Here is a 139,093-nt window from a genome sequence, read left to right as displayed (position 1 = left end):
AATCTTTTGGCCAAAGGAAGCTGTACTGATGGATGAGAAGAGAGGAAGAAAGCAAAACCCGAAGGTGGTTTGGAAAATGAAGGAGGGTAGAGAATGAATAAGTGCATGAAATAAGTGTTCAAATTTTCCACAGCAAGCACGGAGTGAAGAAGCTGAGCTGTAAGGCATGTCGCTGATGTGTGATGATTCATCCAGCGCTCCAAAATATTCTGACAGTTTTTCAGGTATGTTTGACAGACTCTTCAAAATCAGTCTGAATAGGTAATACACTGACAGCAAAGGGAAGTTTTCCTTTTCTTGCTGTTAAAAGCTCATCCTTGCCCATGCTGCTTCGTTCGGTGGTTGGCAGGGCCAAGCCAGCTCTCAGCAGGCGGATTTTTGAGGCTTCCCTTTTCTCTGTCCATTGCTACCACATCACCCGTGATGTTCCCAGGCTACAATCCTCCCGCTCCACCACGCTTCACCTACCTGTTGGGGAAAACCTCTGACCCAACGGGGTTTCACAAGGGGAAATAGAGAAGCCCTTTGTGTTGGTACAGCTGATGAAAAGGAGCCTCAAGAGAGCAGAGAGTTCAGCTGGGGTTGGGGAGAGGAGAAAGGCAGGCAACTACAGGGTTCCCGCTTTTCTCTTTAGCTTCTGTGTGTTTTTTGTCCCTACCATGCCACCTATGTGGGGTGCATTTCTGGGTAAATTGTCTCTTTTAAACACTTCTACCAATTCTAAACATTACCAAAGATTTTTTCTGCTCTCTTCTGCTTTCTCAGCATTCTTCGCTGCGTCTTTCTGACCCTTCCTCCTGCACTATTCCAGTTCCTGCGTGGCTGGTTCCTGTGAGATGCTTCGGTGCAATCCCTGTCAGAACATCACAGCGCACTTTAATCCCCTGTGTCACTCAAACAGAAGGGACGAAGCGTGTTCTGTACTGCAGCCTTTCAGCCTCAGCCTTGAAAGCCACTTGTTGCAGAGTTTACGGTGGGTAACTTGTCCTCTGAGTTATTTTGACTTCAATTTGGGTTATTTTGAGTTCTGTTTTAAAGAAACAGAGAATATCGGTTCTGATCCTGATATAGGATATATATATGTAGTATATACTCTACTATCCACTCTTTCTTCCGACAACACTTAAGAAAAATCAGGGTGCTTCAGTGTGATGCGGTTGCTTGTCCAGATACAGTCCTGGGGTAAAAAGCAATTAAGTACACTCAGCAGAGTGTGCAGGGCTGACACTGAATGTATTTTTAGAAAGAAAATGCGGTAAATAGAAGATGATTCCATGAATGGACATTTCTTTTCTGTTCTTTGTGGATCTCTCCTGTTGGATGTTGTTAATACCGGTGTTGTTACTCTTCACTTACAGCCATACTGAGGAAGTTCAGTGCTGTGCTAGGGACAGAGCCCATGCTGCCTTTTTGTGCTCCCCTCGTCTGCCTTGGCTAGAGGTATCTGAAAAAAAGAACAAAATGTTCCCTTCCCGAGGACTGAACCGCCTGCCTTCATGGTCACTGTGGCACGCGGGTGTGGGATCCAAATCGGAGGGCAGAACAATTACCTCCTGTTTTCTGGAGTCGGTGTGCTCTCAGTGTTAGTCCTTGTATATTTGATCTCATTTCAGGGGCAGGGAGATGCCTGGGGCCGGGCTGCACCTGCCACAGCTGCGAGATGCCAGGAGGAGCTGACAGCCCAGTTCTGCCCCCAAAGGCAGAGTAGTTCCAGTGACAGAGGACGGTCATTTCTTACCTCCACCCGAGCCACCCTGAGGATGGGGTTGGTTCTGCTCGGCCACCTCAAGGGCCAGGGACTGATGCCATCCAGAGCTGGCGGTGGGATGGATAGGCTGAGTCATCCTCTGGAGGTGCCTTTTCCACCTATTGACCATGGCCCACTGCAGTGACCGCACAAACTTAGACTGTGTGTGGAACCTGAAGATTTGGGGAGAGATCCTGCACCGGGAGGTAATCTTCACCGAATAAATTAAGTTGCAGCAGAGGCATTTTATATAAAAATGTAGTTCTCTTGGTTAGATTTCCTGATGTGACTAACATTTTGTGAGACTATTTTTGTTGTTAAAGACAAACAGACAGGAAAAAAGGATACTGATCTTCAATTTTAGTCAAAACCAGTGACAGCAACACCATACACAGACCAGTTATTTTTCATTACCAGTTTTATTTTGGGGTTGGTTTTGGTTTTTTTTTTTGGTAATAGGTTAAAACTTGGTCACACACACTGTCTTCATATTGAAATTTCCCGTGCTGAGAGACAGCCTCAGGTTTTTGATAAGTTTTTGTTAAAATAAGCTGGGTGCTTGATATTATGAGTTTAGCAAAAACTCAGTTTTGATTATAGATCTATACAATTAATTTATTTTTATTTTTTATCTGGGTTTGGGAGAGTGCAGCTTGTTTGGGGCAGGATGGGGACACTGAGAACAGAATCAAGTTGATTTTGGCGCTGTGCTCTTGCTTAAAATGATATGAGGAGTCACTGTCTTTACGTTCAAGTCAATCTTTATCTCAAGTGCTCTCAAAATTAATTTTTCTCAAAGCTATGTTCTGAGCACATATTAGCAATATTGTGCAATCCCTGCCCGTAATTTCTCTTTTCTTTCCATTCCAGGTAAAAAAATCTTATTCTTACAGCTGATGTTTGGGCATTATTAACTTTATCCAGAGGCTGAGTTGTCCTTTGTAGCTGCTCTCTGGTGGACTAAAAAAAATACAACCAATCTAAAATGAATTTTAACTGGAATGTATTGTCTTTCTCTTCTGCTTCAAATCTCTTCTCAAAACTCCGCTCTTCAGCTTGCATTCCCTTGTTAATCTCCAGCCTTATGTTACTCAGGGAAACTTGCTGCTTTTGATCATATTCGATTGTTAAACAAAAGGCCAAGTACACAAAAAGTCTCAAGCATCCTGAGAAGTTAACCCAAGGTGACAAGTCGAATGATCAAAGTGCTAACCTCCCCTGTGCTAAAAAAGGAAGGAATGTTCTATTGCTTTCTCTCTTTCTCACTTGCATGATTGCTTCATTTTCCTCCCCTAGGTTGTGATTCATTTCATTGGCAGTCCATACGATTTGTGCGTGGTGTGACGCTGGATGTTTAGCTACATCTCTTATCAGTGGAGAGAGAGAGGCCTTACCACAGAGTGACTCATCCCATCCTAAGCCAGGTGAAATCATCTCTTCTCATTGTCTGTAGAGGGAACCTAAAACGAATTTAGACTCCGTATCTAATTTTTAATGAATCTCATTCCTCGTTGAGGTTAATTGTTTGGAGAGGATTCTGTTTGTTTTAAGCTGGGAATCTTGGTTTCTATCTGTGGTTCATGATGATTAGCGACAATGGCAAATGCCCCAGAGTAGCCTAGGCAGTAATTAGCATGTTCTTGAATATTGCTTCATTCAGGAACCTCAGTCATTTTAAAGGGAAGAACAGTCGCATAATACACTCGTGGGAGAAAAGATTTCCACTTGGGTGGCAGTTTCAGCACAACTCTTGTGACACAAGTCATTTTAATACTGAGGAGTGAGAAAATACTGGCTTTTCATTTGAACTGCCAAAGTGAGGTCTAGGTGGAAAGTGATTTTGTTTTGGAGGAAAGACAAGCTTTTTTTTAAATTTTTAAATCATGCGATGTGACGATGTTATGGTTTTTTCTGCCTTAAAATTAAAGCTGATTGTGGAATAGATGTGAGAGGTAGCATGCAATTTAGGTGGGTTTTAGGAACCTAATAAAAAAAAAAAAAAAGAGCCATGAAAACGAACTGTGCAGCTGATGGAGCACCTATAATGTCTAAACTTTCCTTAGAAAAATCTCCAGAAAACTTACCTGATGTTCTGCAATTGATCTTAATCACTGTTGCCACCATCTTGGTTAAAAGGAATAGAAATATACTTGGATCACAGATCCAGTCAAGAAAAGTGCAGTAAGTGTCCCAACTCCTACATCCTCTGAAAGGCCTTTCCTGCTATCTCCAGGGCAGAGCTGGTGCATCCAACACCAAGTGCTGCAGCGGAGCTTTGCAGATACGCGCTTAAGAAAAACATAGCACAGGTAAATTAAGTGGTGACAAGAGCAGTAAACAGTTAATCTTTAACTTCACTCTCCCATTCTGCCAAAACCCCTCAAACCAACAATGTATTAATATGTTTAAAAGATTCTGGTTTGATTTTTTTTTTTTTTGAGTGCCTCTTTTCTTTATCTTTTAAACAGCAGCCAGTTTGCTGCAGAGGTCTTCTAAAATGTCTGTTCTAGGGAACATTTGTAGCTTTTGGAGACTGCTAAATGAAAATAATAATATTATAAAATTTCAATCAGCCAAATAGAAGAACGGCTAATGGAAAACTACAGTGAAGGCTGATTAAAGGGTATGTTTTCTTTTGAGGAAGGACATCTTGTCTTCTGCTTGGGAAACTTTGTTGCTTTGGTAGGGTAGCAGCTAATCCTATTTCTTGTGGCATGGTGTAGTCATAACACCATGAGCTTTTGAACTTTGTCTGCTGTATTGGTTGCATTCTTTGTGCTTAGAGTGGGTTTTGGCACACCTCAGCCACGACTCCCTGTCTCCTTTCTTTGTCGTCAGTGACCAGATTCCTTTGTGACACACTACTGATGGCAGTGGCAGTTTGGTGCAAGGCCACTTGAAATATTTTAAGTCTTTCACTCATCACCTACATCCGAGGCGCTGCAAAAGCAAGTCGCTACAGGATTTTATAGTACGCTGCCTGAGGTTAGCAGCATCCTGCTGTTAGACCCCTGGAGCAACAGGTTCCTACATTTTTATTGTCCACACAAATTTAATATTTGAGTTACAGCATTGCAATTCCTTCTACAAACTTTTGTATATAAATTTAACAAAAAATCAGCGAGGATGAGCAGAAAAAACAATGTTGTCAATGCTAATGTGATTGGGGTAGAAGTTTTTTGGTGAAAATAAAATCACAGAAAAAAATCTGCTTTCATACAGCAAAAGTGTAGCTGTTATGTATATCTTCTCATTCAAACAAACACGCGTTTCCTGAATAAGTTATTTCACAGCATCAATGCAGTAATGCTTGTTATAGGATTAGGCTTGTATGTATTCATACTTCCAATTCATTAATTGAAATATGTTAATAATCTATCTAAAGCCCACTCTAATTAGTCATCTCAGGCATTTTCCTGTAAATACTTCTTTATAAGGGTTTGGTCTTGCTTGGTTGTTTTGGTTTTTTTCTTTTTCTTTTTTTTTTTTTCTTCTCTGTTTAAGCAGCTTTGGGTTGGGTTTTGTGTGTGTGTGTGTCTTTTTTTTGACAATTTAATTCCCAATCATGTTATCAATTTGAGCATAAAAAGATATGTAAAGATAATGTAAGATTAAAAAACCTGAGACAAGTGTGGTTCTGTACAGGTTGATAGGAACCCAAGGGAAGCAATTTTTTCCGTGACTCTTTTCTAAAGCTTAACACCCAGGGAAACTTGGAAAGATCATACGCTATAGTGCTAGAATAGAAGTTATTTTAGTAAAAACATTCCGAGAGGTCCATTTTGCAGTATCATAATTGCCAGGGAGAACTTTGACTTGCTTTGTTCAAGGGAATGGCATCCAAACAGAAATTTTCATCATATTTTCCTTATGGAGCCAAAGTCTAAATAAAAGATACTGACAAAAAGAGGGGTATGCATTTTTGCTTAAGGATTAGTCTCATTTTAATCGAATATCCACAGATTCTCATGGAATAATACAAAGCAAAAATAATAATACATACTTAACAGCAATCTATGTCTTCTAGCATAAACCACCTAATTACAAACACTTTAGAAAAATGACAGTTCACACATTTTTACATGTAGGTTTGGGTTAAAAGGGCCCACTACAAAGGAAAAAAAAAAACTGAGATAGATTATGTTATATTGTCATGGTGACCTTTTAAAATTCACTTTACCAGTAGCATGCTGTAGTTTTGACTGCCAGTAAATATGGAAATACAAAAGAGAAAACATGTGCTTTTGTATTTATAGCAATTTTGCCTGTACGGTTCACCTGCTGTCAGGCCAATCTGAGCTTATTGCCACCAGCATTTCATTAACTTTTTTGTTTTTTTATTTTTCGTCCCTTGATATGTAAAATAGAGGATCTGTTGCTTTTAAAACCTTTACCACTTAGGTTTTCTCATACGTGTGTATGCACACCTGTAAGCAAATAATCTTTGGAAAAATAGATGGAAAAATTGCAATGAGGTATGCTCTAAATATCCACTCACATTTACACAGTACTGTACAGAAGAAATTGTATTAATTATCCACCTTGAATATACAGCAGCATCTCAGTTTTATTTCCTGTGTCTGTCTTGTGAATCAAAATGAAAATTACTGGACAGTCCCAAATCTGGGGGATTCCTAAATGTGCCAAAACGAAGTAGGTTAACTGTATGAATCTGACGGTTGCTGCGTAACGCAGGGACAAGCGCCTGCGTTTCTGAAGGCTGGATCAAGTCCTGTGACTACCTCAAAGAGATGGAAAGGTATTTCCTAATCTGTCATCGACCGTACCAGAAGGGATCTGATTTTTTTGTTTGTAGGCTGATGCTGGGTGAATGTTGAAGTTCAGCCATTAATTAGACTGTGAGTAAGAATACCACGGGTTCTGTGAATACCCTATCGTGGGTGTAAAATAAAGTTTTCTGCAGCTAAAATGTGGCAATCTGTGGATTCGTCATTAGAAAATCTCATGAATGGTAAAATCCAAAACCAAAAAAATGTTGTTGATGATACCTGCTGTTTGATATAACACACTGCATTCATAAGTCAAAATATTTATCCTTCCGAGATGTTTTTATGAGGCAGAAACAGGGCCAGGTGTACATTTGGAACATTGACCAGTATAGCGGTATTGCTAAAAGGATGTAGTTTATTTCATTTTATTTTTTAAACATATGTATATATACTGGCAAAAGTTCTAATGTAAATGCACTTTTACTAGCAACATTTTTTTTACTTTTTTTTTAATTTTTTTTTTGCTGGTATAGCATATTTCTCTCATAACCTGCGCCTCCAGTGGAAATGTAGAGCTCAGCTGGTGAACCCTTTGGCAAACAGGCTTTGAGAGCAGCTCTCTTTAAGGAACAGGCAAAGAGCTTTGTAACATGGCTTCGGCCACCTCAGATTTCTGTTTGGACTATTGTCACCGCTTGAATTTTGCTCAAGGTAAGTCCTTGGGGTCAAGCCATCGGTTGACAACTCCCCACCAATGCAGTTGTATCTGCAGCCTTCCAAACCTCTGTCGGCTGTCTGTACTGTCGGTCTCTCACCGTTGTGAGGTGCATCTCCATTTGTAATGGTCTTCTAAAGGTGAATGCAGCGGTTTTGGCGGTGCGTTTCTTGCTGCACGTAGCTCTGGTTGTGTTCGAAGCCTGCACGGGTCTATCAACCTCAAACTGCGACATGTTGCTCCGTATTTGGTAAAGGGACACTGCCAACTTGAGTGGTTCTGTGTTTCCATCACAGAATTTGTAGCTACTTTGGTTTCAAGTAGCGTCTACCATCACTGTCTGAAAGAAGTTAATGACACTGTTTTTTTGTTGCTATAAAAATGCACTTTTTATATTTACCTATAGTGTATCCATTATGGGTTGCAGGTCTTTTCTATGTTGAAAAGATATATAGACATCCATCCATCCATCCAGGAACATAAAATTTATACACTCATAAAATTTTGTTAAAAATTAAAATATAGTGCATATTTCTTAGAGTGCTCTATCAGAAAGTGCACTTTTTGAAAAATTGTTTCAAAGAAGTTACAAATTGACTGTTGTATTCAAACAAATGACTTCCTTTGTATCTTGAAATGAAATTGGTAATCTGTCCTTTTCACAGCCGAACTCTTAACCTTGCCCTGAAGGAATTGCTTGAAAAAAATATGAAGTTTCATCTTCAGGTCTGATCATTCTGTAGTTTTTCTGAAAATGTCGACACAGTGTCTTTTCTTTGGAAAAAACCCCAAAACAACAAAAAAAACCAAACCCCACATTCTTCTGGTCACTGCTGAGGATCAGGGAGCAGTCTGCGTCTTCAGGTCCCAAGACTAAACATAATCCAGGTTTATCTTCCATGTGTTCCATACCAGCAGTATTTTCCATGATGTTGTGAACGTTTTTCACTGAAGTGTTTGGTAACTACAGATCCATTAAAGGTTCCTATAGTTGTACTTTTAAAACATTATTAAACTTTCTATCATTTTTATTCATTATATAACTGTGAACTTCCCTTTCAGTGTCCAACTGCATGGCATCCTTTTGTGGAAAGCACGGCAGATGATATTTTATCTGAATGCATAAAAAGGGTCTCAAAGGAAAAATCTAAGTTTAAATATTATCAATGGGAGACAGTGAATTCACATATACTACAAGGACATTTGTGATTTTTTTTTATAATCTGAGCCAAAATTAATTTGATCAGAAGAGTCCTTCGTTAGTTCCTGTGGGTGTGTTTGGTCCATCTGACAGACCATGTGTGAAAAAGGATGCCCAGCTTTGCAGATCGGGTTAACGCGTTGATGTTTGAAAATCTCCCACTGCTGCTTGTGTCTTGGAACAGATGTCTGCTGACTGTTTGGGAAGCTGGGGGCAGCATGCCTTTTCTGGGGCGGTGATATTGGCATAAAACCTTAACTCCAGAAAAAAAAAAACAACCCTGAGGTGCTATTTTTTCCTTGTGGTTTAGAATTCACTTTGCCAATAACAGGCTCATCATGAAATTTCTAGAAAGCCGTGGAGGTCGATGCTTGCTTCGTGCTTATTATTAACATGCCGGTGAGACAGAATGTGGAGTTTTTACCATCTTCAGCTTCGAGGGTTAATGCTGTGGATGCAGTGCTCTGTTTTTCATGCAAAGGTCTCTTCGGTAAATACATCCGTGACAGAAGTGCTCGAGAAAAACTTATCTCAAATGAGGAGTAAAGTTAGAAAGCGTATTTGGTGCTCTTTTGTAGCATTCAGGGAAATAAAGATCTCACCAGTAGCAGTTTTACTCACTGAAAGAAAAAAAAAGAGAAGCTTTATCTGTACAGAGGAGACATCTCTATCTTGAGGAAAATCTTGCTTTGCCAGAATTGTCCTGCAGGGGATGTCAGACCCGAGTGAAGCGGTGGTGATTTCAGATAGCCACGGCTTGCCAGGCTTGCGATATTCCTTAAGTGGTGAAATATGCAGGTAATTCTTCATATGCTGTTATCTGCCAGGGGTTTTACCTGATGCACTTGAGGCAGTTTATGTAAGGTGGCTCTGCTGAAATCGGGAGTTTCCAAATGATTTTGGGCAGATAGTTGTTTCTTAAATTTTCTTCCCTCCTTTTCTTATAGAATCCTCGTGAGTCCAAAATACAAATTTCAGAGTCTCCATACCGCGTCTGCATCTCTTGGCTGGCTGAGAAGCTGAACCCAGATCCAGTGTCCTGCCTCCACATCTGCAGCATTCTCCACTGGGGATTTTCCCAGGCAGGTATGATTATAGATGAGGCCCTCATTACCCAGGGGTGGCAAGTAGGAAATTTCAAACATTTAGCAGCTTTTCTCCGCAATAGGAGGTATTAATAGTGAGTGATTGTCCGGTGTCATGAAATCAATACAAAGACAAGGCATGAAAAACTTTCCTGTCCGTAAGGCTCCTTCTTAAAACCAGACCTTTTTGGTGAGTGTGCGTTGATATGAGAAGATGCTCCTAAGAAGGTTCTGTGGAGGCTGCCATGCCATAGGGGACCCTCTTTCAAATTACGAGTGCCTTACAAACTGAGACAGAACAAACCAGGAAAAACCCCTGGCATTTACTCGTAGGAATGGTTCAGTGTGAGTTAATAAAAGGAACAGGCAATGAATTAACTGAGGCAGTCCAGGCTGGAAGAGGTGCCTAGACTGGTGGACACTTGGTATTTTCAGGAAGAAATATCTACTGGCTATAGAAAGGACGAAAATGCACTCTTTTCATTGCCTGTGTTATTTAATCCCCGGAGCAACGGCTGTTGTAATGTCTGTATGGAGGAAACTGGGTGTGCAGTTTAAAGCAAAATGTCTCAGTGCTGGCCAGCAGCAAGTTAGGGGCAGGGTTTATAATTTAAACAAAAAATATATCTCTTTCTGGGCTGGTGACTAATGGACTACAGGATGCTCTTAACTTACTAAAAGGGAACGTGGTATCTATTTGTACTACTTAATAGCTCTCCACAGACCGTTATTGAAACACACTGGAACCTGTCCTGAAAAGTGCTGTTCTTGGCTTGTTTTGTTTTGTGGTTTTTTTGTTGATTTTTCTTTCTTTCTTTTTTTTTTTTTAAAGTAAAATGCTTTCAAAAAGTTTAAAGGACTTTGCATCTTGGAGACAGGGGAGGCAGGCTCCGTGATCTTACAGAACTCGGAATAAGATGGCGACAAGGTCTTATACCAAAAGGTCATTTACGTGGGTGACTGCCAGGCTGCGTCCTTCTTCTACTCCATTCATTCCACTACTTCAATTCATGACATACTGGGAAGGAACAGAAAGGCAGAGTCATTTTTAGAAACCGAATTGTAGTAAAAATTTTGTTATTCCTGCTATGTCGAAAAATATGAGTAAGTTTGTCTGTAATCCTCCCCAAAAGTGTATCAGGGACAAAGATGTCATTCATAGGTTTAATGGGGTTCATTCTTCCCTAAGGACTTTTCCCGAGTGTATAGGACCGTGAAAAGTTGCTGCAGGGTAACGGCAGCTCTGCAGTGAAAGCCTATCTGCACGCCTTTACCATGTGGCAAACACCAGGTCATTTATCGAGGGGCAGCTTTTCTCAAGTGCCCCTGTGGCAGCTGCAGTTGTGCCCGGTCCGTGCATGGGGACAAGCTCCAGTGGTTGTGGTCGCGACTGCAGCCGCACGGCGGTGGGGTGAAGGCTTTGTCCCCACCTCTGCAAAGTGGCCGATGCCTCTTTTGCAGCAGGTGAGTGGCGCTGGGCTAAAGAGGTCCTGGGTCTAACCCCGTCTTGCCTTACTGTTAGTGGATTGCAAACGCAATGGGATCTATCACATAGAGACAGACAAAAGAGCGAGGTACAAATCAAACCTGGTTTCTTGATCCTCTGCTGGGGGCACAGGCCTGCTTGGAAGAGAACCAGCAAAACAATAAGTCAATCTCCACCACAAACTAATCACCCTCTCTTGTGATTGATTCTGGCCCTGGGGTCCCATTTGTTTCTCAGAACAATTCAGACTCACCCAGTGGACCTCGGTAATTTTGGTCAAAGGTCCTTTTTCTCTGGGAAGAGAACAGCAGAAATATGCACTGTCCCCTCTTGGGTGCTAGTTAGATATAATAAAAAAAAAAAAAGAGGCTATATCACTCTGAAGCAGAGCCAAAACCAGGCCAAATTATCCTGGCATAAGATTTTGAGACCGTCTTCCAAACCTCCCTAGAATTTTCTTTCCCGTCTAATGTTACAGCCTCAGATCTTGCCTTTTCGCACACCCAAGCTGTGCCTGACAGCAGTATTTGGCTCTCTGCATTGCACCAGCGTACAAATGCTACAACTGAATGTCAGGAGAACGTTCCCTGGTGCCTCTGGCTCTGGTCCATGACCGAATGGGCTCACTAGCTTTACAGAGGTAAAAAGCAGCGTCAGGAATCCATTCACATAGGTGAAGGTCAATAACACCACAAAAGTGGTGGCACAGGGAGCTGTTAGGGAGAGAAGTTTTATCAGTTCCCAACACTTTAGAAATATCCTGTTGGGTCCAAACATCTGAGCAAGCAGAGCTTAGTTCCTGGGGGTGCTACCAAGCAATAGGGCCATTCTCCTTGCCAGAGACTGTTCAAACTACTTTGTAAGCAAAGGATAAATAAAAAAGAGCAGTTACCTTTCCTTCTCAGCCATGTCTTGTTTCTCTTCTGCCCTGTAAACACAAATTGCATTTGAAATCTACCATCTAGGGGCGAGCAGTGTGAAAGAGTAGCATATCTAAGGCATTTCTAGGGGGATAGCTGGAGCTCAGAGGGAGTTTACAGGTCTGATCAGAAATGACTATTAGTCCCTGTGATATGCAACCTTGATAATCCTCATCCTTTCAGGATGCTTCTGTTGGCCTTAGAGGGATGTCGCTGACTAATTTGGGCTGGACAACTTGCTTTTTAACAGCTAATGAACTGAATCCTCCCAAACTGGCATCTGCCGCTCAGTTCCCCAGCACGAGGAGGTGTTATTACAGCACATCGCTCTCGTGCTGACCCAGCTGCTCTCTCCTCTCTCCATGATTGCCTTTTGCTTTGAACAGAGCCAACTGTTATCACTGATTATTGCCAGCACTTCTACCTAGAATCACCGGTGATGGAACAGGCATAGAAAATGAAACAAAATAAACTGTAAACTAATGGCCATCTTTATGACCCTCTAGCAGAATGAAGTGGCTTTTAAAATAAGCTCTAGCTCTCACTTTAAGGTCAATTTGCATGGTCATATGGGGAAAATATGCCATTTTTATATATAGGGTGATTTCTGATGACCTTTGCTAGCACACACAGTGCACGTTCAGGATGTGTGCACTCATGGGGTTAAGAGGATAAATAACCTTTTAATCAAGCTTCTCCTCCCTCCTGCAGCTTTTGCTTCTTTTGGGAAAATCAGTAGAAAATAAGTGTAGTCTGTGTGGGATACCAGGGCAGGAGGAGCACGGAATTGACTTGTTATAACACACGTGATGATGAGAGAAAGCAACAACATCCCAAGAAAATGAACCCACCCTCCATCACCCCCCAAAATCAATTTTACCTTTCTTTCCTGGCCTTGATCCGCTCTTCTTCATATCTGCAACAAACAGGAAAAGTTATTTACGTCTTACCCAGTCAGGACCGTTCACTTTTAGCAAAATGCAATGTTTGCTGTGAAGGGGACAGAAGCTGCAAACCAGAACAGTGTGCAGGCTTCTGCTTGGCACCAGTAAGATAAGGTTTGCCCCAGGCTCTGTGTTTCCAGTACGTGGGGTTTGACTCAATACAATATCCTGCTATAGGATTTTTGTCCTGCACCTCCTTAGAGCTATGTGTGCCCCAGGGTCCCGCTGATACTCACTGTAAGACACAGTCTGGAATCTGCACGTGCTCCATTGGGATAAGTTGCTCCAGTTCCTCCAGGCTGTGAACATACTGGATCTTATTGATAAACTTCACACTGGCAGGGAGAGAGAAAGAGTGTGTGCTTGAGGTCTTGTTTTGATGTTCTCTCTGTAGGAAGTCAGAATTTTCCTGGTGGAAATGAGGAGTTCGGCATCTCTGTATCCTCTGTAGTCTGAGTGTACCCATGTCCTCCCAGTGCTAATATGCTGATGACTAAAAATAGTGGGGAGATGCCACATTACTGTATCTCACTTTGCTTTGCCCCCGCCTCTCAATATCTGTAGGAGGGAAAGAGGACCATAATTCCTGCCCTTCCCAGTAAGTCTTTATGTGCTACCCAGTGGGACAAGCTTTGATCTGGATCCCGACCAGCACAGTGTCTCCTAAAACCACCTCTAGAGTTGTCCTTGGCAGTATCAGAGAGATGTAGGACAAATGACGAACAGGCTCACCGTGGTCACTACTAGTTAAAGGTGAGCATAAGAACTGATTCATGAGATTAAATTTCCACTCCAAAACAAGCTGTGTCTGGGAACACGTTATATTTACCTGATGAATGGTCTGGATATAGCCAGCACTGTCCGGATGAACCATGAAGGATGAACTATTATCAATGCTTTGAGGTTTTTACGCAGCCTGTGGAAAAGCCATGGGACAGAAAGTCAGATTCAAAGTACCTTTTCTTAAACTCACCTGTAACGTGTCAGGGCACTAATAAGCATTACTGGCCTTATCTGGGTGTCTCCAGACAAAAGCCCTGCCCATGGCCTCAGGAGCCCTATTTAAGGTCAGACCCGTCGGGCTGTAGGAGCACTGCTTTGGGTGCTGCATTAGCCTGATCTCTGTGAAGCTGCTTGTGAGGGAAGGAGGGAGAAGAGGCGATGAAGAAAGCCTGGAGTAAGTCAGAAAGCTGTCACAGAGGAAGGAATTACAGAATGTGGAGAGTGAGGAAGAAGGGGTGACTGGGGAAGGCCGTGGGGAAGCAGTGGAAAAGATGTGGGGAGAGGACGGAAGGATGAAGAGGCAACACCAACAGGATTCTCACCTTCTGTCTATCATCTGGTAGCACTTCTTCAGCCAGCCAAGGCCGGGCATCCTCCTCCGGGGCGTCGCTCCGTTTAGGTACACGATCATATAGTCCTCAGCCACCAGCAGCTCCAGACTACTGATCACATACCTGTTGAGTGGTGATCAAAAGCAATGGGGACATCAGACTCAAAAAAGGTCCCTGGAGTTTTCTTCAGGTGCCTGTCTGTTATCCTTGGAATAGGTTTCAGATTCTCCTGACACCTCTGCAGGATGCCTAGGGGTATTTCTCAGGGATTGCTGGTGCTTGTTGGCATAGTGCATACACTGATGGACATCCCTGCACCGTTCTTCTGCCTAGCAGTAGCATCTACCAGCTGTTCAGCATTGTGTACGTATGCTCTAGCCTGGTTGTGAGTCCATCACTGGCATAATTAACACTGAATGTTTGAATGCTTTGACTTATTGGACTTGGATGCAAATGCTGTGGACAGTGTCTCATCCAGTGATGCTCACTCCCGTCTGCAGCTGCACACTGGGGACATTTGGCCTGGATTCAAACTACTTCCAGCTGAGGTTCCTGATGCAACGAATACACAGAAACTGTTTCCCCAGGGCCCGGGTTACCTTCCTTGCCCCCCTCTCCCTCATAGACCTTGACCAGCCACTTACAGGAAGAGATTCTCCATGATGTAGTGGTAATCAGCCAGGTTACTGTCTGGGAGGTAGCAGGCAGCAAACACGATGATGGCGTTGAGACCTTCTCCGTAGTATCCTGGGAAAGAAAGACACAGGCAACATCAGTGACTTTTTCCAGGGGGAGATGAAGGAAAAATAGCAGTGAAGATGTATTGCCAAATTTGGGCCTGGGCTGGTTTTTGTGCCTCTGTTCAGCTGTAGGTAAGTGTTTGCTCCTCTTACAGCCCTCTTTCACAATTAGATTTGCCTCTGATCCTGGTTTTGGTTACAACACGTAGCCAGGGTTCAGGGAAAGAATTTGTGTGTGTCAAAGCCCAGAGCTGAGAGCTTTGCCCTGGGTCGTTGCTTGGGTTTGCTCGGATTTCAGAAATGGTCAATAACTGGATGTGGCCTTTAGCTGTGCCTCCAGGGACATCGCAGGCACTGAGCTGCAGAGGGATTAAGCACCTGCAATCCCTTCATCATTGGCCATGCTGCCTGCGCCCGGGGCTGAGGATCGTGGTATATTCAGTCTTGCTCAAAGCCAGCTTTATCACTGCTTTGGTTTATTGAAAGACTGCTACAATGACTGTATGTTTTTTAGTGTGAGCTGGGTGCTTTTGTGCTTATCCGCCACATAGTGGTATGAAATGAATAGCAATTTTTCCCTAAAGACAGTCAAAACGATCAGCCATGGCATGCCTTCCAGCTTGACAAAGATGTACTGAAAGAAATCCGCCAAGCCAGGATTAGGCGTCCCGCTCCCTCACCTCCGTGTGTCACCACTCTCATGTAGGGTTTGATCATCTGGAGGTCGATGCGGTGCTCCTGCTCTCCAATGATGACAGTCCTCCAGAGCCGTCCGTTAGTGGCGCTCCCATCTTCTGTCCCACCATCTCCAAACAGGTCTGCACTGTCCCCAGGCATGTTCTTGGCTGTGGCTACGGGAGTGTCATCTGGAAAAGGGACAAACATTTCTGCCTTTAATATTATGTACGAAGAAACTCTGCAAGATCTTTGGTGTGCAACAAGAGAAAACAACAACCGCAGACTGAGGATGACCTGTGTTTAATCTGCAGCTTTGATGTGTGTAAGTTTTTGGGTCTTAATAATCTTGCTGTATTGCCAGATCGTAATAGATATAAGCTTAACATCTCATGCTGCTTATAGTACCTGCAATCACAGGTCGGGCACCGGACTTTTTGCTGGATCCTCCTTCAGATCCATCTCTACTGGTTGAAGAGGGTACCACCTGTGCCGGTTGTCTTCTGATCTGCTAGTGGAGCTGCTTGCATGAGTCCTTCTTAGCCCGACTCAGTAAAAATCAGCCAGGTTAGCCAAGACCTCATTATTCAAGATGTTTGAATGTTCATGTGACAGCTCTACTGGCAGAGCCGAGCAGGCAGCACCTTCCAGCCTGGGGTGGTGGCTGGAAGGGCATGTGTGTCCACAGCCTTATGCCTGATCCTGAATTATGGCTAGACTGGTGTTTGCAAGTCCTTGAACTACTTCTGCCCACGCTATCCCCAGATGGAAGTGCTGAGATAGCAGCACTTGAGACTCCTGGGATATAGCTGGGGTCCTGGTGGGGCAGATGTGTGGAAGATGGGGCTTGGTTGTGTGTGTTGTGCTTCACTGATGGGGAAGTTGGTACTCAGCTGCTGGTGGTGAGTGATGTCAAAAGTGGTTAAAATGAGGCTGAATAAAAGCCCCAACCCCTACAAACATTCACCCCAAACCAGCCTTTTACCTTCCCATTCCAGTTCATTCCCGTTCCCCAGGAATTCGAGGGAATCTGTCTCATCAGGAGTTTCAATATCGTCCACATTAATGTCCAGGTCATCTGGTGTGTCCAGGAAGTCATCGGAGAGAATGGAGCCTTCACTCTGGTCCAGGGAAATGTTGATTTCAGGTGCAACAAGTGTCTTCCGCTTACGATGCGCCCCATTAAAGTTTAAAGTATTTGGGGGAGCTGGAGTTAAAAGGAAAATAACTGACATGTTGTCCTCATCCTGTATCCTTAGTGCAAGACAAGGTGCTTTCATTATGGCTTCATTATGGCTTTCATTATTTCAGGCTATGGTCCTGTAAGCTAAGGGTGCTGGATCATAGCTGGGAGGTACTGGGTGCCTGCAGGTATGGCTGGATAAAAGTGCCCACACTTCGGAGATACCTATTTCCTCCCCCAGCTTCTTGTGAAATATTAGCAAATTCAAATCTCTGCTGGTTTCCTCTCCCATATGGGAATTTTTGTGGATACTCCAAGGGTATCGCCCTAACTGTAAGCTGTCGTTCCCATAGGCTTGTTTTCCTTTGAACTCCTGATAAGGCAGTCTGGTACTTACAGGATGTATTCTCGTCTTCCGTAGGGCTGCCCAGTGACTCCATCCCTGTCTCTTCTGGCAGGGGTCTGCAGGAAGCCAAGATGAAGAGGTAGAAAGACAGGAGATAACAGGTGATATTTAGGAAAAAGTCCCTCCATGGTAGATAGTGGAGAGAACTGGGGACATCAGGGAAAAACATGCAACCCCATGTGTGCTCTGCTCTTTCCCTTTTGTCTGTGAGCTCAGCCTGAGGGATGCCCTCAGGTGATTTGCCCAAGAGCCACCCAGCAGCTGTGCCTTCTTACTGGAGCACTGTGCAATCCCCAGTAACCTCCAGACTTATCCCTGCATTTACCCTCCCGATACATCCCACATGCAGCCGTTCAGCCAAGAGGCTGGAAAATCCATCCAGGGACACGGGAGCAAATCCTGTCCCCAGAAGAGCCTGGTAACATCCTCAGTTTCTCATATTATCCCCATTTTTATCTCTGTCAGAAGTTCGAGAGGCAGTGCCAAGCTCTAGAGTTCCTCATCAAGGGTACCAGGGACCATCTTCTGCAGTTGCCTACTGCCTCAGGCCCTGGCTGCAGCAGAGCAGAACTTTATCCAAAGCGCCTGCCACAAGCACCTCTCCCGGGAGACAGCTGGTCCTTGGTCTAGAGTGACTTTGCTCTAAGGCAGTCGGTGTTCAAGGCAAGGATCAAACCTTAGGGTGATCCCAGAATTGTCATCCCATCCTTACCTCAGCCCTCATGTGAGAAAAGCTGACGGTGATATCCAAACCCTGCTGACGTTTGGAAGCAGAGTCATTCTGAGCTAAGATCCAGGCACCAGCACTCAAACGCATAATTCGGAGCCAAAGGCTGACCCACTGCTCCCCTCCTGGGGCTTGATGGCAGAGGTCAGGATTTGCAGCTTCTTGTGTTTGGCTCCTGCACTCTCTTGGTATAAATGACCACAGCTCCAGCCAGAGGCTGGAAGCATCAATTGATTTAAATGTTGCGTTTCATACTAATGCCAAATCTCATTACTGGGGTAAGTGAAGTCAGAAGCTGGCTCCCAGTACTGCGGTGAGGAACCCTAGCTGGTGGCTGAGCAGCACACTGCCCACCCTGAGCTGGACACTTTCTGGACACTTTTCCCCTTAATTTGTGTTGGGACTCGTTCCTGTCCTCTGGCATTAGCTGGATTTGAAACTTCTTGCGCAGCACCAACCCCACCGACCCCACGATGTTCACAATGTCGAAGATCCGTTTAAAAGGGACCATCCTTATTTCATCTGCCCCTTGCTGGAAGCTCCCCCTAAACAGAGGGAAGAGCTCATGCCTCCAGGTGTAAAATCCTGGGTGCTGGGACAGTCCTTGGGTGAAATGTGGGAGAAAACCCACCAGTTTTAAGGCAGTGCTGTAAGAATGGGGATGGGGCTGGTCTCCAGTGGCTGCTGGCCTTACAGTCCAGCTATGGCAGGGAGGGAGATGATGGGGATTGGTACCTCTGAGTCCGCAGGAGGATGCAGCCTAGCTCTGCCCTACAAAGGCTCCTCTTCGTGCTGTCATGACACCAGAGCCACCAGCCAAATTAAACCCTATAAATATTTAGATTAAGGGATAATCCTCTCATAGCTGGTTGTTGTATATTTATGAGAGTTGGAGACCTGATCAAAGGCGCTTGCTCCTTGCTCGCTTGTGCAGCACACGGACCCTGGGGGCTGCCACGATATTCCTGAGCAGTCAGAAAGATCCCTCTGCCCCCCTTCATCTTCTCCTCCTCCCTTCTGCTTTTGTCGTGCACGGGGCCTGGCTGGTTGTTTATCTGACTGTGAGCTGGCGCCTGGCACAACTTGGTGATACAGCAGCAAAAGGAGGGGGGGGAGAAAGGCCCAGCTGTACCGAGTACGTGCTGCAGTCAGGCACTCTGCTCTCTGATGCTGGGATTCATTTAAGAAAAGCAATTCAAAAATCAGAGGTGAAGAAAAGAGCTTTCTTACCTTCCCAAAGGATGCTTGAATCACTACCTCCCAGTCTCCCGTGTAAATCTTCCTTCCCAAATACAGCTAGCCCCAGATGCCAAATTTTCTGAATGAAGCAGCTTTTCTAAGGGTCGGGTGCCACCATTTTGCTCTCCGCTGACAGCGTGCTGCCCAGCTTCCCTCTAGAAGCACCTTCTCTTGGGCCCCAACCGGCCCGAGCCTTCACCGCCCCTGATCCGATGGATGTGTGATGGAGTGAGCATGCTCCTGCATCCGCCCCGCGGCACGGCTACAGCATCATGGCAGGACAGCACTTGCACAAGCAGCTGAGACAGACTGGCAGCAGGAGGCTGAACCTTCGGGGAGCAGCAGGAGGGGGGGGACACCCTTTCCTCTCCGCTCGCTCGGTGCCTTGCCATTGCACCTTTGCAGCCTGCAAGGCAGGAGCTTGTTCTGCAGATCAGCTTCTCGGGGAGGGATGGGAATCTCGCCTGGCGTCCTTAATGAGCAGCTGAATTCAGTTCCCCCAGCCCAGATCTTTGTCTAGGATATAGGTTTTTTTGTGGCAAGATTGGTTAATCACAGCTAAGCAAAAATAGCTATGCAGCAAACCGTCTGCTAGAGAGCTACTGTCCCACATGCAGCAGCTTCTGCCCTATTATTTTAATGCTTCTAGGGGGAAGTGTCTTGAAAATTATTATTTATTTATTTTTAATGCTAGTTAAACTCAGCTAGCTTGTCTAGTGGCTGTTCGAACTCTATTTCACCTGCATCATTCCTGATTTAATCCCTCTGTAGCAGCCTATCAGCAGGCTGGGGAGCTTGTTTGTAGGGCTCTGGCCTTGTCCCTGCCACCAGCCTGCCTCCCGGCCATGGTCACATCCCTTTGCCTCTCCCTGCGCTTTGTTTTCCAGGCAGGAGTGATGATGCCCGTGTTGGGTGGTGCTGAGGGCTCTGCGGAAGAAATGCCCCTTGAAGGCTTGGCTGTGCCTGCGGTAAGTTTGCTGCTTGCATGGTAAGTAAGTGTGAAATGGTGTCTGGCAGCTCCTGCTCCAAGGTGACAGTGTGGGTTAGTGCATTGATGTCCAGGAACGAGAACAGCTTTGTCCCCAGATTTTCTAGGGACCCTTGTGTCAACTCTTCCCTTTTCCTACCCCACTTTCCTTTCTCTACCCCGCTTTCCTACCTACTCAATTAAAAGCTTGTCATCACAGCACTCTGGGGGAGGCCTTAGGTTGGCAAAGGTCCATGAGCCCAAATCTCTGCCCAGCTCTGCTCTCAGAGGAAAGAAAAATCCATCCTAGAGTCTCAAGGGTTTGGCTGAGCCCACCTTTGGGGCCAGCGGAAGCACAAGCCGTGTCCTGTGAGCGGGTGCTGGGCCGGCAGACAGAGGTGCTTAGTTTAATGATGCAGCTGGACCCGGGCTAAACAGAGCTAAGCTCATCTGCCGGTGCCAAGGGAAACAGGAGACCCTTTCTCACACGGCGGGATCTCTGCATGCCCACCCGCACAGCACACTGCCCCACTGTCTGTGAATACAGGGGCTCTGTGGGCTGCTCGGGGGAATTCAGCTGCAGCTGGGACAGAGCGAGACAGCCCTGAAAAGCCCCTCAGCAGCCCAGACCCCAGCAGCAGCAAGGCTTGGTGTTGGCGATGCTGCATGTGCCCCAGTGAACTGTGGGCCACGGGCACTGGGTGTGTGGGGCAATGCTCGGGGGGGGGATGCAGGTGCGTGCACCCTTTGGGTGGCTGCAGGGAGTTCAGCGCACATTGAGCTTACAGGGATTTTTTTTTTTTTTTTTTGGCATTCTGTGCAGTTAATTAAGTGTCTGTGAAGGTGAAAGCTGTGACTTCAGCACCTTCTGTCACCCACACGTCATTTCCTACAAGGTTTGCAACCATTCAGATTCTGCATGTCAGTGCCAGCGGTCACCGTATCCCAACGACTCTGCTTTCTGTGGCAAATTCCTGGCAAAGCAGCATTGCTCTGATTCATAGAATCACAGGCTGGTTTGGGTGGGAAGGGACCTTAAAGGCCACCCAGTGCCACCCCCTGCCCTGGGCAGGGACACCTCCCACCAGCCCAGGTTGCTCCAAGCCCCGGCCAACCTGGCCTTGAACCCCTCCAGGGATGGGGCAGCCACAGCTTCTCTGGGCAACCTGGGCCAGGGGCTCACCCCCCTCACAGCAAACAATTTCTTCCCAAGATCTCATCTCAATCCCCCCTCTTCCAGTTTAAAACCATTCCCCCTCATCCCATGGCTCCCCTCCCTGCTCCAGAGTCCCTCCCCAGCTTTCCTGGAGCCCCTTTAGGGACTGGAAGGGGCTGGAAGGTCTCCCCGGAGCCTTCTCTTCTCCAGGCTGAACCCCCCCAGCTCTCTCAGCCTGTCCTCACAGCAGAGGGGCTCCAGATAGGAGAGATGCTCTGTTTGGGGAGACACTGCTTGATTTGGACATCCATCCATCCATCCATCCATCCATCCATCCATCCATCCGTCCATCCATCCATCCATCCATTCATCCATCCATCCATCCCCATATGCATCCATCCATGCTAATCTCCCTGTCCTCCTCACCCTGCTCCTTACCCTCTCCTTGCATTCTCATGGGGGGCTGCCAAAAGCCAGCCAAAAAAATTTTAAGCATTGAGGGCAGCCTTGCTACAAAAGTTGTTTTCTCTGGCCAGAATTGCCCTGTTGGAGTTAAGACTCCTGTTGCCTCTGGGGCTGGTGGGAGGGACCTGCATGCTCCATGCCCTATTGGTTTCTTATGGGAAGAAATAAAATTCTCCCTGGCTTTTTTGCAGGGAACAAACCTGGGGAAGTCCTCATCTTGCCACTCCTCCTTCACATCCACGTTTTCCATCCGCAAAGTGGCTTCTGTGGTTCCCATCGTGCTTGGACAGGGTCTGGCTGTGCAGTAGTTCCCTTGAGGAAGGGCTCAGGCTGGAAGGTGGAAGGCAGAGGTTGGCACTGAGCATTACTACCGGGAAATATTTAATCTGAACTGTTCAGAGCAGGTATGTCCATGCTGCGCTCCACAGAGAAGCAGCATGATAGCTGCTTGTTTTTGCAAAAGGAAGAAGGCAAGGACGTGGGGTTTTGTGGCCACTTGTCATGCTTTGGACAAGAAAGAGGAGGTGAGGTTCGCCCTGGATCAAAGCAACAGGTATATATCTCTGCTCTGCTGTGACCTTAGCTCTTGTCCCTGAGGATTAGCACTGTCTCAGCTGATGCCCACCCGTTTTTCCCTTGCTACTTCTCTTGCAATACTAATCTCAACATAAACAAGCACCTCTGCTGAGGGAAAAGAAATGCGGCTGAAAGGGAAGAGAAGAGCGAGCTCCTCCCAGGCTGGTTTCAGGTTGGTTTGGCAGTAGCACCAGTTTCCATTTTGCTGGTCTGGACAGAAGTTAATGGCTTTGGTTTTGCAGAGAAATTCCTGCCTGCTGCTGCCTGGTCTGTGCTCCATCCCCATGCTTGTCCCCCCACCCAGAGAGAAAGGGAGGAGGGTGAGGAGGCCTCCACAGGGATGCTGAATGTCCTTCCACACCCCTGAAGAATTCTCGTCTCTGCCTTGCCAAAAGGAAATGCAGATGCCAAAAAGCTGGAGCACATCAAATGGAGGCAAGGTGGGTGTGCTGTTCCCAGTCTGGGTTTTCTGCTGCACTGGTATGAACAGGAGAAATTCAGATCCAATGACCCTTGTTCTCACTCATACTAACGCCCCAGCAGCGCGAGGGGCCCTTAGGTCTGTGTATATTATTTTGTCTTCATTAGATGGTTCCTATGCTGCCAGCCAGAAAAAATGAGACCTTTGTAGCTATTTCCCAGGGACCGCACCTGCAAATCCTAACAGAATCTGGCTGAGAGCTCAGGACCAGTCCTTGCAGGACCAGCTGTGGTCAGAGACAGCAGATACGCTGCTCTCAGCTGGATGCTGCTGCGGCCAAGTTTAGTAGCACCTGAGCCCGGAGGGGACAGAGTGAGTCCTTATACAGAAAATGTTCAAGTGGCATCAGCTCATATGTTGGGCACATGCAGTAACTCATAAACTGGAGGACAGCTTTGAGTGTTCTTCCTGAGCTCAGTCTTTACACTACAAAAGTACCCAGGCACCGGCAGTAACATTTTTAGTTTTAGGATATGAGATTTTTTAGGACAGGTGATTTCCCAAGTGGATGGGGCTAGTCTGTCTGTCCCCTGGTGTCAGGAAAATCAGCATCTAGCAGAGTTTGACCCATTGCTGTAAGGCTTTTCTAGAGAGCCAGGGCCTTTTCTGTTTCCCTTGGAGGCTTGTATTTACAGAGGGTGTCGCTGGTGATGATCTGGAGGGAGATAAATCTGTGTATCTGCTTTAAAGGAATGAAGCTATGTAGGGCCTGAGTAAATCCATCATCGGTCTTTATTAGGGGCGCTGCCAGAGACAGGAATCAGAGCAAAGAGCTGGCTGTGAGCATCGCAGGGCTCTCTCCCTGCCCAGTGTCTCTCAGCCTTTCCTCCCGGCACAGACATTATGTATTCTGTCCTCACCCCCATGCCTGGCTGCATGCGATGGCCATGACACAGTCACACATGTCCCCATTTTTGATTTCCCTACGTGCAGGCAAAGGAGATACCTTGGGGCTCAGAGACACCCCACCGTCCTTCCCTCCTCCCCACTGCTGTCATCTGCTTTCTGCTAACCCCAAAGGCATCATGGAGGGAGGAAGAGAAAGGAAAGATGTTGAAGCAAATCCCAGACTGGACTCTGATATTTCTTAATATCAAGCATTGCCCAGCGGTACGGAAGCCCAGATGATGCTGTACTCACCGATGCTTGCGGCTAATGAGGAACAAAGAAGATGCTGCCTGTATTCCAGCTAGGCATTCCTCCCGACGGAGACAGGCTGCTCAGGAGGTCCAGCGCCTGTATCCAGATGCAGACGTGTGCGGCTCTCTCAGCGGAGGAGTGTGGGGATGCATCTAGGTCGGCCTTTCTTACAGCGGTCGTTGCTTTGTGATTTGGATTTTGTTGGGCGGGGGCGGGGAGGGGGGAATTGAGGGCAGTTATTTGTATTCTTCCATGGCTGCTACTTCCTCTGCTGCCTCCCTCCTCTCCAAGGTATTTTATTGTTATTTTCCGCTTGCAGCTTGCTAAGCCTCAGCTCTCTTAAGTCAGCTAATTGCACTGCTTTTTGTGTGTGAGGAGGATGGCGGTGGTGGTGGTGACAGGGAGAGGGGTGTTATGGAGGATGGGTGGAGAGAGGAGCTGGAAGCACCCCCCTGGCAGTGTCACCTCTCTTCCAATTGGCTGCGAGGTACCAAATATCTCCCTACACTCTTCCTCCGGATGAATGATGCTGCCAGGGGCTGAGCACACTGTCTCCTTGCTGCTTTCAATGGGAGCGAGGGATGCCCATCATCCAGCAGGATGTGGTCCTAGAGGAGGCGTGGGAGCTGGGGAGGGGTGGGTGGGAAGGGGAGGGCTTTTTAATACAGCACATTATTCACTGAGAAAGTAAAAGCTGGCATCAGCATGTGGTAGGATGCAGGATTTAATGGTCTATCTTGCCTTGCACATGCAAAGGTGATTTGTAGCTAAATCTCAGGCACCGGACTCACTTCTGGTGCCAGGAGCTGTACAGACAGACCTGACAGATGGTCCTCCTTGTGCTGGGGGATCAGCTCCTGTTCCTTGCTTCCAGGATGTCTGTAACCGCATTAGAGGCCGAGACCTTTGCTGGTTTCCTTTGGAAATCTAAAAGTGAATGAAAAAGCAGTGATTTTCACCTGCCTCTGGTTCCGGGGCTTCAGCAAACAGCCTTCAGATGCCGGTCAAAGCCTCAACACAGCTTCTGGGAGAGGCAGGGTTAGTTTGATGCTGTGTGCTGCCAGAAATCCCCCTCGTGTTTGCATTGTTCAGCCAATGTGCTTGGTGCTGTACAAAGATGAAGGTAGCTCTAGCTTTAGTAGTGACCCCCCAGTGAAGGAAGTCTGAGCCTTAGCAGAAATGGTCTGAGAGGACATGTCTTTCGTTATATCAACGGATAGAGCAGGACTGTGTAGTCTGCCTGTGCCTGCTGCCCTGGGGTTTTCCTGTTACCCTCTGCTAACAAGGTATTTGATATTTTTTTCAGGGCTGTTCAGTGGGCAGAGGGGCTGCGGTGATCTGGAGATGGTGGGGAGATAGAGGAGTGCTGTGTGGTGGAAGCAGGAGTCTACCTATTGCACCTCCTTTTCTGTTACGGTAAGAAGAGGAGCCCTGTCTTGGTCCTGGCTGTCCTGCGGCCCTCTCACGCAGTCTCAGCATGGGGCTGGGGTTCTCCAGCGGCGCCAGCCGAGGTCTGCAGGCTCAGGAGAAGGGCTGATGTGCTGTGTTGCAGGTAAAGTCACAATCCCTGCCTGCCCACCTAGGACACACCATGCCTTTCCCATCACTTCACCCATTCCATCCCTCTCCTGTAACCGCGTGTTCTTGCTGGGTGCTCCCACGTCCCACATGTTGGGCACAGGGACCTTTGGTACCTCAGCAGGGAGGTGGCTGGTTTCGGGACCTTACAGACAAGTGGTGTAGCTCCATGCAGACATGGATTCTCTTAGGATGAGTGGCTCCTGCAGGATGAGGTGCTGAGGACAGTATTTCCTCAATGCAGTGGATGCAACTGTAAAAATGTGACACAAATTGGTGCTAGCCAAACACCGTCAGCTCCTAGCCACGTGCATGATCAGCCTGGCAGATGCAGGGTCAGACCTCAGAGGGATGGTGGGGTATCCCTCACTCACATCTCACGTTTTGGGCATCCCTGCGGTCCAGGATACACAAGATACTTATGGATGCTTTAGGGATGCATTGTATTCATTTTTCACAGAAAGAGTGGTCAAACACTGGAATAGGCTGCCCAGGGAGATGGTGGGGTCACCATCCCTGAATGTGTTTAAGACTCGTTTAGATGTGGTGTTGAGGGATATGGTGTAAGGGAGAACTTTGTAGAGTGGAGCTGATGGTTGGGCTCGATGATCCCAAGGGTCTTTTCCAACCTAAATGATTCTATGATTCTATTTCCTTATATATGTTCTGTATTTCTATAGTAGAAGCAGACAGAAGATCCATGGGGGACAGAAAGAGATGCCAGGAAGTCTGTTAACACTTGATGGCTCTAAAGTTAATTCTCAAAGTCTGCAGGGTCATTTCTGGCTAAGGTGAGTATTTGCCTGTTACCTTCATTTTTATATGAAAAATGCTCTTCCATGTCTTCTAAGGCAGTTTAAGCCCCATGGCCCATGACAGCATACGTATGCATACGACAGCATGTGAACGCCATCTACTGGCTGCAGTCCCTGGACTTGGAGCAAGTGCACTTTTTCCAAACCCCATCAGTCTGGTCACGGGGATATTTCATTGAGCACATACTGATGGGCTGAGTTAGCCCATCTCTGCTCGCCAGGCCAACCAGTTTTGTTTGGACTCCATTTTCTTTAGGTATGCTGGGGTGTATAGAGTGAGCACGGCACGAAGCTGATTTTCCAGCACTGCAGTTCCTCCAGTTCTCCAGTGCTAAGCCCAGCTCCTGCAGAGTCCTGCCGATTTGGAGGAGGCAATAGCAAGGCAGGGGAATGGGTTGTGCAGGATCAGGTCCTTCCTGGTGCTGGGTGTTTTCCCAAGCAGCTGTTTTTACCCTGTCCCAGTCCGTCTCCTATCTCCACGTGCTCCTCTCACCTGGAACAACATGTTTTTATGTTACTTGATAGCATGTTTTTTTCAATCTGTGAGCCAAATACTCAGATGAGGGCGACACAAGGTCGGTATGTGACTTTTGGAAAGACGCTGACTGTCTTGTGAGCATCTCCCTTTTATTTCCCTAAACATGATGCTCATCTTTAGGCAGTGAGAGCTGGTACTGATGGGGACTTTCTGCAATCCTGCAGGTCACCAGCAACCCAGAGGCTCTAGATTACTTTCCTACCTGTATGATAGAAATTATTGGCTTGTTCAAAAGTGCTGATGTTATTATTACGGCAAATCCAGCTGTTTCTGGTACACTGGTGGAAGTCAAAGCCAGGAACCTGTTTTGGGGTCTGCCACGGGAGGGCAGTGGATCCCCCCTCAGCCTGCGGGAAATAATCGCTTCTGGCTGCCACGGGAGATGCAAGAAACGGGCTGTAGAGGTCCCTTTGCACCAGGAGATGGCTGGGGCTGAGAAGTGACAGTGTCCCCGTGTCTTTTTCCAAGGGAAAAGCAAAATTTAGCCCCAGCCTAAGTCTGATGGCTCTTTAAAGACGGGCTGAGATGTTTTTTTTCGAAAGCCAATATTGCAAGGGAAAGGGATGAGAGATGCTCGCTGGGCAAACTGAGGAGCTGTGACTTCACTGGCAGCTGAACTCTAACCCTCCCCAAACGCTGCGCGGGCCAGGCTGCTGGAGCTGAGAGCTCACCACAGTGTGCACACCGCAGGGCTGCGGCTTGTTCATGTGCATGCACGTTCGCAAGGTTTCCATGCACGTCTGTATGGTTTCTAGGAGTCTTGTTGAAATTTAAGGCATTTTAAATGCATTTCTTAATGGCCAGGACATTAAAAGGTTTGCATCTGGCAGAGCGTCCCAGAGAGGGAGGTCCAGGGGATGAATGGGGCCTGAGATTTCCATACTCTCTCCATTCACACTGCTGGTTCCTGACCCCATCAGAGGTCTTTAGATGGAGAAGACGACAGATCCCAACACTCTCCAAAGGCCCAAATAAGAAATATCCATAGACTGTTTATTCTTCTTTCCACCCCTTTTTTGAGAAACTTGGGTATTTCCCAAATTTTTCCAAAGTAATTTCTATGAAGCCTGTTGCGGTGATGCAGCTGGTGGTGCCCAGCAAATGCTGGGTGCGGATGGTGGCCAGTTTCAGTGCAAGGTGACAGTGGGCTCGAGCTTGTGGGGCTACCGAGGCCTTACAAGGTGGCCAGGAAAGGAATGGGTGCCCTATGAGTGCAACGCTCCAGCACGAGCTAAATCTCTTACTAAACTCCAGAGGTTCCACGTAGTCCCAGGACTTTTTGAATACCCAACTCTGGGAGAAGCTTTTCAGGGTTTACACCTTACTGGACACCAGAGGATCCAAGCAGGAGGTGCACGGTCTGCAGAAATCCAGCTTGTTCAGACTGGCTGCTCAGAGGATGGCTCCTTTTAAATGCCTGCAGGTTTCTATTTTACATATCTGCCTTCTGTTTTTCCCCCTTACAGGTCAGGCTGAGGTTACAGGTTTTCATTTATGAGGGTAACAAATGTGCATTTTATTTTAAACACTCAATTGCAAAATCCCAGGAACTGGAGCCTGAAAATACCACGAAGTTGTGTGCGACTCTCCAGCTCGGCAGGGCTGGTGATGCTGCAGCTCGCGGTGGTTTAAGGGGGCTGGTGTGTCCCTGTGCATCCCCAAGGAGGAGAACACAGGGCCTGGATGCTTCCTTTTCAAGTTCCTGATAAAATGGCACATAATGAGGATGGTTGAGGCCGGAGGGCACCTCTGGAGATCATCTGATCCACCTCCTGCTCAAAGCAGGAGCAGCCAGAGGGGGTTGCTCAGGGTTGCGTCCAGTCAGGTTTTGATTATCTCCAAGGATGCAGACCCTACAACTGCTCTGCACAACCTGCTCCAGCATTTGACAGCCCTTACAGTAAAAAAAAATATAAAAAATTCTCTTCTGTTTAAAGGACATGTCCTGTATTTCAACTCCTGGCCCTTGCCTCGTCCATTTACCGGGCACCACTGAGCAGAGTCTGGCTCCAATCACGTTAAGCTAGCCTGCCTGAAATTAAGATGAAACATTTGTTTGCAGGGTAAATAAAAGTTATTTTGGTTCCTTTGAAATTATTTACAACTTGAACCAAAGTTTTAAGTGAAAAAAAAAAAAGAAAGAGTATTTTGGGGATGAAAAACTGCAGGCTTTGTTCAAGATATGCATGAAATTAAACGCTTTAACTTATTATTGCACTGTGACATTCCCCATTTGAAATTTGCCTGCCTTTAATTAAAAAAACTGGGGACTGCAAGTGCCTTCAAACATGCGTTTGAACACAGAGAAAGGTTTTATTTTGGGGAGAACAAAATGTTTTCATTGTCTCTGCTTAAGGAAAAAAAAATATTTTGCTGTGACAAATAGGAAGGTTTTATTCTGTGTTGATCTAAAGAGAAAAAAATCTTCCTCTTCCTAATTTTTTAATTTGATCTTTAAAGGACAGACCAGCTGTTTGCACAGGTGTAGGCTTCACCTCTAGGAATAAAAGAAGAAGAGCTGCGGAAGGAGGGACAACGTTGGGATCTGGTAGGTCTTTGAAATGTGGGATGGGATTGGACTCTTTCCTGTCGAATGACAGCGGTTGTTGTAGATCCGAATTCTCCTTTGCTTGAGTGTTGGGGGGGGCTTGGATGTGTGTTGGGCAGCTTAAGCTCAACATGGAACAGGCTGCCCAGGGGAGTGGTGGAGTCACCGTCCCTGGAGGTATTTAAAAGACGTGTGGACATGGCCCTTAGGGCCATGGTTTAGTGGTGGACTTGGCAGTGTTAGGTTTATGGTTGGACTTGGTGATCTTTAAGATCCTTTCCAACCTAAACGATTCTATGAGCATGGCCGTACCCTCTGATTGATGCTATTGAGCTCAACTTGGTCTTGGCATAGCTGGAGACGATGGGATAAACAATGTGGAAACCCCTACACCCTCTCCTCGCAGTGTCTTCCAGTTCATCTTGGGAGGTTTATCTTCTCCGGTTGAGGTTTTTATAGGACAACTGCTGGAGTTCCCGGTCCGGGGTGGCATTGCTGAAAGTCATTACCAGCGAACCCCTGTTTGGGCACGGGTGTGAAACAAGTCGGTGTGCAGTTATGCACCTCCTGCTGCCCCGAGGTTCTCTGCCCATCCCTGTAGCATCAGGCCCTTTGCCTGAGGGCTTTCAGGTGTGGGGGGACGAGGTACTGCTGAGGATTTGGTCCAAAGGGATGGAACCTGTGGTGGACCAGAGTGTGTTGTTTGGTGCAGGGTCTGCAGCAGTGGGAGCCTCTGTCTCTCTTCCTACCTGCTGCCTCCTGCACTCTCTCAGCCTGTCCTCACAGCAGAGGGGCGCCAGCCCTTGGAGCATCTCCATGGCCTCCTCTGGCCCCGTTCCAACAGCTCCGTGTCCTTCTGCTGTTGGTGCCCCAGCACTGGAGGCAGCACTGCAGGGGGGTCTCCCCCGAGTGGAGCAGAGGGGCAGAATCCCCCCCTCGCCCTGCTGCCCACGCTGCTGGGGATGCAGCCCAGGCTGCGGGGGCTTTCTGGGCTGCCAGCGCACATTGCCAGCTCATTTTGAGCTTGTCATCCAGCAACACCCCAAGTCCTTCTCCTCAGGGCTTTCTCAGGAGATGGTTTGCATGGCTAAACCATGAAGGCAAGTATCCTGTGCTTGCTCACTGGTCTGGTGGGCAGTCCTGCAGAGAGCCAACTGGGAGGATGGTTCATGGTTCTCGCGCAGGAGCCAAGAGCCTCTCTGTTGGGACAGCTGTTCCCTCCGGAGAGGGACCTGCGGTTCCTGGCACGTGCAGGTTCCCCGTGTGAAGAAGCACAGGCCAAAGCACGCTGTGCTGCTCCCTGCAGCAGGGCAGAATTAGGGATGCAGATCCTTGCAAGGCTGCACGTGGCAGGGGAAACAGCACGTGTGCCTGGACCTCGGCACCTGAGCGATCCAAGGCGTCCTTGGGGATGTAGACGCTCATTAGTTCCGTATAAACACTTGTCACGTTGGACTGGGCTTTGTGAGACAAGTTTGTTTGTGATGGGATGGAGCCTGGGAAGGGGAGACCTTGACTGACAGGTCGGGTTAAACTCCCTGACAGGCTGAGGGCTTGTGGCTCCCTCCCAAAATGCTCTTCAGGGCAGCAGACCCTGGCCCAGCCTTCCCTTCCCAGGCTCTGCACCAGGGTGAAGTCTCATTGCCCGCAGCGCTGTACAGCAGCTCTGCATTTGCTGCGATGCCATGATGGTGTGTGGAGGAGAGACACGGCCACCTCCTGTAGGAACCATTCTCCAACCTCCTGTAGGAACCATTCTCCAACCTCCTGTAGGAACCATTCTCCAACCTCCTGCACCAGGGAAATATGTTTTGGCGTAGAAAAGAGATGCTAGAGAAGGAAGGCAGTGGGTGGGGATTATTTTATCCCCCACTTTAGGTTTGAAGCCTTAGATCATGCCCATGGACAAAAGCATCTGGGAGAGATTATAGCCCTGACCTGGGGGCTGGTGTTTATGCCAAATGAAATGGCTCGTGATAATAGGGCATCGCATGGCCTGACCTGCTCCACAAGGCTTGTTTACATCTCATGAACAGGAAAATTTCACCCGCACCCTCCTGCCTGGTGATCAGCAGCAAGTCCTCCCTCTGCTGATTGCCTGCTTGCCTTCCCTGGGTACAAAAACGCGCAGAAAGGCGTAAACAGTCCTGTCCAGCAACCTGCTTTTTTTTATTATTTTTTTTGGCTGAACTGGGGCTGGCTCTGGCTCGAAGAGTGGATTGTTTAGTGTCGAGGTAGCCATGGTGAAAATCATGCTGGTCCTTGGCTGCGTTCATACCTGCTTGGCTGAGTGGGACTTTCTTTGTTCAAGTGCAGCAGGATACAGATTTTCAAAGTTTCCTTGTTGTTTTTTTAGCTCCTCTAGGATGAGTCCGTCTCTCGTGGTCTTTGTTCATTTCCCAGCTCCTGGCTGGAGAGGGAAGCATCGTTTGATGCCCTGGGCAGCTGCTCAAAGGTTGCGTGGTCTGAGGAAGAGAGGTTGCGAAGCTGTTTGAGCTCACCGACATGCAGGGGAGTCCTCCAGACCTGGAGGCAGCAATGTCACCAGACAGCGCTGGATCTTGCCCTGTCACCTGGTTGTCAGAGGAGCCTGTGGATGCTGACAGTTTATATGGGTTTAATAAGAGACTGTAGGAGAAATTGCTGAGGGGTTACTAAGTACATCTGGATCAAGAGTTCCTCTGAGCTGGATACTGGGAGAGGACTTGGAGGAATATCATATAAGTTTGTCTTGTTCTTACGTTTCTCTGGGCATCCTCTTATGGTCACTGTTAAAGAGAAGCTATGAGGCAAACTGAGTCCTTGGCCTGACCTGGTGTGTGTGAGGACCTTGTCCCTTGACTCTTCTTTACGGGGTCAATTTCTGCTGCTTTGGCACCAGCTGCCTCTCCAGGGAGCTGATGCTGGACTCTGTTGCTGGCTGAGCTGTGAACCAGCGAGGCTGTTTTTTAGACCTGCTCTGTAGATGAACTGGAAGCCCAAGCTGTTTCCATCTCGGCACTGAATGAGAAGAGAAGAGAAGAAAGGTCTGATCCTGCTCGGGTGCAGGGGGCAAAAGGGAGATGGATGGCTGAGACTGACCCTTCCTTCATCCCACCCACTTTCTCTTCTCAACTCAGCCCCTTATTCTCATTAATTTCTCTCCGAATCTTCCCTTGCACTCAAACTCTGACCTTCCCTCTCCCTACAGAGCCCTTGCTCTTCTGCATCCTCCTTCCAGGCTCATTCTGCCCCATTCTCTTCCGCTGTATGAAGCAGCTCCCAGTCTGCCAGCAGGCCTAAAAAAGCCAGTCTCTAAAGTTTGCCAGTTCCTGGAGTTGTCAAGGAGGGGAAATTGAAGCAAACAAGCAAATGGGCTGCGAAAACCAACATCAGTCAAGAACGCAGCTTTCTGCAGCTGGCGATGGGCTAATATCTATAGTGACAGATCCAGGAAGGTTTTTCTCCTCTGCTTTAAAATGTGAGTTTGGGTTGGTTTTTTTTGTTCTGCATTAAGTCCCACGATCAGAATTGCTTAGTGGCAGAGGGATGTCATGGGTCAACGGCAGAGAAAACAGATATTCTCCCTCATGTCTTTTGGGGAGGATGGAAGATGATTCAAATGGATTGACTGGCGTGATTCATGCAGAGGTTTATAATCTGCTTAGAAATATCCCCCACCCCAAAAGAGCTGCAAATGATGGATTTCCAGGGTGAGCTCTGTGGCATGTTGTCTGCTGAGGAAGGCTTTGCACCTGCCTGGCTCTTGGATCCGTCTCCACTTCAAAGCAGGCGAGCTCTCCATCACCAGACGTCTCACGATGACAAGGGCCAGCAGAACGGGGTAGAGGTTGTCTTTCTTTTCATCTTGCTGTAGTTCATCAATGCTAACCACATCCCCACCTGGGGTTTGTATGGGTTAGGGTTAAGATAAATTCCACAGTGGCTCGTCTCAGGGGTCTTGCTGGGAGGTTTAGCTGGACATAAAAGCACAGCCCGTTCCACCATGAAGGAGGCGTCTTCAGTTACAGTTTGTGGGTCCTACTTTGGGACCTCACTCTGCTCTAGCTTTGTATTAAGCCCGGTTTAGCTGTGCTTGTCCTGGTACCCAATGCCGCAGTCATTGAGGAGCTGCCTTCTAATTTCAGGTTGCATTTTATTGTGGGCCTATTTGTTCTCCCGTGTAGGGGAGAAGGAACATTGTGCCATTGTTTGTCCTTAGCTTCGTTGACTTTTGTCCCTTCATGGCAAGGAACTGATGACAGTGAAGACATTTGGATAGAGGGTTCCAGGGAATTCACCCTGGCTGGGGTGCTGGGGGGCATCGCCTTGCCCTGACCCTTCTCAAACAGTGGCTTTGGAGAAGTCATTGATGCTGTGTATTTTTTGGAGGCTTGAGCTTGGGACAATGTGGCTTGATTGCCTGCCATAGCAGAGGGATCAGCCAGCGTGCTGGAGAGGAGCTGGAATGAGAGAGGCTACAGGTCTTTCCCGGGTCTGTGCTTGATCACTTCTGAAGGGCCTGGATTTCTGATCTTGATGGGGAGCTGTTGATGATGTGAACTACCTGAAACTACCTGGTGCAAAGTGAACGCTTTCCCTTAGAGAGATGCTTAAACTCCTATTGATTTTAGACAGAGCCCATCCAGGAGGTGATTTGCTCTTGTGTTTTATTATCTAGTAGTAAACATTTATTATTGCTGCTATTTATGAGTGAGCGCCTCAACGCAGCGAGTCTTCAAGTGGTGACAGGAGCGTGATAGATTTTGCTACTGGTTCATGCCCTGATCAGTAGAGGACATTTCTCGCTCTGGGATTCCCAAGCTGTTGACAGCTGACATCTAGGTACAGGCAGCCCCAGTGAAACTCCCCATGACCTTGACATTGATGTGTGAAGGGTTAATAAGGGCTTTGCTCTGCCTCCGTGTTCACATCTGCTGATTAATTCCAGCCAGGTGTCTATGGTTCAGGTCTTAAAACAACAATTGCTGAAGTGTCTGGGAACACTTAGTTAGGCTTCACTCTGCAATTCCAAGTATGGATAAATATTTGCACCTCTGTAGCTGTAAGACACCTTTGAGATATGAAGGCAATTACTGTAGGAGTTCTTTACAAGACAAAAAGACTGATTTCCTGAGGAGCGGTGGTGGTTCAGAGGAAGGCAGGACTTGTGGGCTCTTTTTGCAGCTCTTTCTGGGTGGTCTTGGGGAAGGTCACGGGGCAGCTGGTTTGGGTGCTGGAGGGGTTGTCATCCTACAGCACCTCTCGGGGAATTCAAACATGCTCCCGCTGATTTTTGGCTTTACAGTTTCTGGGCCGTGGTTGCCCCCAGCGATCCATTTTACATGGGAGAATGAGGAGGAGAAATGCAGAATCCGGAAGCATGTGCAAAACCTCTTCCTTGAGATACCCTGAGGAAAGGCCTCGTATGGCTCAGCAACCCTGGAAAAGATGTTTAACTTTGGTGAGTTCCTATTTCCACGTAGGTGTACTGTAATCAATGTAGTGGTTTGCTTCTTTCCATTAAAGAAACCAGTGGTTTTCAGCTGTATCTTTGCGGGGGGTACCGCCTTGTGATTCTTCATTTCTGTCTTTCAGCAGCGTGCCATCCTGTGATGTGTGCAAGGATAACAGAAAAAAGTGTCTGCTTTCCGACGAGGGCAATTTGGCTCATCCGTGCCTTCCCGCATGCCTGGGGGCTCCAAGTAAGTTACCTGCTCTTCTAAATGCGTTTATAATTGCCCTGCTGATGCACCCCTGACTATTTTATTTTTAATTTTTTTAAATTTTTTTATTGGTTTGGGTCCGAAAATTGTAGGGAGGCCTGTGAACCTAAGTCATGTCTCACTCTGGCCAGCGATGCACATAACCTGCCTGAGCTGGAGTGCGGCAAACTAAAACTCACCCCAGACATTGTCATTGACTCAATTCAGAGACATATATGGGTTGCAGGGTCCATGTTATTTGGCCAAATAAACAGCCTCTCAAGAGAGCTCTTCCCTCCCATGTGTGATGAAGTTGCTTTATACTTCGCTATCCATACTGCTGGGGAGTCTGTGGTGTATTAAAACTATTGTAGTAACTTCACAGGCATTTCCACATTCAAGTGATCATAATAACGCTCATAAAGTACACTCCAGTGTGAAGTATTTATGAATTATTCGACTTAAGGTGCGGGGGAAAAAAAAAAAAAAAAAAAGAAGAAAAGACCTGGGCTGAATTAATAGCTCTGGAAGAACCATAAATTTAGAGGAATCATATTGCAGAGGGTTATTTTGTGTGTGCAATAAAAGGAACATTTATGGCTTTGGTGCGTAAATTTGGTTTGAAAGTTTTTGAAGCAAAGACCTTTGAAATAACTTATAACTTTTACTCCTTTTGTTTTAATATTGCCTTAAAGAGAAACACCAGACACTTTGGTGCTATGCACGAAGGCAAGTGAGGAAAAGGTGGGAGCACAGTCAACTTGGCATCTTGTCCTTGACCGTGGCCAAAGCAGGTAAGGAAGGGGAGCAGGAGGATGCTCCTGGTGCCCTAAGGGAGATGCTCAGCCCCGGGGCCGGCTTCCTCTGAGCCCACACTGGGGTTTGGTGGCCACATGTCTCCCCATTCACTGCTGTGGCAATAAATATATGTGATTCCCAAATCTCGTTAGTAATCATCTTGTCTGGAGGATTCCTGGACGCTGTTCACATGCTGCAGTAAGGCAGACGGCTGTGAGATTTGTCTTCCCCCATTTCCCAGCCTGAGGGTGATACTTTTACAGGGAGATGAAGGGGAGGGAGCTGAGGGGTGCCCAAGGACCAGGCACCCCCGCCCCACAGCAGGGTTAATGCAGGCCTGTGTTTACCCTGGATCGGAAAGAAGGCAGATTCTGCCCTTCAGCAAGATGGGGAGAAAGCGTTCACCGCATTCCTAGGAGGTGTTTGCAAGTGATGAGGAAGCATTTACACCCCCAGTCACCTCCTGCCTGAGGAAGAGGAGTGGGAGAGTGGAGCTGGTTTAGGATGCGGCTCTCTGGGATGTCACGGGCAGTCCTTGGTGCAGGATGGCAGGGACGACCTGCTCCAGAGCATCCCGCACCTTCCCTGTGTCCCTGGAGGCAGGGGGGACTGGAGCTGCCAGGAAAGAGATCTGATTCAAGCAGCAGGAATGCAGACACCATCGCTCCCCGGTTTTGTCTTTTTTTTTTTTTTTTTTTTTTTTCTCCTTTGCTACCTATCTTGATGAGGCAGAGCGACCTGAAGCAAAGCCGCAGCTCGTAAATCCTCACTGCTGCCAGGACCCGGAGGGTTTTCTTCCCTCTGTCAAACTGAATAATCAAATCCCCTCAAACACGTTTTTAATTGAGTAACTGAAGGCTGTAATGCTCCCTCTGGGACAGCTGTGGTGTGCTTGCACAGGCAGCAGGGAGACGCTGGCTCCCATTCCCCGGTGTGAGTGACGCCAAGCAGCAGCCGGGGCTTCTCCAGCCTGGAAGCACTTAGGGTTCCGGGTGGCTGCTGGAGCCGTGGCACCCACATGGGAGCAATTTGGGGAGATGCCTGCGAAGCACTGCGGTTCTGGCTGCACTCCCTCAGGGCCGGAGCCGGCGAGGTTGGTGACTGCGTGGCAGCTGTGGGGTGGTGGGGATGCTGCTCCCCTTTCCCTGCTAAAGCACCACAAGTGGGGAGCGAGCAATGACGGAATAGTTGTGAGATTGTGCTAGAAATCATGGGATTTCTACCGAGGCTGCTAGAATAAGTTACATGGGTGTGGAGGCACATTTGCCTCTTTGCTTTCAACTTTTGAGTTGCCCAGGCTGCAAATCCAAAGGGAAAGGCACACAATGTGGATATTCCCTTATCCCGTCCCATCTCCCGCTGCCCAGCCAGCCCCTTCCCTGCTCTGCTCTCTGCAGCTTCTTGGCCAGGGCAGAGCCAGAGCCCCACCAGGACCTTCCCGAAAGGGACAGCAGAGGAGACACGTCATGTGCGGAGATGGGAGAGATGCTCTTGTCTTGGTCTCCAGCAGATGGGTATTTCTGGGAGTCCTGCAGCACTTGGTTTCCATCTTGGCCAAGATGGTTATCATTAATTGTACTAACTCTAGCCATTCTTGACATCCACAGAAACGTCTAATCCTGTTTTGGAGCTGGCTACATTCTTGCCTCTTTACGTCCTCCTTTCCCTGGGAATTTTCCCTTCAGACAATTGGGCTGTGCTAGAAATCCATGTTACTGTCAAAAACCTGTGGAGAGGTTCTGCTGGGCAGAAGATGTTGCAATGGGAGCCCATGGTGGCGGTGCTGGTGCGGGACGGATGCTGGGGCTTTTTGGGTCTTGGCGCTGGATGTGAATCTGCCTTCCCCAGGGTGCTGCCCTTGTTCCTCAGCCACCGGCTGAGCCCAGGGATGGTGCACGCCTGTCTTTCTGTAGATATTGGCCCTCCAGGTGGGGTTAAATGCTGCTGGATTTGCAGGTAGAGGTTACGTCTCTGACTTAGGTCATTGGGGAAATCGGGAGAAATGGAGAAACTGGTTAAAGAGGTGGATGTGATTTGGATGGAAAGGTTGTTCCCACTTCATGGGTTGGTTTGGTACGAAAGTGGCATCAACGCCTGAGGATGTCCCTGTCCCTGGGTCTCCCTGGCTCCCTACTGAGAGCCGGAGGGTGCCAGACCCATGGGCACGTGCTACAGAGAGGTGCCACCAGCAGCTCTTCATCTCCAGCAGGCAGTGTCCGTAAGGGAAAAGAAAGCAACCCTAACCTTAACAAAATTAATAGGGAGAAAAGGTGCTTGTTCATTCCCATTTCACTAGCAGAAAACATTTAAATGCTGAAAAACCCCTGTGCTATGGCTGGTTTTTGTGCAGGACCCTCAGGTTCCCATGCCAGCCTGCGAGGTTTTCTTGCTGTAACACGGACTTCTGATGGATTTCCCTGCTGGGAGGCAGCAAAAACTTAAATGAAACCCTGGCGGAGCTAATTGCAAAGGGTTCCACCTCGGTTCCTGGGGGCTGGTGCATGGATGTTGGTTCGGGATTGCTTACCACGGCAAGGCATTTTTCCATGGGCAATGTGCATTTCCAATGTGTTTCTTCGCATCCAGGATGCAAAGGAGAGTAAAACGAAGGGCAGATGATAACTAGAAGGTCATTTTCTGATTGGCGCTGGCTGGAATCAGATCTGTGATGGGCCCTTGGCTGTTTTTGGAGAGGCGTTGAACTCTGCTCTCTGCTCAGCCCCTCGTCTAGGCGAGCCCCTGCCTTGGGTGGAAAGTTCACTTCTCAGACCCGTAAATTTAAACAGCTCAGGAGGCAGCTGGGGTCTAATCCAAAACAGTAGGACGGCGTGAAATCTCCTCCTGGAGGGCTTTCCTGCTGTGCTGGATGCCGATCTGAGGCATTTTGCGCAGGGCAGGCTGCTGGCAGAAGTCAGGGCTCCAGGATCCCACATCTCGGGGGATTGGGGGGTTTTCTGTAGGACCCCCCTCAGATGGTGAGCGAGCCATTCCCTTCTGCCCCTGCCACGCAGGACACCAGGCACTGCAGGGGCTTATGGCTCCCTGTGTCTCTGGGAGCCTCCTTTGCTGCTCACCGGCACCATGAGCCTGGAGAAGGATGTGCTCCCTGGATGAGATTTTGGGAGGGGATGTTATGACATGACTGGGAAAATGTCATTTGCTCCCTATGGTTCACTTGGCTCCGGGTCTCTGACCAAGCGGGCACCGGGATCGGCACAGACCCCACACTATGCTGGGGCCAGCCTGAGAAAGGGATCATTAATGTAAAACCCATCAGCTGCCCCGACAGCACAGGAATACCCGTCTCTATCCCCTACAGGCTGGATTAACAGGTTTTTCCTTTTTATCCCTATAGGAAAGAGTTATTCCCCCTGCATTTGTTTCAGAGCAGCATCCTGGTTCAGACCCTCTCCCTGCGACAGCCCAGTGGAAGAGCACCGGACTTCCCTGTAAATACCATGATGGGAAGGAGCCGTGAAATGGCAAACGTCACTGTGCATTGATGGCACACAAGGACGTTGCTTCCCGGGGGCTGCCAAGAGCCACTTGAGCAGAGAAGTGCAGGTTAAACAAGCCAAAAGCCCACATCAGCCCCCGGAGTACTCAGTGTGCCCCAGCAAGTGGGGCTGGTTCCTGCTCCCCTTGGAGTCTTTGCTGCCAGGGGGGCTCGAGGGGCTCCCCAGGGAGTCCCAGCCAAGATTTACAGCCCTGAATGTGGATTTTGAGTGCTTTGAGGGGTGAAGCAGGGTTTGCATTTCAGGGCAGCAGGATCCGCATGGGGATGGGGCTCCTGGGCTCTGTGGTAGGTGGGTATCAATAGAAACTGTCTCTCAGTAACATTTGCTTAACTAATGTGTTTTAACCATTGATCTGGCCTCCCCGAGACCTTTTCACTTAAGGTTTTAAAGGACCTTGTGGTGATGCATGGCCAGTGGCAGAGACAGATGGGTTTTGGTGGAATTAAACTGTTGTCCAACCCTTGGCTGAACCATGACCTTGAGAACAGCCAAGGAGGGCCTCCTGCCATGCAAGACTCGAGATGGATGGTCTCCATGAGGGCAAGAGCAGGTGATGGCAATAGGAATGAAGTTAGGTTAGCAACCAGATCATTTTAAATCCTTGTTGGGATCTGGTGCCGTGAAACCAATTAAACCTTGCAGTGGATAAAGCAAAGATGGATGGTCCGGGCTGTGATCCTGCGTGGCTTCATTGACGAGAGGAACCCAAATGAACACGGGACAAGTCGATTTTTTCATTGCTGCTGTTGGATAAAGTTTAGCTGGGAGGACTTTTTAACCTTAAAACAGACGTCTTCAGGTCTGGGCTAAATTATGCCTCCACAGGCTGTCGTTATATCATAAAAGGAGCAGGTAATTTTAACATTTTTGAACAATTGCCCAGATTAAGTTTGCTAAAGAAGAAACCTCTGTGAGTGTTCATGGACGCGTAGAGGAAACCAGGACTGGAATGCTTTGATTTATGAGTGGGGTCGGGGATGCCCTGGAATGAGCGGGTCCTTGGACAGCCTACACACGAGAGCAGGAGGCTTAAAAGACCTGCTGAAACGCTTTGTGGTCTGAGGATTTCGCTGCTGCACCGATTCATCTCCGATTATCAAACAGAGCACAAATTCCTTCCTGATGACATGTGAGTGAGTGTGTTACTGGAGAAGCCGGCTGATGAATTCAGGGTGAGAGGGATATGGCAGAGGGTCCTTCGGTTTTTTTGGGGAGGACGTGAGTGCTTTTGGTTGCTGAAGTGATTCAGGGAGGTTCCTGCAGCCTGCAGAGCTCATGATGCTGTTTTAAGCTCACGATGCTGTTTTAAGCTCACTGGAGACGTGGCTATTGGACCAGAAGACATTTTTAAGAGGTAAACCAGCATCCTTGGCCATGGGCTGGTGGCGCATTTTGCAAAATAGTTATATCCCCCAAACTGGAAGAGAAAAACCCCGAGTGACAGTCCTGTGAGCAGCACGTTGTGAAGACAGGGCGGTGTGTAACTCTTCACTCTTTGACATTTTCAAGGCAGGGAAAAGAAGTAGAAAAGGAGAGACATTGTGTGCTGTCTTTCTGCTCCAAGTTACCCACATTTTTATACCCCAGTAAAACTTGAGACTCCTCGAGGGCCTGAGCCTGCGTAGCCCACACCCAGCAGCGGTGGATGCCAGCAGGAGAAGCATCTTGGCCCCATTTTTGGGAGCGCAAACGGCAGCAGAGGCTGTGCAGAACCGGGCCTGGGATGGTGTCCCTGACGTCAGGCAGGAGCGCCCGGGGAGCAGCGTTAGAAACACCCTTCGCTGGTGTGAATTAGGTTAGAGCCTGGTCCCGGGAGGAAGGGGGAATTCATTAAAATGCCACCACATGTGGAGGGAGGTTATAACTGATTTTGAGCGAGTGCAGCTGACAATCTGAAAATATATTTTCCCTTCCAAAGGGTTTTTATTCTTTCAGCTCTGCCTCGCTGCAGCCTTCAAATACCACAGATGTACGTACAGGCGATGGTCTGGCGTTGGCATGAGCTTTTCCCAGTAGCGATACAGAGCAGACCGAGGCAGTGACGATTATAGTCAGCTATTTAAAGAAAGATGCTGCTTTTCCGTCGCTCAGGTCTTTGCGCCCATTCATGCTCAGTGGGAAGTAAGTGGCATTTTCCAGCTTTTGCAGTGACAATTTCTGTTCTTTGTAGTTTCGTGCTGCTCTGCTGTTGTTTTATTCAGGAATAGCCCAAGCAAAAAGCACCCCAGCTCTCAGCAGGCAACATAAATTCAGCTCCTGGAGCTGCAGGAACCACCTTTGAAGATGCTCCTCCGATGGAGATGCTCAGGCAAGCCCTCGCGGTTTAAGACCACATTGCTAAATTTAACGCCATGCAGGTCCTTGGCCCCTTTGGGTGATGGGGTTTAGATAACCCCACTCTGAGCTCCGAAAAGCCGCAGCCGTTACCCTTGTTCAGCTGACACGGAGGAGCCCAACTTGCCCTGATGTTGTTGGTGCCTGAACACCCACCCAGCACTGAGTTGCTCTTTGTTTGCTTTAATCCCTGCAAAACCAGGTGCCGTAACTGCATCAAAACTGCTTTAAATCTGGGTGGCAACGTCACCCCCTCCTCACCCAGGGATTTCTTTGAGCTCGGGTAGCACTGCGCAGTCCTTTCCGAAGGGAGAACCCAGCTCGGAGCAGGAAGTCTTTCCCATAGCATCCCGGAGAGCCCTGACTTAAACCAGCTCCTCTCTCCCACCCCTTCTCCCAGGGAGAGGGGATGCTCCTTCCCAGGATGAAAAACATGCTTTAGTGGTGGCTGTTGGCTTGCTTTTTTTTTTTAAAGTGTTGTAAAATACTTCTGCTAAAATCCACTTGGAGCAAGGAGGGGAACCAAACCAACCCAAACAAACGCACAGCAATGCCCTCCCTCCCATGGCTGCCTCAATGTCCCCGGTGCCGGGGAAGGATTTCCCGGCGGGATGGGCTCTCCTCGCTGTGATTTAGGACCCGTCTCCCCGGGAAGCTCTCGCTGAGCCAAGCAAGAGCACAGATCCTGCGCTCTCATTGTTATTCTGCAAAACAGCTGCTTATTTCTGCTTAATCCCATTCCAAACAGATAGGCTTAAATCAGAAAAGTTTGGGTTTATGCCAGCCTGTGCAAGAAGCTGTCCTGAATCATACCTCCGGGCAGACGGACTCTTGTGGGGCTTGTAAAATACTGAGCACCTTCTTGGCAGAGTCGCGGTGAGTAAGAGAGAGTAAAAAAAATTGGCCCGGCCTCCTGGGGAAGGGCGGGGGGAGCCTCCTGGCCCAGCTCATTCCCAGCAGTGCTGTGGCAACGTCGTGGAAAAGGGCTTGCAGCTGAATTGTGGGGGGAAAAAACTAAAAATCCTCAATATTTAGATTGATGAAGTAAGGGAAAATGCCTCTGTGAAGAGGATGGCCTCAAAGGGTGTTTCTGTGCACTGGGAAATTACATGCATGTGTTTCCACTGCTGGTCGAGGTGTCCGGTGCCCGGATCCAGCCTGGGCTCTCCTCTCCCAGGGCCAGTCTCCCCTGGCTGCCAGGAGCGCTCATTTCTCCAGAAACTGCAGGGTGGCTGGGATGGATAAACATCCGTGTGACCAATGCTGCCTGTGAAAATGGGGACCTGTTGTGCTGGGGCTGCCGGGAACAGAGCTGGGGTGAGTCCTCAGCTGCAGGGACCATGGCAGAGCATCACCGGGGACACCAGAGACCTCCCTGGCTCAGAGTTCAACCTTTGCTGTCGCCTTGGCCGTGTGAAAGCAGGGGCAAACCTGGTCTGACACAGCTTGTGGATGAGTGATGGTTCAAAACAACCATCTGGGTGCCACCTCATCCCTGGAGAGAGCACCCATGTGTGGCAACTGGGACCCACGTGTGCAGGTACAGCTGAAGGAGCCTGGCAGCAAGGTGACACCTTAATTTTCTCTCTTTATTTTTTTTTTTTTGTATTTTATTTTTTTTAACAGGTCAAGAACCTCATGAACTTCCCCCAGAAAACAAAAGCACAGCAAAATCAGATCTGTGGGTCACCCCATTGAAGCCGGGCCATCAGAAGCTGAATGTGAGCTGTGAGAGAGCAGCTGAGATGAGACGGGGAGGCTTCGCTGCAGAGGACATGAGAGCAGGAGCTGGGGACAAATGCCGGGCTGTGCACAGCCCTCTGCCCTGGCTGACAGCTCCTGTCATTTGCACTCAATCCAGCTTTGATTTTATTTTTTAATTATTATTCTGTACAAAACCAGCCCCCAGACGAGCCCGCAAAGCAGTGGCAGAACCTTTGGAGCACACCAAATACATCTGTAACATGAGTAGGATGGGTGTGTGGAGCAAGAGGAATTCCTCCTGCAAACCCCCGGTGGCATAGCAAGGGCGGCGTGGCAGGTGGCCAGCGTCCCCCATGGGGCACCTCGTCCCACGCCACCTTCCCTGGGGAGGGCGATAAACTGGGACGCTGGCAAACAGCTCGGTGGTCCAGCTCAGGAAGCGCGGGAGGATGCTCGCGTCAGCGGTAGAGCTGACTGCCAAAGCCTCCCCAGGGCTCACAAGGGGCTTGCCTTTGCCTGGCAAACATTTGACACCACGCAGAGGGGGTGCTGGTGTATCCAGAACGTTTCCATAACTCAGACCCAACACAGGCACCAAAAATAAGATAAGACAAAAATCATTCCAAATAAAGCTCGCCTCTTAAAAGCAATAAATAACCTTGAGCAGATGCTGGCTCGCTCTTAATCCAATTATCTATCAGCAGGCCTACGCAGTGCTGGGAGGAAAAACACACCGACCCCATCTTGCTGGGAAACGGGGCTTCAGCTTCTTCCAGGTTTTGGACTCCTACCCTGCCCCAAATCCAGCAGAGCTCTCCAGAAACATGAGGTCCATGAGCGGCACAGTAGCACAGGTGAGGTCCCCATTCAAGGGCACTGCTTGTCACCTGCCTTCTGTATCGTTCCAAGCTGTCGGAGGGTGAAGTTTTGCTCTAGATCTTGAATCCCTCTTCCCCACAACTGACACAGTGATGCCTTCTTGAGTTCTTAGTTCACGGGGAAAAGCCTGCCGCAGCCCAGCATGCTCATTTTACAGCCACCCTCCCTGCGCAGAGGATTGCAGGGCTTTGCATCCCAGATGGGATGTGACTCATGGGATGCTACAGCCTTCGAGGTACCCCAAAGGCAAAGCCAGCTGGACCCTCTGTGCCTGGGGAGGAGAAAACCTCTGGGAAGATGGTTGAGCAGGTTGGGCTTTGCTGTCCGAGCGGCTGCTCCTGGCTGCTTGGCCACCCACCCATGCGGACCTGCTGTGAGAGGCTGGGATGGGCTCAAGCTGCAGCTTCTCCAGCAGTTAGTGGCCACTCCAGGGTCTCAGGTCTCAGCAGCCCTGGCTGGTGGTGAGAAAGTTGATGGAAGGCCAGCCATGTCCGCTCGCTGTGACGGCAGTAAAAGTATTTCTGGAGGAGCGCCCTCACCAGAGTAAATTGTTGGCAACCACGCGCTTATTCTCTTTTCATAAACAAAGCGAAGGAGATAAAAGCAGCAGCCTCGGCTGCCTCCGCCTTCTCCCTCTAGCGCAGCGCCTCGCGCCCTTGCACGCCCAGTCCCGCATCTGGAGCTCATTGGGGGCAGCTGCTGGGAGGACGGGGATGGGAACCAGCTGAGCCTCCTTCCACGCAGCCGCCAGGTCTGAGCATGGTCCTCGGGAGGGAGCGTGCGAACGGGGCCCTGCTTGGGCTGGGAAGTTTGGTTGAGATTGATGGTGGCAGTGGAAGCATCAAAAAACAGAGTGGTTTGGTCAACCTGTAAGCAGAAAAGGCCACTGTGTATTTTTTAATGGTCAAAACAGGTTCAGATTTCTTCTTGGCTCTTCATATCTCTCTCAACCAACAGTGGCCAAATGTTGGAAAGATATGCTGCTTGTTAGATCTTGTGTATGCCCTGAATTTTTGTCCGGTCCTTGACAGAAACCCGAGATGGGCACCACAAGCAGCGTGTTTTCCTCAGGCTCTGCAAAGAGGTGGTCGTCTTGGGAGCCGGCACCTGGAGCTTCGGCTTTGGGAAGTTGTTATTAGAAAGGCCGGTTTGAGCCCTTTTATGCAGCCAAGGGTCATTGCACATGGATTTCTCAACACAGAAAGGTTCTAGCTGGGTGGGGAGATAAAAAACCTGTGTGACCACAGTGGAAATGTTTGCATTTTTCCCATTTGCAAGAGGAACATTTTCCATTTTGGGGTTGGAAGTGACTTGTGTTTAGAAACTTGAAGGCAGCATAGTACAATGCAAAAATAAACAGGAAAACAGCTCAATTCATGGCAGCCCAAAATGAAGGTTTTTGAAATAAATGAAAAAGAGTCCCCTGCTTAGCCCCAAAGGAGATCTCAGGAAGTGGGATGGACACCTTGGCTGATCCTTAGCTGTACTAAAGCCTTCCTAGGGAATCTCCTGGTGGATTCTGCAGCTGGTTTTGGGCAGGATTTTGGAGGCTGAGCCCATGGTGCTCACCTGGAGTTACCATGGACTTGTCAACCCTGTAGAGAAATGGTGTTTTAATCAAGGGCTGCCTATAGCAGATGGCAGTTGGGAGCTGCCCCGGCGTGGGAATGCGCCGTCCCAGACCCAGCTCCCTGAGTCGCTCCCATTCCATTGGGGTTTGTTTTGTGCTTTCCTGACAAATCCTTGCTGGGGCACTGGTTTTCATTAGCTGGGGGAGGCTGGTTTGCTGCCTTGTTGGTTCTTCCGCGTCTGCCCCATCCGTAGGGAAAGCTCAAGGAAATAACTTGAGTCAAGCATGCTTGGGGAACTCCAAAATGGTCCTCTCTGCAAGAGCCAAATTATAGAGTGGTGTGTCCTGTTTTACTCTTTGCATTCTGAGACCTGTGGTCCTTCAACTGCACCGTTATTTGTCGATCTAGATTTCCTCTGAAGCCAGAGATGTGTTGCTAGCATGGTCTTCATTATGGTTTTACCAGTTACATTTGCAGCTACTTGTCTATTACATTTTCCCTTTCCAAACCCTCCCCTTTTTCTTGGGAAAAATACATGCTGTGCATATGGGGGGGTCACTGCCCAAATCTGCTTTCTTCTGGCAACCAAAGTGTGCAGCTGGAGACCTGGAATCAGCTGCAAGCGGGTTGTCTCCGGGGTGCAGCTCAGCCTTTCCAAAGGATGCTTTGCGAGGGTGTGGCCAGTGCCTGGTAAGACCCAATCTTCCTTTTCTCTGTTTTGGGTCATTATCTGCCATGTGGGGAGCTCCAACTTGTCTTTGCAGCCCCCGAGACTGGAGGGGGGTGCCCACACAGTGACTATAACTGAGCTGCATGTGCTGCAGTGGAGGAGATGGCAAGTTACTGCTGGAGGTAAGGTCTGCCTCACCCAGACCAACTGTGCATCCACCCATCAGTCCATATTAGGTACCTGGACCAACATTCAAACCTCAACTTCATCAAACCCAAAGGGAATGACCATTTTTTTTCTCTCCTGCTCTCACGCTAAATGATTTTCAGCCCTTCGCCATTTTTAAATTTTTTATTCTTTTGTGGAGACCCATGGCAGACAACTGACAAATCACCCTTAATCCACCTGAACTGCTAAATCTCTCCGTAATCCCTCCCCAGCACTGCTCAGACGCTGCTCCCCTGCAACAGACCTTCTTGGTACCATTAATCAGTGTCTTTGGCTCCCGGGTGCCTCATGGTACGTGTCTATGCGGGGAAACCCTCTCATTTATAAAACTTGGGGACCTCCCACAGTTTCCCATTCCCCATGACCCTGATGAGGGGGTCAGTGCACAGAGTAAACTGGTTGAGAGGGAAGGTCCTAATATTTATATGGAAAGCCATTAGCAGGCAATATCTTATCTACCTTCTGTTTTGAAGTGGAGGCTTGGGGCGATGGCAGGGCTATGGGTAGCATTGGAGCTGCCCCCGAAATGCCTTGACGTGCTCTGTTTTGCCATCCGCGCTCGCGGCTGGGTTATAGCACGTTCTTAATGTTGTGGGACGAGAGCAGTGGGTGCGGAAGAATTTCAGAGAGGGGGAAAAAAATAATTTAGATCCTTACCTGCTGAATTTTAAAACCAGACAAAAAGCTCCCAAATCCACCTTGATGCCTCCTGGGATGGTGTGTTTTAGCCAGCTGGTGCCTGTGTGGATGCTGTCCTTCCAGGCCCAGCTGGAGGATGGAGTGGTCTTTCCTGGTCTTAAAAAGTATAAACCTATGAAATAGCCCTTGTCTTGTGAGCTCCCCTGAGCCTTCCCCAGATGTTGAGCATAGCTTTGAACACACAGGTGGTCAAATGTTGTTTTCTCCAGTGGAAACTGTCTTGGAGAGCTTCCGTGTTGGATGTGAAAAAAGGCAGAGAAGAAATGAAGATGAAAGTGAAGATATAGCAGTGGTGAAATTGCTGCAGGACTTTTCACGTGAGAGGAGAGGTGGTGACTCCCTGGGAAGGCAGGCACGCGGGACACAGGGAACCGGCAGGTACGTGGATGTTGGGTAGGCAAAACACCGAACTGCAGCACTGTCACAGACTGCATTTCTTTAGAAAATGTGGCAAAAAGCAAACCATAACCAAACTGAAGAATGAGGTGTTGGGATTCCAAACTTGCTGATGTTTTATTAATAACATCTTCAACAAAGAGAGCCCTCTGCTTGCGGGCTGCGGTGCAGCTGTGGATATAACTTCACAGTACCCTTTTTTCAAGTCCATATCCTTATAGGATGCTGGGAGTCCCAGTTGGGCTGGGAATGGGAACAGAAGGGTCGACATAATGAAACTCATTGGAAGCTGCTGGCAGCGGGCAGCTGGCTGAGCTCCAGTCAGCAGATTTGTGGTGGCATCCAGCATATAGATTCTGGGTACTTTGTAGGTGCTGGGCATACGCCAGGGAGGAGACTGGGGCTGAAGCAGTTGTTGGGACTCCATGAGCCCTAACAAATCTCACAGCGATCATCCCTTATTTCAAAAGCCGTTGGAGAGATCCAGGCACAGGCTGGAAAAGTCTTCAAGGGTGAGTGAAAATTGTCCTCACCACCTAGTTCTGCAAGGCTGAGAAAAGCAAATTCCCAGAGCCAAGAGTACGGTTGCTCCCACTTTCCTCTCTCCAGGCCTGGCATGGGATGGGTTCATGTGTTTTTAAAGAAGAAAGCTGCCTGTTGGCAGCACTCAGATTGCATGTGCGCTAGGAATGATCACTTTTAAAAATCAGGCCCTCCCTCACCCCCCAGGGGTGTTTCTATGTTCCCATGTAGCTTTTGTTCTACTTAAATATCTGGGTCTGTCTGTTTGGATTGCTCATACCAAGATGGATTTCGGAGGTGTTACTATTTGCAGTTGCTGAAATCCTACCCTGACGCCATCACGTGCCGATTACTAAATGCTGAGAAATGTAGGATCTTGGCTCTTGACCTGGGAAAGACGCTTGATGGTTTCAAGGGATGGGCAGGACGGGGACAGCTGGGGCGGGGGCAGCACATCACGTGTTGGGCTGCATAAATTGTCACAGGGAACAGAGTTTTTTGCTGAATTTACAGATGCATTTGGGCATGCTGGAGACACATAACGTCTCTGATTCCCAAAGCTGATGGGGAAAAAAATAACTTGTTTCCTCTCCAGAGGAAGACTGGTGCCTTTCAGTGCTGTGTGTGAACCTGGCCTGGGCAAGCGGGGCCATCAGTGCTGGCATCCCTCTGGTGTGGTTCAGCTCTGGGTGCAGCACAGGTAATTGTTGGGTGGGTTTTTTTTTTTTTTCCTCTAGAAGGAAATAGCACGTTCTTGGGAATACAAACAGTTCACAACCTTCCTGCACCACTCCCTGCCGCTCTCCTGGAGGCTGGAGCCTGTAGGGAGCAGCAATGGGGCATCCTGGCCTGGGGTCCCCCAGGGAGTCAGACCCATGCCAAAGGGTGGTGTTGCCTTCTGGGAGGAGCTGCGCTCCCAGCGAATGCACAGGACTGGTGATATTACATAGACAGAGCAAAATCACGGGGAGGTCTGGGGAGACACCGTGGTGGTGAGGTTTGGCCCACCCAGGGAGGCAGATGGCTAAGGGGATGTGGGGTTTAAGGGATTGCTGGTGTTCAGGGCTGGCTGCCAGCCCTGCGCTCCCATCCCAGTCTCCCTGCTGACATGAAAGGGCTCTGCATCAGGCATTGCTAAATTTGTTCTTGGTGGCTGCATCTTTCTGCTCTGCTGTTACTGGGCTGTGCCATGAGGTGGGTTGAGCCTAGAAGGTCAGAAACCCATTACGGGATGCCAACCAGGGCATGTGGTTATACTACGAGGCACAAACAACATGCTCAGCATCTTAGGACCTGCTGTACATTTGGGGGTTGGGCCCCTCCCATCTCCCTAATCCTTCTCCTTCATATTGGAAACCCACATGAGAAATTCAGCAGGGTGAGGGTGCCTATTGACACTTCTTTTATGTCTGTGCAGGCAAAAAAGGCTGAGGGTGATGAAGGGGACCATCAACAGCCATCGTGTTTGGACAACACCTACTCATCCTACCCAGTGAAGCTCAGCTGCATGTTTAGGATTAGCACTGGATCCACGCTGATATTTGCCTATTGATCATCATCTCCCAAAACATCTTTGTTCCTGGAAAGCCTCAACAAAATGCTCTCCAAGAGATGAGCAGGGAGCAGTTGGAGACTGCAGCTGTGCGTGCCCCGGGCAGAGCTCCCTGGTGAGTCTTTGCAAAGGAATTCTGTGTTCCTCCCACTGCTCCTTACTCTTTGCAGTGTGTCCAAAGTGACTGGAGCAGGGAAATGTAGTGTTGATCCCTTGTAGACTCTGCAGAAACTTTTCAAAGGAATTGGAGATACATAGAGAACTTTTTCCAGTTAATTTTAATGCAAATATTAAATGCCTTAATACTAGCAGATATACATCGTTGATGGGGCTGTGAGACATGTGTTCTGTCCTCTTGGAATCTCTCTCTCTTCTTGGGACAAGGTGTCTGATTAGACAAGTGCTTCCAAGAATCCACCCCTGAGCTGTAGACCTGGGCTGTGGCTTTGCCTCACGTGTTACATACGGAGCCAGGGCACAGGTCTAAACATCACCCCGTTATCATCTGTACTGCACACACCTTGGCATGATTTTAGCCCATGCCGAAGAGCACCCTTCAAACAGCACCTAGATATGGTCCAAGGATAGCCCAGGGCAGGGACCATTGCCAGCAAAAAGCCTGGCTGTGGCTGCAGTCGACTGAGAAGCGGTGGGGATGAGAGTCAAGCTGGGTCACTTGGCCTCAGGGACAAAAACTAATCTCTGGCCCGTTTATTTAGCATATGTAGACAAATCCAGTGTGTTTGCAAATCCCTTGTTGTGGTTTATCCATTGTGGACAACTGTGCTTGGTGACACCTTTGAAGGCGAATGGTCTCAGCTGTTCACCTGCCGGCATCCCTGGGTGAGCGACGTTTGCCCCGTTGGCATGGGGAGGTTCAGCCCTTGCGTTTTCCGTGCTCATCTGGGCAAGGGCTCAGCATCCAAAGCTCCGCCATCACTTGCTGTTCAGCAAGGGCAATAAGCAGGAAGCTTCTCCAAAACACAGCATTATTTGTCTTCAGATGTAGGGATTACTGAGACTATTCATCATATAACAATAGGACTTCGTGTCAACTGGGTTTGGTCCTGCCAGGTCTATTACCTGAACAGACTCTTTGTTCTGTCCGTGCTACAATCTCACATCACCTTCTGGACCAAGCAATCTGTCACTGCATACCACGTGTGCCACTCAGAACAATTCTCAATCCACAGCTTTGCGAGTGTTTTCTGTGGCTTCCTCACACTTGATCGCTTGTTTAATTTACATTAGTTACCCCCGCTGAGCTTAAGTTCCTTATGGTCTTGGTTTTCAGGGCTACGAGAGTCTTGAATTTTCCACCCTCCTGAAGCCTCTTATCTGGTGCTAAGGGATCATTCAACAGAGGGCTTCCCGTGGTGCTGGGAAACTCAAGTCTTTCTTGTCCACAGCCTTGAGTAAAATTGCATTTGGGGACATGTGGGCACGCAGAGTCTTCACTTGCCCTGCTGGCTGCAGAGCTCACGGACCCTCAGCAGGAAAGCTGGCTAGTGTCTGAACTTCACAGCTGCATCTACACTGGTAGGACAAGTCTGTTCTCCTGAGGCTAACCAGCGTGGCTGGGCCACGTTCATGTCAGAGAAACCCCTTTGCCACCAAGGAGTGGTCACATGCAGACTACCTGTAGGGAATGGTTCCTTGCCCAGGTAACTCCCGAATTGCACCTGGGTCACATTTGGCATAGCGCTAGCTGGATCAGGCAAACGCTGGGCCATGGACCATTCCAAATTTCAGCCTCTAGCTGAATTAAATCCAGAACCTGTGCCCTCGTATTGTTTAAGTTACTAGTATAGGTGTAGCCTGTGCCATGTGGAAAGGGCAAGAAGTCACAGTTTCTCAAGTGTGGAATTTCTAGGCAGAGCAGTTGAATGGCTGGTACCTTCTCTGGCCCAGGTGAGGAGCCGTAAGACCTTGGGCTGCCTGAGTCACCCTGCGGTGCAAAAGCTGTGAGTTATGGCCCTCATCCCTCATGCCATGGTATATTTTTTCTCTCACCTGTGCTGGAGTGCTCCCAAGTCTGCAGGAGGCACCTGGGTACGTTTCAGGTGACCTCCAGCTCTGTCCCAGGAAACACACACCTGCTGGAAATGTAAAACCTTCCACCCCATGTTGCCCATTTGCAATCCCCTTGCCCACCCAAAACACCCCAAACCTGCATTAAAAGTCTTTCTGTGAATTTAATTTCAGACCAACAACCCATATTTACAGCCGAATATAATTAAGCCTGATAATAACACATAATGGCTTTTTTATATCCCAGCCAAGTGCAGCCAAGCTCGATGCAAGATCAATTCACTTCGGCCGTAGCAAACAAACAACTTCTTCATGTCCACAGACCGTGAGGTACAATGCCTATTCACCTGGGCTGGAGACGCTCCAAAGCATGGTCTGCGGTGCTGGACACAGAAGGATCCCCTAGACAGTCTTGTTCAAGCACTCGTCTACTCTGAAGCTCATGGTGATTGCTGAAGTCACCAGTCCCAAGATGTGCTTTAGCTCGAGGTCCTGGAAAGGTGACGAGGAGATGCGGCCTGGCGTGGGGATGGAGGCAGCTGTGCCATGAAGACTGTAAGCTGGCAGAGGGACTTGCAGACCTGATGCCTACACCTTCAGTCCATGCCTGCTTTGCCCATCCTTCCCAAAGAGAGCTGTCCTCCTGTGATGCAAGGTGGAGAAGAAAGCATATCACAAGCAAATCCTGTGGGTTGAGACTGGCAAAGGAAGCAAACGTGCATGTGCAGAGGTCTTTTCAATGGTAAGGTATGCTTTAACCACAAACAACACCCAGGCTGCCTCATTTGACCTTTATTTAATTTGTCAAAGAAGAATCTGTCCTGGCTTTATTACAGCTTTCATTACTGGGTGACATGTTTGTGGTGGTAGCAACCGGTACACGCAACACAAGACGCAGAGAAACAAGCCGCTGATCCCTCCCTGCATCTGAGCTCTCCTTTCTTCTCCTCTTTTCCTGGTTGTGTCATCCACTTCGGTGCTCACCTTCACGGCGCACTTTCTCACCAGGACCAAGCCTGGAGGTGAGTTGCAAGAGTCCTTTTTTTGATAGCTACAGGAGGAGGAAGCCGACTCGGGCTGCAAGAGAAAGGCACCGGGTAAAGGAGGGAGGGGGTCTGTAGTCATCTATTTTCACCTCTGATTGCAGGGAGGCATTGCTTCCCTCTCTGTTTTGTGTCTGTCAGCAGTATGGGTACCGATGATATACAAGATCAGAGGTGATAGGTGCTGCACCCACAAGCTTCTGCTGGAAATCCTGTTGTGGGGGATCTTACAGCTCCCTGTACAACCACGGTGGAGTGCAGGCTGGTACTATATGGGTTTCCTAGTCCTTAGGTCAATGTTGGCATGCAATCAAGGCACGTAAAAGCAAAAGCAGCAAGATCCAGGTTTTGGGGCACAGGCAGCCACCCCGTGCTCTTAGAGACCACAGCAAGTGGGTCAGTAAAAGCAATGGGGCATTGCAAAACTTGAAAGTCCGTGACTGTTACCTGATACAGAGGAGTATCCAGCAGGATGCCGGTGATAAAAGCGCTGGCGGTCCGTCTACGGGGAGAAACAGTTGGAAGCTGGGGGGTGGTGGTCATACGGGAGCTGGCTGTGCTGAGCTGGCTGTGGCTACTGTTCACAGGACATGGGAGCAAGACACACAAAAAAGGCCATTAATTACCACAGATAAGCTGCTTTGAAATGTTCAATGAGGCCATCAACCGAAAGACAAGGAAACACATAGAGCACCAGCCTGCACACCAGGATGGTTTACAGGTCAGGTCCCCCCCCAGCCCCAGGGCATGGGGGCTCCTCCACCTGCTATCTCAGCGTGACACCGACCGCAAATTCCAGTTTGTGGTTCATGGGCCCATTGGCCCGTTCGTCTGGTACATGTCATCTTTTTTAAGGTCTTATTGTGCCCACACACTTGTTCTTCTGAACTTGGCATGTTGTTCTGGTCTCCCACGTTCTCAGGAAGCGTGGCCCTTGTTATGCAGCCCTGTGTGAAGCCCAGAGTCTGCGCTCGGGCGCGGGGGGCTCGTCTTTGCACGTGACGGGATTTGTGCTGGGAGACCCTTGGTGGCCTCCGTGGAGGGGTCTGTAGCCCTGGGGCACGTCCCGCCTTCTCCGTGTCCCGGCCCTTTTGGTACCCCTCTGCCCTTCAGAAGTTCCTTCCTATCCTAGACGTGGTAAAGTGGGGAACCCCACCCTGGCCATTTTATATCTGGGGTTTTATGGCTATATGTTTTTAATATCTTTTATATATATATATGTATATATTTATGTATGTATATATACATAAACATGTATCTAGATAAAAATACATATATATTCTCTCTCTAAAAAAATATATATAAAAATATATATAAAATATATACACATCTATACATATATAGAAGAATATATCTAAATTAATACATATCTAAACAGAACATATATCTAAATTAAAAAAATATACACACATTTGTACACTCCTTTATCTATACTCCTATATATTGCACAGAAGTACAAAATATACATTTATATACAGTATATGTAGTATATAAATTTATATATTTTTATATATGAAAATTTCCTGGTCCACAGGAGGCAGGCAGCGAATCACAGGGCTGCGTCTTGGTCCACAGGAGGCAGGCAGCCAATCACAGGGCTGCCTGAGAACACGTGGGGGATGGCAGTGTCTCAGGTGTCAGTCAGCCATGGAGGAGGAGGTGGCGGCCCTCGCGTGATGTACCTCAGGCTGCGCTGGCGGCTGGTCCCGCCTGGGGCCGTGTGGGTGTGACGGTGTCGAGAAATGGCTGATGGCAGTCGCGGAGCAGCCTGATGTCTAAGGAAGCGGGCAGCTCCCTGCCATCCAGGGGTGGCACCCTGCCCTAAAATGGTGGCCAAAACAAGATGGCAGCCCCATGTCCGGGTCTGGTGTACTTCTGGGTGAACAGAAGAGGTGGCTGTCGTGCTTCTGCCCCTTCTGTCCCTGAGGTGACGGGTCTCCCTGTGACGGAGCAGGCCACCGTCCTTGTGTCCTGAGGAACCCACCGCGGGCAGCTTGTGGCTCTTCTGGGAAATGGGGCTGAGGAGGAAAGGCAGTGGGTGGTGATGGAGGGCAGCCCGGGGCCTGTGGAGGGGTGGCTGCGCCTGGCGGGTGGGTGGGTGTACAGCGTTCCAGAGACCTTTCTTTCTGCAAAGAGGCAGCTGGAGGTAGATGTACGTCAGGTCATCATGCTGTCCCCTGAATCTCCTCCCTGCTGGGGCCGCTGTGCCTCCATCACTCGGTGTCCTCTCTGTGGTGTTTGCAGATCCATTCATGGAGCTCGTGGAAGGGAAGAAGGCCTCCTGCAAGAAACTCCTCACCTTCCTGCTCTTCAGCTTCATCTTCAGCTCCTGGTTCTTTGTTTCTGTTCGTCAGTTCAGGACTTCTGGGCCAGAGCATCACGGTTCCATTCCCTCTCCACAAACAGCCCATGCTGGAGACAGCAGCACCCCACCGAAGGGTGAACGCAGGCTGACCATCCTGCTGTGGAAGTGGCCCTTTGGGCACCACTTTAACTTCATCAACTGCTCGAAGCTCTACCGCACCCCAGATTGCCACTTCACCGTCAACCGCAGCTGGTCCCAAAAGGCCGATGCTGTGATTATGCACCACAGGGACGTGTGCGGGGACACGGAGAGGCTGGCCCAGCTCCCCAGGCTCCCTTCCCAGCGCTGGATCTGGTTCAACCTGGAGTCCCCAAGTCACTCTCCAAACTTAGACGCCATGGACAACCTATTCAACCTGACCATGTCTTACCGGAGAGACTCAGACATCTTCACCCCTTATGGGGAGCTACAGCTCCTTGGCCAGCCCCAGCCCCTCAGCATCCCACCCAAGACCAAGCTGGTGGCCTGGGTAGTCAGCAACTGGAGAGCAGGCTCCCACCGGGTACAGTACTACCAGGAGCTGAAGAAACACATCGCTGTGGACGTCTATGGGCAACATCACTTGCCCCTGCCCTGGGACAAGCTCCTTCCCACCGTGTCCCAGTACAACTTCTACCTGGCTTTCGAGAACTCGCGGCATGAAGACTACATCACCGAGAAGCTCTGGAGGAATGCCCTGTCCTCTGGCACCGTCCCTGTTGTGCTGGGGCCTCCTCGAGAAAACTATGAGCGCTTCTTGCCCCCTGACTCCTTCATCCATGTTGATGACTTCGCCAGCGCTGGGGACCTGGCGCGGTACCTGTGGGAGCTGAGCGAGGACGCTGAGAGATACCAGCGCTACTTCCAGTGGCGCAAGTGGTTGAAACCCGTGGTGGGGGCTGGCTGGGCCCTGCACGTCTGCAGAGCTTGTCACTTCTTGCAGACAACGGAGGTCGGGTACAGGGTTGTGCCCGATCTGTCTGAGTGGTTTGTGTAACTGCTGTTTGCTCAGCTCTCTGCCCTGCTGCAATCTCTTTGTCCTTGCTGGAGGGTTGCGATTTCACAGGATGATTGAACTTGGTGGAAAGGGAGGGACAAGTGGAGCTTTGAAGCGAACAAGGACAAGGAAGCAATTAGGTGTTTGTACGTCTTTGTCTTGCTGGAGAACAGACCGTCAGATAGGGTAGTACGTTGGGTTTTGTGCTGATCTATTAGTCACCTGAACAACTTGTTACACTGGCTGCGGCTTGGTCTTTGGAGAACTTCACCTTCAGTCTCTGCAAACAATTCTGGATCAGCTCCACAGACTGGAGAGCCGAAGCAAGTGGCCAAGAGGGGAAGAAGAAACAGCCATACCTATTATCATAAATCTGTTTCAAGGACTTTGTACTGTGCAAAGCTACGGCTTGAAGGGGCGGCCACGCCACGAGGCCGCGAGGAACTGGCCGTGCTCCCCTCTCCCAGCCCCAGTCCTGCCCTTCCTCTGCCTCGGGCTCTCCCTGACCACCTTCGGGGTGCTGCGTCAGGAGCCTGAACAGGCTGAAAACAGCTCAGTTTATTTTACGGGGCTGTTTTTTGCACAGGTTTGCGAGCCGGTGTGGGTTTGAGGAGGGGTCTGACAGCAGCAGGCTGGTGCAGGTAAGGTGTGGGGTGCTGAGGGCACCTCTGAAAGTTGTAGTGCCCGCAGCCCTCTGTGGCAAAGAGACGCTCAGGACCAGCACGTGATGAGCTACCTCCTCCTCTGTGCCTCAAACATCACAACTTCTGTTATCGGCTGATGCCTCTGGGCCACCTGTTTATAAAGCAGTGGATAATCGGCCTTTCTTGAGCTTCTTGCTGCTGTTCAGGTCGTATCGCTGGAAGTTGTTGCCTTTTCAGGTTGGGGAGCCCCATTGCATGGACACAGCCGTGCCCTCCCAGGCTCCCTGCTGGTACCTCTGGACATCAGCTTGTTTTCCTGACCACTACTGATCCCTGAGCTGAGCTTTTCAAAGGTCTGTCCTGACCCCAGGATGTTTCCATGAGGAAAATCGGCTCCGAGTCCAGCAGAGCATACAGAGATGCAATTGTTTTCTCCATCAGCAGCATTTAGCAAACATTTCCAAAGAATTCCCTCTGCGTTTCCTCCTGCAGTCATTCCGTACAAAGACCACCAGCAAGATCTTGTCTTTAGCATTGCGAGTCCCTTATTTTCATTAGCAACATTTGCCACTTTTGCTTTTTCCCTGCTTTGCAGAGTGGTTTGAATACGTTGGTCAGCACAAGCCTAAGAACAAATCCTTCCCTCTGAAAGCTGAACCTTTATCCCTCCCTTGCCTTCCCTGTCCTTACAGTACCTGTGTAGGTGGGACCTTCCTGAGGCCGCCTAGTTCCTTGACGACCTTGCTGGACCCTAGCGAACCCCTTTGGCAATTCAGGTAGACAAATGTGCCACGTCTTCCTTAGCCATGTGCTTGTCAGCTGCTTCAAAGAAGAGCAATAAATTTGTGAGGCGTCAATTTTTATTGCCAAATAATTGTCCATGCTTCTGCCTGTGCCTCGCCTGCCTGCAGTCATGCGCCTCTCTCCTCCTTTAGCTCCTGGGATCTCATCAACCAACCCTGGTGCCCTTCCCGTCTTTAGAACCAGTCCAGTTCAGAGCAGCTGGAGAAATTTAAGACTTTAATACAACTCCCCAGGCTAGGGAGGGTTTTCTCTCAAACAGACTGAGGAGCGTTTCCCCAAAGAAGAACAGTCTCCACAGCCGAAGGCGGGTGACACACACCTTAGAGCGTGGCCAGCCCGGAGGTGGCCAAGCACCGTGACGCAGGGGCTGGGACACAGATGGAGGGGGATGTTGAATGGCAGGAGAGCACCTGAAAGAGCCTTGGGCTCCTGGGCGTGGGGGAGCACAGGGCTTGACGCATCCATTTAGTAGACATCTTGCATGCAGAGAGGGCCAGTTCTCCCAAATTTGGGCTATTTACCCTTGTGGAAAATACCTTTTCCAATTCTGGGGAAAGTCAAACATAATTTATTCATCCCTGCTAATGCCTCCTGCTGCTGCAGCCTCTCCAGGAGCGTTTTGGGAGCCCCCGCTCTGCAAAACAGCTGCAAGAAATCCCCAGTTTTCCCTTGCCAACCTCCCAAGCCTGACTCCCTTTGCTTCCAGGACCTGGAGTCATTTAACACTTATCAAAAAAACTTAAGTCCAGTAAGTTTTTGGACTCTTTTGGGGAATGGCAGCACCAGGGGGATCGGCTCTCTCCTTTTCCACTTGAGCCTGGGGTTATTTCGGCAGGTCAAGGCCAGCCGGGCTGGTCACCCTTAGCCCTTCCCTGGGACCAAGGACTATTTGGGGACCTGGTTGAGCCTTGGGCGGAGCAGCAGGGGTCTTGCTGGCCCCAAGGCCAGCAAAGGCAAAATAAATATACAGGGGACAGATTTATGAATGTTGACCTCACCCTTATCCCCCAAATTGTGCTGCAGCCCTCCGGAGGGCGACCAAAATATGAATTTTAGTTCTGCTGAAGCATTCGGGGTGGGCAGACCACGCGGTGTTAGGAGCTTGCACCCAGGCTCAAGCCATGGTCCTTGAGGAGGGGACGTGGGGTGGGCAGGATAAAAGTATTTTATTAAATCTTCCCTTCCTCTAAGCGGCAGCTCGGTGCTGCCGTGGCCTGGGGAAGGGATGCGTGTGGGCGACACAGGCTGGTTTGGTTAGGGGATGGGAAAGCTGACACCGCGCTGGGGAAACTCTGTAAGGGGGGGACTTCATCGAGGGAAACATCTGGACGTCTGCGCCGCGGGGGCCCGGGGCTGGGAGACCGTGCGGGGAAGTCATGGTCCAGCTCTTCACAAAACGCCGGTGCTGCGCAGCCTTCTCGCCGAAGTGGGTCCCCCCCCTCCAACACCCGGTTGGAGATACCCTCGCAGAGATGGGGAAACACCCCGTTTGCCCACAAGCCTCTCGTCTTTTTGCCCAAAGGTGGTAGGAGGCAGGCTGACGTGTTTCCAGCTGATGTGGTCCGAAAAGCAGAGAAGGGGGAGCTTTATTGGGGCATTTCCCCAAGAGGTGAGAAACATGCTGGTCCTTGCGGGAAACCGGGGAAATAATAATGTTGAAAAATGGGAGTTTTTTGGAGCAGTGTCTGACTTCTGCTCTGCAGGGACACCGGGGGCGGAGGGGAGCCAGGAGGAGAGACAGAGCTTGGGAGAAACACAAATCCTCACCAACCCGGCTCGGCAGAGCTTTGCGTTTGGGGAAGGGAAGAGAAAAGGCTCAGTTACACCAAAATCCCGAAAAAGGCAGCTGGAGCCTTACAGGACTCAGAGTTCCATCCTCCCTGGCTTTGTCCTTCTGGGTGCGCGGAGGCGCCTGAACCAACCCCGTAAACTCAATTATTTCAGTTTTTCCTGAGCCGATGGGCAGATCCCCCCCGCCCCGTGCTTTGGAAACCTGCTCCTTGTTTGGGGGAATATGAAATTATTAAGAGTGTTTTCTCCGTGCCTGTCCAGCCCCACCGGGCTCCCGCCTTCCCTCGTGGCAAAACCCCAACGGCAGCTGGAGCAACGAATATTGTTGTTCCTGGGCTTCACATTTCTGGTAGGATTAGCCGAGATATTGGGAGAGATATCACCATGTACATGGGTTTGGGTGCGGTTTTGTGTTTTTTTTTTTTTTAAGACTTGCAAACTCCACGCTCTTGTCTTCACTTTTATTGAGTGTTTCCCAGTTTGAAGTCGGGCTGGGTTTATTTTCCCATGGTTTTTCATACGGGGAGGTAATTGCGAGAAACTCAAACTGAGCGGTGGGGTTGAGCACTCTCAGCGTCCCCCGTTTCCCACCTGGTACTTTTTCCATTTAAAAATGAACAAATAAATAGAGAATGTCACTCGAGAGCTGGGGTTTTTAAGCTGGGGCTTTAAAGCAAGAACCAGCCAGCGAAAATCTCCCACTTAACACCATGAAAGTTGGCAAAATGCACCTCATCTCCAAGAAACTTGCACCCAAAATCACCCCGGCCCCAGCCCGGCAGCACATCCTGGCTTCATGCTGTTCCCCGCGGATGTTGTTTTCTTTCTTTTTTTTTTTTTTTTTTTTTTTTTTTTGCGCTCCTGGAAGAGTCAGATTTTCCGAGCAGCCCTCTCCAATTTGGTCATTAAAACTTCAGTTTGCCCTTTTTTTTTCGTTTTTCTTTTTTTTGTTTTGTTTTGTTTTGTTTTGGACAGGCTGGCAGCAGCATTGCAGCTTTTCTTAGTTTCTGGAGCGCGCGCGCGCGTGTGCGCGCACACGTACACACATGGGCGCATGCGTGCGCACACGCGGAGATTTATGAGTCTCAAAAGATGCTTCATAAAATATTTACAAAGCGGAGCTTCGAGCGCGAATGTTTGACTCGGCCACGAGCCGGCCACGGCTGTCGGGCCTCTGGGTGGCATGAGGGGGGAATATAAACAGACCTTTTTTTCCATTCCCAAAAAAACACTATAAACCTTTGTGATTCAAAAGCGTTTCAGCTTCTCCTTTTGTTTTTTCCCCCCCCTCCTGTTGTTCCCCGCTGGCGGGTGCCAGGCCCGGCAGAGCAGCGGGGCGGCTCGCTGCCTTCGCTCGAGACGGAGTGTTTTGCAAACGAAGGCAGGAACTTGTACCCGCTCTCACCACGGGCACGCCATAATTTCAGCCTATTTTTCAGTGTGAAGAAAAAAAAAAAAAAAAAAAAAAAAAAAGTCCTATTTTTCCGGACAGACGGGAGGGTAGCGCTTTTAAAGGACACGGATGCAGGCATTTCCCTGCGTCAGGGGCACTGATGCTCTGCACGTTAAATTCCCTAATGTGTGTTCAATGGGGGTAAGGCGTCTTAAGACGGGGTAATACGTGTTAATTGGGGGTAATGCGTGTTCAGTGGGGTTCATGCGTGTTAAATGGGGGGGGGGGGTTTAATATGTGTGAAGTGGGGAGAGCTCACGTTAAATGGGGGCAGTGCATGTCTAACAGGGTCGATGGCTGTTAAATGGGGTTAATGTTGGCTAAAATGGGGCTGGAACAGCAGGTCCCTGGGCAACCAGATCAGTCCGGGCAGGACGAGCCATCCTTGGCCTCTGGCTTTTGTCCCCTGGGGAGCTACTGGAAACCAGTAGCGGGGAGAAGGAGCTGGGGTGGGACTGGTGCGGCGGCAGCGCCGGTGCCAACGCTTCCATTTGCCACAGCTTTCAAAGGGGTTTGTGTCCCGACCTTGGCCGGGCTTTCAAATGGCGACATTTCACCCAAAACAAAACCTTACCCGCTGTAATCACCCTAACGAGAAGAACAACCCCCCAGCCAGTGCCTGCTGCTGAATGGTGTTTGCCCTGTAAAATAAAATACGTTTCTAACCTCAGCACCGCTTCCAGATGAGCAACTGAAACTTTTTTTTCTGGCTGACCTTATCAAAACCTTGCCTCTTCTCTTCTCTTCTCTTCTCTTCTCTTCTCTTCTCTTCTCTTCTCTTCTCTTCTCTTCTCTTCTCTTCTCTTCTCTTCTCTTCTCTTCTCTTCTCTTCTCTTCTCTTCTCTTCTCTTCTCTTTTCTCTTCTCTCTTTTTCTTTTTCTTTTTCTCTTTTTCTTTTTCTTTTTCTTTTTCTTTTTCTTTTTCTTTTTCTTTTTCTTTTTCTTTTTCTTTTTCTTTTTCTTTTTCTTTTTCTTTTTCTTTTTCTTCTTCTTCTTTTTCTTCTTTTTCTTTTTCTTCTTCTTTTTCTTCTTCTTTTTCTTTTTCTTTTTCCAGAATCGGCATGTCTTTGAGTCAACCCAACTGGAAGCGCCTTTACAAGAAGGGGACAAAGGTGATTATTTCTGTGGCTAAACCCCACGCAGGCACCGACCCGGCCTTGGTCACGTCTGGAATGGTTGGTTCGCGTAAATACAGTTGTGCAGGAGAGGAAAAGGAAAGAAATGGGGCTGTTTGCTGGTGTGTGGGGAGGTTTCTGCAGGAAACTGGGAGACAAAGTCAAGCTCCTGCCAGCCTTCGTCCGTCTCTGCGCTCCCAAAAGAAAAGCCAAATTTCCCATTATTCCATTCCATCCCCATCCCCAGCCGGGGACATACTCAACCATCTCTTACCCATCGGCAGGGAAAGAAGATACCCAGCGAGAAATCAACATAATCCTCCTTTTATTTTCACTTTGTCGTGAGTATGTAAGAGCATCACACCCGAGTTTACGTTTGTTTAAAAAAAATAATATCATACTGCATCTTTTTTTCACAACGGTCAGAATAAATGGTAAAAATGTAATAAATGTAAACCGCACTTGGCACCATTTGGATCAATAAATAAAATTAAAAAAAAAAAAAAAAAAAAGAAGAAAGAGAGAGAAAGACCGCGTTACGTAGATGGCACACTATGGTATCTAAATAAATAACATAAGTTACTTTGAATAAATAGAGAGTATCTAAAATATAGATGCATTGCATCAACTTCTGCAGATGGTCGGTCAGAGCCGACAATACCGGAATGGGATTATCCGGATGGTGCCGAGCGGAGCCGTGGGCTGGACCCTGCGCTCCCACCCTGCTCCCGCCACCGGCGCTGAAACAACTCGCCTTTTTCCCCTTTTTTTTTTTTTCTTTTTTTTTTCCTTTTTTTTTCCTTTTTTTTTTTTTTTTTTTTTTTTAACCTCTCCTCTTGGGCCTCAAGTTTGAGGCTACGCCTTGTTGAACCCAGAGCGAAAACATGTGGTAGCCCTATTTATGAAGGGAGAGGGCTGAGGTTTCGCATACCGCCAACAAATAATTCCTCTTGATAAATCGGGAAAGCGATTTCTTCCCAGCAAGTTTCTGGACCTGTTTAAGTACGGAACGCTGCCTTTGCCAGGGCTTTCACTGAGTGGAAACAATGACGGTTTAGACCCTTTTTTCCCCCCTCACAGACACCAAGTCGGGAGTGAGACCGTGGCAGCAAGCGGGACCCCAAGGGATGCGGGCGACGGGTGGATGGGAGCCAGCGCCGCAGCCGCGGAGCTTCGGCCGCCTCCGGCACCGGCCGGCCTGACACAAACACCGCGCGCACGTATCTAGATGTGTATAGTAAAACACAATGAAACCTCCCATAACTCACTGTCAGAGAGCCGGAATAACACAACACTCATATTTTGTGCTGTCACAAGCACCAGGAGAGGTTGAAACATCTCCTCCCGTTTCCAAACCGCCTGATTTTTTCAAACACCCTCGTCTCCCGGGGAGCGATTGCCGCTGCGGAGAGGAAAGCTGCTCAGCAGATAGGCAAGCTGCAAAACACCCCGACCTCAAAACACCCCCCCCCCCGACAGATGTTACATGCTATTTATTATTATTAACAATAAATAACGCATGGGATGAGGAGGAAGGAGCCAGATGAGATTTTGCTGTAGCTTTGAGTAGGGAATTTTCCATCCTTTTTTTGCCCTTTCTGCATTGTAGACATTCTTCCGGGCAGCTCCAGCTCCTATTACAGCAGAAAGGGCTGTAGAAATGGAAACCATTAGGGAAATATCAGCCTTTCTATTGGAACCACATTTCCCTGCCCGGGCAGCAGCGAAGCGGCGCAGGACGGCGGTGACGGGTCGAGCGACGCCGCTGCAGCAGAGCCTGAGGAGCTCGAAGACGACGCCGAGTGGGACGCAGGGAAGAAGCCGCGCAAGCAAAAGCCATCTCTCGGCCCCGGCCGCGCCGCCCCGGTTTACCCCCAGACTTCGGGGGAGTTTTGCGGTTGCAAATCCCAGCTGCGACCCAGCTGCAACCCAAAAGGAATAAGGCGGCTCGGCCGCCACGCCGGCAGCGGCAGATGTCAGGCGCTTCCCCATCACCTCCGCCCAGGCCGGTGCTCGGCTGCCGGCAGGGTGAAAGGAAAAAAAAAGGAGGGGGGGGAAAAAAAAAAGATTAATTGGTTGGTTTCTAACATGCATCACATGGTTTGGTTTTTTTTTTTTTCCCTAGGCGCCCGTGTTTTGGGGGTGCGAGCTGTGCGTGGGGGTATTTTGCAGGTGGAAGATACAAGAGCAGGTCCGGGGTGTCCGAGCCCCCTCCTGCCCCCTCGCCCCTCCCCCCCTTGCCTCCCGGCTGCTCCCAGCAAGACCCCGGGGGTGCCTTGGGCCGGGAGAGCCGTCAGCCGCTCACACGCTCCGCTGGGTCCCTGCAAATCACGGCGCTCGAAATCCTCAGTTCTTGCAGAAAAAACTTTCCCAAACCAGGGTGGAAACAGCTACTTGGGGCAACGCCACAGCCCCGACATCTCCCCCGGGCTGAGGGGGACACAAGCGGAGGCAACTCCGGGAAACCCGGCTGCAAATCCTGCTGCTGCCGCGGTGCCTGCTCCTGCGCTGCTTCCGCGACACCTTACCTTCCTTTATTGCTCGAGTTCCTGGGTTTGTTTTTTTTTTACTGGAGGCTTCTGCAACAAAACTAATTTTAGTTTTATAGTAGTGAGAACTGGAAAGCACCCAAGCCCTTGAGAGTGCAGTTATTATTATTAGATTTGGGTGCTTTTTTTTTTTTTTTATGAAGTGGAGAGCGAGCCGCTGATCTGCCATGAGCCCGGCGCAGATCACGCCGTGGCCGCCCATCTGCTCTCCCCGTCCTGCTCCCTCTGCCCATCCCCGGCTGCTTATTTTGGGCCATTTTTCCAATTTCCATCCAAACCCCGTGGCGCAAACTCTCCCTCCTGGTGCTGCAGCACCTCGCAGGGCTGTTTTGGGAGCTCCGCGCACCTGCAACCTGGCTCGAGTTTGTCTGGTCTCAGCAGTGTTTGCATCCCCAGGGTGCAGGTTCGTCCACCCTTGCCGGGTCGCCGGCGCGCGCGATGCCCCACAGACGGGGTTTGCACCCCGCGGCCGTGGCTGCCTTTTCCCTTTCCCAACAGCGAGGGGAAAACTCGGTGTTACAGAGTGCAGGCTGCTTCCCCAAGGACGCCGGGTGCGCGGCCAGCCCCGCTGAAGGATGGTGTTTATGTTGCTTCGCTACATCCTGGCTCCGCTCAGCCAAGAGCGGTGTTTGGATGAAAAGCAAGAAAAAAAAATACCCCACCAGCCCGGCCCTTTGCAGAGGTCGGGAGCGCTGCTGGTCGCCCGCGGGAGATGCCGGGGGGGGGAGAGCTGTCTCCCATCCCAAACCGAGCTGTCCCATCCCGGGGGATGCTGACCTGCTCCCCCGAAATCCTGCAGCAGCATCCCTCGGCTGCTGCGCTCACCTCCGCATCGCTACTGCGCCGGGATGGAGACGCGCTGGATTTGTTCCCCCTGTTCAGCTGGACGGAGGAGCTGGGATGCCATCGCGACCGGGGGGGGGGCGGCAAGAAGAGCGTTTTTTTTTTTTTTTCCCTCGCGTTGGTTAATGCCCAGGACATGACACCAATATTCTCCTTCTGTTTATGATTTGCTTTTTCTGGGAAGAGGGCCAAGGGGAGAAAACCCATCAATCCCAGGCAACAAATATAGCCTGCCCAGAGAATGCAAAAGTCTGCGGTCTCATTTATTTCTCCGCAGAGTAAACAAGAGTGACACTGCTGTAAATGCGAACCGCAGCCAAACCCCAGGCCTGAGTCCCCTCTCCCGCACAATTCAGGCCCCGCCGAGGCGATGGGCACTGCTCCCGTGCCGCGGCCGGGAGAGTGGATCCAGCTTTTGGGAGATGCCGAACTGCGGATGCTCCTGCCCGGGCTGCGAAGCCGGCGGAGGGTGGCGAGCTCCGTGGCTTCGCTGGTGGCCTCGTGAGGCTCTGTCACCTCCCTGGAGGTGGCAGGTCTCCAGCCCAGCTGCCCACAGGAGGGGACGGGAGGTTAATCCAGTTACTTCAGATTATCGCGAGTTTTAAGAAGCAAAGCCAGGGGCTGCGGGGAGCGAGGCGACGGCAAAGGGGGCACGAGTGGACACGGGGAGCGGAGCCAGAGCCTTTCCCCCAAGCCCAAACCACTATCGGCGCATCTCTGCTCCCAAACACGGGGATCTGGGGCACTGAATTGCCCCCAGCAGCGCAGGGACCCCAGGACGGTGGTCACGAAACCCTGGGAAACCCCCGCACAAGGCAGCTACAGCCCACGGGGCTCAGCCCCCGTCCTGGGGTGGCACGGGGCACCCCCAACTGACTAACGCACCCCGCGCATGTAACGCACCCTGCAACACACCCCGTGTGTGCAGCACACCCATCCACAACACCCCCTGTACAACAACACTCCTCCCGTGCGACACACCGAGCGTGCAACGCCCGGGGCAGGCAGCGCACCCGTCACCTCTGCTGCGAGCTCAGGGGACACCCTGCGCAGGGGACACCCGCTTTGCAACACCCCCTCTGCCGGTACCGCGACCATTAGGTGTCACACATAACACACCCCGAGTGTACAACACACCCCGTCATGTCACGCACCCACTGTCACCCTGCCAGAGGGGTGACAGGGACAACAGCCGCAAGCAGCTGTCACCGCTCCAACGACCGCAGCCTCCGCCAGCGCCGACAGCCACGTCTCTAGTCCTGTGCAGCGAGCGGGACGGCGACGCCGAGGGACGCGCGAGCAGCTCAGTCTCTCCTCCTCCAGCCAGAGGTCTGGGGTTCGTCCCTCGCCCCCCGCCGCAGCCCCCTGTCCCTCTGCCCGGTGGCCAGCGGGGTTTTGGGGCCGGGGCATCGCCTCTCCTGACGGCTCCTCCCGGGGACGCCCCGGCCCTTCACACGCAGCCGCACTCCTTGGCCGAGAGCTCGTTGACGGTGTAGTAGCGGTTGTAGGCGTCCAGGAAGGAGACGTCGTCGTCGTAGGCCAGCGGCCGGCAGCAGGGTCGAGCCCGGACCTTCTCCTTCTTGATCCTCCTCCTGCTCCTCATGCTCTTCAGCGAGAGGTCGTAGCTGCGGACGGCCGCCTCGCAGGTGCCGCTGCAGTAGCGGAAAAGCACCGTCTCGTCCGACTCGTAGCCCAGGCCCAGCTCGCTGACGCTCACCTCCAGCTCCTTCAGGGCGCAGGGTTTGTGGCGAGCGCGGGCGCGCTTCCTGCGGCTGCCCGCCCGGGGGAAGAGCGGCAGCTCGTGCCCGCCCGAGTTCATGGCCTGGCTGTAGCGCTCCACCAGCGCCGAGATCAGCTGCCGGATCTCCCCCTCCGTGTAGCTCTCCAACAAGCTGCTGTCTGCAAGAGAAGGGGTGGACGTTAGGGGGTGTCCCCTGGGGTGGGTGGCTGTTCCCCAGGATGGAGGTGCCCTAGAGCGGGTGGACGTGCCCCAGGACGGAGGTCTCCCTGGCCAGGTGGATATCCCCCAGAATGGAGGTCCCCTGGGGTGGGTGGCTGTCCCCCAGGATGGAGGTGCCCTAGAGCAGGTGGGTGTCCCCCTGGGTAGGTCACTGTCCCCCAGGATGGAGGTCCCCCTGGCCAGGTGGACGTTCCCCAGGACGGAGGTCCCCTGGGGCAGGTGGATGTGCCCCAGGATGGAGGTCCCTTGGGGTTGGTGTATGTCCTCCAGGATGGAGGTCCCCCTGGCCAGGTAGATGTCCCCCAGGATGGAAATCCCCTGGGGCAGCTGGACATCCCCCTGGCCTGATGGATGTGCCCCAGGATGGAAGTCCCTTGGGGTTGGTGTATGTCCTCCAGGATGGAGGTCCCCCTGGCCAGGTAGATGTCCCCCAGGATGGAAATCCCCTGGGGCAGCTGGACATCCCCCTGGCCTGATGGATGTGCCCCAGGATGGAAGTCCCTTGGGGTTGGTGTATGTCCTCCAGGATGGAGGTCCCCCTGGCCAGGTAGATGTCCCCCAGGATGGAAATCCCCTGGGGCAGCTGGACATCCCCCTGGCCTGATGGATGTGCCCCAGGATGGAAGTCCCTTGGGGTTGGTGTATGTCCTCCAGGATGGAGGTCCCCCTGGCCGGGTAGATGTCCCCCGGGATGGAGGTCCCCTGGGGCGGTGGCTGTCCCCCAGAGGCACACGACAACGCGTGGCCGAACCGCAGCGTTTCCCAGACGCTGTCTTTTGAGATGTGCACGAGGTGCCCCAAGGCTTTAAACCCCAAACCCCACGGCCAGAGATCCCCCTGGCCTCGGGAGCCCAGGGTGGGTGCAGGGGGGGGCCACGGCCAAGCCACCCCCAGCCCGCGAGGGCAGGAAGGTGTCAGGGTGAAAAAAAAACCCCAAACTCCCTTCATCCCCTTTCCCTCTTCTCCCTTATTTTCTCTTTTTCTCCCTACCAGCTCTCCCCGGCCCGGAGCCACCCCGGGCAGCCCCTTCCACTGCACACCACCAAGTGCGTGCTTAAAAATCAACTATTTAGTGGGGGGGGGGGAAAAACCCTCCTACAACTAACTCCTGCCACGCTCATGGTTTCCAGATGGCTGCGGCCGGGGAACGGGGCAGCCCGTGCTTCTCCGGCATGGCCGGGTGCTGGCACCGCGGTTGGGATGTCGAAAGGCTGAAGCGCCTGGAAAGAGCATCCCGGCAGGAATTAAAGACGCCGGTGCTGCTGCTTGGTGGTAGGAAAAAAAAGGTGGAAAAAAAACCACCTGATCCTGATGCTGCGGAAAAGCCACCATAGGATCGGGGAGAAAAAGCAATAAATATTTGCAGTGTTTCCCTATGGCCTGGGTGGAAGGGCTGCCCCCCCTCCGGACCCCTGGGCCAGCAGCCAACGCGCAAACTGTCCCCAAGGCTGCTGGCCACGTCCAAGTCCCGTTGCCCGAACCGTAAAGCCGGGTTTAGTCCAGCTCAGCGCCAGGGGAGGCACCGGAAAGACGGAGGAAAGCCTAATTTGACAGCTTGTCATCGATTTCCAAATTTCAACCCAAAAAGAAGTTCTTCTGGTTTGGAATCGGAACAAACACGCGGGCGCTTCCCCGCAGGCTGCCAGCGCCGAGCCGAGCCGAGCTGCTCCCCCTGTGCTTCAGCTCCTGTTTGACGTTTCGCTTTTGTAAAAATAGTGCGGAAAGAAAAAAAATAAAAGTAATAACAACAATAATAATAATAATAAAAATTTAAAAGCGCATTTGGAGCTCAAAAAGCAGCTTCTTTGCGTTAAGAGGAGCCGTTTTGCATTCGGCTTCCCCACGCGGAGAGCTGACGCGCTTGCACCAAGGTTTGGTGCCCGGTGGCTGCGTTTCTGCCGGGGGTTGGAAGTGGATGGTCTTTAAGGTCCTTCCCAACCCCAACCATTCTGCGATTCCATGATTTTTGCTCGCCACCCCGAGCCCTCCCCGCTGCGCCCCAAATTCCTCTTTAAACACCGGTAAAGGGGACGTGCAGAAGCAGGGGCGGGCGGTGGGGAAAGCGAGCAGGGAATGAACCCGCCGGGCTGCGCGGGGCTTGGCTCGTGAGCCCGAACGCGTCCCGCTGGGGACGTGGGGACGGATCCTGCGGGCACGGGACGGACGGTGACCCCGGGGCAGCGGCTTACACTGGGCGAGCAGCGAGCTGTGGCGTTGCAGGGCCCGTGGGGATCTCCGCGGAGCCGCCGGCAGCGAGGAGGAAGAGGAGGAGGAGGAGGAGGAAGAGGAGGATGCCCGTGAGGAAGACGGCGAGGAAGGCAAGGGGCTGTATTTCCGGCTTCCGTTGAACATGTCTCTACAAACTAAAATGGATAACATGGAACTGAGGAGCATCGATGCAATGGCTGCAAACTTCCATACCTTCATCTTAGAGCAAGTCAGAACATTGAAACTCTGCAAAACAGGCAAAACAAATATCCTTATTACGCGGCCTTCGCCCATGGCCCCCTCTTCCCACCTCCCTGTCCCCACGGCTCGGGCTGGCTGGCCGTCTCCCGTGGCACCGCCAGCAGCCCCTCGGCTTCGAATCATCCCCTCCGCTCCCCCCTGAGACTGGTCCAGTGCTGCAATAGGGAAACTGAGGCACAGAGATACGGTGCCAAAGGGGAAAGGCCATGGCGGGCGAGGGTGGCTTGGGGCTCGTGGTGGCGATGGGGACAAGGTGGTGTCCTCAGCTGACCCATCCCCGACAGCAGGCAGCCTGGCCGGGCAGGACGATATCCACCTCCCTGTGCTCCAGATGGGTTTCCTCGCACCGGGGACAGATATCGCAGTGGCTGGCTGCGAGTAAAGGATGGGCAAACTCATGCCATGCCAGCTTGTGACACCTCTTCACCTGGCACATCCCCTCCTCGGGACGGGGTGGGCAGTGAGGGAGCCCCCGGCTCCATTGTCCTCCCCGTTCCCTCACTGAGCCTGGCTTTGGTGTCCCCATCCTTCGGTGAGGTGCACGGAGCACCCTGAGTCTGCTCCTGCCACCTGCTCACCCGGATGCTTGACTGGAGCCTGAATTCCTCCCTGCCCACGCACCAATGTGGCAGCTCCATCAAAACCAACACAAATAATGAAAATCTCAGGGAAAAAAAAAAAAAAAGAGTGGGGAGATTGGACCATCCCAGTGCAGCTGCAAGGCTTGTGGTGGGACCGGGCACCTTGGCCACGCGGATCATAGAATCACAGAAGGGTTTGGGTTGGAAAGGGCCTTAAAGATCATCTAGTTCCACCCCCTGCCCTGGGCAGGGACACCTCCCACCAGCCCAGGTTGCTCCAAGCCCCGGCCAACCTGGCCTTGAACCCCTCCAGGGATGGGGCAGCCACAGCTTCTCTGGGCAACCTGGGCCAGGGGCTCACCCCCCTCACAGCAAACAATTTCTTCCCAAGATCTCATCTCAGTCTCCCCTCTTCCAGTGTAAAACCCTTCCCCCTCGTCCCGTGGCTCCCCTCCCTGCTCCAGAGTCCCTCCCCAGCTTTCCTGGAGCCCCTTTAGGGACTGGAAGGGGCTGGAAGGTCTCCGCGGAGCCTTCTCTTCTCCAGGCTGAACCCCCCCAGCTCTCTCAGCCTGTCCCCACAGCAGAGGGGCTCCAGCCCTCCCAGCATCTCCGGGGCCTCCTCCGGCCCCGCTCCAACAGCTCCGTGTCTCTCCTGTCCCGAGGGGTCACGTCCCCGCAGTTCGGGGTTGCAGCCCGGCAGCTCCTCAAAGCATAAACGCCCCCCTCGGCGCTTCCCTCACAGCCGAGCCCTTACCTCGCGCCATTCAGTTTTCTCCGTCCAAAGCAGATTGGATCTGGTGGGATTTTACATCTGACCCTGGAGTGGGGAATCGGGTCCATGCTCCTGTCCATGGGCTGCCAGCCATTAAATCCCCATCAAAGACGGGCTCTGGAAAACGGCATGGCCTCGTGGCCGCCTCCTGGCCCCTTTTTTTATTTCAGCTCCTTGCAAACTCCAAACATTTCTCCTTTTTTAAATAAATTTTCCACAGAGGGGGAAAAAAAAAAAAAAAAAAGGAGAGAAGGAAAAAAAAAAACCCAATCCCAGCTTCGCAATATTTGCCAAATAGAATTTACTAGGGGGAAAAAAAAAAATGTTTATTTTAAACCAGAATGTGACAGGTTTGATTTTAGTGTTACTGCAGAAAACAACACGAAGGGCTGTGGACGCTGCCTCATCGCCAGCAACCCTTTATTTTACAGGATGCAGATAATTGCGCGTTAACTAACGCTAATTATATGCCCCGTAGGTTACAAGATAATTGCAGAACCCAGCCAGAGTCTAAATATTTTCAAGCGGGCTATAAACAATGCCAAGCTAGAAAAAGAATAGTTTCGCCATATAAGGAGGTAAGATCATGGAATCCCGCCGGGGTTCGAGGCGGCGGAGCTGGCGGAGACACCGCGCCGATAAGCACCGGCAGCAAAACCTGCCCCGGGAGGAGAGTCTGCGGCAGCTGGCGGAGGCAGCAGCGGGAGGGGATGGGGTTGTCCCCAACTGCTTCTGCTTCTCCGCCGAGGTCGAGCCGGTCTCCCGCTCCCAGTGCCGCGGGGAGGGTGATGGAGGGCGCTGGGTGCGTTGGCGTCGTCAGAATTGGGTGCTTTAAGGTCAGCTTTCCCCTCTGAGGTAAGAGCGGGAGCGGGGAACATGCACCAAAAACGTTCAACGGCATCAAAGAGGGCAGCGGGGGCAGGTGCTACCTGGAGAAGGACCGAGGGAATTGCAGTTCGCCCTTGGAGAGCTTGCAAAATTCAGAGAACCGTAGAATCATGGAATAGTTTGGGTTGGAAGGACCTTTAAGGGCCATCTAGTCCAACCCCCTGCCACGAGCAGGGACATCTCCAACCAGATCGGGTTGCTCAGAGCCTCGTCCAACCTGACATTGAATGTTTCCCAGGATGGGGCATCTCCCACCTCTCTGGGCAACCTGGGCCAGAGTTTCACCACCCTCAGCATAAGAAATTTCTTCCTCAAATGTAGCCTAAATCCCCGCCTCTTTTAGTTTAAAGCCATTACCCTTGTCCTATCGCTACAGGCCCTGCTAAAACTTTGTCCCCATCTCTCCTGTAGTCCCCTTTGGGTACTGGAAGGCCAGATGGATGAAGGACTCGTGAAGACCGAGCAGGCTCAGGTGAAGGAGACAGCACAGGTTTTGGAGGTGGGGAAGGGACCCCGCTGTGGTGACGAGGTGGATGGCGGAACTTCAGCGCCCCGGGAGGAGAAGCAGCTTTGGGCAGCTGCTGTTCGGGCACTTCGGGAGGTGAATACGGCGGTGGAGAACCAGCCGTGGGATCACACCCCAGCCAGAGCTCAACCTCCGTCGTCGCCTCCCGAGCTGCTCCCGGGGGCTCAGCCCCCTTCGCCCCGCGCCAGGGAGGGAAGGGCTGCCGCGGCTGCAACACTCGGTCCATCCACCTGAGAAAGGGACCCTGGCTCGTTGCAAGCCCATAAAATTTTAGGAGGGTGGTTTCGGCCTCGCTGCACGTCCCGTGAAAACACCTCCTATTTCAGCAGCCAGTAATTTTGGCCCCCACCCGCTCACCGGTGACCTTTCAAAAGGCTAAAACCCTGTCTCCGACGTGCAAAACAATCCAAAAAAATTATTCCAGGCTTTGCCTTTGGTTTCTCTTCCTCTAAAAAGCCACTGACGCCTGTGCCAACCTGCGGGGAAAGCTGAAGTTCGGGGTGGGGGGAAAGGAAAAACCCACAGGGGCACACGGGACTCACGGCCGGGACTGACGCGGGATGATGCTCCGGCTGCACCCTCCCACCTTCTGGTTTCCACGTACCATAAACCCCCTCCCCACAAGGACAAATAACCACAAGGGGGTTGACACGTGCTGCCCCAGGACGACCACTGCCGGCAGCGCCAAGGGCTCTCCCACCGCTCTGTTCAGACACATCGGGTACATCCCGCATCCCCCATCCCCAAAACTGCCCCGGGTGCAGGTCTGCGCCCGGCGGTGCCTGTGCCCCGGGATGTGCCACGCACCCTGAGCTGCCCGGGGACATCGGTTCGCACACGAGCCTGCAGAGCGTTTGCAAGGAGCCAAAACGGGCGACAGCAGCAGCCGGCGAGACCCCATGATGGCTCCGGCCGTGCTGAGCGGTGCCGGGCTCCTGCGGGGAAGGGGACCCAGGGCCAAACCTCCACACCTCCAGCGCTTGCCGGCGATGCCATGGACAAGCTGCCCGTGGCTATTGCTCAGGACCTGGTGGGGCAAGTGTTCATAGAACACTTCTATGTTCATAGAACTACTTCACAGAACGGTTTGGGTGGGAAAGGAGCTTTAGAGGCCGTCGAGTCCAACCCCCTGCCACGAGCAGGGACATCTTCACCCCAATCAGGTTGCTCAGAGCCCCGTCCAACCTGACCTGGAATGTTTCCAGGGATGGGGCACCCACCACCTCTTCGGGAAACCCTGGGCCAGTGTTTCTCATCGTAAAAAATGTCTTCCTATATATTTAGTTTGAGTGTTGATGCGTCCAAGTCTTGCTCCTGTTGGCACAGTGAGCCTCCGGCAAGGAAACACGGGGTCACTCCAGCCTGGACCACGCAGTGCTGGGCACGGCCACCGCTGACTCTTGCTGCTGCTCTTTGCTCCGGTCTCACCGCAGCTGCTCCCCAACGCCAGCCGTCTCCCGCGTCGCCAGCTGCAGGCTCGGCAGGCTGGGATGGATATGCCACGTCCCCAGGGCCGGGAGGCAGCTCTGCCACTCAGCGTACCCCGACTGGCACCCGGACCTGGAAAATTGCCCGTTGAATCCACACCGGGGGCTTGTCCCTCTTGCTCAAAGCGATGTCATAACAAGCAGAGTGTGTTGCACGGGTGAGGACGGGGTTTGGCTGCGAGGCAGAGGTGGGCGGCCAAAACATGGGGCTGGGGGGGGACGAGGTTGCTCCAGCTTTGCCTCCTCTTTCTGGTGGGGATGGAGGAACCAAACAAACCCGGGGCTTTGGGATGCCGCAGGAGCCGTAGGTGCAAAACCGCGGCTGCGAGGGTGCGCCACGGGACTGACGGGGAGCGGAGGGGGCAGGAGGGCTCGCAAAGAGGTGCCATCTCACCCAAGGATGCCCGGTGCTCGCACAGCCTCCTCTGCCAGCACAAAAACCCCTCTTTTCTCAGGGTAAATGGGCAAGTACGGCTGTGTCGGGCACCCCACTTGGCTCTTACCATGCGTCTCTGGGAGCCTAAACCCACCGAGCCATCACAGCTTCACGGGTCACCCCCTGCCACCGAAGCCACACCACCCATGGTCCGCGGGTCCGTGCCCCGGGTTTGCTCCAAGGGGGTTTTTGGGCCAAGTCCTGGCGGGGTTTGGGCACTCGCAGCCACGATACACCCCGGGGAGGGATGCAGGGATCCTCCCCACCTTGATGAAAGGCCAAAGTTTGCGCTCAGCTTTTCTTTTGGAGAGCAGCCCGAAAGCTCCCTGTTTTCCTGCATTCTCCTGATAATCCATTAACGCGATCACAACCGTCCAGCCGCGCCGTGCCTGCTGCCAAGTGGGGAAACCCAATCCTGCAGGAGAAGACCTTTCCCTGCGAGCCAGCCCCAAAACCTGCCCCATTTTTGTGGGAGCCCAGCACTAAAACCGCTCCGGCACGAAGCCGTCCCTCCATCAGCCTCCTCCGCTGTTACCTGCCCCGCTCTGGTCCCTGCTGTAACCGGCTCCTGCCGGGGCTCACCGCACTCCAGGCAGAGGAAAAACCACTCCGTGTCCTGAAGGATTGGAAAACTTAAGGAAAAACAACAATTAGCAGCACAGCCAACTCCCACCGCTTAGTCTGGAGGGAAGGAGTTGATTGTCTTGGCTCTCCCCGCCGCTGCAGATCCTCCCCAAAAATCCTCCGTGAGCTCCTCGCGCCTCTCGCCTTTATTTTCGAAGGGGATCTAACAAATCCACCCCGCGGCCCTAAGTAAACTTTTCCAAGGCTTGATTACCCTCACTGGTCAGCAAAAAAAAAAAGAAAAAAAAAAAAAGTCAAATCAATCGAGCCACATTTCTATTTTTCTTTGCTTCAGTTCCCGAGTGTCGACGTTCTCTCTGCCTTTTCCTGCTAAACCGAAAAGCCGCAATCCCTTCCCGCAGACGCATCACCTTCGCTCCCCAAAATTGAGCATTTTGGGCTTCTTGGACTTCCCTCGCTTTTCACGCTCTTGTTTTTTTCTCACAGCTCTTTTTTCTCTAACCCATTTCCAATTCCTCAAGCACGCTCCTAGGGTTTGTTTCCGATATCCACTGACTCCTTAAAGCCTCAGCTCCTGGAGTCACGAGATAAAGGAGGGGGAAAAGCAGAGTTTTGGTTTTGTTTTTTTTTTTTTACCCTAAATCCTCCTTGCCGGAGGGGGAAGGAGGAGAGGCGAAAACTTTCAGTCTTGACGCATCGTAGCCCAGAAAGCAGGGAACCCAAAAGACATTATATTGTAAGTGTGTCATAAATTTTCAGTCGATTCATGCTTCCGGGCATTGATTCATTATTTTCAAGCGCTCGGCCTCAGCCACGCCGCAAGAATGGATGAGGCCACGGCGTGGCCGAGGTTTTTTTGGCAACACGAAACACTTGGAAAGACGAAGGCCTTGACGGGACATCAGAGAGAGCTTCCACCTGCCACACACTGTTTATTTTAGTGCCTTACATGGGAGCCAAGCTGCTTTGAAATCCCGGCTCCTCATGACTCACCCCGCAGGAATTAAACAATTTCCACCCAGGCTCGCGGAGAAGCAGCTCCAGGGGCTGCTGAAAAGTGGCTCCTCCAGCAGCAGCCTCCGGCTCCAGGCCTGGTCCCGCTCGGAAGGACGGTCGGACAGTCCCAGAGGGGACAGGGGGGCAGAGAGACTTTCCCTAAAACTTATAGCAGGCTCCTGACATGGTTTTTTTTTGGGAATTGAACCCGCCCCCAAGAGCATCCGTGTGTCCGACACCCCCGACCAGGGCGGATGCTGCACTGCGAGTACCGCAGCCCGCAGCGGGGTGGCCAATGCCCCAGGGGCAAACCAGCCCCAGAATGGCACAACTGGCCCCAAAATGGGGAGTGTTGAAAGGAAAAAAGCCCCAAACCCTGATCTGAGTTGAACTGTTGGATTTTCCTGCTCTTTTGACAGTAAGTGGGTGCACAAAGGAGGGGAAGAAAGACAACGTCCCCATCTCCAGCTCTGCGCCGGGGACACGGAGTGCCACCATCTCAGCGCAGACATCCCTGTGGCGGGGGATGTGGGGCAGCGGCACCCGCGTCCCCTCCGGTGGCTCTCACACCCGGCATGGCCCCGCGCTTTGTATGCCAAAAGCAGCGACGGCCCCGGCACATCCCGCGGCTGGTCCCTGCGCCGCCTCCAACCCCTCCCCGGCTCTCCCTGCTCCCCCGTAAGCAAAACCAGAGCCGAGCGCGGGACACATGGTTCTGCTTTGTCGAAGTGAAAACCAGCCCAACACGAGAAACTCCAAAGCTCTTCCCGCAGCTCCAGCTTCCCCCGCTTCCCCCCCAAAAGGGTGATTACAAATGAGACAGACCCTCGTCCCTGGGCTCCCCGCCGCAGCCCGGCTCCTCCGGGAAAGCCTTTTGGGGTGACAGCCAAAGCCCGTCCCGCAGCCCCGGTGAGGAAACGGCAGCGGCGGAGCCAGTCCCGGACCCCCGGGATGGCGGAGGGGGAGAAGGGGCTGCAGCTGGGCGGGGGGAGCATCGGTTCCCGGCGGCGCAGTGAGCCCCTGGGCTGAACACGCCAAGCATCGGCACGCTGCGCCGTTCCCACGCTGACATGACATTTACATTCGGGCTGAATTACGGCAGGTTTGGTTTACATCTCTCCAAACAGCTGGGTTAAAAAAAAAACAAAACAAAACAAAACAACAAAACAAACAAAACAACAAACCACACCACCCCATCATCACGAGAAATATAATAAGAAAAATAAGTCCTCACCGAGCCTGTGCGACACAGCTGAAGGGTTTGCGAGGGGCTGCGCCGGGGTCTGTTCTGCCGCGGGCGATGCCGGGGGAGGGGGGGGGGGTGATGGCCACACCGTGCTCCAGGTCGTGGCTGGAGAAGGAAGATCTCATGGCTTTGACGCAGCCGGGACGCTGCATCTCAAAGCGGGAAGCACGGTTGGGACGCAGCTTTCCAGCCCTGCTGAGCTGAGCCCGGGCAGTTGCCATCAGCCGGAGCAGCCCTGCTCTTGTCCCTGTCCATATTCCCACCATCTCCCTCATTTCGGACCTTGGGGAGCCAAAGCAGCTCAAAGGCTGAGCACCGGAGATGGCACCAGCAGGTGACGGGAAGCTCGGAGCTGGGTACATCAACTCATCCGCACCGTACAGGCATCCCGTATTCCTAGAGACCTCCGACCATGTGCCTCACTGAAGAGCATCTTCCTTTCCCCGTGGGCCATGGAGCCGGGAGGGAGCAGGCACAGGACCCCCCGCAGCCCCCACAGCACGGCCAGAGCCCTGCGCCGAGGGGAGGTGCCCTGTCCCGCGTCCCCGAGCCGGGGGAGCCCACGGCGCCGGCAGAAACTGAGCAGATGCTGCCCGTGAGTGGGTTTGGGAGCTCTTCCAGGAGGGGATGGAGCACAGGGGAGGAAAATCCCAATCTGTGCCACGGCACCCTGCAGAGCCATCCCTGCGTGGTGGGTACAGCACCCTCCCGCCCTGAGCGATCCCGGCTTGCACGGACAGAAGCCAAAAATCACCAGTATGGAAAACCCAGCGGCAGTGCCCTGTGCAGTGCCCGGCACCGCTCCACACCAGTGCCCCCAGTGCAGACAACCCGGGGGCACGACCCGCTGGCCTTCCCCCGGCTCCCCCGGAGCAAGACCAGCCCCGCTCAGACCCACTTTGGGGCCGGACTCCTCCGAGGGGTCCTCATGAGCCGGATGCCGGGATGGTGCCGGCCGATCTCACAATCTCCCATCCCTCCCATGGGATTTCTGCTCTCACCGTCCGGCGCGTGTGCGGCGCGGGGAGCCAGGCAGCCCCCCGGGACGCATCCGTGCCCTGGGAGGCAGCGCCGGGGCCTTTGATTCCTTCCCCAGAGGTCCCGCGCGGGCTTTCATGTCGTTAATTAACAGGGGATACGCAGCGGGAACGCGGCGGGGAGGAATCCTGCTGCAGCCGCGGACCCGAGCGCGGTGGCACGGCCATTCCTGCCGCGGCGTCCTGCCGGGTGTCCCCCTTGGGGACGGCTCAGCCCCGGCTGGGCTTGGCCGGTCCCTGCGAGGGCAAAGGAAGATGCTGCTTTCCCTCCAGCCTCGCCTGCCCTCCTCTCCCACCCCGCCTATTCCGTCCTCGACGCTCTCTCCATCGCTCGCCGGGGTGCAACAGAGGCAGATACGCAGCTGCAATAGAAATCAGCATTAAAAAAAAAAAAATAAATAAGCGGTTTAAATGCAGCGGGACTCACTGCAGCGCTCACCCTGCCCGGCCAGCCCAGGGACACCCAGGGGGGGCGCCTGCAGGGAGGGCCGGGGGCACCCAGCCGAGACCCGCACCCCCAACACCCTTCACCCCCGCCATGTCTACAAAAAAAAAAAAAAAAAAAAAATCATTGAAAACATCAGATTTTGGGGATCTCTATTCCTCTTCCTAGCTAAAAGTCAGCCGAAGCGTTTGGAAATCCCAGCTGGCTGGACGCGGGCCGGGTGGTCCCCAGCCCAGCGGCTGCACGTCCCTGCTGACCCCGACGAGGTGTGACCGCCCCGCCAAGGTCGGCAAGGCTACGGCAACCCAAAAACCTTTCTAAGCTGATTCAGTCAGTTCTAAGCGGCAGCGAGACCCATCCTTTACGATAAGAGATGAGTAATTGGAGATAAAATTACGATAAAGTGCTTCAGGAGTGTATCGCTCGGTGTGTCAGCTGGAGCAGAGCGGCTCGCGGCACGGTGCAAAATAACGCCGTAACGGGGAACGAGGTGGGGAAAAAAAAACGGCAAAACCCCCCCCACCGATGCAGCCAAATCCCCGTGAAAACAACCATTTGCTGATGGGCAAAGAAAAGAAAACACATCTTTTGAAATCCCACCAAACCCAGGACGGTTTCCGTAACCTCGCAGGAAATCGGGGATAACTCCAGCCAAAAAAAAAAAACGTGCAAATGAGACACCCCCCAGCGCCGGACACCCCCGGGTGCTGGTGTGCCGGCACAGAGCAGCCTCATCCACCACTCAACACCGTTTCTCCAGCCCAAAATTTCCCACTCATGCCGAAACCTGAAGTCTGAACGTCAAATTCTTTTTTTCCTGGAGTGACAAAGCACCCCCCGCACGCACTAACTAACCGCGCGATGCCAAAAAGGGGAGGTTTGTTGGAGGAAACTAATTACTGTGGCTTGTTTGAACGATCCCAGTGCCTCGGGAAATAGGGTTAAAAGCTTCAATTTTGGCAGCGAGATGGAGCCCAGGCCCCAGATGCGCTTTCTCCTGGGCCGGTTTCGACACCGCTGGTATCTGTGAGCTGCCACGGGTACGCTGGGGGCAAAACCTCCTTTTTTCCCGAGAAAGGAAAAGCCCTCGGTGGGATCCAGGGGGGAAAACCACAACAGAGGTTGCCGGAAAAGCATCACCTCCTCCCACCCAGTGGCTTTGGCCACTTTCTTCTTCCCTGTTTTGTAGGGTTTTCCTTCTTTGCGGATTTGGCCGGCATCGCAGCACGCTCCGGTCCCCACAAATTCCCGTGGGGGGTGTCACTGTGCCGCAGCGTGCCTCAGTTTCCCCTTCTCAAATATGCCCCGGGAGCACGATGGCCCTTAAAGACCTTCATGTATTAATTCCCCATTTTTCCAAGGCGCACACATTTTTCCAGGGAGCAGAGCGGCCGCCTCTGGCTCTTCCCCGTGTCTCTGGTGGGCTGGTGTGGTCCCTTCAGCTCCCACATTCATAACTCCCCTTCTCATCCTCAGGGAAACAGATCCTGCGCTAACTCGGCATCCCTGCGAGCGGGACAGGTTGAGCCGGGTACGAGCCGTGCCGGGGGCAGGACGGAGGAGTTACAACCCCCGGGCGCCCCGCAAGGGATGAGCACCCATCTGCAGCCCTCAACCAGCATCCCGACCAAGAACCGCAGGTGATGCCGATGCCACCTCCAGCCCGGCAGCGGGAAATCCCCCGGATCTTCACTGCCCTTTTCCCTATATATGTTTAATTTCTTTTTGCACAGAAGGAGACAGCTTGTCAAGGCGCCCGCCGGGGATTACAGCGCTTTGCTAAGGGCAGAGAGACCCGAGAGAGGTTTGCAAATCCAATTTGCGCTAAACCCTTCCAGTGGGTTTTGGACGGTGCACAGACTAATATCCCATTAGCATTTACTGTCCGACTCCAGCAGCAACTGCCGACATATTGAACCACTTAGTCCTGCTCCAGAGCGAACAAATGAGAAATTCCTCCCGAGACGGCAATAGCAGCGGACTGGGAATAGAGATTTTGAGGGGAGGAAGATCAAAACTGGGAGATGCTTGGGATAAAGAGGGATGGAGGTGATGGGAAGAGCTGGAGGGTCTCCAAAAGGCAGCGGGTCAGAGTCACCTGGACCTTTGCATGCAGAGATGCCGATACGGTGGCACAGCATCACACCGACGCAGATGGTCCTGTCCCCCAAGCTTTTTCCCCCCTCGTTTTCTACGAGGAAAACCCACTTGGGATGCTCTCAGGGACCAGAGGTTTTCCACATGGAAGAGCCTCACAGCTTCTGAAAAAGCCAAGTTTTGCCCTCTGAGCCGTCTGACCACACGCAGGACGTCAGCCTGGGAGAGCTGTGGAGGCACTGCCCTTCCCACCCATCTCCCGTGACTCCAGCTCGCATCGGATCGAGCTTGTGGATAAGAAATCCGGAGCAATTTTCCTGTCCCCCGCTGATGGCGTGGTGCACTCTGCGCTGCCACAAAACGGCATTTGCAACCGAAGCGCGGCCACCCAAATCCTGCCCGTTCTCCTGTTGGGGAGCTGACACCGGCAGCGAGGTGAGGGCAGTGGGCAGGGGCAATTTTCCCCGTTTTCTGCAGGGTTTCCACCTTTCCCAGCCCAGCTGCTGCAGTGGGACCCGCCGGCGCTGCTCGGAGCAACAGGAAATTAAAGAAGGCGTTGCTGGAAGATAATGGGGCGGCTGGAGGAAGAGCTCCAGCAAGAAGATGGATTGCTGCGATCGCTGCCCATCTCCTCTTCTGCTGCCTGCGGGAGCGGAGCCGCAGGCACAGCCAACCCTGCACCCCGCTGTTGTCCCCGTCCCGGTGGGGAGCCCTGGGCTGGTGTGCCCATGCCACCTCTCCTCCATCACCCGTGGCCAGTGTAACCCATCCCACCGCAGCTCCCGTGCATGCGCTTAGGGGTGGAAGAGGTCAATTGTCCTCAGACCTGCTCTTGGAGACCCTTCTCCTCCCCAGTAATCCTCTGCCGGGGACATTCTACTGCAAGCGATGCTTTCCCAGGGCACAGCCGGACATCACCGTCCCCTCATGCCTACAGGTCTTCCCTCCGCCCGTGCTCAGAGGGCTCATGCCACCCAAATCCTGGCTGGGTCCTTCCAGCCTCTCCTTTGCCCCCCCAGACTCGGGGCACTAAACAGGCGCGTCCCCCCCGGTGTGGGGCAGCGGGGCAATGTCACTGTCACCCAGCCCGGCTCGGCAGAGCATCGCTGCCAGCAGCCGCCTCCCGCATCCTCCCGCCACATGTGGCAGCTCCACCGCTGGCACCGTCCCTCCCAGACGGTTCCATGGAGCTGCTAAGCCTCAAAAATGTGCTCTTAATAAGCCAGCACCACTTAACGAAGACAGCAGCTGCCCTATTAAATCAGAGGCGAGCCTTTCCTCGGGGACACCCTGGAGGGATGGGACTGGTGTCCCCGGGTGGGACGCGGCACCTGCTTGAGGGGATGAAGATGCTTTGGTTCGTACCCAAGGTTTTGGCTGGCTTTGGTCCCCCTGCGTTGTGCAAGAGCACGGCATCCCTCCCTGCGCAGGGAAGGCAGCAGAGAGAGAAAATCCAAAAGGCCGCTCCAGCACCTTTCTGGGACCATCCCCTGCCCGTTCCTCCGGGCGCAGCTCTGCTGGCTGCAACCCAGAGCTGCTCAAGGGACCACCACCCTGGTGTGATCGACCCCATGGGGATTTGGGATTCTGGCTTGCAGCCCCGCGGTCAGTGGGACAGGGATGAGCTGACCCTGCTCTGCTCCGGGAGCGCAGGACGAGGCCGCCGGGGCAGCAGGAGCGGGGGCTCTGCCCCGTTTTACGGTGCCAAGAGGTCCTCGGCCACCAGCCGCCTTCAGCGAGTCCGACAGCCCCGGTGTTTTATAGGGGAGGGTCAGGGAGCAACAACAGCCGGCAATAAATACACGCCATGCTCCCAGCCAGCTCCGTCAGAGCCCAGCCAAAACCAACATTATTAAAGGCAAAAAAGGCACCACAAGCCGTGCAGAAGCCCCTGGCCCGGTCAGCGATGCGAGCCCTCGGTGTTTTTGCAAACAGCTCTGCCGTTGCGAGCAAGGCAACAACAAGAAAGATGGGGCAAAAGTGGTTCTCACCCCTGAGACTTGACCAAAACGTGTCTGTCGATGCCTGGCTGCCCCTGGAGCTGCCATGGCCCGGAGAAAGCAAGGGGGGTGGGCTGCTAGCCCTCCCCAGCCCCTGAGAGTCCCCAGTGATGACTGTTTGCTCTATGCATCCCCAAATCCTGGCCTATTTGCTTGCTTTAAATAGGTTTTGAAATTTGCCATTCATTTGGTTCCATTGGGGACATATTTTTCTCCCTGGGAAGAAGTAGGGGTGGGCTTACAACCACCTCAACCCTCCGCTGCGGCTGGAAAAAAAACAAGCCACGATGAAATCAAGGGGTTCCCTAAATGCAGAGCACCGTTACAGCGAACCCCATCAGCCCGGGGCCTGCTCAGGAGGCATCTCCCCGCTCAGCGCCGGGCATCGCCCGGGAGGGCTCACGGATGGGGTTTATCACCCTGCCCCGGGCACCACGCAGCCAGGTGTCCCTCCGCTGCGAAAAAAAAGCTGTTGAAATAAAGAAAAATGCAATTCCTGCCCTGGATTATCGCAAGCTGGGAGTGATGCTAAAGGAGGAACTTCCCCTCTCGGGCTGTGCGGGGACGCCGGCCCCTCGGAGCGAGGGCTGCCCTGCCTCCCTCCCGGCTGCCACCATCCATCCCCGTACACACACTCGCTTTGGACAAGGTTCAAAGGAAATCTTTGCTGCTGGGGGAAGGAAAAAAAAAAAAAAAAAAGAGAAAAAAAAAGTGGTTCCATCAAAATCAAAACACTTCAGGAAAACCAGCGTTGATGCGACTGGCATTTCTTATTAGGGGACTGACATGCTGGCAACATGGCCTTTGAAGAGCTGCGGAAGGAAATGCTTTTTTGTCGTCGTTCGAGAACAACGCGGTGGCAAATAGATTGTTTTAATTTAGCTCTCTGGATGCTGAGTTACAAAGTGAGCCCGTTTCGGGTTTCGTGACGAAGAAGCAATGGGAATGAAACTGCTCGCGGCATTTCCCTTCCCAGGGCGATCGCAGAGGGGGTCGCTTTGTTCCTGCGCTCCCGGGATGCTCCTTCACACGAGAGCATCTCTGCAGCATGCCCGGCACAACCAGGAGGGAGCAAGTCTGGGGTTCTCTTCCTCTCCTCCAAGTTTCATGGGGAAAGACTACTCCAAACTGGCCAAATCCCAGTAAAAGCTGGGTCAGGTGGGATTTCTCCTGTCCAGCTAATGGTGGGGCTGGACCTGACTGCTCACCCTGACCGCGGGACCGGTCCACCCCATGGGTGCATCGCTGCGGCAGCTCTCCTGGGATGCCCAGCGATGCCTGGCACGGTGGGATCGGAGGGGCCGGCTGGTACCTGGGTCCTCACCCCTTCCCTACGCGCACCGAGCCCTGGGAGCTGCCAGAGCGGGACCACATGCCCCAGCCAGGCTTAGCAAGGGTCCTGGAAGTGGGATTGTACGCATGTGCTTTAGCTTAGACCAGCAATGAAATTGCCTGTGGCACCAGGGTTAAAAAAAACCCAACCAACCAACCCACATCAGTAAAACACACGCCAGCCCTGAGCTGCGCTACTGCAATGGGCACCTGCGCGGGGCTGCTGGAGCCTCCCTCCTCTCAGCATCTCCCTCTCCGCCGAGGCTCGGCCCCGCTGGGTACCTTGAGATGCTCTGTAGGAAGGGATTGACATCAACAGGCTGCTGATGGCTCTCTGGGACCCACCAAGCCCACCCCTGCGTGGGCACGGTGTGGCTCAGGATGGGGTTCTCCTGGACCGGGAGCTGCCTGCCCTGCGTTCCGAATGCCACCGCACCAGGCGTGTGCACGGCACGCTGCGCTGGGGACAGCCGAGGCGACACCTGCTCTGGCCACACTGCTGCCTGGGCTGTGTTTAGGGCCACATGAAAAGTACCTTGACCTCAAAATATGGATATTGCAAATCTTAGATCCTACCTTGCAGTCCCCCAAAGGTGGAAATCAACCTGCAAAGCACGGCCTGGTGCCCCCCAGCCTGGCACGGCCATGGGGAGAGCAGCCCAAGGGCAGCCCTAGGAGAGGCGTTTCGCTGGGAGAGCGGGGACGTGGCCGAGCCGAGAGCTGCGATTCACGTCTGCACCGTGGGAGGGCACCCAGTGCAGCCGCAGCCAGCTCTGCTCCGGCACCCAGCACCCCCCCAGCCCACCCAGGGGTGCCCACCTCCCAGGGAGCAGGGACACCAGGGCAGCGCACGCGTCCTCCAGCTGCGTCACAGCAGGCTGGACCAGCTCCTCCTATTCACAGCCCCGGGACTGGATGCCACAAGGCCTGGAAGGTGCTGGGCTCTCCGCTTGCCCTTGCAAATCCCGTGGCCGTGCAGCCCAGGAGGAGCCTGGCCCCGGTGCCGAATCCTGCGGCGAAGGAGCTGCAACCGCGCGCAGACCGACTGCGGAGCGGGAGGGACAGCCCAGCATTCCCGGCATCGGGATGCGCTGCACCTCCTCTGCTCCTTCCTCCAGGCAGGACACGAGCTGGACAAGGACAGAAAACACTTCGAGATCGTTTCTACATCTCATTTCCCCCCCTGCCAGCCCAGCCCTCCGTCCCCGGAGGCGCAGGATGAGCCCGCAGCCTGCCACCGGCTGATGGGCAGCTGCGTGGTGACACCGAGGATGCTCACACTGGGGCACTGCCACAGCCCACAGCAAATCTCACGTGCAGCATCTCTAGCTCTGCTGTGCAACCTGGAGCCACTGCCGCAGCGGGTGGATTTGGGTCTGAACCAAAGGCCCAGTTAAACCCAACAGCTAAAAAAACCAAAACCAAGTGCTCAAGCCTCCTAAAATCTTTCAGAAAGCCCCCCTTCCCTACTTGATTTCTCTGCCCTCTGCCATGCAGCATCCCAGCCGCTTCTGCCATTAAATCTAGCAGCACCCACAAAGGTGGGAGTGTGAATTTGGGATCCACGGATGATCCTGCCTTCAGACCCGGGACTTCAGCACACGCCCATGACTCCCACGCTGCTTCCAACAGCCATCAGTCCTTTCTCCTGCTGCGATAAACCATGTCCTCGACCCAGCGCCTAATTGCGGATTGGCTCCCGAAGCAACGATAGGATTTAAATCAGTGCTGGCTACAAGCTACCATATATGTGCAATAAAGACATCCGAGGTCTAGGTTGTTTTTTTAAAGCCTTCGTACAGACCGCAGCAAGAGTGGGAAATTCCCTCCCTTGACGCCGGGGTGAAATTCGCCTCCCAGCCCCTGCTAAGCTCTGGATATATTATTACCACAGCCCGGCGGTGGCCGAAAGCTGGCGGCTGGAGCGGGGAGAAGGTGACGGGGTTGCAGATGCAGACAGAGCCCGGCCGTAGATCCTTCCGTTTCTTAAACTAATATTTAGACAGGACGCATTTTCCCCCCCTCCTGTGAACAAACTGCACCCTGAGCTGTCCCTCGCCGTGTTTGTGTTTCTGCGTGGCGGGACGGTCTCCAAGTATGAAGCAAACTCCTTCGGCGGCTGCAAAGGCCGCCCCGACACCGAGCGGGCGGTGGGCGGCCGGGGGCCCGATCCTGGCTCTCCCCTCTCCTCGCATCCTCCCAGGAAGCCCAAAGGACGCGATTCTGCCCCGTTTGCGGGGTGACAGCATCCGACCCCACCGCGCTCGGCCGGTCCCCCCCGGGGAAAAGGGGCTCCGCCGGGACTCCCGGAGCCGCCCCCCGGCCCCGCACCGCCGGGCGAAGGGCAGGGTCGGTCCCGGGGGCGGGCAGGTGCCCGGGGCCGGGGGTCGGGGCCGCCCGCGGGGCTTACCTGGACGCCGGGCCGGTGCGCAGCGCTCAGCGACGGCTCCGTGGCGGGGCCGGGACACGCGTGGGGCCGGGGGCCGCCATGGGCGAGAGGCGGAGCGGCGGGGGTCCGGCACGGCGGGGGTCGGCACGGCGGGGTCTGGCACGGCGGGACTCGGCACGGCGCAGCTGGAGCGCGGCGCGGGGGGGCTCGGCCACCGCCTCCTCCCCGCGGCGGGGGGCGGGTTTGGAGCCGGCCGGTTCCCCCGCCTCCGCCGGTCCCGAACCGGGCTGCGCTCCGGTGCCGCTCCAGCCCCGCTCCGTCCCGTCCCAGGCCCGTCCCGGTGCCGGTCCCGCCCGCGCCCCGCAGCCAGGCGCCTCCGCGGCTCCCCCGGAGGAGGCACCGGCCGCTTCTGGCAGCGGAGCCGACGGGGCCTGCCCGGCCCCTCCCCGCCCCGCCCCGCCCCGCCCGGGCGCAGCCGGACCCCCCCGGTCCTGCCCCGCATCCCCGGTGCTACCAGCCCGGAAGCCCCCGGACCCCCCCGGTCCTGCCCCGCACCCCCGGTGCTACCAGCCCGGACGCCCCCGGTACTGCCCCTGGCATCATCCGCTCCGCCAGTTCCCGGCCCCCGGAGCCCCGGTCCTGCCCCGCATCCCCGGTGCTACCCAGCCCGGAGCCCCGGTTCTGCTCCCCCGGTTCCCGACCCCCGGCCCCTCTCGGTGCTGCCTCTGGAGCCGGTGCCCGCGGGGGGTTGTGCGGACCGGAGGCTTCAACCTGCCGGGGAGGCACCGACCACGCAGGGCTCGCTGTGGGCAGCGACCAGCCCGGTCCCAGTGCCCAAAACTCTCCTCGCAGCTGTACCCAAACCCCCTGGCTGCAAGGAGCATCCCTCCCCATAGTGGTACCCAAACCCCCCTGTCACAGGGAGCATCCCCCCCATAGCGGCACCCAAACCCCCCTGTCACAGGGAGCATCCCTCCCCATAGTGGTACCCAAACCCCCGGCCGCAGGAAGCATCCCTTCCGTGTTAATTGAGGGCATCATTTAAGTCACCTCTCGGAGCGGTCTCATCAGGGGCACGCTGTGGCTGTCAACGGCTTTGCGGCACAGGAATCTCTTGCTTTTCATCAGGGCTTTTCCCACACCTGCTTTGCAGACCGAGGACGCACCGAGAGCTGGAGATCGATGCCGATGAAGATGTGTCTGGGCACGACGGGTATTTTTGCGCTTTCTGTGTGAGAACCAAATTGTTAGACTGGATTCACCCACACCGCACACGTGGTCCCCACGCCAGGTACTAGCTCAGCTCAGGCGGAGCACAGAAATGAGCCTGGCTGCACAGCCCCACAGCTCCCAGCGTCTTGGGACCAGTCACCTGCTTTGCTGGAGATGCCTGAATCATGGAATCACGGAATTTTTCAGAGTTGGAAGGGACCTCTGGAGTTGTCCCACTCCCCTGCTAAAGCAGCATTGCCCAGAGCACATCACTCAGGGCTGCCTCCAGAGAAGGGGACTCCACAACCTCGCCGGGCAGCCTGTTCCAGGGCTCTGTCACCCTCACCATAAAGTTTTTCTCATATTTGGTCAGAACTTCCTATGTTCCAGCTTATGCCCGTTACCCCTCGTCCTGTTGCTGGGAACCACTGAAAAGAGTCTGGCTCCATCCTCCTTAAACCCACCCTTTAGGTACTTGTCAACATTCATAAGGTCTCCCCTCAGCCTTCTCTTCTCCAGGCTAAAGAGTCCCAGCTCTCTCAGCCTCTCCTCATCAGGGAGATGCTCCAACCCCTCAGTCATCTTTGTTGTCCTACGCTGGACTCTCTCCAGCAGTTCCCTGTCTCTCTTGAACTGGGGAGCCCAGAACTGGACACAGTATTCCAGCTGTGGCCTCACCAGGGCAGAGCAGAGGGGGAGAATGACCTCCCTTGACCCGCTGGCCACACTCTTCCCTGTGCAGCCCACAATTCCATTGGCCTTCTTGGCGACAAGGGCACACTGCTGGCTCATGGATAATTTACTGTCTACCGAGACCCCCAGATCCTTTTCTTCAGAGCTGCTTTCCAGCAGGTCCACCCCTAACCTATACTGGTGCCTGACATTCTTCCTCCCCAGGTGCAGGACCCTACACTTGTCCTTGTTGAACCTCATGAGGTTCTTCTCTGCCCAGCTCTCCGGCCTGTCCAGGTCATGCTGGATGGCAGCACGGCCCTCTGGGGTGTCAGCCACCCCTCCCAGTTTGGTATCATCAGCGAACTCGCTGAGCAGACACTCTGTCCCCTCGTCCGGGTCATTGATGAATACGTTAAACAACACTGGTCCAAGGATTGACCCCTGGGGGACACCACGGGTTACAGGCCTCCAAGTCATAGAATCATAGAGTTGTTAGGGTTGGAAGGGACCTTAAAGACCATCTAGTTCCAACCCCCCTGCCCTGGGCAGGGACACCTCCCACTAGATCAGGTTGCTCAGAGCCCCATCCAGCCTGGCCTTAAGAACTTCCAGGGATGGGGCTTCTACCACCTCTCTGGGCAACCTGTTCCAGTGTCTCACCACCCTCATGGTGAAGAACTTCTCCCTAACGTCCAGGCTGAATCATCCCATCTCCGGTTTTAATCCATTCCCGCTAGTCCTGCCATTACCCGACATCCTAAAATGTCCCTCCCCAGCTTTCTCGGAGGCCCCCTTAAGATACTGGTGGGCCACTATAAGGTCTCCTCGGAGCCTTCTTTTCTCCAGACTGAACAACCCCAACTCTCTCACTCTGTCCTCATAGGAGAGGTGCTCCAGCCCTCTGATCATTAAGTTGCTCCTGCTCCATTAATCACAACCCTCGTCCCAGTCAAAAAAAGGGTACATTCAGATAAACTGAAACTTTGCCGTTTGTGTTGGTCAAAGCTAAAAATCCCAGGAGTGCATCACATTCCCCAAAAGATTCTTATTAAATTACACGACATTATCAGTTAAAAACTAATGCTCTTCATGTGCAGGGTGTTTTATTTTTCATTTGTATCACTTTATCTAATCCCAAAGGTTTCTTTTCTCTGGCAACTTCTTGGTTTGCAGAAGAGAAAGAAAGAGTTTGGCGCAGCCCAGAGACGATGGGCTTTCCCAGCCTTGGCACGCAAACATGGAACGGATCCTTGCAATTTGTCCTGGCCACGCAGGGCTCGGACAGGGTTGGGGACAATGAGGGACTGGGGTGACAAACACCCCAGCTCCAAGCTCCTGTGCCCAGCCCCGGCTGCGGTGATGCTCTAATATGGCAAAGTTGGGAGAAGTTATTTCTAATAATAAATAAATCCAGGTCAGCTATACAGAGAGCAATGTCAAGGAATTTAAATCCCACAAGAAACAACTTTTAATTTAAGGCAAATCCAGGACTCGGCACACTCAAAGGGCTGCTGTCCCTCAGCCTAGCCGAGATCAGAGGGGTTGTCCTGGCTGCCCTGTGGTGGCCCCGTCTCGGGGGGGAACCGAATTCCTTGGTGGGAAGGGCCATGGCAGCACCCACGGCTGACGCTTGTGCACCTCGGGGCCTTGGCGGGGATGCTCGAAAAGGGCCAGGGACATCCCCCTGCTTTACCTTTTCCACTTGTCAGCTGTCTCCTAATGGGACAAACACTTCCCCAGCCTCATTCATCCCCATATCCTCACCCCAGGGACGGCGGCACCGATTCAAGTATCCCCATTGCTCCCCTGGCTCCTCGCAGGTGCGTAATGGCAGCCACCTCGGGCATGACAACCGAAAGGCACTTCAGTTTATAGAACAAACCGGAAAGTATCATCACTCCTTCATGTGGGCTTAATTAGAAACAAGACAGTTCTTGCTGCAGTTTGCCCTGACATCACTAGTCTTCAGAGTTAACAGCCAGCTCGTGGGTATAGCCAGCCCCCACCTCTCTGTGCTCTCGCTGCAGCCTCTTTGCAAGCACCGGTGGATGCTGTATTCCCAGATTTTGACCCGGGTGAAGCTTTCTGATGTGGGAAACTGGCAATAGGTGCAGCAAGACACCACCGCAAAGCTCAGCGTAATGATTTCTTTCCATCGCCCAGAAATATTTCACTTAAACCCTCCCTTTCTCCAGTTTCCTAGAAGTGGCATTGGGTTTGTTTTGTGGCAGGTTTTGGAAGAAATGTGATCCGGGTCTTCCGTTCGCTGTTGTGCAAGTCGGAGGGGTGCAGGTCGGGGCAGGCGGCGTGTGCCGGCCGGGGTGCCGGGGGGCAGGGGGGGGCAGGCACGTGCAGCCCAGCTGGGGCACCCCAGGCACCCCGCTGCGGGCTGGAGAGGTTTCAGCTATCCTGGAAACCATTACAAATTTCACAGGACAAACAAACAAACAAAGATCCCAAAATAGAAGAGTTCCGATTGGAAAACTGCGAAAGAGAAATCCTGTTTATACAGATATTTGTGGGAAAAGCACCAGGAAGAAAACAAAGAATAAAGCGAATTGACTGACAGGTCGGGAGGTAGCTTGGACGGGGGAGACTTGCTTGGGTTTGGGGACAGATTAAAGCCAAGATAAATTGCTGGGGACGGTGGGTGCCGTGCTGGGGGTGGCAGGGCTGACCGGAGCGGAGCAGGAGGAACGCCCGTCCCCAGCCCTTGGGGCAGTTTTGGGGCTGGACCCAGCCCGTATGGGACCCGCCGGCTCTGCCCGGAGGAGATCGGTGTGTTGAGTGGTGCCGGTGCTCTGGGCAGCAAGGGAGGGCTGCGAGCACATTAGCCACGCTTGGATTTAATCAACCAAAAGCAAAAACAATAATAATCCCCAAATGGGGTCCAACTGCACCACAGAAGTCTGGGGCTGCAGGGGTAGCTCTGTATATACGGAGGACGGGAAGCAAGCTTGTCTCTGCTTCCAAAAGTCCTCCGGCCTCAGCGGGGGGGAACGGAGCAGCCTGGAGCGGGCAGGAAGGAGCCCAGCCCCAGCAGCGGGGCCGGAGCCGAGCGGGGAATACAACCCAGATGTGCCTGCTTTCATCCAGCTGTGCGTCTCCGGGACCCCTCTTGCAGGACTGGGGCTCCAAGGCATGTTCAGCCCTTCCCCACGCCTCTCCAGTGCAGAGCTGGGGGGATACTGCCGCACAAAGGCCTTCACCTCCCCAGGACGACGGCATCAGCGCCAGGGGTGTCTGAGCGGGACATGGGGCAGGCGCATGGCAGCACGGTGGCTCGTCCCCAACACAGCCCGGTGAGCAGAGCGCCACCCGCATGCCACCGGCAGCTGAGAACGCTCACAGCTCGCCGCATGCAGTGACTCCTCCTTGGTGGCAAATCCTGAGCGGTGGCACTCAGGGGCGCCGTGGGGTGACATGCAGGGAAGCCATGGGTCGCCTCCGGCTCCAGCCGTGCCACCCACCTCGGGGCAGCTTTGGGACCACTCTGTCGGGAGCATCTCCTGTGTGGGCTCCCCTGCCTGGTCTAGTCCCAGGGAGGAGGGTGAGCTCTTAGACATACCTAAACGCTCTTAAATACCCTTTAAACACCCTTAAAGATAAAGATGCAAACTGGGGTGGAGATAGCTTCCCAGTGCTCCCCATCACATCCGCACCCCCAACCCTGCGCTGGCAGCTCGTGCTCGGGATATGCTCAGCATCGGCTTGCACCCGGCAGGTTCCTGTGTGGAGGGGCTGAAGCCCCCGGCTCCCGCCTGCTTGGACACGGGAAGCAGGTCCTTCGTCCTCAGCAGCAGCAGGCAGAGCCATGGGCAGGCACCCTCGGGCCATCTCCAGGCGTTTCTGAGGACCAGGCAGTCGCTGGAGCCAGGACTAACTCAGCCACTCCTCCATCAGCCCTTCCCGGCCACTTCCCAGAGAGGCCGGGCAACTTTGGAGATGGTCAAAACTCCCCAGGATAAGGCCCTGACCAACCTAAGCGAGGATCTGCCCGCCACGGGGGTTTGGATCCGTCACCTCCAGATGTCCCTTCTGACCTTCACCACCCCACCATCCTCAGCCAGCTCAGCAAGAAACTCTGGCTCTGGCAAAGCATTACCTTGGGATGAAGTTGGGTACAGTGCATGGATCTTTTGTGCCGCTCATCGGCTGCTTTCTTTGCCGTGGGATGTTGGGATTTCCTTCATCCTCTCCCCAGCCACCTCTGCTGTCATTCTGGACCTGCCACCCAGTCCCACGGTGAATTGCACACCCAGGGACACACTCAGACGTGCCTCTCTGCAGGACCTGGTGCCACGAGCGCTCCAAGGGTGACTGGGCTGAATACACGTTTCCACCACCTCCTCTTCCTAAGCATGGAGGAACACCATGCCAACATGCGTGCCGGGGCTAACCTCTTCCAGCTGCCACCGGCTGCAACGTTAGTCTGATTGCACTTGGGCTCAGGAACCACGTAAAATCAGTTGCTGACCTCACCTAAAATTAAAAAGAAAAATAATAATAATGAGAAGTGTTGAGAAGGAGAGGTGAGAACCCTTGCAAGGCCCCAGGAGGTACATTGTGCTGCAGCATCTCCCATGGCCATGCCGTGTCTCCCTTGGTGGTGGCTTCTCTCCCATCCAAGCACAGCTTTGTCCTGTTGGAAATCAGGATGCTGCGTTGCAATGTGAGTGCTGGAGATGCTGTAGAGACCACAAAAAAGAGACAAATCTGGCTTTGGGAGGGGTGTAGGTGCCCCTATGAAAGCAAGCCCTTCCGGGACAGACCTGCCAGGGCACAGCTGAAGACGTCTGCAGAGGCTGCTCTTGGCATGGGGTGCTCCGGGAGGGAATGGCCCTAGGAAATGGAGGGATTGGAGTTTTAGAGAGGAGAGGCTCAGCGCTCCCTTAATGGCTGGCTCACTCCTTCTCCTGTCTTCCCAGTGTTTGTTTTTGCAAGCATTAATATGCTGGCGTTGTTTTCTTTAGCGCACGTCAGGTCTGGAGGGTTTCACTGGGGGTCTGGGATCTGGGTGACCTTGCTCCATCGGGAGACCTTCCCAGGAGCGGTCTACAGAGCCTGGCCCATGGTTGCCCCAGGTCCCCATGGCCCCGGCAGGAGCCACAGAGGCGCCCCCGCCACAAAGACCACCTGGCCGGAGCCCACAGGGTGCTGTGAGATGGTGGGACCAGCAGGGCGAGCAGCAGCGATGGGTGCTGTGGGTCTTCTCTCTGAAACGACGAGGCTTCACCTTGACGTGCCTGGCTGCGCTGCAAAACCGCATCGCATGACACCCTCCTGCTCCGCAACCCGCAGAAGGCAACAGCCGTCCTGCCAAAACCCCAGTAGCTGCTAAACAAACAATTTAATGCAAACCAGCCTCAATGGAACAGGAGCAAACGTGCCCAAGAAAGCGTCGAAGCCATTAGAGGCGCAGCAAAAGCACATGACGGTGCAAAGGCTTTGCAGAGCGCTCAGGAAGCACAGCCTGGTACAATTTGCATCTTTTAACTAACGTTTTCCTAATGACGTGTGTAATACGGTTAGTGATATGTAGTTTCCATCTATCCCGCAGTGTTTGCTAAGAGCCCAAAGGTCAGCCTGGCTGGTTGTCCCCACACCTCGCCCTGCTGTATCTGGCAGGGTTGGTACCAGCACCTTCTGCCTAAAACCACAAGGCAGTGAAATCCAGAGCGTAACAGGGAGCCTCTGGCACGTGGAAGAGGTTTGGGAGTTGCTCGTGTTTGGCTTGGCTGCCTCCTCTTGACCAGTCAAGCTGTCATTGATCCACCAGGGTTTAAACCGGCCCCAAGCTGATGTCCTGCCGGCTGACAGCGAGCTGTGAGCAGAGCCTGGACATTTCCCTTTGCTTTTCCAGCATTTCCTGGTTGCAGCTGCAAAAGGAGCCTGAGCAGGATGCACGTCTGGGTACCTGAAAAGGATGCCCATCTGGGCATCTCACAGGGATGTGCCAGGACTTTGGGCAATGGCTTTGAACTGGAAGAGGGGAGATTGAGGTGAGATCTCAGGAAGAAATTGTTTGCTGTGAGGGAGGTGAGCCCCTGGCCCAGGTTGCCCAGAGAAGCTGTGGCTGCCCCATCCCTGGAGGGGTTCAAGGCCAGGTTGGCCGGGGCTTGGAGCAACCTGGGCTGGTGGGAGGTGTCCCTGCCCAGGGCAGGGGGTGACACTGGGTGGGCTTTAAGGTCTCTTCCCACCCAAACCCTTCCATGAGATGACTAAGAGGGATGCTAATCACACTGTTGCCCGTAGCAGCAGGGACTTGCAGCTTTCAGTGCTGCCTTTGAGCTGTGTGAGCGGGGGACGGATGACGGGCACAGGGAAAGGGCTGTGCAGCCATCCAGCTCTGGCCTCGCAGCAGCAGGCTCTCAAAGCACAAGATGTTTTCCAAGAGCATTTTGGCTGCAAGGCGGGAGGGTGCACGGAGCAGCCCAGCACTGGGCAGATGGGGAGGGAACCGGCAAGGCTGAGCTCTACCTTGTCTCCACGGGGAGATGAAGCCAGACTTCATTTCCACCATACACTTGGCCGCCCGTCCCGCTGTGCATCCTCTGGAAGGTGAGAAAGGATCACCTGTGACCTCCAGTCTCTCCTGATCAAAGCCAGCCCCGGCGCGGTGGCCCCATGGAGACGAAGGCTGCTGTGGTGAAGCAACCTGCCTACAGCGACCCTGGCAAACCAGGGGCAGTTCAGAGCCCCAGGGGGCAACGCCTGTCCCCACACCGCGTGCCTTCCCAGTGCAGACAGGGATGCCCCAAGCAGGGTTACCCGGAGTGGTCCTTCATGCAGGAGGTGGGGAGGCACAGAGAGGAGCAGCACCCAGTCGCTCTGCCCGCTGCAAAGAGTTGTGAAAGGGGCAGCAATCCCCCAAAATGAGAGATTTGACAGAGGAGAGCTGCTGAGCGAGCCTGCTCCCAGGCTTGGGGTCAAAACCAGCTGCCACCACATGGCATGGGCACCTCGCCCTGATCATAGAATCACAGGGTTGGAAGGGACCCCTGGAGATCATCTAGTCCAACCCCCCTGGCAGAGCAGGATCCCAAGTGGCGTCTACAGCCCGGCCATGGAACGGGTATGGGACACCGTGCAATGACACCTCAGATATCTTCCTTAGGCAGACATTGTTAAAGAGCCACTAAAGGCCCTGGATTCCCACCTCACTCGACACAGGGAGGGATGTGCTGCAGGTTGATGTTGCTCTAGGCTACCACTCGCAGCCTCGCTTGCCCCGTCGACCCTTTGGGAGATGATGGAGTTTAGAGACATGACCTATAGCGAGAGGAGATGCTGTGAACCACTGGGATGGAGTGAAAAATTGGACCCGGTCAGAAAATATGTGGTACATGATGTCACACCAAATCTACTATGAACAAGTGTCCATAAACACTGAGGGGGAAAATCTAAGCAATTAAGTCATTTTAAATGTCAAATAGCCTATGGACCCCACATTTGGACATGACAGATGAACAAAAACATAGACATTAAAAATTCCTGAAAACTAACAAAGGAACAATGATTAATTTCTCTGTGTTCCAGGGCAATCGCATTATATACACACAAAGGAGTCATAAAAATTCCAGGATGACGGAACAAAATCCTTACAGAGCTCCACAGATAAAATACAACCATACTGGAAGGAGCTGGAACGGTCCAGGGAAGGAGCGCGCCTGGGGCTGGTTCGTATGTATCGCGCTGGATAAAACACCTTTCCCAGAGGATGCGACTGCAAGATTAGACCTGGTGAAAGTGCTGGTGAACGTGAATGCCATGTCCCAGCTTGGGATGGGACAAATCCTTCTTGCTTGCCAGCGGTGGTTCCCCCGTGCTTGCTGCGAACAGCCGCACGCGAGACGAGCTGGGCATTGTCCCCTTGTAAAACGCCAGCGTGACATGCCAAAGGAATGGAGCATGTGGATGCATCAGTGGTGGCACAAGCAAGGACAGCGCAGAAGATGGCAGGAAGGAAACAGATAAAGAGGTCAGCACCCTGGCCCTTGCTGCGGCCAATTTAAAACTCCTATTGAGCCCCAGGTGCCGGATTTGAGAATTTAGGAACGCAAGAAAATGAAGGGATAAAGTCAAATCCTTTCAGTCCAAGAGGAGGCTTCATTCTTCATTTAAGAGAAAGATATTCCAAACCAAAGCCACAAAGAAAATATCATTAAAAGAGGCCACAGCGTTGCTTGGTGACTGTTCATTGGCTTTTTGTGGGATGTTTTTCATCAAAACCGGCTGTGTAGTCTGCAAAATTAATTAAGGAGGGTGCTGGGCGGTGCCAGGGGCAGAGGGGGGTTTAGGGGCCACCCCCGTGGGCCACAGACCCCGTACGAGGAGAACAGTCCCTCGAGTGCAGCAAAGAGCCACCTCAGCTCTGCAGCGATGGTCCCCCGGGACAGGAGTCACGGAGCGGCAGCAACCTGAGATCGGGGTCCCCGCATCCCCGGGAGAGCTGCATCCCCCACGCTTCCTCACCGGCTGCATCCCGAGCAATCCCGCCCTCGCTGGAGGCTGCAGCCCGGCTCTGAGCCTGCTCGTAACTCACTCTCCACTGCTCGGCAGCCCGGAGCGGTGAACCCGGCCGATGGGGACGTCTTTTCTATATCCTAATGGTCCGTGAAACTTCAGCATGCTCAGGATACCCTGAGTCCCATCTGGGAAAAGATATGGAAAAAAAAACCCAAATGTGAGGCTTGTGGCAAAATGGTGTGAAACAGCTTGGGAAACGGCAAAACGCATCACAGCAAGAGAGGGGTGAAACAGGAATGTGGGGGGCACCGGTATTGCCCTCGGTGCAGGGGACCGGCCACGGCTGCGGAGGTGCCTGCACTCTGGGCTCAGCCGTGTCCCCACGTCCCTGCCTGGCCCTGGCCGGCGATGGCAGCAGCCGTGTCTTGCGCCTTCCCCGTCCCAGTCCCCTGACTTCCCGGCCAGGAGAGGTGTGCCGGGTGAGAGCCATGGCAACTCTTACACAGAGCGTCAACAAAAATCAGCAAAATAACGACTTTCTCATTGAAATCTCAGGGGAGGGGGAAAGGTTTTCAGGCCAGATCTGCCTGCCATAAAACAGGCTTTAAAATTTTTCAGCAGATGCCGAAGCGGAGCTAAGGCGAGAGCCTGCTCCAGCTCAGCCACAACCCAGCCTGCGGGGAGCGGGAGCTGGGGGAGCCACGGGCACGGGCTGTCCGGTGCTCCCGCTGTGCCGGGAGAGCCGGCAGGGATGCGGCGGTTTGTGCCAGTCCCTGCACTCGAGCCATCTCACCCCGGCTGCAGCAGCCTACGGATGGCTGGATCTTGGATACCAGCCTGGAGAGGTGGGAGAGGGACACCTTGGATTCATCCTATTTTTTTGTTTGGCATACATCTTGAAAAGCTATTTTCTTTTAAACCCAAATCCAGCGGTTGCCAGAAAAAACTGCTGTTTTATTTTTGAATGGCGCGATCTCAGTTCGAAGGCAGTTTTCTACGCTGGGTGTGAAACGCTCCACCTTCGCAGGCTCTCAGGGACAGTCCTCCACCTTCCCCCGCGAGCAAAGGCACCCCTCCCTCCCGCCTCGCTGCTCAGCGGGGACTCAATTACACACATGAAGCTGACCCGGCCAAAACGCAGCCCAGAAGAGTTTGACACAAAGTTGGGAACCCGCCAAGAAATTCCTAATTGAAAGTGGTTACCGAAATGTCTATCAGTGGGGTCTCCGCCTGGTGAACCCTCCTCTGTCACCGTGAATTACGAGCCTGCTCTGGTTTGAAATGAGGCAGAGTAAATCTAATCATATTTTTATGAGCCCCTCTTCCTCTCGCACGGGCTGAGCTCTGGGCGCACGCTGTGCAGCAGAAGAGCGGTTGCTTTGCCTTTTTTTCCATATCTATCTCCTCCTTTGAGCGACCGGTTAGATTATTAACAGATTAAAAACTCAAGCTGTAATAAACTGAGTCCCCAAAAGCGAGTTGCAGCCACGGGCTGGGCAGTGACGGGCAGGCAGAAGAACAGATGTGATTTCCAGGGGCATGGATGCGTCCCTCCACCTTCTCCCTCTAACGTGGCCCAGACGGGATGCTTGGAAGGGACCGGGGTGCGGAGCTATTGGGGGACACAGGCCACGTGGGTCACTCCTGGGGGCTGAGCAGGGTTGTTGAGAAGTGAAGCAAGAAGAGAAGTGCCGTTACATCGCTGGTGCTCCCGTCTCAGCCCCTGGCAGCAAGACTGTCCCAGACGCCTGCATTTCTCCCACCTCTACCTGAACCTGGACCCCCTCGACCGACACCGAGCCACAGCGGGCAGCCCCCGGCAATCCCCCAAATTTTCCAGGATCTTGCCCAGGGCCCCACTCCGGAGCAATAACGAGCCACTGTACAGCACCCTGCCTGCTGCAGAGCTATCTCCAAAGGGCTGTTTCACACCTCCTCGGGCGTGAAGGTCACAGACCAGATGTTCTCCATCAGCAGTCAGAGCCTAACACATTTTAGACGGGATTAAGCCCTGCAGTCAAATCGCCTTCGTTTTCTCAGAGGGAAGCGATATTCATTCTTCGAGCAGTATTTGGCTGGGAAGGGAAAGGAATGAACGTGGATGCACAAGGAGCGCGATCCTTGGGATAGAGAGCAGAGCCTGCCTTCCCAAGGTCTCTTCCAAAATAACTGCTGACAGCCAGAGATGCCTGACTGCTGGCAGCCAAGACGCTGCCCTGAGCAGCCGGCACGCCTCAGGGTACCGCACACAAACTCAGATCATCGCCCACCTTGGCAGAGCAGGGATGCTCAGAGGTTCAGCCGCCGACACACTGACAGGGAGCTGAGCTCTTACGATGCCACAAGAAACAGCCCAGCTGCTCGTGGGCTCCTTGCTGGAGGACCACCACCAGGAACGGTCCTTGTTCTGCCACCAGCCACCCACAGGGACCCTAAGGATCTCATCTTCCAGCTTCATCCCTGGTGCTGGAACCGCAGCAAACCAGAGGGAGAGAGGACGGGTCTGTGACCCACAGGCATGTCCAGGAGGGAGGAACAGCTTTGGATACTATCCCTTCAGACACCAGCAGCCTCTGCTCCCAGCAGGACATCCCTCGGGGAGCTTCAAGCAGCAGCCATCAGCCCCATAGACCCATTTGCAGCCATGGACTTGGGGGCTACCAGTCAACCGCCGCAAACCAGAATGGGGGTTGCAACAGGATCAGTGCCGGTGTCACAGGGAGCAGCATAAGGACCTTGTCCTGGGGCTGCCCAGGGAAGGCAGAGGAGGGGCCGCTCTTGCAGGAGGATTTATCTAATACCTTCAACGCTGTCGAACACAATAGCCTAATCTCCAGGACATGTGCCCTCCAAGGAGGACTGCACTAGGATCGCTCTCACCAGTCTAACGGGAAACACCTCAAAGAGCAGCCCCGAGCCCGAGCCTCACCCGAGGCAGCTGAACCGGCCGCTTGGGCTCTGCTTCCTCCAGCCTGCACAGAAATAACCCAAGTCCTGATCAGACAGCCCGGTCACCAACTACGAGACAAACTCCGGAGAGGAGGGATCCCTTACCGAAAGCACGAGGAGTTGCTCCAGGATTGTTATCTCATACCAAAGCTGTTGCTTTGTGCTGCCTGTAAAGAAACCGTGCTCGTGCTGAATGCCCAAGCAGGGAGCGGCTGCCAGCTCTCGATTGACCGTTTAGCCAGACATAGAAAGAGACGGGCAGGTTCTTTCAGGCAAAGTCACATATTTTTGAGAATCAAAGATCAGGGAGAGGTCCCGTTCACTGGGAACACTGACCGGGAGCCACAGTGTGACTGGCATCAGGAGGAGCTCGGTCTGGAGCAGGGCGCTCTCATGCAGGTCAGAGCATCACAGAAACATGCTCCAACGTTCAGGTCCTGCCATGGCGCAGACCAAAGAGTTGCCTCCCTCCCTCCAATGCTTCTGCTGCAGAATTGCCTTCGCCAGATACCTGGGCAACATCCCTTGTGCAGGCGGTGACCTCCATACTGCCCTCAGCCTGGCTCGGGCTGACAGCAAAGTGACACGGTGACTTTGGGGAGCTCAGCTTGGGAGCTGCAGGTCCAGAGCGATTCAACATCCATCTGTGTCCTTACTGCAGATCCTCGTGGGGATCCTTGTGCCTCAGCCCTGGCAGCTCCTCAGGCCCCATCCATGCTCCAGCCACATCCTCTGCTCCAGCACAAAGAGAGGGGGTTGGAGAATTGGTTTAATTTCTCCTGGCAAAGCGGCGTGTGAAGGACTCACCTGGCCCTGGCCATGCCCGGGAGGGCTCAGCCCAGGAGCGCTGCTCACTCCTCCCTCTCCTTTACATTCCAGCGGGGTATAATCCTTTAAAAGGCGCAGAGCTGGACTCAGCACGCTGCCATCCCGCACTACGGACCTGCTGGGCAACTCCAGCTCCGGCTGAGGGTTTGCAGCTGGAGCTGCCTCCACAGTCAGGCTTCCGACCGCGCTGCCGGTGCTGGGAGAGCTGCTGGGGCAGAGGGGGTTCACTTCAAAGCCGTTCTGCCTCTTATAAAATCCCCCTGCCATGGAAATGGGGATGCCTGGAATTTACAGATGCCTGGCAGGTCTGGAAATAAAACGTTCAGAGCAGTTGGCTGGCTTGAGGAGGTTTTTTAAGTGTTGATATTATGGTGACATATGGAAGCATCAGCTTAGAGCGGAGCCTTGCACTGCACACACAGAGGCAGGTTTTGCCCCAAAGAGATGCAAAGCAGACAGGGAGAAGGTCCTTGTGCATCAGGATGGAGGAATAACCCAGCCGTTAAGCTGAACTGAGCCACATCCCGGCTGTGACGCGCAGAGCAGTGGTGGGGATCAGCCCTGAAAGACGGGCCGGGGACACAGGCAGGGATCGCAGCAGGTATCCAGCAGCTGAGCTGCAGACATTTAAAAGAACCTCAAGCACAAGTGCAGTGCTGAGATCCCGCCTGCCCTTAGCCGAGACATGGGAGCAGGCTGCACGCGTGCTCCTAGTCAACACCAATGCAAAACAGGATAGATTTGCTGAAATCCCCAGCACAGACCGAAGCCAAAGCAACCTGCCCCCAGGACAAACGCAGCAGGAGCCTGTTATCTCCCCTCCTGAATGTGCCTCTTTTCCCAGCAGAGTCTTCCACCAAGGCCCAAGAACTCCAACGTGTGGCCAGCCTTCTGCTTCCCGCTCCTGGCACACTGGCAAGGCCGTCCTGCTCCTGCTCCTCGGCTTTTAGCCATCGCCGCTCGCTCCAGGAGACAGCCAGCAGCCCTCGGGGATCGCTGCTGCTGTAGCAGGGACAGACCAGCATCCCAAGGGTCACCTTCAAAGGACAAATCACTGTTGACCGTAGGAAGGTCTTTGGACACGATGCATTTTAAAATACGCATCTCTATTAAAAAGGATGCACCCAGAAAGGCAACCGAACCAGTCAGGAAAGCAATTTGCTCCATATTTATACTCTAAAAAAACGCATTTCAGATCCAGCCTTTCCAACCAAGCCCTCTGGGCTGGCATCCACCTCCCTCTCCACGGAGCGTGCTGCTCCTGCCAGACGAGCCCTGCGCACGAGCTCCACAGCCAATAAATCCTCTTCTGCATTAAACATTGCGAGCTTCAATTAATTAAGCGAGCACAACAACCACAGTCCCCTCAGCAATTAGAGAAGTGGCTGAGTAATTAGATGGAATGCTAATTTAATTTCCAGGAGGGGGAAAGAAAAAGAAAGGCAGGAAAAGAAGGAGGAGCAAATGGGATTACATTTGACGAGAGGGAAATTAAAAGTCACTTAATCATAGAGCAATTAAAGTTCCCCAAACTATGTAGCTAGGAAAAAAAAAAAAAAAACAACCCTAGAAGGACAGGACCACCAGCATGTGTTGTGAACGATGCTCACCCAAGTTAAAACACCAGCTGAAGGCCCATGTGTACATGGATTTGTATAACACCCACCCCAGCTTAGCCTTGCTTTTCCCCTTCGTTAGGGAACCGGGAGAAGGCTATTGCCTTGCAAACAACTGCTTCATCCTGGCCGTACCTCCTGATAATGCTCTTATCAGCCTTCCTCAGCTAAGTAAGATCAGTCGTCTTCTGCCAGGAGAAACAGAAATGCAAGGCGAGCAACTCCCCGCAGCCCCGAGGCTGTGCCGCAGGGAAAACTGGGGCTGGTGGCCCAGAGCACGGACAGGCAGGGTCACCCCAAGCACGGGCAGCTCCCGGGCTGGGGGTCACCCCTCACCGGCGTCAGGCTCCGAGCAGCTACACCCCACGTGGCACGTGCCCTCCCAGCAGGTTGTCTCCTCTCTGCATATTTTTACATCTGTTTCTGATTTAAATATTGCCTTCCAGCTGTTTGGAGCACCAACAGGCTTCACCCAGGACCTTCCTGACAGACCGTGAGTGGTCCCACAACAAGCGATGCCCGGAGCCCACCCGAGGGTTTGCTAGAAGGATTAGAAGTTAAAGTGGAAAAATTTCCCCCCTTGGGCACAAGATATGGGCAAGACATTCAGCATGGAATTTGCCAGAGGGCTGCCAGCCCCCAGGAGGTGTGAGGTCTGGTGCCATGGGATGGGCTGGAGCACCCCAGCCCACACCTTTCCCTGTCCTGACGGGGCAGCAGAGCCATCGTGGTTACGCGTCCCCCGGCCCCTCCACGCTCAGCGAGGAGCAGGGGTGGGTGCCAGGCTCTTGGGTGCGATGAAGCTGCCTGAGTTCAGTTCCCGGTGGCTTCCTGCCTTATCCCAGCCTGCGGTGAGGTTTGGAGATAAAGGCAGGTTTTGTTCGGTTTAATTAGAGCTGGCATGGCAGAGCTTCTTGCTGCCAAGGACTGACAGGCAGATTAATTAATCCGCTCACCGTTGTCACTCAGACGGCTCTTCAGCAGCAAAGTAGGGGGAACCCTGGAGAGGAGCAGAGAGTCTGAGCAGCGCAGAAAAGCTGTTGGAGACAAGGGATGGAGGGAGATGGTTTTTCCCTGTTGATGCTTTTCCTCTTTTCCCCTCCAGGGCTCAAACCTCCTGCTGGAGCGTCTCCCCGGGGCTCTGGAGCTCCACTAGCCTCCTACAAGAGCGTAACTCCTTTAGTTACAGAGCTGCAAGACTCAAACCCTCCACCATAAAACCATCCGGGACCAGGGCAGGGGTTTTGCAGAGGGTAAAAGAGGGAGTTAATGCCCCTGCAGACCTTTGGGAAGCAGCAGATGGTTTGCTTAGCACTCAAAGTCTGATTTTATTACAGAAAGCCGTGTGAAACAAAGCAGAGCAGAAACCTCGTGCGAACGCTGTGCCTCCAGCCAGCGAGCAGCCCGCCAGGCTGCGAACGCCCCTGCTAATTCCAGTACCCACAACTCACTGGCTTTTAATTACGATGTGGCGCATTCACAGCAACCCAGGAGGAAAAAAAAACAACTCTTTTCCACCAAACAGCTGCATCTGAAATGTTGTTCGAAGGCTGGAAGCAATCACCAGCAGCAGTGAATGGAGGTGCAGCAGCAGCTCGGAGCGCTGGACTCTGACTCAGGGCCAAGATAGATGTTCCCAGCTCCGCCGACATGTCACGGGCAGGGTTTAGTGCTCACACCCTGCTCTTCCATGGGGACGGCTGCTTCCCACCTCCAGCCGCCGGCCCTACGTGCTGATGGAGGCAGGTGTGCAGGCAGGATTGTAGGCTAGAGCAGGTACAGACTTGCCGAGGAGAAAAGAGGAGCAGGAGAGCCGGGACCGAGTCCCTGGGAAGGCTCAGGGGGAAGAGTTGTGGCCACTCGCGCTCAAGAAAAATGAGGGGAAACCAGGATGGATGAAGAGGAACTGGGAATCAAAAGAAATAGAGTGTCCAGCTTGCAGGCAAGGACTACAGGAGCTGGCCTTTTCAGCCTGGGAAACCAAGGAGCGAGGAGGTAGGACAGAGCTCTGTAAGCACCCTTGCAGGCAGGGGAGACTGCAGAGATAAAGGGGGGCGACTTAGGCTAAAGAAGAGCATCTGCTCTGGTATAAACGGGCTGTGTATAAACCTGGAGAATGGCTCACAGTCATTAGGGAGACAGAAGCAGCTTTGCTAAGCAAAAGCCCAGCTGCTTTGGGGTAAGACCATGCAATATATGAACTCTGTACAAGGGCCCTTTCCCCTCCACGGTTCCTCCGCGTGTCGCCCCATAGACAGCCTGGCCCCAGCGTGCTCCCCTGCGGCAGTACCTGCGCCCAAGCTGTCCCACCGCAGCCGGCATTCCCCGGTTTCACTCCAGCCTCTCTCTTGGCCTCCAGCACAGCGCTGTCCCAGCCTGGCTGGAAAGAACCGGGTTTAGGAAGACAGAAGAGCAGCATCTCCATCAAGCCCTGCCCTCCTCGGGGTCACATCCCCCTCCAGCAGCTCAGGGGGCTCCCAGCCCTCCCCAGCTCAGCCCCAAACCTCCTCCCTGTCCCCCATCATCAGCCAGCCTCCTTCGGCTCACCAGATCTCTCCCTGCAGATCCCTTCCCCACCTCAACATCCTGGGGGCAGCCAGACCTCTGCCCCTGCCCTCCCAGGTCTCCTATCCCACCACCCCCCCACCTCAACGGAGGGGGATAGGAGTCCGGCCTGGACTTGGTGTTAACCCCCACCATGCCATAGGGGCATCAAAAAAGCTCATGGGGGATGTCTCTGGAGCAGGGAATTGGTTTATGTGCACCCCAGTCCCTCCCAAACTGTGGCTTTGCTGGGCGCTGCCCAAATTTAAAGCACACAAATAAAAGCAAGGACGAAGCACAAGCACCACCACAGTGCCAGGCGTGAGACAGCCCGTACTTACTCTATTAAGAGCAAATGAGCGCGTAAGCCCTGTCTCTCTCTAAGATATGAAGGTCTGGCCTTCCTCGGCGAGGGTGTGCTGCCAGAGGGGAGGCTGGGTGGGAGCCAGGCTGGGCTGCTCCGGCACCGGGCTGCTCCACCTGGCTATGGGCAGGCTGCAGGCAAGGAGCCGGTTCCTGTCCTGCATCCCTGCACGATGCCCTGCCTTCCGAGCACCGCTGCTGGACCATCCCAGGAGAAGGGCAGAGGTGGCTGGCTGCTCGGCTGGTTTCACAAGATGAGAAACTTGCTGCCTGCTCCGCCAGCAGGCTCAGAGATGCCCCAGCAGATCCGCTTGGATCCAAATGGCCCAGAAAGGGAGCAAGGAAGACTTCTGCCTAGTGGGAGGGTGTCCTCATTGTGCAAAATACACAGAGAGATGCTTTGCTTTCCCAATTCCCCATCTCCTCCCGGGCTGCTCCTCTGTCACCCAGCTCGCCCGAAGCAGGATGCCATAAAATTAAGCATTTGCTCTGACTCCGTCCTTCCCTCTGTGAGCCTCGGGGGGAATGCACACGATCTGCTGCCGGGGTTTTGCAGAGGTTGCATAAGCCCCGCGTGCCTCCGGGATGCTGCTGCCCTTTATTGTTTATTTGCTTAGCAGTAATTATAGCAGCGTAATTATAATCAGCGCTCGTTTACATAAAGAATCACTTTGCTCAGCTTCTGGGCCCCCCTGCTCTCCAAGCCATGTGCCAAGACAAACCTTGGGAGCACAAAAATTAACATGCCACTAGGTTTGCAAAACTGGAAAATAGGAGAGAAGGAGGGCAAGGCCCCCCCCCCTCCCCAACCCCGCCAGCCAACTTGGCCCACGTTCCCCCCTGGATGAGATGCTGGATGGGAAAGCTGGGAGCGCTGCGGTGTTTACACACGCGGTCAAGGGGAAGGGTACAGCCACGCTGCACCTTCTAGTTGTGAATCAACAGCCAGGTCCATCCCAGCAATTAATGGGTTTGTACAGACCGGTGGGGGCATCACTCACGTGATTCCTCCTTGCTCCCTATAAACATGTTTATGTGGGATCAAGCATTTCAGCAGGGTCAAAACTCACCTTTTTGAGTGTGTGCAGCATCTAGAACTGCCAACTAAGGATGGGTTAAAAAAAAAAAACAAAACCATGACCGAAGTCCAGAGACACAAGCTCATCCTGAGTTTTCTTCCTTCCCTGCAGCAAGCTGACTTGGCTTTACTCCTGAGAAATCAAAGAAAAGTCTGTAAGTATTAGGTTGATTTTCAAAAGAGTTCCCATTTGAGCTTTTTAAATAAGACCCAGGTTTTCAAGTAAGCTCAGTACAGGGCTGCTGAAGACAGCAGCAAGGGGAAAAAAAAAAACCCACTTCTCATCCACAAAAACTGTGGATGAACACATGTGCATTTTCTTCCTCCGTGCTTTCAAGGCTCGGTTGAAAATAAGAAGCAGCCTTTTCATTTGGGAAAGCAGCTTCTCTGAATCTTTAAGGGGAAAAAAAAAAAAATCCCAAAGTCAACAGATCTCTTCCAAAACTCAGTAGGTGAGAATAAAGCTGGTAATTAAAAAAAAAAATTAATTTCTAAAATCAGGTGCTTTGATAAGCATTTGGGAAGTCCCTGTTGAAAAGCAGCTGTATTTGGGGGGTTTATACTGCTGCTACCCACATCTTCATCCTAGTCAATTCTTGCTCTCACTTCTTCAGATAAAAAAAAACTAATCTGAGGTTTTTGGCAGATCTACGAAAGTGAGGAGCACGTGGATGCCAGGGATGGATGACGCGACACGAAGACATCCACGTGCCATCATGGGCCAGGAGAGGAGCATTGGCTTCCCCAGCAGAGCCTGGCTCTCCAACAGCCCCGGCCGTGTCTCTTGGCTGTTTTTTCTAGACAAGTTTGCATGAGCCCAGATGTTGCGTGTGCCGCGGTTACATTGGTCAAAATCAAAAGGGATTTATTCCCTTTGCCAGGCTGCAAGTGTCATCCAAGCCTGCCTGTCCCGGGGCAGGACATCCAAGCCCTGTTCTGCCTGGAGATGGGCCATCCCCAGGGTTGGTGTCTGGGCTAATAATTATTACTGGGGAGGATAAAGCCCACCTCTTCAGTCCTCTCTCTTCTTCCACTTCCCCAGGATTCCCAGATTTTTTAAGCGTTTCCCCACTGCTAATTGCAAATTACTGATGTCACTTCGAAGACCTGCACCCCTTCCAGCATCACCCCCTCATCCTGCAGCGCTGCTCAGGCACAGAGGAGGAGGCTGAAGAAGGCCACCGGCAGCTGTTCCGCTCTCCAGCCCGTCTTGCTAAACTCTCCTTGCTTGCCGCTGCCATTTCGGAAGCGAGCTCACCCACCACCCCTCTCCAGGGTACAGAGCCAAAACGGCGAGGCAGGTCCCTGCTGCCTTCACGCCCTTCCCTCGGATCCCAGGAGTTCTTTGGCTTTTCTAGTCCAGCAGCCAGTGACCGGGGGTATTATTTTTCCCAGGGATTTTTTTTTTTGGAATTAAATAGGATCAGGAAGGCAGGAAGAGTCCAGTCACAAGGGAGAGGATGTCTGTGAGTGCCTGCCTCAGGAGAGCACTTGTCTGGGCTTCCTGGCTGCTCAGCCCGTGCTCTCTGGGATCTGTTCTCTGTCCGAAGCGGTGATGACAGGCTTTGCCTCGCTGCTGGCAGCCACCGCGGTAAGGGGGTATTCGCCCTGAGGCCGGTCACCGGAGATGAGGATGGTTTGCCTAGAAGTCACATCATTTGTGTTTTAAGGGAAGACATTCCCAAATCCCACATCTTCCTCTCCAGCAACATCTTCTTTGCTCCAGGAGATGCCCTTCTCGGCCAACAGCCCCTGCACTGCTGATCTGCTCCCACACCTCCAAAGACAGACCAGCACCCAGTCAGGTGACTTCGAGTCCAACAGGAATTACCGAAGAGCTAGCAGAGATCAATTATGGAACAATACTTTTTTTTTTTTATGAGATGTTTGCATTGCAGATGTTAAAAATCAGCCAGAGACAGCCGGCGTGCGGGTGAGGAAGGCTCGGAGGGTGGATGAAGTGCTTACAGATGAGATGCAGAAAGCAACCGTGCGTGATGAGCCACCCCAAGGTTTTGGTTTCATTGATTATGTGTCAGCCTCAAGGAAACAACGATTGGGAAATAAACCAGCAGAACTCATCACTCCTGCAACTCCTAGCTACCAAAGTCAGTCGAAGGGGCACCAGCAATAGAGCTGGTTTGTGAAAGGGTTTGAGTAAGGCAAGGCTAGAAAGCGAGGACTCCTGTCACAAAAGCCCTGGACTGCCCAGAAACCTTGGGGATCTTGGTGTCCCAAGCGTCACCAGCAGCTGAAAATCCACAGGTAGTTGTTTCTCTTCTGTGAATTTTGTTCTCTCCTGCGGCATTAACTGATTCCCTGGGGCTATAAACCTAAAAAGTGCAGGGGTAACAAGTTAAAGTGATTTCATCCCACCTCACAGACGGCAGACTCACCCCGAGGCAAGTTCAGATCCAATGTCTCTCTGTGCCCATCCAGTCTGGGGTGTCCCAGTCCCAGGCAGGGGGACACAGTAAGGATGCTCCAGCAGGACAGCCTGCTCCCCCCGCCGCCAGCCCTTCCTCGCTCTCTCTTTCATTAGCACTGATCGTTCCTTTGGGCTTGGAGCCAGAGTGAAATCTCATCTCCGGAGGATACATTTTTAGACAGTTTACAGAACCTGGCTTCCTGCTCTTAAATATCTTGGGTTCTTTTGTTTCCCATCACCTGGAAAGAAAAGGTGTGAGAAAAGTCAGTGTCCCCGAGTGACTCTGCGGGTGATCTCGCCATGAGTGGGCAACCTCCATGGCTTTGGAAGGAGTCAGGAGCAAAGTACCTTGAAGGCATCTAGGCTTGCTGACCAAACCTGCAGCCAGCCCAGGCACTGCTGTCACCTCCAGCTCCCCAACTTCTGTGATGGGCTCCGACCTTCTCCCCTGCATGATGTATGGACAGGAGAGGAGAGGACCACTGTCACAGCAGAGGTGCCAAGACACAAAGCTGGATTAAAACAAAACAGCAGAAGGACCCACCAGCGTCAGTCCTGATACTCCATCAGCTCCTCATCAGGTCTCAGCTGCCAGGGCTGGACCAAAGGGCTAGAGCATCACCGTCGAGGTGACGTGTCAGACCCCAGCATATTTCTGCTGTGTTTCTTCTCACCAGGCAAGCCCAGGCCAGGCGTGACACAAAGCATGTTCTGTCTCGCACATCCTCTTGGCACCGGGCATGCGCTGGCACAGCCGCCCACCACGGGAAGCTGCTGGCGGGAGGGGACTTGGCTACCTCGAGGCAGGAGTCAAAGGGGTTTTGCCAGGTCTAGACTTCCCTTTGTTGCTGCTGGCTTAGAGAAGCTTTTGAGATGACACCGTCCCTGGACCATCCCGTTCATTCCTTTATTCGGAATTGCAGCAAGTGGTTTTCCCGCTGGCAATTTTACATCAGATGGTGTTTGCTGGAGAAAGAAAAAAATAAAATGCATTTTGTTACACAGAAATCCAGTCAAACGCTCTGGAAAAATGTGCGTATTTTTTTTTTTTTAGTGGCAGTTGTCTGTCAGCAGCTTGGCACTCATCTGATCTCCAACCCTGAGCTCTGGACTGGTGAACAGCCCCTGTGGCCAGGCGGCAGCCCTCCGGGTGAGCGCAGCCCGGTGCTAAACCCTGGCTCTGCCCTGGGGAGCCCCAGGCCCCCTCCAGCCCCGCGGACAGGGAGGATGCCCCTCTCTCTGCAGTGGGGTCATGGGGTGAGCTGAGGTTTCTAGGAGCTGCTTGAATAAGAGAAGGAAAGTGGGAAGGCGCCAGAGGCTGTGCTAGCTCAGCGACCAGAGGAGATACTGCTCTGTTTGTAAGACATCTCTCTCCAACCACAAGCTCAGCAGCAGCTCCCACATGATAAAGGATTAAGCAAGGACTGAACCCAAGGACAACGCTCTCGAGCTTTGGAAGCAAAGGCACTCAGAGCTCTGCTCTCAGGGACCTCAGGTGGAGATGCCTGAGCATCTCTGCCTGCGGGATGCCCTGGGGTCACCAGCGCAGAGCACAAGGCAGTGGGTGCTGCCAGCACCCCCTGGCACAAGCCATGCGAGGGGCCAGAGCCACCCCTCGCCCTGGGCCACGGAGGCTGCATCCTGGCCTTTTGTTCTCAAAAGAGAGCGTGCAGGCAATTGGGTGCCAGCCACAAGAGCTTGCGCTGGTGCCTGCTTCCTCCCTTGGCACGCAGCAGTGCCGGGCGCCTCTGGCCAATTCTTGCTTGCGTAAACAGCCCAAGTAATGAAGATAAATGAGGCTGAGTGGCAAGGGAGGGCAGCACGTCGGCTGCCAGCCAGTCCTTCCCTGTGAATCAGGGCACGCTGCAGGGCTCCAGGGTCACACTTTTGGTTAGGGACTACAGCATCCCATGAAGTGCTTTATGAAATGCCTTCAACTGGCTCCGCTCCGCCAGTCACCGACCACTTGTTTTAAGAGCATGAGCAGGGGCTTTAAGGTGGTTTTTCAGACTGGCAAAAAAAAATTCACTCTTGGAGAAACACATCTCCACATAAAATACTCTAACTCCCGTGAAAAAAAAGTGTTCCCCAAGTTGCAACCATTCCTTAGGCATTTCACAGACCCAGCCTCAGGCACACGAGCCCATAACCATGGTGAGATTTCCCATGGCTCTGATGGGAGAGGGACCAAAGCCTGTTTTTACCAGGCAGGAGGTTCCTCCTACTCGCTGGGTGCTCCGAGCACGGGGCTCACCCACGGGTGAGCACTGCCATTACCTTCATGTTGCTCATCCAAGGAGGCCACATCCCCTCGGTCCGTGATGGCAGTCAGAGGAAACCGATCCCTGCGGTGATGCCGATGCTTCCCACCGACGCAGAGCCTCAACTTGCTGCCCCAGCCCCAAGGTCTGTGTCTGGGCTGCATCTTCTAAGGGACACAAACAGTTAATATTTTAAAAAAAAAAAAAAAAAAAAGAAAAAAAAAAAGAAACCTGTCTTGAGCCATGCTAATGCCGCGGCAGAACAGAGCACCCCTGCCAAGAAGCTTATCTGAGGCTCTTTGTGAACAAAGTGAACCCTGGAAGGTGGCGAGGCTCAGTGACAGGGAGCAGGGATGCAAGCCAAGATCGCTGCCTCTGGCCAGAGGAGAAATTTCCATCTTAGAGAGGAGCCACCCCATTCCGATAAGCCTGCTGTTCCCACCACCGTGAGGTTCCTTGGCGGGGGCCAGGGAGGACCCTGCTCCTCGGAGCTGCCGGCACAGCTCACCTCTGTCGCGATAGCATCTCATGGCTCCGACTGCAGGGATGGGCACCTCAGCTAAAAAGCATCCTTAAGGGATGCAGCACAGGGCAGGCATCCCTCCACTGAGCTCCTCGATGTCTCTGCCTCTCTGCTGGCTCCTGCACCTTCTAAATTGGGACAGAAAAGAGCCCCCTCACCCAGCCATTAACCAGTGCAGCACCACGGTGTTCAGTGCCTCTATGCTTTGCACGCTGTAGGTTCAAGCTCCCACAGAAACTGGGTATCACACCAGATAGACACAATGAGCCTTTCAGCCCTTAAAACCTCTGGAAATAAACTTGAATGAGCTGTATGTCTAATGAACGTGTGGGAAAGTCTCAGAGCAGCCAGAATTTCACAGAGGCCCCGACTCGAACTTTCTGCTTCCCAAATCCTCCCGAGGCAGCACGGATTGGGAATGGAAAGAGAGTGACTCCAACCAAGCGCTCTTTCCATCCCAGCGCCCAGCCGGGGTCGATAAAAATCAGCTGTAACTGAGCACAGCCCATCTATAACTCCGTGTTTATTTTTAATCGGGTGAATTGGTGGCTCAAAACTGAGTCGGGCCCCACCAGTTCCTGGAAATTTAATCCACAGATCACTTCTCTGGAGCTACTGTGCAGCAGCTAAGTGACCCCGGACTTAGAGCCCTCTGTGCAGCTGGGAGGCAGCCTCCCTCGGCCATGATTTACTGGGCTTTGCAGCTGGAAAACCTGCTGCAGTCCCAGGCAACCTCAGCGGGCAAAATATAAGGGAAACCCTCTGCCCTTGCGGCTAGCAAAAGGCAGAGAAAACCATGCAAGGTAGAAACACAGGGGAGGAACAACTGGGCTGGACTAGAGATGTGAAGGCGGCTGCATCTCGCTGTTTTGGGTGCAGACAACGAAGTGGAGCGGTGCAACAGCCCTTCTGTGAGCTCCAGGTGGATATCAAGCTGCTCCCAACGTCTCCTCCTCTCCAGGGGACTGGAACTCACCATCCCAGGTTTGCTTTACTCTCCAAAATCAGCGTAGAAGACTCCTGAAATGTTTCTTGCTCCCTGGGGCACAAGAAGAACGGGTCTGTCTGTTCCAGAGGCCAATAGATAGGAGCTGGTGTGGAAAGATCCTGATTAGACTTGGCAGGCAGCACGAGCAAAACTTCCTCTTATCCCCGCGCGCCCCACCATCGGCAGAGCTCTCCCGCTGATCCTCTGGAGTGGCAATGCGGTTTAATCTCCATGGAGATGGGTCTAATACAAGCCCGTGATCCGCCGCAGGTGGTGGCTTGGCTACTTACAGTTTGTGATGAGCCAGGCTACCTTTTTACTTCTGTTCTCCATCTCTTTTGGCAGCCAGCAGCGTGGCAGTCTGGATGCTGGGACAGGGCTCGGGGACCGCAAGTGCTCTCAGAGCCTCCAGCCTGTGCGGACGAGAAGGGTGGAAGTAATGCCGCGGGTGCAGGCAGGGGAAGCCCGTAGCACAGGTAGGACCTGGCTGCTCACACATCGGCAGCGGTCAGTATTTGGCTGGCTCGGACACCCTGTGTGCGGGCAGGATGCGGTAAAGCTGGAGCCGGGGCTGCTCCTGAGCCTGCAGCTGGGAGACACTCCCCGAATCTCACCGCAGCTCCTGGAGTGTTGTTTGGCTACCTCAAAGGATTCGCCATTAGTGATAGATTTATCCCGGGTTTTACTTTCCTTCCTGTGCAAAAACCCTGTTTGGACAATGCACAGCAACATCCTTGCTTAGTACAGACAGGGATTAAAGTGAGTAGATGCTTGTTTGCTTGCACTAGCAGGGGAATTGGACCTAAAACATTCAACAGAGTAAGTTTGTCTTTTCCCAGCTGGAGACTTCCCCCTGCGTGTTTTGAAGCTGGACTCTGTGCTATCCGTGGCCCAGCAGGCCTCCAGCACACACAGCCGAGCTCCCCAACGTGTGGTCCTGCGAGCACCAGTAGCCTCTGCAAGACTGGGAAAAATGCACCTGCACATTGGACCTTATACAAAGAGAGCCGAGGAGGCTGCGCTGCGCTGCGTACGGCTGCAGCTGGCGCATCGCTCTGCAAGCAAAAGGCACCCTTTGGCATGCAATAAGTCTTAACTTGAGGTAGCGATGCAGCGCAGCATACAGATTTTGGAGCTGCTGATGAACAGAGAGATTACAGCATGCCGAGGGCCAGGAGGTTCAGAGCTGAACCGTTCAGATGCCTGCAGGGCGAGTGGCTTTTCCCAATAGCTGCCACTGTTTTGTTGCTGAAGCTGGCTGTTTTTTATGGAATCAGAGTTGAAGGTGCTAGTCTTGGCATCCTCAGAGTCAGTTGCCATTGCAGAAGACTCCCAAGAACCCAACCTCACCGTGCTGGCTGGCACCCATCTGCTCTTGCTTCCTGACGCCAGCAAGGGGGGAGCGAGAGAGCCAGCAGGCGGGAGGGTCTTCTGCTGTGAGGTTTCCCTCACTCTCATTCTTGTGGTGTCAGCAGGACAGACCAGGATGGCTGAAGACATTTGCTAAGAGAAAAAGCATAAATAAGTAATGAAAAGGTGCTGTAACGGATGGAGTCTAATTTAGATTCTCAGAGAAGCCCGTTGTTTCTGGGATTATTCCTTCTCCTCTGCCAAAAGGAGACAATCAAAGGAGCTGAACACCTCAGCACCGCTTCTCAAGGTGACAGCAGATTATCCGGCTTTCTTGCTCATCACAAGCTTTCACTCCAAGGATTGACAGAGCTGTTACTCTCTCAGACGCACGCTAAAAGCCTTGCAGAATGCCTGGGCACAAGGACACAGAAACCAGCCGCTTTCCTGGGACCTTTAATGCAGAACTTGCGTGCAGAGCAGACTCCCACAACACCAGACCTCCAGAACTGCCCCAGGTCTTGTTTGGCCAAAGGTTATAAACACTCTTAGCTGCAGACCCTGCTCACACTCGGTTTGGTACCTGAATATGTAGCATGGGCAGTGTAAACACACATTGGCACACCTGGGAATCAAACAGGAGGAGGAATATTAATGTCACAATGGGGAAAAATAATATCCATCACCAAGCAGAACCCAGCTGAGGGTCTGAATGTCTGCTGGAGGCTGCGGGAGGTCTGGGCTCCCCTCCCCATCACAGCTCGCAGATACTGATGCGCTGAACGAGCCTGATCCAGACCCCTCACAGCCAAAGAGGAACCACTGCAGATGAAGGGGACTCAGTTGCAGCCCTGCCTGGGACAGACCTCTCCCATCCCGCTCACTGGTTTCCAGCAGCCAAGGCTGCTCTCCCGCAGGGGAATGTGGGAAGGTGGGAAGAGGGACAGGCACAGCCTCTGTCCTCCATGATACGCCAGGACACCGCAAATCACCCGCGGGAGCAAAGACAAGGCAGGGATTTTGCATTGCCATCCCCACCACAGCTGGCTCCAGGACAGAGCAGGGGGATGTGCGGCTGTCCCAGTGCCAGGCCAGCCCTTGCACTGTGACACGGTGGCTTTGCAGAGCCACATGCGTTGTGCCTAACCCGCTGCGGTCCAGCTTTCTCTGGCTGAACCTCCCTCGCAGGAAGCACTGACGGGCTAATGGTTGTGTCTGAACGTATTAACCAAATTACTCGCTGCACTCTCTGTTTTCCTAGAGCCCCGGCCAGACCCCAAGACTATTTATCTTGGCTTTGAACCCTCCGCCCCTCGCTGCGCAGCATGAGCACATAACCGCAGAGATTTGTTAATAGAAACCAAAGCAGAAATCACCACCAAGGCTTGCAGGCAAGGGGCCTGTCCTATTACGACAGCTCAAAGCCTTGCTAATCGGTGTCACAAACGGCATCTGCTGGGGTTTCGGGACCTGCCGCTGCCTGGGGCTGCTGCTCAGAGGGATCAGGCAGGGGTGGCAGTCTCAGTGCTCTGTCACCTCCAGCTGCTTCCCCACTGCTGCCTTGCAAGCCCCGCAGCAATGGGATTGCGGCCAGCCCAGCACACGGAGACCTACTCGCCTGTGTCCAGTCCTGTCCAGGGACTCTCCCACACTCTGCTTTCATTTCACAGCATGACGGTCCCGCCTGAGCTCAAAGCCACAGCGTGTAAGGTGCTGCACACACCCCGGTGAAGATGGGTCCACCTTCTCCTCTGGTCAGAAAAGATAAGGATGGAGAGGGCACGGACCTACTGGTGTATTTGTCAAAGTCAGGAGCAAACATCAGCTCTCCTGGAACTTATACTGGAGCGACTGCAGTCCAACTGGGGGAAGGCCTCCCCCATTGCTGTCAAACAGCAAAGCCCAAGGCCAGGGTTAAAAATAAATAAATAAATAAATAAATGTTTTCCAGGAGAAATATTTCCTTGACCCCAATTCTCTGTGTGTTACAACAAGCAAGATATAGATCCAAGGGGCATACAAAATTAAATAGAAAAGAACAAGGAGCAGCATCCTCATTTGAGCCACATGCTTTGCTCTTGTGCTGTAGCACACACATGTCATGCTTCCACACCACGCCTTTCACTTGTTAATTACTTTTTGCTAAGGCAGTGAGATCACTTTTGCTAAAGCAGTGTTTAACAGAGGTGCCTCACATCTGATCAACATTAATCAGTGAAATGAAAGCCAACAACTTCACGATAAGATGACAGGATAAAAATCTTAATGCATCTCATTGATGGCGCTTTGCCTCAGAGGCACAGGTTTCACTCCGCGAGTTCCCCAGAAGTTTGTATAGTCTGATTTTAAGCAACTCAAGCACTGATGTTCCCTTGCTCCCTTTAGGACACTCTAAGGCCACGTCTGCTTAACGGATTTTATGTTGCTTTTCCTCATCCACTTGGACTTCAACCCAGCTGAGACCATCTGGTGTCAATGGCTGTGCAGAGGTTCCTGTTTCAGTTGAAACAAGATCTGAGGTTTGCTCAGCTTCTACCATACATCAAGGCTGCAGCAGTTTAAACAACAAACCAAGGTCAGGCTTAGATTGCACGGTGGTCCCCGAGTCCAAGCATTTATCCATGGGAGCCTCGCCTTGGTCATGTAGACCCTGGGGACAAGGAGAAGACTTTGTGGTGGTTCCCTTTGTCACCCTGCCAAAATCAGAGGCTACTTGCACAAAGGACAAACCTCTCCTTAGTTCTGCATTCCCTCACCCGTCTTTTTGTCCTTCTCCCACATCCAGAAGCTACTATGAATGCAACATGTCAACATCTCAGCAGGCTTCTGGAGCACGCGGCCGCCCAGCCGAGGGGCAGAGCTGTTATCGGAGCAGTGCAAGAGCAGCCAGGTGACCCGGGGCCAGGGCCTCTGTGCAGATCTGTTCGGCCAGGGCTTATTTCCTAGCAGGGAAGCAAGGATCTAGCATTCATTCCCCACGAGTGAATGAAATCTGCCTTGAATTTAAATGCAATAATCTCAGCCCAACTCTACAAACCACAATTGAAACGTCGCAGTGAAAGCCAGTGTGTTTTGAATAACACATTGCTCAAGGTTTCCCAGTTCATAACACTCCCAAGCCAGTGCAAAATGCACAGAGAGCTGCGAGAGAGAGAAACGCTGGGTAAGTAGAAGCGCTGCTGGGGCTGTTTTTTATTCACAGCCAGGCGGCAATCACCGCAGAGCAGGGCTGGAAGGGTCTGCTTCATTTTTATCATCTCCCAGGACAACAGCGGAGATCCTCGGCAGGTGTAAATTGCCAGAGCTTACTTCCGGGGGAGATTCTCTGATTTACCCCACACTGAGGACCCAGTTTCATTGCTAGGACAGAAACGTGTGCCTTAGAGCTGTATGTCCAGCTACAACAGCCCATCCTTAACAGCAAACAGTGCTGGGTGTTACTGTAGGACTAACACCATCTCCAGGGAGATCATTCTTGGTTCCAGTCATTCCTACCTGTTCCCAGACCAAGGGTCACGGGGCTGCTACCTGAGGTCAATGTTTTTCCCGTTTATGCACAGCAGAAGATACGATCTTCAGCAGCACGGTGATGGTGGTGTACCTCTCAGCCAGGCTTTGACAGCAGCGGGGAAATCTGGGACTGGAAAACTTGCTCTCACTTCCAATCAGCAGGGATAAATCTTTCCTCAAATCTTCTCACATCCTGAAACCTTGTGCCTGGACAGAAACAAATGAAGCATGTTGCACTTTAGGCAGTGACAATGCATGGAGGGAAGCAGGCAGCTCTGCAAACAGACAGAGGGTTGGCAAGTGTTGCACAGCTCACGAGAGTCTGCAATGGCCAGACTCAGCCCAGCACCCAGGCAAATGCCTCTGGGCTGGCTGAAAACACAGCTTTGTTGGCTTCGTTACCGTTTGGATTACATTAGCCATGCAAAGGATCCTAAACGATGCACTGGGGCTGCGTAAGAGATGTTTTCCTCCCACAAACTGAGCCACCAGAGCAAGGTCAAAGTCCCTTAGCGTGCTGGTCAGTGCTGGTCCAGGGCACCCCTCTGATCCACGCTGAAAAGGAGCTTTGGAGTTACCTCTTCCTGGTTGAGCCAGCCGAACCTCCCTTTCCATAGGGAATGCTGCCTTCTTCCATGTATTCCTCACTACCGGGCAGGGATGGGAGCTGGTTTCCTTCACCCTGCAACTCTCACAAATGAGGTCACTTTATTTCCTGAGGAAGATAGTGGCCAAAGCCCCCCAGCAGCTCACAAACACCAATTTAATTAAATTTTTTATTCAAAATATAAGTCACAGCTACTATCTGGCATGAAATACTCAAAAGAGAATGTGCAGATCCCACCCCTGAGCAAGAGAGTGGGGGCTGATTTCCTTTTAGTCTATACACACACACACGCACATATATATAAAATATAAATATATATATGTACATACATACAGTCATATATACAGAGAGCAAGAGAGCTTTTACAAACCTGTTCGGGCTCCCTAGATGTACAAAAGTCACAAATCAGCAGGCACTCATTGTAAAATTTCACTTCAGTAATTTTCAGAACCGTGAAGTGCTTCAAGAAGAAAAGACGGGACGACCCCAGCGTTTGCTGGCACCGGCAGAGAGGACGGGCAAGGACATCAATCTTCATCCTCATTAGCGCTGAAAGAACGTCTGACTGCATTTATGATGGAGAGCAGCATCTCACAAGTTACGGGTTGTTTCCTTGATAATAAATCTAACATCACGATCTAACATATCTTGGATCTTTTGCTTTGCTGGGCCATGCTTAACAGGTATTTTCTTAAGGCCAGACTCGGTTAATCCAAACAGGGGCGTCTCCGTCGATTTTCGCTTGCTGCGGACAGGGCTGAAAGCAGATTTTCAACATCCTGAACTGGTGAAAGAAAGGAGTAAATCAATACAGGGTGGCAAACAGGGTGTAAAGGAGAGGAGGAGTAGCTCTGTAGACAGGGAGGGATACGCACAGAGCAAGAGCAATCCGTCACTAACAGGGCGCTGAGCCCCTTTTTCTTGAGGGAAATGACTTCTGATGGGCAAGAGAGCGAGGGAGGCTGGAGCCGGGTCCCGGTAACAGCTTGTGGGGACACGGCAGCACCAGTGCCACATTGCAGTCCCGGGTCCTCGCTCCACAAATCCTCTCCCACGGCAGAACGGGGCTGTTTCACACGTTGCAGTGAGCTGTGCTGGGGCAGCTTTGCTTCCAGCCCTGGGGATAGCTGCTAGCACGCTATGCCCCTCAGCTCATTAAACACATGAAATTTCTGGCTGAAAAAAAAATTAATAATAATAGTCAGGCCTGTTTCTAACCTTGGGTGGCTTTGCTTTCTGCTTTTGCCATTCTCCTCTTAATGACTCCCCGAGCTGAGATGCCAAGAGAAGGATTGATATTCAGACTTGCTCGTTCAGGGATATTGAGCTGATTTTTTTTATTGGAGCCAGGAGTAAAGATTTCTATTTTTCCAAGACCAGGGAAAGCATGTTCAGGCTGATAAATACCTGTCAGCAAAGACCATTAGCTGATCAAATGAACTATAAGGGGAAAATAAAAGACAAAAAAGCCCTGTCGTTCCCAGCGCAACAGCTCAATGGCCTTTTCCTCCGTGCAGGATTTCTAATAGATTTCTTAGAGTGTTTTCTGCAGATCTGCACATGTGTTAGCCTAGTAAAGGGATGGATCATCAGAACTTGTCTAAAATCACCCTCATTCTCAGAAATCATAATGGAGCAGCTCCCCAGCATCATCTTCTCCGTTTGGTTCCTCCTAGCACCGAGTATGGGCTCACCTTTGCTGCAAATCCTGCATCAGGAAGCGTCAGCATCCTCTCCAGCACAGGTACTGGTCAGGGTAGGGAGACCTTATGGGCCAAACATCACACGAAGCCCCAGAAATCCTCGCTTCTAGCAGGAAGGAACATCGCTCTTCTGTGCCTCAGTTTCCCCCTCTGTAAAATAAAAATGATGGCAACTCTGTCCAAAATAATTCAAGCCTCGCAATGGAGGGGTCCCCTTTAGCTGGTCCCTGCTGGCGATGGAAGCCCTCACAAACACGCTGGAGGTCTCGTGAGTTTTAGCACCACTCTCAAAGCCTCAGTTCCTAAGTGATCACACACCTCTAGGTGAAGTTTATACACTCTCGGGGTCATAGAGAAAAACCTCAGAAACATCACCCCCAAAAACCCTAGAACTAAAAAGATGCTCATTATTTCCTCTTTAACCTACAGTATTGTAGTTTATGATAGACCAGGGACAGGTGGTGATTTATCACTTGGAAATAATTGGGGTCAGCGATACTGCCATGGTCCCCGGGAAACGCCAGTCTACGCTGCCTCTCCTCCCCGCATAATTGGCAGCCGCGAAAAAACATGGTTTACCACAGCAGCAAAGACTTCTGTCTAATCCTCTCTGTAACCTCTTACTCTAGGAAACCTCAGGATACTGCGGGTGGGAAACAGGCTCAACTTTAATCTCAGGACTTGCATGAGAGCAGCAGGTCACAGCAGGACTGATCCTCCATCGCTGTGCATCAGAGCGCGTACAGGATTACGCCGAGACCCGGAGCCTGTACAGGCACACAAGGCACTGAGCAGCACCGAGCACCAGGAAGGAAAAGGCTGGATGCAAAGCTTGACTCAGCACCTCCTGCCTCCCCTCCCTTCATCCCAGATGTGGCTGGAGAACCCACCATGCCACACTCAATGAGAAAAGCCAGGCATGTCATAAAACAGAAAACTAATTGCCCCCAGATGTCTCATTAAGGCCACAAGAAAATCCTACAGGGTCAGGAAAGCACTTGTGGAAAGCGGCAGGAGGTCACACTGCCAAACCTTCCCTGGGGCTCCAAACAAACCTACAGCTTGGTGACACCCGAGCACGGAACCATGAACCCCATGGTTCATGCAGGAGGAGCCTGGCAAGCAGGACCAACCTCCCATCAAGCAGAGAAGCAGCTCTGCCTGCTTCCTAGCACGAATACACTTGTTTTTACAGAGGAGGAGGATCACAGACCTTAGGGTGACTTGGGCTGTCCCCACTGCCTTCTGCATTGCTGAAAGCAAGGCAGGCAGATATTACGGCAGGAGAGGTACAAGACCCACCTTCTGAACGCTGGCATCTTTTCAGCGGCTTACAAAGCCTGGACGCCCAATCCCCGCTAAAGCTGCTCTCGCCAAAGCCAGGCTTCTCAACATCCCCCATCCCCACAATTCTGGGCAGGTTTCTTTTCCACCCAATTAGTCCTGCTAAACAAGAGGCTGCTGTGCACCCTGCAGCAGCCGCTATCCCACGGGACAATGGCCTCGCGTCCTGCCCAGGCAGCAGGAAGCTTTGGGGTGACCGAGGTAACATTGCTTATGGAGGCGGCTCCATCTGCAACTTGTCCTGTGCCAGAACGGCAGCGGGGAGATAAGGAGTCTCAAAGGTCTCATGGAAAACTCCAAGAAGCAGTCTATTTTGAGCTGGCCTGGCTCGCTTTTCCTGCCGGCCACTGTCCATGCACAGGCATGGGACAAGCTGAACCTCGCGTCTCTGGAGGACAGGAGAGGAGATCAAGCTGTCCCCTTTGACAGGAGGTGAGTGAAGGCAGCAGCGGGTTCTGACGTGCGTGAGAACATTTCCACCAAGGAAAAGCATCCAGAGCTGGTGAGTGGTTGTGCATGGCTGGCTTGGCAGCCTTCGCCCGCATTGCGGGCTGCTTTGAGTCCCAGGTTTCTACCTGAGAGACCCTGGCCCAATGGGAAGGACTTCGAGTGACAGCATCCTGGTCTCCATCCGCAGAATTATTTCAGTTCGGATGCTGTTGCCTGGGGAAGGGGAGGAAGACACAAGTCCCAGGCAGGAAAAATGTGGCAGTCAGGAAATTTAAACTCTGGGTGCTCTTCTCCAGAGAGGAGCAAATGGGCCTAAGCTCAGTCTACCCACGCTCCACCTTGGTGGCAGAGATGCTATCTCATCCAGAGGCCACCCAGAGCAAGAGCAGAGCTGTTCTCACCCACCTGGGTGGACCCACTTGGCTCCTACCGCAGCACCCTGACCAAGGAGGGCTTCACTACAGCAAGTCACCCCCTTGGCTTCCCACCCTGGTCCCTGCCTTGCTGTTCGCACTCCCAGTGCTCCCTGCCCTTTGGTTGGCCTTGCTCCTGCTCCACAGCGCAGGCTTGGCATGTGTCGCATCCCTGGCTCCTTACAGCTCCAGTCCTGCTCCAGTATGGCTCCAACGGCCTAACCATGCTCTCCTGCCCCTCCTCTCCACCAGCCCTGACTCAAGGATGTGGATCTGTCTCCCTGACACCAGGTTCGACGACTGGCTGGCAAAATCGGTCTCAGACCGAAGTATCCCACATCCTTGTCCCACTTGTCTTCTGCTTACTGTACACTCGCTCTCCAATTGCGTCAGTCCCGTATCCCACATCCTTGTCCCACTTGTCTTCTGCTCACTGTACACTCACTCTCCAATTGCGTCAGTCCCCACTGGCACGTGAACATCAGCTTCACTTTGCTTCTCTGGACACAAAAGGTGGCTTGAAGAGTTAGTTCACCCAAAAAAAAAAAAAAAAAAGCAATCCTGATCCAGGAGCTCTTGGAGGAGAACAGAGCTGGGATGTGGCCAATACTCGTTCCTCACCACACCCTCAAAAAGATGGGAACCGGGGTATTTGTGCGTTAGAGCAGACCAGCCTATTTTGGGAAGAGACGAAGGGAAACCATGTCAAAAGCTGATATGGAAAAGTGAATACGAAGCAGCCTGATGACATTTACTTAGTGCCAGGGAGATAAGCCCAGTGCCAGCACGTGCCAGCCAGCATCGACTCAGCAGCTTCCAAACTAGGTGAGGATGCTCCGAGGACCGGCTGAGTTGGCGGATGCCCACACTGGGTATGTCCTGGGCATTGTGCAGACGAGAGAGATCTTGTTCAAGGCTGCTCCTAGCTCGGGAGGCTCATGAGAGGGGCGAAGACGTCTGCAGCTGACTCCAGAGAAAGCAATTTTTAAGGGATGAGAAAGAGGAGGACTTTGTGACTGAACTGCTGCAGTGTCTGGGAACTGGGTTCCTGGGATATGGGAACTATGCAGCAGACAGCTGGGGACAGGGACTGTGATTCATCCTGGATACTTTGGAAGCAGAGAAAGGGCACAGGGAGCCAAGGCGGTTAAGTAGGGATATAAGAAGGAGAATAAGCAATAGGCCCAAGGCTTTACAAACTATAAACACTGTGATGGAGGAGCTTTGTATTCAAAATAAGCAAAGGCAAATTAAAGGAGGGAATCAGGGGAAGGGAAAGGCAGCAGGGAGGAGAAAGAGATTGAGCAGAGATCTGTGACCAATGCCAGGTGAAGAGAGAGATCTTCCCAGGTTCTTGCTGGAGATGCACAGGAAACAGAAGCCTGAGAAAGCGTGTGAAGAAGCAAGAGAGAGACGGCAGAGCTGGCGTCGAAAAGAGGGGTCCCCAGGAGAGTCCTGGGATGTTTTTCAGAGCTTCCAAGCAGAAGTGAAAGAATTGGTTTAAATGAAAACAGGGAGAAGAGCTATGCCCCAAGAGCCAATTTGAGAAGCTCAGTCTCAACTCCTGGCTGGGTTTGTGCCAAAGCTCAGCTGGAACGCAGTACAGTCACAGCACAGTCACGCAGCACAGGAATTACTCAGTGTCCACATCCACCAGAAAGTCCTTGACACGCTGATCCCAGCAGGCATGGAGGAAGGACAGAACTCCCCCTTCCCCACTTTCCTGCAGGCTAGGAGCCTCACGAACCCCAGCAAAGAAAGACAGAGAGCAGCCCTGCAGGGGAAGGACCCTACGAGCCCTCCCCTGCTCGCAGAGGACAAGCTAGTTTTTGTGTCAGTGGCCATGCTGGAACCAGGCTCCTGAAGCAAAATTCCCAAGACCGCGTGTGCTGACGGATGACTCTGGGCTGAGCAGGGAGAGTTACTCTTTGCCTCCATCTGAACAGGAAGACAACAAGGCTGCCTACAAGCCCCACCATAAGCACATACTCCCCTTCAGCTGATGAGGATAAGAAAAAAGGATGCATAAGGAGGCACCAGCTTGCCCAGCATTCAGAATAAAGGTCACTCTCGTGGTATTGCTCCAGGTGCAGAGATACCTGTTCCCACAAGACCTGTTTTCCACTCCCTTGGCAACCTCAGGTGTGTTAGATGGCTTGCAGAAGTTTCCAAACTCTGCATCCTTATCCCCATACCAAACAGCAGCCGTCCATTTGCCTCTCTTTCTTCCGGATCCCACCCAGAGCCCTCTGCAGTGACTAATATGTTCCACATATCACAGTTCACCTCTGCGGTGAGAGGAGCACAAATAACATAAGTGGCTTCTTTAGATGCAGGAGGCACCAGCAACTCTTCCCAGCGCTGTGAAGCCTGGGAAAGTTTCATCCAGCCAAGATGCTAATCAGCACTACAGGGAACTGCTGAGTCAGGAGAACAGAAGCACAGGATTGATTTGCAGGAAGCAAAGTGCCAGATGCCTTCACATGTGCTCCACTTTCACCCAGGCCAACAGGTTTCATGACTGCTGTGACACATTCCGCTGGGGTCCCTGAGCTCCAGCGCCATCCTTTAGCAGCCTCGTTCCCCAGGAACGAGGGTCCATTCAATTAGTCAGCCCCACAAGCTCTCCGCAAGTCTTCATGATGGACCTGTATTGATCTGCCCCGGCTCTTTGGTTTCTATCTCCATTTATCAGGCCTTCACATTCTTCTAATCCCATCTCAGCCCTCCCCAAAGTAATGAGATAAGAGGCAGGCTGGAAAGGCTGATAAAAGGGAACTGAACAAATCCATTAATGCTGTATCTGTGCCAGGAATTACAAACCCCGGCCCTTGTTAATTATACTTGCCAGCCAGAGACCCAAGACTGCAAAGCCAAAAGAGAAAGTCAGGCTCACTTACAACTTGTCCCGTGAAAAAATAAAGACCTAAAGGACCAGGACACTGGTTCTTATGCCGCACATGGCACTGACTTGTTCGGGCACGCAGGCAGGTCAAAGCCGGGTGCTCAAACCTGAGCAGCAACAGCATCAATTCCACAGAATCCTAAACAGCACAACTGCTGGCTGCCCCAGCCCTGCCCTCCTGGCTGGCCATCCGCCCTGGCCCACGCACTCATCACACCCTGCGCCAAACTGTTTCAGCAAGCTAAACTGGCAAAAAACCAATTTACTTCAGCTTCCATGCCGTTCAGCAAAAACTTTATTCCAAAAAGGGTATATTCCGCAGAGCCTGCGTGGACCTGCTCAATGATAGCATGGTCTGTGCATTAGGGTACAAGCCTTGGCCAGGAGGGGATGGTGATGAACGAGACCAAAAGACACAGGATCCGAAGCACACGTGGAAAATGTGCGGAGACCCTAACAGTACCGAGCTACCGCATGTCCACTCATGAAGGGACACAATTGTCACCCCACTTCAAGATCTCGAATGTAAAAAAAAACCAAACCAACTCACCACACCACATGAAAAGTCAAATTCAGGACATTTTGTTAAGGTGCTAAATCAGAGAGCGGAGGACAACTTACCAGGTCAACTGGAACACGTTTTAATTGCAACCTTTGGAAAAAAAATTCCCTGCATAAATGGAGATTAACGGACATTTCAAAAGACATAGTTGCTTTAGTCTAACCCCTCCCCTCCACATTCTCCTTGGTATGTGGCCGAATGGATGCGTCAATAATGTAAAAACCAACAAAACCTAATAAAACAAACAAATCGAGACACTCATCCAACCAACACCCCCTCTGGAACAGCTTCAGATTTTTTAATTGATACCATCTAAAAAACAAATCATTTCTCAGGAAATACAAACCATAGTCACTTCAGGGAAAAACACTGTAAGATTTGCCCAGGATCCCCCAGTTTATGGGAAGCAGGAGTCCAGGTCATTAGTCAGGACCACAACACTGAACACGCTGGCCCAGAAGAGCACAAAGCATCAGCGAGTACCTAATTTCATCCTGCCCCCTAAGGGTTTCATCACTTGGGGCTTTTAACCTTTTTAGGTAGATATTTGGGCTCCTGCTATTTGTTGGTCCAGCAAACTGGGATTCCGCAACCCACCCCAGAGCCAGCCCCAGCACCGTGGAAGAGGCTGTTGGTTCTTCCTGGAAGCGATGCCTGTTGACAAGGTGCTCTGTCTTCCTCTCAGCTCCCACTTGAGCAGTCTGAGGGCTCGTTAGGAAATGGACCTAATTATGTTTGATGGATGGGGACCAGGGACTATTACTCATCTCCGTGCAGCAGACAGACCATGAAGGATACCTCAACAGAAGAATTCAACTGCAAACGCTGCAGCTGCACAGCATGTGCCCGGCCTGACTCCACAGACCCAGAACCTCTACCGTTCCCAAGGCGTCAAATCCTGAGCAAAAGGCCACGGAGGGCAAATATCCAATTAGTGTCCTGACATCCAAAATGAGACCAGGACTTTGCTGTGGCAGCAACTGCAGGGCCACAGACTCAGACATCGTTGGAGGCAATCTAAACTCTGGAGCAGGTGCAAATTAAACACAGGAGCCAAAAAATCACAGAGGCTGCAGCACAGAGGAGGAAAAAACAGGACTTTGAATAAAACCAACACGTCCAATTTCTGTTTCACTATGAATACTTAAAAAGCCTCTACAGGTTCTCCATACCTGATGGAGTATCTCACACCTGTGATCCCCTCTCAGTACAATGCTACCTGATGACCAAGGCTGGATGCTGTCAGGGCTAATAATCCCTGTCTGGCAGCAGGTTTCTTCTCCTTCTGAACCAGTCCAGCCCACCATGTAGCCTCCGAACGCTTAATGCTGTACTGGGGCTATTGGCAGCGGCCTCAGGGCAGAAACAGGAGGTTTAAATGGGAACTGTTACAGAAAAATTTCACAGACTAGGCTGGTTTTTGATCCCATTGATAGTCCTCCCGGGACTAGTCCTTGCTTTAAGGTGGTTCATTGACTGAAAAATCCTTGGGGTCACAAAGGCACATTAACAGGCATAGATGAGAGGAAACCACAAAACTGAGTCCGAAATTTTAAGTCTATGAATGTTAAATATTTCCCTCCCCCTTCAAAGAAAGAAGGGGATTTCCCAATTAGTGTCCCTTTCTACGTTCTCTGTCCCACCTTCTCTGATGGTGGAAGAGAATACCCCACCCAGGAGGATACTCAAACATCCAAGCCCTTGCTCAAGCATTTTAGTCTTTGCACATGGGCATGAAGGCTGCAAAATAGTGGAAGAAAGCAACAGAGAAACCCCAGAAAACAACAGAAGAAACTGCAGGCCTCTCATTTCCCAGTCAGTATTTCAAGCTGAAACCAAACATCTCTAAGCTCTTTGTACACGTATCCGCTTCAATGACTTGGAGATCACCTCGCAGGAGAAATTAGGGCTTTTAATATTACAGCAGAGAAAGGTACAAGGGAATATGCTAGGATAATTTAGTTTCAGTTCTGTTGGCTGCAGGAAGATTAGCTCAGACCCCAGAACAAAACACGCTCAAGCAACCCCTGCGAAGGAAGTATTCTTGTCCTGGGAAAGGGAGACAAAAATAAACAGGATCAGACAGATCAGTTCCTCAAACTGGTTTTCTGCAATCACACAAATAGTTGCATCAACGCAAAGGAGAGAATGGTACGAGGCAGTGGAGGCAGCTCACGGGAAAATCCATTCAAGGTAAGCGATGCTTTTATCCAGACGAGAGGAGGGAGGGTGTGCGAAGCCTTTCTTATCCAGATTGCAGTCAGGAAAATCACCTTCTGCTTTAGCTCTCACGGACTAGGTCATCCAGGAGCAAGACCCTGTGGGCAAACAAGGACTGAGCTCCTCCCTGTCAAACGTGCTTCTGCCTCACCATTTGCCTTGCGGCAGGTGCCACAACTCCTCCTAAACACCACCCCACTTAACCATCCCTCAGCACTTATCAGGCCTTATCGCATCTTAATCCACCGTCATCCCATCCTCCACAGGGAAAATGGGATGAAGCTGTGGCAAAGCCTGCAGAGTGAGATAAAGTCGCCTTCTGCAACCCATCCCTGCGGCAAGACCTCACGCCAGGGTGGCCCAAGCAGGCTGAAGCACACAACAAAGCTGCTCGGTGCAGCCGGAGGGTGATGCCCATTCCAGCCAGGACCTGTCAGGGCACCCTGCCCTGAGTCTCAGCACCCTCAGCACCCACTCCTCCCAGGCTCTTGCAGGCTCATAACCCCCTCTCGTGGCAAACACACAGCCCGCTGCTCCCTGACCCCATGCAGGAAAGGCTTTTCCAGCGCTGGATCCCGCTCCAGATTTCCAGAGCCCTTCAGAGGCTCTGCCAATGAAGCACATGAATATTGATGATTTGCAGAGATGCAGCAGCAAAAGCAGCTGCAGGGAGACGGATTCTCCAAAGCCAAGTTCGGCAAACGCTGCCTGGTGCGGAACACCTCCTCGGGCAGGAGAAAGGAGGGGGAAAATACAGAGCTTTTGTGGGGAGAAATGGATTGAGCTTTTCAATAGCACTTACTTAGAGAACCATGATTCTCCCTTTAACCAAGAAAGGGCACCACATTCCTTAAAGCTTTGGAAAACTCTTCACCTGTTCTTAAAACTGTATGACACTATGGAATAGCAGTTTTACAGCTGGGCAGACTTGCATTGCTTGAGTGCTTCTGCTAGCAATCCTGCCTTGTAGGTCAAAACCAGCACGAATAGGCTCTGCCTACCTATCACTGACTCACTTTAGGTCAGCTTTCAGCTTTTTATTTAAAGCCAGGTTATATTCTTAGTGTTTCCATCGAGCTGTTTGTACATTTTAACACAGAACGTGTCCTCCACTGCTTTGCTGAGCAGGGGCTGTACTGGGAGTGGGAGAAGCCCTTATGGACTGATGTCCTATAGATCCCCTATCTCTCCTCACACATCAATAATCACAGCTCCTTCCCATACCTGTGGTAGCCCCTGCGCTGCAGCAATGCCAGATCTCACACATGCATATTCCCACACGTATTCCCCCCAGGTATCCCCTACTCTTCCCCTGCAGTGCCCTCTATCACCCTATATCTGCTCCCCACCATAACGTGGAGGAACCGGAGTACGCTGCAGCTGGCTTTGAGCTGTATGTGCCAACCAAGCCCCAACTCTGCCAGCTGGCCAACTGACCAAGACCCCTGACAGGGAGCGCATATTTGGGTACTAAACCAAACCAGCCACTCCTGTGAAACTTGCAGGAATTCGGTGCTTTTGAGACATCTCCTCTCTGCCAAATGCTGCTGAAATTAGCCAAGGGATTCAACTATCATTAGCAGGGGGAAGGCTGCAGGGGGAGGAAGCATACATACTGACACACAAGGATGCAATCTCGTGTCAGTATTAAGCCAGCCTAGAAAGCAAGTGTCTTAGTCCCTGCTGAGAAGGGATTTGGGGGTAGAGGGGGAGAGAGAAATGGGCAGGAAGTTTTCCAGTTCAGGAAGGGGAGTGTCAGGGCTCATTGCAAACATTGCAATCTCCTCACTTCCCTACCAGTACAGTGAGTTCTGTTAGCGCAGCTCACGTTCAGGCTCCAAGACCCCAGCCAAAGCCCATTTGCTTCCTTCTGGACTCTTCATATCCCAGGGATTGCCAAGGTCTAGTTGAAAAAAGCTAATGGCTGCTCTCAGTGCTGCTATTCCTTCACCCTCCAACAGCATAAGCAGAGCTGCCAGCAGCTGTTGAAGTGCAGCAAAAAGCCAGAAGGGATGGTTTGTCCTGTATGAGCACCCTAAAGCTCACATACGATATTAGGATTGCTAAACCAAAGCTGGTTCACTCACTCTCCCTTGTGCTGCAGGAAGGAAGAGTGAAGTGACATCTTTCCATCTCAAAAAGTGGCGAAGTTTCCTGGGGAAAATACTGCCTGTTTCCTTCCCTCTTTTCCCACTCGTTTGCATGGGTCCATGTCCACAGCTGCCTCTTTGTCATGAAAGGGCTGAGCCAGCCTTTAAGTTACAGTGATACTGGCCAAGCGTGTGCCCTGCAGTGGAGCTGAATGCAAGCAACTGGCACAGAAACGCTGCAGTCACTGCACTAGTGTGATCCCCCGAGCAGCCTGGAGTGCCACAGAAATGAAACTCTGTGGCTATAAATCCCTTAAGACAAAGGGGACACACCTCCCCCCACCATCAGTTGGGCAAGGTCCTTGACACACACAGGAGTATCTCTCACTCAAGGCAGGCAAGGACAACTCACTCCAACACTTTTTTTTTTTTTTTTTTTTTAAGGCATATGGTGACTCTTCCAGAACAAAGGCAGGATGAAAAACTGGCACACCATCATACCAAGAGACAGGGGAAAAACTGGGGATGGTTCTAATTTTGCAAAACCTCATCAGCTGCTGCAGCATAGGCTGCTCCAAGTTTAGGTGACAATGCATCAGTCCTCTCTACCTTCTAGTCAGGAGAAGGAAGGGGGAAAAAAAAAAAAATATACCTCTACCCTAGCTGGCAAAAAATCAGATGCTAAGAAGGGCTTTGAGTAAAACTAGCACTGAGATTTTATTTTTCCAAAACTAAATGAAGTTGCAGGACTTTTTTCTTGGAAATCTGTATTTCGAGCAGGATGCTGAGGAGGACTGAGTGAGTGACAGAAGTGGCATGAGTGACCCACCCTGCTTATCTTTAGAGTATCTGCTTGTCCCAAAGTTACAGGCTCAACAACCAACTCATACGTAGAAGGGATCAGGATAGAGGCAATTCAAAGCAGCCCCTTCACTGAGGCGCTTCGAGAAGAAAGGTGAGCAAAAGGATGCTAAGAAACAACTGGCTCAACACAAATTCAGTGACCTGAAGAGCACTGTGCTTTAGATGGTGCTGCAGAGCCCTCCTCCTGAGGCTGGGCAGTGCCCAAGCGTAAGGAGAGGGATGGGGCTCTGCCACCTCTCCACTAGCCCTGGAGCAACATCCACCCTTGAGCAGAGCAGTTCCCTGGGCCACGCATGGAGTAAGCCACAGTGGATGCAACATAAGGTCCAAAACTGACTAACTGAAGAATGTCCCTTCTAAGCCTCAGTACCCACCACTGAAAGCAGCCATGTGTCAGTCACAGGCCACGCTCACGATTAACAAGATAAACAAAGCCATCTGTGACCCTAAAAATCAACAGATGTTGTTCCTCTGACTCATGCAGGCAGAGCAGGCATGAGGACAAACAGAGGCAACAGCAAAGATCCCAGCCTGTGCGCCGTTCCTTGGTTTGCAAGTTCTCCAGCTCGTTTCCAGGACTGCTGCTGAGCTGCAAAGGCAACACGCTCATAGCAGCCGGGTTTTGGGGAGAAAAACATTGCTTACCTGGAATCCAACAAACATGTTGTGCCAGCGACTGGGAGGGACTTGGAATGGAGGATCAGTCTAGGTATGTCACGGGGTGGAACTCCTTGGACAGCACCAGATCAGCCTTCTGAAACAGATCCTGCACCATCACCGTGTGGCACTGAGGCTCCATCCACATGTAAGAGAGAGACACACAGATGAGCAAGAGTCTTGTGGTGTGAGCACATGGGAACACCCAACGTGCACACGTGTGCATTTCGACATACCTCCACTGTGGGAAAGGGTAGAGGCAGCCCCAGTCTGCCCGGGGGAAGGCTGGCGGCTGCAGGAGTCGCGCGGTGCTGGGGTGCCAAAGCAGGTCTCGGCAGTAAACCTGAAAGGAAAGCGCTCAGGGGTGAACGGAAACACGCACTGCACTGGCGAGCAGGGCAGAGATCAAACCAATGACGGGAAAAGTCACCAAAATAAACGTTTTGGAAGGTTCCAAAGCTATTTGTGAAGTGGGGCCAAATTTGACTAATAGCTTCAGCCAAAATAGAGAAAATAATTAGAAAAACATTGAAACGTGTCATTTTTAGTTCTTTTCTTATTCCCCCGCCCCCCCACCGAAACACTTCACTTCGGAAATGATGAAACATTTTAGTCACAGCAGGATCTTGGAGCCTTTGTCCCAGTGAAACAGGAATGTTTATTCCTTTTGTCACTTACTGACTGAGTTAAATGTCAGGAGGAAATCTCAGTGTTGCTTTTTCATGTAAAAATAAAAATCAAGAATGTACAGAAGATTTTATCCAGTGGTACAGGGCATTAGAAGAGGCCAGCACCTTTCCTGTCCAGATCCTCAACTCCCCTGAAGTACCAACAGAGGACTGAGACCCTGGAAATTAGCCAGCTTGCAGGGAGAAGTGATGGGGTGACTTCAGGTGACAGGAGAGGTTAGAAGAGAAGGGCTGCTCACAGGAGCCTCTCCCCCTACCAACTCAAGGAGCTGCCCCAAAATGGCTCTGGGAATGGCAGGGTCAAGGGCAGTGAAGGCTGGGAGGGACATCAAAGGCTGGTGTGAAAAGCCCCCCAGAGCTCCCAGAATGGGACAGCTGGGACCCTCCCCTGCTTCCGTGCCCAGGGGCGCTGGGGAAAGCCACATCCTGCCTCTTCCATCACACAGAGCTGCCTCTGCCAAGAAATCAGCCTCTCCCGTGACTGGTGCCTTGGCTTCATCTTATTTTAGGGTCTGATGAAAAGAATTGGGGTCTTCTCCAAGCTTTACTAATGAAGGGCTGAGTGCCACAGCCAAGAGACTTGCGATCCCACACTGCTCCCTTGCTCCCAGACATCCTGTGTGTTTCCTTCCCTTGCTCACTCCTCCGTTAGAAACCCCTGCCCGCACACCACGTAGATTTTGCAGATCCAAGGGCTCACCACCATGGTTTATTATTGCAGTTTCAGGAACAACCATTCCTGCCATAGGTGGTACGATATCCACAGCAGACCCTGAACTCCAGTCCACTTCCAGTGCACTGACAGTTTGTCCCAAAAACCACACAAGCCTTGCCCAGATAATGACCTTTAACTACTCCATCCATGGGCCAAACGCTAAGTCAGCGCTCTGAGCAGCTCTTAAACTAGCCAAGAGGGAAATACGGCAAGGGATATTTTTCTAAACGCCATTACACAATTGCCTGCCCAAAGCCTGGCTGAGCCATTTACAAGCATTTGAGGAGCACACCCCATTTCCAGAGCGTCCCACCACAGATCTTCTTGGGACAGACATGGCACGGTGGCTTCTGGGGTCTTGGTGTGGGGTATGGAGACCCCAGCATGTGTCTACATCAAGCGCCAGCTGCTGGTAGGAAACCAAAACCTGGTGATTATAGCAGGAAGGGAATTGGGAGCTGGGGCATGAAACTGGAGAGGGGAAATATTTAAGCTTTAATCTTGGAAACAGCTTCCTGATAGTAGATTTATGAGCAATGGGAATAGTCTCCTTTGCAGAAGGCTGGAAGCTCTGTTGCACTGGGCTTTAAAAACAAGACCGGATAAGAGAGTAGACAATAGACAAGAGGAATGGATTTTGCTTTGACCAGAAGATGGATAGGACCCGATGGTTCACTTCCAACTCCAGCTACCCTGCCCATACATCAGCGGCAAATCTCACACCTGCCCTCTGTGCCTTTTGCCTATTTACATGATTAACCAGCAAAGATTGTCAGAACACTACTGCACTGCTATGAAAGGCATCCAAACAAATGTGACCAGCCCAGATTTCTATCCCTGCTCTCACTCCGCTGCAGCTGCAGAGGTGACCTCTTGGGCTGCTACAGAACCTCATTTTTCAGCTAACGCCTGGGTGTAGTAGCCAGAACCAGGGGCTTGACACATCCGACTTTTGTGCGGGAGCCCATGGAAGGGGTATTTTCATTAATACATGTGCTTTGTTTAACTTGGACATCGAAGCAGCTGAACTTTTTCTGACTTAGTTCTCCCTGTATATGTATCACACTTTCCTGCAATCAGCCTTCCCTTTTTTCCTGACTTGGCCTTTCCCAGCAAGTTCTTGGGTATTGGTTTTCTTCAAAGCTGCTTTAGTGCTGCTGAAGGATGTTGAGGCGACAGCTCTGGCGACCCAAGCACTATACTCGCCCATGAAAGCCATCCAGCTCCGGCAGCCGCAACACAGGATTCACAGCTCCTCACTCCCCTGGCCCCGCTTCCAACCTTGGTATGACCCGATTACGACAAGGGGTGTAAGAACTAAAGCAGCCAAACAAGAGCAGCACCTCTCCATGCCTCACAGATTGCCAGTTTTCTTTGTATACATCCTTTAGCCACCACAGCTGAACATCAAGCTGCTGAGCTGTGTGGCTCAGCCCCATCATATCGGGCAGGAGCAGCTGTGGGGACACAACACACACACACTGCAGCTGGCTCTCATTCCGCACCCAAGAAGCTGTGGCAGAGCTGGCAATCCCAGGGGCTTTGTGCTCCACTCAGACCCTTCGCCAGGGTCTGTTGGGAAGCCTGCCCGAGGCTCAGCCTCATAAAACCACCCAGCCAGTGCCCTAGGAAGGGATTAGATGCAAAAGTCTGTGACCTCAGCTGAGTACAGTGAGTCAAAAGCACTCTGACTCCAGGCTTATTGCCCCACAAAAACATCAGTGAAATCATTTCATTAATCCCCAGGGCCTCATTTCCTTCCTTCCTTCTCTCAGCCAAGCTGAAGCTTAAAATAGTATTTTGCATTCCTCATATTTCACTCCAAAACTAATTAATACCCAATCAGCCAAAAGCTCTTCTCACAACAGCCTGGCTTGATCATGCAACCTGCCCACCCTTGGCAATGGCAAAAGCACTCTACGGGGCTCCCAGCTCTTCCCAAAAGGCATTTCTGATGGAGCAGCTGCAGCAAACTGCACTACGGCAGCACAAAACAGGAAAACAGTGAAATTAAAGCTCCACATGCAGTCTTACCTCTGGCCCACGTGCACACACGACTCTTACGTGCCCATGAACAAACTCATGCTGTTTTAATTCCCCAACACCACAAGCACAGCTGCTCTTCACCAGCTTCTCGCAGCCCCTAAAGACAAAACCACAAGTTACCGTCTGCCTCCCCTTGTTGGTACCCACGCTACAACGTAGGGCTGAAACTGCGCTCCAGCCTACTTCCCTGTATGCATGAAAATGCCAAGAGGCAATTTCTACTTTAGATAAAAGGGCCTGGCAAAGCCCTTGGATTCAGGGCAGGGGACAGGAAAGAAGATGGAGCACAGGTCTTTCTTCATTTGGACTTCACAGCTATTTCTCACCCTCTTGATAGTCCAGGCCAAGCATGAGTCAAACAACAAGGCTGTGCAGATGATGGAGCATAACTGCAAAGGAAGGGATGCGAGTCTGAGCTGGACAGGAAACCTCATCCACGAGAGCTCCGAACACAACACCCCATGACACATCAATGAGATTTTGCTAGAAGATCTTTCTTGCTCAAGGCCCATGCACACCCATCACAGGCCAAGAGGATCACAGGTAAGGCACTGGCTGTTTTTGGCATGCAGGGACCTGGTCTAGTGGGAGGTGTACCTGCCCAGGGCAGGGGGGTTGGAACAAGATGACCTTTAAGGTCCCTTCCCACCCAAACCATTCTGTGATTCTATGACTGTGGGCCAGGAAAGGCTGTAACCAGGGTCCCAAACACATGGGGAAGATGTGGCAGCTATAGGGGAGGAAAGAGAGGTCAGCAAGTGCCATCTCACACCAAGCACCCCACACTTGTCACATCACTCTGTCTTTCAGTCTGAACTCCCACCCACACACCAAATACCAGGACAGACTTTGCACTCTCATGGGCACCAGCCCTTGCTCGCTGCATTAGCAGCACAGCCTCCTTAATACACCCACCAGGAACGTGTGGCAGCACCAAACATCTGCAGTGAGTTTTGTGTTGGCTACAGCCCATGTCAGAGAACGACCACAGCCCCCAGAGACAAGGGAGCTTTGTCCCACGGCTCCTCCATCCATCCCGCAGCCTGCCCACAGCAGGAAGAAGGCACAACGGCCTGCACCAAAGGAGGAGAAAAAAACAGTTCCTCCCATGGGGCACCAGCAGCCGAAACACAAAGCCCTCTCACACCTCAGCTGGGCTGAGCTTGAAAATCCTGCCAAAGGGTAATGTGGAAAACCCTGTTGCCGGAGCAGCCACAACAGAATTCTGCCCACGGGACAGCTTCAAGCAGATTTACACCTCTGTGCAACGGGAGACGGCTGAGCCCTGAGCAACCGGGCCTTGCATTTACTGCTTAAAAAAAACCCACATTAAAAAAGCCCACACCAAGCGCCCCGCATCTCTGCAGAGAGCTCCACCTTCTCCAGCTGACAGCCAGCAGGAGGCAGAAGAGCCAAAGCCCCAAAGCACAGAACCCCTCAGAGGTCACCAGATGGGGGCCTCTAGGGGGGTTGCTCTGTCCCTCGAGCCAGGATGAGCCCTGCTCCCCCGGCACAGCAGCTGCTGCTCATCCCGAACGCCTCACAGGTCAGCACCCAGGAGGTGCCCCAAAACACAGGCCCTCGGGAGCCACAACATGGGACGACACCTCTCCCCGGTGCAAGGCCCACACACCGGCCGCGCCGCCCCTCCCCACACGGACAGCCCCTCCCCCGGGGGTCCTGCCCCCACGGCCAGGCCCTTCCTGAGGGCCGCCCCCAGGCCCTGCTCCCCCGCAACGCTCGAGGACACAACACACCACGCTCTGGCACACACAAACCCCGGCCCCGCCGCCGCTCTGAGGCGGCCTGGCCGCCGCCGGGCCTTTTATACCCGCCCCGCACAGACGCGCCCCCGTCACGTGGCCCGCCCGGCCCCCGGCGTCATCCCCGCGTGCGGCAGCATGGCGGCGGCGGCGGTGGCGTCCGGGGTGGCGCCGGTCCGCGCCCGGTGAGTGTGGGCCCAGGGCGGCCCTTGTCCCACCCGGCCCTGACCCTGCCCCGCCGGTCTCCCGGTACTTACCTGTCCCCCCCCATAACCCCCCGGGTACGTCCCTGGCCCCCCCAATAACCCCCCAGTATGTGCCTGAAGCCCCCGTAACCGCCCCAGTACGTGCCAGGCCCCCATAACCACCCCCCGGTACATGCCTGGCTCCCCCATAATGCCCCAGTATGTGCCAGGCCCCCTCACAATCCCCCCCAGTACATGCCCAGACCCCCCATAGCTCCTGGTACATGCCAGGCCCCTCCATAACCTCCCCAGTACATGCCAGCAACCCCCATAACCCCCCAGGTACATGTATGGCCCCCCCATAACCCCCTCCCGGTACATGCCAAGCCTCTCCATTACCCCCCCGGTACATGCCCAGCCCCGCTGTCCCCCCAGCAGCCCCACGTCCCCCATCACCCTGTCACCCTGCTACCCCCATGGCTGGGGTGACAGGGGTGCGGTGTCTCCGCAGGTTCCTCACCTCCAAGGAGCAGTTCCATGCCTACCTGCGGGCCCGGGGCGAGCCCAGCGGCGGGTGTGAGGAGGAGGAGGAGGAGGAAGAGAAGGTCAAGGAGGAGGAGGAGGTCGGCAGCTGCCAGAGCGAGCCCCCCGCCAAACGGGTGAAGTCAGAGGACCTCGGTCAGGACGGGGAAAGCCGAGAGGATGCGGGAGCAGCGGAGAAGGAGCCCGCGGAGCGGAAGCGGGCCCGGGGGCAGAACAAGAGCAGGCCGTGTATGAAGCCCAAGCACTACGAGCAGAGCAGGCTGTGCCCGTCGGTAACGCAGGTAGGGTGCACGGGCCCTGCTACATGCCGCATGAGCTGAGCGGGAGAAGTAAAGTGTCAGCTTCCCTGAAGCGGTAGTGCTAAAATGTCCCCTCAAGTGGGTATGTGACTGTCCTTCTGTGGCACGTTACAGCAGTCGGCTTCCTGGGAGCGTTTTGTGGGGCACCCAACATCACCTGGGGAGTGTTGGGTGCTTGCAGCTGTTCTGGCCCCTCTCTGGGCCGGGGCAGACGCAGGCTCACCTCGCTTGTGCTGGAGGGCACAGCCGTGCCCGGGCAGGCGAGCGGAGGGCAGAGGTTTTAACCTCCTCTTTATTGTTTCAAGGGGTGTGTGGAGAAGTGCTACTTTGGCCCACGGTGCCGCTTCCTTCACGACATAGGCGAGTACATGGCCGCGAAGCCGGCTGACCTGGGGCGCAGCTGTGTGCTCTTCGAAACCTTCGGCAAGTGCATTTACGGCATCACTTGCCGCTTTGCCCAGGCCCACCTCGGGGATGGCTACCAGAACATCGTCAACACGGACCTGGCCAAGCAGTGGGAGGGGAAGTCGCTGGTGAGGAACAACCTTTCCAAGGAGCTCCAGCACCAGCTGCGCAAGAGGAAGTTTAGCTTCAGGAAGGCTGACGAGTACCTCCGTGGTCTGGGCAAGCCCCACGGGGATGGTGGGAAGGGAGGCAAAGCCACGGAGCGTTCCACAGAGGAGCAAGAGGTGTCCAACTGCACAACAGCCCAGGAGGGGCTGGGAGACGGTCCTGAATGTCCTGCGCTACCGGAGCAGGGGGAAGATCCCAAACCAGACGCCTTGCAGAGTCGCAGCCCCACCGCCGGTGAGGAGGCTTCCTCCGTGAAAACGGTGGGCCCGCTGACAGATGAAGATGTCATAAAGCTGCGGTCATGTGAGAAGAAGAAGGTGAGCAGGGAGAGTTTGGCTGAGGGCTGCCGTCTCTCGTGTCCCTGCCGAGTGGTTGAGATTGTGCTTGGGAAGGCAGAAGAGACCTGTTTGCTGGGTGAGAGGCAGGCAGGGGACAGAGCTGCCTGGGGACCGTGTTACTGTCAGGAGAGGGGAAGGATGCGGGAAGGTGAGCTCCTGGGGCTGTGGTGGTGTCCTTGGAGGGGTGAGAACCAAGAGAAGCTGCCGCCCCTTGCATGGGAAGGAGAGCAGGGGCTCAGTTGTCATGAAGGTGGAAATGATCTGCAAGGAGAGCTTAGTCTGGGGCTGGTTGGTTTGTGAGTACTGCACAGTGCTCTCCTGGGGTGAGAGCATTGCCTCCTTCCTCTCCTCGTCACCTCCGTCCTTGCATCCTTTAGCCAGTCTTGCATCCCTCTATATCTGTAACTGCTTTGAGTTTTCTCCAAGCTGAGCAGCGAAAACAAACTGAGCGGTTCAAGTTTCTGGTTCTTTTCTCCAAGTGATACATTCTCTTGGAATAGTTGGGGTTCTCAAAGAAAAAACA

General features: G+C 52.5%; 4 protein-coding genes and 4 long non-coding RNA genes across 21 annotated transcripts in view; 4 read left to right on the top strand and 4 right to left on the bottom strand.

Annotated features, from left to right (window-relative positions):
- The first annotated feature begins 130 nt into the window (after positions 1–130).
- LOC141734287 (uncharacterized) lies at positions 131–11,313 on the top strand. Its single transcript, XR_012584490.1, has 6 exons — positions 131–224; positions 766–973; positions 1,614–1,953; positions 3,044–3,171; positions 7,011–7,188; positions 9,341–11,313. It is a non-coding gene; the product is annotated as an uncharacterized LOC141734287 (long non-coding RNA).
- On the bottom strand, positions 9,337–24,395 carry ATCAY (ATCAY kinesin light chain interacting caytaxin). Of its 4 annotated transcripts, none has more exons than XM_074565838.1 (13): positions 23,918–24,395; positions 21,921–22,050; positions 17,158–17,222; positions 16,563–16,784; positions 15,583–15,768; positions 14,807–14,909; positions 14,154–14,285; positions 13,658–13,744; positions 13,065–13,163; positions 12,765–12,800; positions 11,857–11,892; positions 11,066–11,101; positions 9,337–10,496 (listed from the first exon to the last, which is right to left on the bottom strand). In XM_074565838.1, exons 2-13 carry the CDS (start codon positions 21,995–21,997, stop codon positions 10,487–10,489), a joined length of 1,089 nt encoding a protein of 362 aa, XP_074421939.1. In that variant the 5' UTR covers positions 21,998–22,050; positions 23,918–24,395; the 3' UTR covers positions 9,337–10,486. The 4 variants fall into 4 exon arrangements, with proteins under 4 accessions (XP_074421939.1, XP_074421942.1, XP_074421941.1 ...); XM_074565840.1 differs by having other exon boundaries at positions 10,307–10,496; positions 11,066–11,098; XM_074565841.1 differs by lacking the exons at positions 21,921–22,050; positions 23,918–24,395 and adding an exon at positions 19,124–19,425.
- Positions 24,396–26,145: 1,750 nt separating this feature from the next.
- Positions 26,146–44,099, top strand: LOC141734286 (uncharacterized). The gene is made up of 7 exons (XR_012584489.1): positions 26,146–26,286; positions 29,309–29,396; positions 34,684–34,839; positions 34,977–35,080; positions 35,776–35,874; positions 42,479–42,606; positions 43,357–44,099. It is a non-coding gene; the product is annotated as an uncharacterized LOC141734286 (long non-coding RNA).
- A 114-nt stretch (positions 44,100–44,213) lies between these two features.
- LOC141734283 (4-galactosyl-N-acetylglucosaminide 3-alpha-L-fucosyltransferase FUT6-like) lies at positions 44,214–57,878 on the top strand. 4 transcript variants are annotated; one of them, XM_074565835.1, is made up of 6 exons: positions 44,214–44,288; positions 47,691–47,859; positions 48,995–49,099; positions 49,817–50,066; positions 52,305–53,004; positions 55,270–57,872. In XM_074565835.1, exon 6 carries the CDS (start codon positions 55,278–55,280, stop codon positions 56,364–56,366), a length of 1,089 nt encoding a protein of 362 aa, XP_074421936.1. In that variant the 5' UTR covers positions 44,214–44,288; positions 47,691–47,859; positions 48,995–49,099; positions 49,817–50,066; positions 52,305–53,004; positions 55,270–55,277; the 3' UTR covers positions 56,367–57,872. The 4 variants fall into 4 exon arrangements, with proteins under 4 accessions (XP_074421936.1, XP_074421935.1, XP_074421934.1 ...); XM_074565834.1 differs by having other exon boundaries at positions 52,230–53,004; XM_074565833.1 differs by lacking the exon at positions 44,214–44,288 and having other exon boundaries at positions 46,771–47,859; positions 52,230–52,724; positions 52,819–53,004; positions 55,270–57,878.
- A 4,597-nt stretch (positions 57,879–62,475) lies between these two features.
- On the bottom strand, positions 62,476–87,164 carry LOC141734284 (neurturin-like). The gene is made up of 3 exons (XM_074565837.1): positions 86,832–87,164; positions 69,714–69,978; positions 62,476–67,463 (listed from the first exon to the last, which is right to left on the bottom strand). The coding sequence occupies exons 2-3, from the start codon at positions 69,949–69,951 to the stop codon at positions 67,015–67,017; spliced, it is 687 nt and encodes a 228-aa protein (XP_074421938.1). The 5' UTR covers positions 69,952–69,978; positions 86,832–87,164; the 3' UTR covers positions 62,476–67,014.
- A 9,026-nt stretch (positions 87,165–96,190) lies between these two features.
- LOC141734343 (uncharacterized) lies at positions 96,191–107,511 on the bottom strand. Its single transcript, XR_012584502.1, has 3 exons — positions 106,537–107,511; positions 104,850–104,935; positions 96,191–97,351 (listed from the first exon to the last, which is right to left on the bottom strand). It is a non-coding gene; the product is annotated as an uncharacterized LOC141734343 (long non-coding RNA).
- A 1,441-nt stretch (positions 107,512–108,952) lies between these two features.
- On the bottom strand, positions 108,953–112,722 carry LOC141734342 (uncharacterized). Of its 2 annotated transcripts, none has more exons than XR_012584499.1 (4): positions 111,250–112,722; positions 109,517–109,938; positions 109,321–109,420; positions 108,953–109,211 (listed from the first exon to the last, which is right to left on the bottom strand). It is a non-coding gene; the product is annotated as an uncharacterized LOC141734342 (long non-coding RNA). The 2 variants fall into 2 exon arrangements; XR_012584500.1 differs by having other exon boundaries at positions 109,321–109,484; positions 109,647–109,938.
- Positions 112,723–136,741: 24,019 nt separating this feature from the next.
- The window catches only part of LOC141734240 (tRNA-dihydrouridine(47) synthase [NAD(P)(+)]-like), an 8,601-nt gene continuing 6,249 nt past the window's right edge, over positions 136,742–139,093 (top strand). For 4 of the 7 annotated variants that reach the window (XR_012584476.1, XR_012584475.1, XM_074565725.1 and 1 more), the window contains exons 1-3: positions 136,742–136,817; positions 137,329–137,641; positions 137,965–138,549. Coding sequence is in view for 4 of the 7 variants with exons in the window: in XM_074565725.1 (XP_074421826.1) it covers positions 136,771–136,817; positions 137,329–137,641; positions 137,965–138,549 (945 nt within the window). In the remaining 3 variants the exon portion in view is untranslated. The remainder of the gene's footprint in view (positions 136,818–137,328; positions 137,642–137,964; positions 138,550–139,093) is intronic. The other 3 variants (XR_012584477.1, XM_074565727.1, XM_074565728.1) reach the window with 1 other exon arrangement.

Source organism: Larus michahellis, chromosome 23, assembly GCF_964199755.1.
Source record: "Larus michahellis chromosome 23, bLarMic1.1, whole genome shotgun sequence".
NCBI lineage: Eukaryota > Metazoa > Chordata > Aves > Charadriiformes > Laridae > Larus > Larus michahellis.
This window is presented reverse-complemented; position numbering and strand designations above follow the sequence as displayed.

What these genes read in the sequence shown, in the direction of transcription:
- LOC141734284 (XM_074565837.1), bottom strand. Translation starts at nt 69,951, where the DNA reads ATGAAGGTATGGAAGTTTGCAGCCATTGCATCGATGCTCCTCAGTTCC. An exon ending in CAGCTCGCTGCTCGCCCAGT is followed by an intron (nt 67,464 to 69,713) that starts GTAAGCCGCTGC and finishes CTTCTCTTGCAG; the next exon opens with ACAGCAGCTTGTTGGAGAGC.
- LOC141734283 (XM_074565833.1), top strand. Translation starts at nt 55,278, where the DNA reads ATGGAGCTCGTGGAAGGGAAGAAGGCCTCCTGCAAGAAACTCCTCACC.
- ATCAY (XM_074565838.1), bottom strand. Translation starts at nt 21,997, where the DNA reads ATGGGAACCACAGAAGCCACTTTGCGGATGGAAAACGTGGATGTGAAG. An exon ending in GAGAGTGGTGACACACGGAG is followed by an intron (nt 14,910 to 15,582) that starts GTGAGGGAGCGG and finishes TTTCTTTCCCAG; the next exon opens with GATACTACGGAGAAGGTCTC. An exon ending in ATCAAGGCCAGGAAAGAAAG is followed by an intron (nt 11,893 to 12,764) that starts GTAAAATTGATT and finishes TTGTGTTTACAG; the next exon opens with GGCAGAAGAGAAACAAGACA.